We start from the raw sequence: 121,896 nt of genomic DNA, 5'->3' as shown, positions 1-121,896 counted from the left end.
AATGAAACATAAATGACTAAGCTATCAGATATTTAATTACTATCTTTAGTTTTTTCCCCAGGTTTAGTCTTGAGATTATTATCTGGTTGCTTAAAAATTATAGGAGTAAAACGATCATGCAAGAAGATTTGCGTCTGATTAAATAGTCTCTTTCACTCTGAAATGGTAGCTAAGTGAGAAAGCTTTTATTTTGAAGGTACTTTCCGGAAATGCCTGCCGTACTGGCGGTCATCTTTACAGACGTCGTTGCTCTCAAGTTGACGCTTTTTCCCTCCCCCTGTTCAGATCCAGTCCAGTCAAATCACAGCGACCCGGCAGCTGGAGGGACGTCGCTTCTGTTTACAGCGTCTGGAGCCGCGGTGGAGCTGCGACCGCGTCTCCAACGACATCACTTCACGTTACGGTTTAAAAAAGCAACTGTTGCTGTTAGAAGAATAAACCAGAAATGGACGAAAAGGCGTTTACGAAGGAGCTGGATCAGTGGATAGAGCAGCTGAACGAATGCAGGCAGCTGTCCGAGGGACAAGTGAAGACACTATGTGAAAAGGTGAGACACCACAGCACGTTAATCAGAAATTAAAATTCAGCATCTTGCCTATTCTCTCTGTTGCCTTCCAGACATTTTTAAAATGGCGTCTATAGTATAGATTTCACCGCGCGGCGCGTCTTATTTATTCCGTAATTAGTAGCTGGAGCCTGAAACCGTTAAGCCAATTGAATACATGCGGGTTGAAAACCACAACTAGGACTTAATGTGGCTAATTAACTTTAACTTGGAAGTTCAAGTAATTTCACATTTACAGCTTTCATTCAGATAAACCAGCGTTTGTACACTGCAAAAAACACCAAATCTTAACAAGTATTTTTGTCTAGTTTCATGTTCATTTCACTTATAACCTGGGAAAATGTATAAGTGGAATAATCTGCCAATGGAACCAGAGCTTTCCCACCAAAATTAAGGAAGTATTGACCTAAAACAAGCTTTTAAAAGTTTCTTGTAAGTTAGTTTTGTCTTATTTTAAGTGCACTACAATATTTACACTATAAACTAAAAAAAATTTACTTGGTAAGATTTTGTATTTTTTCAGTGTAGTTGTTTTTCCAGTTTTTTTAATCTCCCTAGGAGTCTCAGGCTTTTTTTTAGAGCCGTTTTCTTCAAGAGTACAAACAAAAAACTTTTTGTAAATGGATATTTCTTTTATTCTATTAAATCCTGAAATGACAATAGTTTTTATGATCAGGAAGTGACAGGGCAGGTGTATAAGGAGTGAGTTTCTGCGTTTGTGCTTGGTGTTGCTTCTCTGAGCTGAGTTGCTGTAAGCTGGATGCAGTATGTCCATATGTTGCTGCTTTCTGCTGCCAAACGCTGCACAGTTCAGTGGTCTGAGCTGCAGCTTAACCCCAATCCAGCGTCCACACGCTGTCTGGAAGAGACTAGAGTCTGATTTAGGTGTTTCTAGGTCCAAAGAGAATAAAATATTTAAAATGTTGGTGTTTCCTATCCGTCCAAATAAATTCAGTTAACTTTTGTGTTTATACTTTAAAAATGGGCTGATTTTTTTATTACACCATGACAAAAGTTTTGTATCATTAAATTGTACGACTTGTATTGTTCATATGCAGCGTGGATAGTAACTAGTTATATTTATTAAATTTACTTGAGTAACTTTTTGGAAAAAGTTACTTGTTGGAGTGTTCTTAACAATGCTGTACTTTTAATCTTTGAGTTGATTATAAAGTATGTTTTATTTTACTGGAGTAAAATTTCTGGATTTTCTACCAACTGAATGAAAACCAAACAAGTTTCAACCAGAAACTCGTCAGACAAACACAAACCTGCAGGTTCTGTTACAGTTTCTGAAGTTTTTATTGAAAGAAACTGATTTGGAAACATTTTATCTGACCTGATTTTGTAATTTATATGATGATAATTTTCATCCTTAAAATACCAAAATTTTCACGTAACTTTTTATATTTTGATCTAACATAATTTTTAAATATTAAATTATTGGCAATTTGATCAGTTACTCAGTACTTTAGTAGATTTTTTTTTTTTTTTTACCAAATACTTTTTTTTTTTTTTTTTACTACTTTTTCATTTTACTTGAGTAAAAATATGTTAAAGTATTTATACTCTACAAATAATATTTTTGGATACTTTGCCCTCCTCTCTTTATGCTTTATGTCCCTTTTGTGTTATTTAACTAAATGAGATTTATTTTATGATCTCACCTGCTGACTTCAACTCAACTGATGCAGATGTTTGTTTTTTCTACATAAGGATTATAATGAATCAAAGAAAAAAAATGAAATTATGAGAGTCAACGCCGAGTTAATTTCTATGACACATTTTAAAATCACAAAAGTATAAAATCACCAGTATTGGCACAACACAAGCTAAAATATGAATCTCAGTTTTAGCCAAAATCCAAATCAGAGCATAGAAATCTGTTTCTAAGGATTAGCAGCCTGTGTTGCTCTAATGTTGCTGCACAGGTTTATGCGTCAACACATTCAGCTTATGCATCAAAGTATATAACCATTTATCCAACTTTTATAACCAGACATGTATTTGTATTCAGCTCAAACATGCATTAAAGCTGCTGCTTGATGAATTTGTACAATGGAAATAATGGAAGCTTTTTGTTTTGATGCGTTCAATGAGTGAGAAGAATCAGATTTTTCAGTATTTTTCCTCCAGAGCGCTCCTTTAATTCTCTTTCAGCAGATCTGTTTTCCTTCAGGAAACAGGAAGTCAGCTCATTGCCATGTTTGGTCTGCTGAGTGCTGGAGGTTAAAAGTCAGTGATGTCAAGGGGCTCATTAATCCTGACATTTCTTTTCTGCTTTGGCTCAGACGTCATATTCTACTGTCATAAATAGACCTGTTACAATAAGCAATAAATCAATTAATCTCATGATAAATTAAAATGAGCTCAGTCTTTTCCATTTACATAGTTCATCAGTTTTCTGGAGGATAAAAGTTTGAGTTTGATCACAACTAGCAGAGACTTCATAATTAGTCTTATTTGTTGTTTTGTTTTATTTTGAATATTTAAAATGTCTTCCAGTTCCAGTGTTAAATGTTCATAAGAATTTAAAGTTTATTTTATCTTTGAGAATCGGTTCCTTTATTATGCCATGATTACCATTGTAATCCTGGAAAAAGGTCTCAAAACAACAATTATCATTTATTGCAATAACTTCTGGGATAACATCTAACAATATTTGTTACCATGACAGACCTGATCCTAAAAGTGAAGCAGTTATTTCTTAACTGCTCATTAACCTTCTTTGGCTGTCAGATGAACTATTGCCCGTATTATTGTCAGAAAAATAGAACAAAGTAGCTTTAAAAATAGATGGTTGCCTTCATCCCTCCATCCATGTTGATATTCTCAGCTCAACGCGCCCACACAGCTTCCTCCTGTTTCCAAAATAGCAGAGGACATAATTGATTGTTCGTTGCATCAGCAGCGCCGTGGCAGCTTTGTTGCTCAGAGGATCAGAGGGTGTGTGTGTGTGTGTGAGGGTGTGTGTGCGTATGAAGGAATGAGACGTGTTGTGTAATTCGTTCTCTCCCTACATTCCAGCTCTCTGGGTTTCCTTCGGTTGCCGTTGGGAAGGAATGCTAAAAATCTGAGCTGCTCCAGTTGTCCCATTGCTGTCAAAGCCTGGAGTGTCTCAGAAACAGTTTACTTACAGAACAGGGAGTTCTGCTTTATTTTTTATTTTTCCAAAATATTTTTATTAGAATTTTCTGCTACACAGACATTACAGGAAAAAACACAAAAACCATGAAAATAAAACAAGATAGATAAAAATTAGCATACAGTGTGTTCCCCCCTCCCAAAACCCCACACACAACCCCCAGGGCTCACTCTATCTGCACAAAAAGAAAATTAACTTTACATGTTACAGTGTTTGACAAGATGTAGGGAGGGAAACCAAATATGTTATTTAATTTAATTTAAAAGAAGACAATCCTCTGCTGGCTGGAAATTAGATTCTTTGTCAGTTAGATGGAGAAACGTAATAAAGTTCAGAAAAGGAGCTTCATCCTCCTGGTGACCTCTTTGTCTTTTTTCTGTTAAAATTAAACCGATTTGTGTTTCATAGTTTGTAGTTTTCAGCCTTGGTCTGAATCATCTTGTGTTTAGAAAATCTGTTTCTGTTCTTTATAAACCTGCTGTTCAATAAAGCAAACGTCAGCTACAGACACCACATTTAAATCCACATGACTGTGAATGTTTTTGAACACAGCAGGGTTGAATATGGTGATGGCAGCATCAATACAAAACAGCCTATGGTCAAACTTCAGCTTTTTACAGAAAAATGGGCAAAATATTCACTCTTCACATACTTGGAAACATGTGAAGCTGTAAACAATCAATCAATTAATCGCATTATGAATTAAAATTAGCTTGGCAATTCCTATTTGCATGATTTATTGTTTTCCTCTTTTCTCTCTTTCAACCAGAAACTGGATGATAAAAGCTTTCAGTCTGGCGCTTTGGTCTTAACTAGACTTCTTTTGAAAGAAAATGTTGTTTATAATTATTAACTTGTTTGTTTCTGTTTTGTTCATTTATTTTGGATAAAATAACAATATAAACTTATTGAAATAACTTCTTGGACAATTTAGAAACCAGCAAAATTTTGTTATGGTGACAGACCTGTAAGATCAGAATGTGAGGTCAGAATATGCCTTCCACACTTTTCAGATTTGTATTTGGAACATATTTAGAAACCAGCGTCTCATTTTCCTTCCAGTTCAGTTATGTAATACTTTCAGTTACATAAAGTACATCAGGTTTGCCGTTGTAATGGGGTGTGAGTATTTTGTTTTAGTATTGTTGACACATGAAATCACCTGTTGTGATGTCATGATGATGTAATGAGGTGATGGTCGCCTCACCTCATGACCTCTGTTCTTGTTTAAGCAGAGGCTTGTTTTCCACTTCGTTAGAAACGAATTAATTCTGATTTTGTTATGAGAAAGGAAATGATGTAAGCGTGACAAAAGCAGCGTGTCGTGTTGTTGGTAATGAAGTCATCCTTTGTGTTTGCCTCGTTATGGGCGTTAATTCGCCCTGAGAGCCTGAGCCAGGTTTAACTGGCTTTACTGGGATTATACGGCGGCAGCTGGGAAGTTGCTGACTGTTTCTGGACGCTCGGCTCGCCGGCTTGGCGACTCTGAGGCGTCTGACGGCTGCAGACCTGGACAGGTGTGGTGTGAAGGTTTCTTATGCAACATCTGTCTGTGGTTTGTTCTGCTACGTTTCCTCAGTGGATCAGACTGAGGGTCAAAGGTCACCCTGTTCAGGTTTATGTAATATTTGATCAGAATAACCTTCAGTTTTTTTTAGCAGGTTACTGAATTCACAGGTTATATCAATAAATTAAACCTGATGGAGGATGTAGTGGGCTGAGAAATGTTTCACAATATGAGAGTTTCATATCAGTCTGTATCAATAATTATTGATTTTAGTGTTTGTTTAAATTCTCTTAAATATCTTAAATGCTACCAAACCTCTGGTGACATTTCCTGTTTTCCAGTTTTCACTCCACACTGTTGTTTTGTTTTCAAACCTTAAACTGCTGCTGTTACTCAGCAGTTTGTTGCTAAGCAACCAAAGAGTGTGTTGCTAGGTAACCATCCGAGGTAACCAATAAAACTCAAGTAAGAGTAGAACGACTTCAACATATTTTTACTTAAGAGTAACAGAAGCGACTCGAGTAACTGATCAAAACATAATCTAATATTTAAACATAATCAGATGATCCAAAATGTAAAGTTATGTTGAAATGTTGGTATTTTAAAGGTCAAGGTGAAAATAGTTCATATAACCTTCATTATAAAATAACTAAATGGTTGATACTGCATTTTAGGCAATAAAATGTTTGTTTAAAATGGAATTATTTGTATATTTTTATTTATTTGTAATGTATAAAAAAGGCTCAAGTAGTTAAAACTGATTAAGATAACAGATAGTTCAGCCCCAAACACTGTTTTCTAAAATCTCTGCTTCATGACTGTTTGTTCATTTCATTGTTTAACTGAAGGCAAGTCGACTGAAAATAGATCTGATATTGAGACAGATCCACGTGACCCACTTATTTGTTTCTTTAATCTCCAAACAGCTTCGCTCATCTAGAATATTCTCCCAGCCTCACAGATGTGCGCGCACGTGGAGCGTGCACGCACAATGTAGGTCAGGTATGTGCAGCGCTGCAGGCCTGCTGACCGTCTGGATCCGTCTGCTGGCTGCAGGCCAGGGGAAGCTCTCCGTCTGCAGCCGGGTCCATGAGAACCGTCGAAATGAATGGAGACGTTTGTTTGAGCGTATCAGACGTGAGCGGTGACCCAAATGCCCGTATTGTTTCAGTACTCATGGTAATTGTGGTAAGGCCGGTCACGATAACAAATTTTATTGTACTGAATGATAATATTGCTGTTTTGAGACAATTAGTTATATAATGGAAGTAATGGCTTAATAATAATGCAAGAACATATTCTCAAAGATCAATAAACTAATGAAAGTCTAATGAACATTAAAACTGAACTTTTATCATCCAAAAAAGAGAAACAATAAATCATCCAAATGTAAATTATTGAGCTTGTTTTAATTTTTAATAGAAATAATCACTGTTATTTTTCTTGAAATTGAAAATGTTCTCATGGTAACCCAGTTAAATGTAAAGTTTTTAAATGGAGCTGAAGGAATCAGGGTTGTGTGTATTTAAAGCGTCTCTTCAGAATGATTTAATTTTTCTGTTTTGCTCTCAGTGCGGCGGCAGCAGCAACGACTGCAGGCCACACGCTGAGTCATGCACTGCAGCAGGAGGCTTCAGCTCCTGTGTGGCTGGAATAAATTACCAATAAAACAGCAACGGGCTGCAAATAACTGATTTTAGGATTGATTGTTCTATCAATTAATTGGATTTTTTTTTTTATGGCTGCATTCTGCAGAAATACTTTAGCCTTTCTTATACAGTTTTACAAATGCATTAAAAATGCAAATAAATAATTCAAATACTTTTTGGAATAAGAGTAAACATTTTATTACCTAAAATGCAGAGCTTTCCTTTAGTAATCACTTGATTATTTGATGACTAATTTCTGTATTAAGTAATTAATTGGATTCAAGCAGGTGAAGCTAAAACTCACATTAGGTAAAAACATCACATTAAATTTGTGGGCCATGAACAAAAATGAGTAAATAAATAATAATAATAAAAAAACTAAAGTTATTCATCATGGATCCGAAGCTCAAAAAGGATTTTACACGTTTACTGAATCAAAAGAAAGAAATCTAGTTTCCAGTTTCCCTTAGGCTCCATTGAACAAATTTATTCTCAGTTATTAAAACAGGATGTGGGTCACTTCCTTTCAAAAAGTTTAATTAAGTTAAATCTGATTTGGGTTCAGCAAGTCGGCTTGTCAGTAAACGTCTCTGGATAAACACAGTTCTATTAATCAGAAAAAGATGAATATTTGTGTTGTAATGAACATTTTTCATGGTAGGAAATTATGTTGGTAATAATTTTACCCTAAATAAATTAAAAAGTCTTTGTTTTATACTTGAGGGCCTCACAGAATCAGTCCAAGGGCCACAAAAGGCCCCTGGGCCACACGTTGGACTCCCTGCTGTGGATAATGTTTAATGTTTAAAGTCACTGATTTTCTGTGGTTTCCTCCTGCAGGCGAAGGAGATCCTGACCAAAGAGTCGAACGTCCAGGAGGTGCGATGCCCGGTGACGGTGTGCGGCGACGTTCACGGCCAGTTCCACGACCTGATGGAGCTGTTCAAGATCGGAGGGAAGTCCCCCGACACAAACTACCTGTTCATGGGCGACTACGTGGACAGAGGATACTACTCTGTAGAAACTGTCTCTCTGCTCGTAGCTCTTAAGGTGGTTACATACCGGAGGTTTCTCCAGTGGATTGTGGAGAAACATTGTTTTATAAAGGATATTTTTTCCTCTTGGCGTTTCAGGTACGTTTCCGGGAGCGAATAACGATCCTCAGGGGAAACCACGAGAGCAGACAGATCACGCAGGTCTACGGCTTCTACGACGAGTGCCTAAGGAAATACGGGAACGCCAACGTGTGGAAGTACTTCACCGACCTGTTCGACTACCTGCCGCTCACCGCGTTGGTAGACTCTCAGGTGAGAGCCGCTGCGTTATCTCACCTGAGTCACCAGAGTCGACCCGATATCGGCTCAGATTTAGAACAGATGTGTAGCAACTAGTTACAGTTACTTGAATCATTTTTTGAGAAACTTTTACAAGTATTTTTACTGCAGTGTACTTTTTACATTTACATGAGTATTTTTATCATGAAGTATCTCTACTCTTACATGAGTAATGGTTTTGGCTTCTCTTCCCGCCTCTGGTAACTCATCATTAAATAAAGATTCAGACATGTTGTTCTGTGTTGCTCTCAGATTTTCTGCCTTCATGGAGGCCTGTCACCATCTATAGACACCTTGGACCACATCAGGGCTCTGGACCGCCTACAGGAAGTACCACATGAGGTAAAATCAGCTAAATGTGTACAACTATTAATGCTAATATCACACTGATAGGAAAGTATTAGATTTGATCTGAAATTGCAATTTAGGGTCATGCTTTGTGGCGGCTGGCAAAACACCGAGCAGGCGCTGTATGTTGTTGCGCCCTCTGCTGGGCATGCAGGACGCCTGTAGGTTGTTTGCAGCTCAAATTGGGAGATGAAATTCAAGTCGGATATACTTGGAAATGTGAACCACCAGGCAAAAAAAATCAGATTTCACAAAAAACCTGTGAATGTAAATCTCGGGGTTTCTAAATGTGATAATCGGTGTGTTGGACGGTGTAGGTAGAAGCCCAGTGAAGGAGAATGTGGGAATTTCTGAGCTCCAAAAGTGGAAAACGTGCGAGAGCAAAATCTTTCCAGAAAAAGATTTTCTCTAAGCTTGTAAAGTCAGAAATGCTCAACTTTTGTAGCTCAGAAATTTCCACTTTTTTTGTAGAATATTTCTGATATTAATCTCAATTCTTGAAGTTTTTCTTGAAAATGTTTATTTGGAGCTCAGAAATTTTCATATTTTTTCTGAGATTAATTCTAGTTTTTCTAGGGTTTTTTAGTGGAAAAACTAGTAGATTTCTAGTTTTACTTATTTTATTTTTTTTCTAAAAAAATATTTTCAGATATTTTTTATAGAAACTTTAGGATTGGTCTCTGCATTTTACTTTAAATGTTTGACTTTTGTAGCTTAGGATGATCCAGATTTTTTTTCTAGAAAATTTCTAAGATTGTTCTCAAAATTCCTATTTTTTCTGGTGAGTGCTGACCGTTTGGCTCCGTTGTGTCCCTCAGGGCCCCATGTGCGACCTGCTGTGGTCGGATCCTGACGACCGCGGCGGCTGGGGCATCTCCCCCCGCGGAGCCGGCTACACGTTCGGCCAGGACATCTCAGAGACGTTCAACCACGCAAACCGCCTCACGCTGGTGTCCCGAGCCCACCAGCTCGTCATGGAGGTCCGGTTCTGCACCAAACAGTCAAGTTTCATGTTTAACACAAAGTACTGCTTATTTATAACAGATGATACTTTACTTCAGCAGTACTTTGACCCTGATCCCCCTCAGTAAAGTCCAGTTGACTTATTAGGAAAGTTAATCTCCATATAAATCCTGTGAACAAACTGCAACAACAACTTTAGAAATTAATTAATTAGGTAAAAAAAAACAACTGATTTTTCAATTAACCGCTTAAATTTTTAATACAATATTAGAAATGCATATAAAGATGTAAAAAAAACAATTCAGTTCCTGTTTTACAGAAAATTAACCTTTATTGTCTAAAATGCAGTGACAGCATTTCCTTAGTGAATCTGAATTAGGTGAAGCTAAAAATCAACTTCACCGCTTCAGGAGTTTTAGGTAAAACATTTTACGCTCCAAGGTGTTTTTATCTGCAGTGCAAAATGTTTATATATTTTACACAATTTTATCTTAATTACTGCTCGGAGTATGTTGTTTTTTCAGCCCTTTTGCTCCAATTAACGATTAATCAATTACTAAATTAGTTGAAAATGAATTCAGTAACCAATCAATCCAATTAAAAAGTTGTGGAAACGTTTTCACAGTGATCCACTGCTTTCTGTTGGCTGGTCACATGAAATCCCAGTAAATGCATTAAGTGTTCACAGTTGCAACCTGCCAATAAAATGGATATATTTGAAACGTTGTTCTGTGTTTTGGGTTAAAAATACATCTGCTTCACTCAGGGATACAACTGGTGCCATGAGAGGAACGTGGTGACGATTTTTAGCGCTCCCAACTACTGCTATCGCTGTGGCAACCAGGCGGCCATCATGGAGTTAGACGACACTCTCAAATACTCCTTGTAAGTACAAAATTAATCCAGCACGCGCCTTCTGGTGCATTTTAAGACAAAATGTTTAAAATGAGACGAGCTGCTTAGCTTGAGTCAGTTGAGTCCAAACTTTTGGCCATGAGAACTTTATCATTTTTATAGCATTTTTGAAGCAAACATCTTTTGCCTTTTTTAACTTTATCTGCTTGATAATAAACTAAATAATGAACATTTTTATTGAAATAAAAAAAGGAGAATTTTTGATAAAGATTTAGATAGAAAACATTAGTATAAGAGACACACAGGTTGTACTTTTTTATTTGGGGTGTAAGATTTGCTTTTGAGTAAAATTAGGCCAATAAATCTTTTTCTTTTTTAAAATTATTTTCTAAGATGTTATTTGCAATAAAAGATGAACCAACTATGATTTGTTCAATTCTTGAATTACGGTTGGTGGGCCGCCCAAAATCCTTCAGAGGGCCGTAAATGGCCTCTGAACCGCACTTTGGACACCCCTGGTTTAATTGTTATGCAAGTTATATTTCGCTCAGATTTGTAATTTCAACCTTTCTTGTCCGTCCAGCTTGCAATTCGATCCGGCGCCTCGCAGAGGAGAGCCACACGTAACCCGCCGCACCCCAGACTACTTCCTGTGAACCTTGACCTCTCCTAGCGACCCGCATACAGCCAAGTCCAGACGTTATACGAACCAATACCGACACGAATGAGGAACAGAAAACTGGGGAACGCAGCAGTGCACATTGAACATCCACACAGCGACGAGGCAGTTTCTGGGAGGAGGACGGACCAAACGGTGTGTGCCATAATCACTGCGCTGTTCGCTGCTCAGGACGAAACATGAAACTCCTCATTCTGAACATCTGCAGCTGCTCGAGTCCCATCAGCTTTAGTTCAACAGTTCTCAACATATGTTTGCACTTTTGTACATTTAAATAAATTTGACATTTGTATCGTATGTCTAAAAAATACAGATTATAAATATGATTTTTTTCCCTTCCTGTTTTTTTTTATTGTAAAAAAATCTAAAGCTTTACACAAATTACAGTTTAACTTATAAAATGTATGTAACTTATAAAAATCCTCATCAACTCACCGACTCCCTTCCAGCTCTGTACTTTAACTAAGCAGTTAGAATAATAAAGATGGCTTCTGGATGTCTGAGTTGTTTTTTTAAGATATAAGTGAATCAAACGTAACTGCTTGGTTCAAGTCAAAGTGTGTATTTCTATAAAATGCATCATTTCAGACGTTTGTTTAGAAGGGCTTGTTTAGCGCCACCCAGTGGTTCTCCGAGGTATAACACCACAAACACAGTTAGTGGATATACAGTAGAGCAGTGGTTCTCAAACTTTTTTCAGTGATGTACCCCCTTAAAAATATATTTTTAGTCAAGTACCCCCGACACTGGCAAAACATTTTTGGAACAAAAAAGAGGTACAGTGCCGTCTTTTTCACTTTATCTATACTTTCAGCAGCATTGCTGCTACGCTTTAGCCACGTCTCCATAGTTACAGTGTAATCATGATAACGACAGGTCGTTGACGAGTGCCCTGGGTCCGTGGATCAAACTAACTTGGTGGGGGGGTCTGTTTTATTTTAAAGGATATTGAAACTAAATACTGAATATAAAATTCAGTGCATGAACACACATTTATATTTTATCAAATGTTTTACAAAATCATTTTTCCCAAGACTTATTATGAGGAGCCTACTGATTTTTTAAAGATATTTTGAAAAGCTTCACGTACCCCCTGCAGTACCTCCACGTACCCCCAGGGGTACGCGTACCCCCATTTGAGAACCACTGCAGTAGAGTATACAGCGGCGTATCAGAGCCATTGAAGATGGGAAAAGTATATTGTAGCCAAAAAATGTTGAGATTAACCTCAGAAATTTTCAAGAAAAAGTTAAACATTTGCAGAAACAAAATTCAGAAATGTTAAGATCTCAAATTTTCTAGAAAAAATGTCCAACTTTATGAGCTCAGAAATTTTTTTTCTAGGAAATTCCTGAGTTTTTTTCTTGCAAATTTTCTATTCTTGGAGTTCAGAAATGACCTATTTTTTCTAGACAATTTGAGTTTCTTGATGGAAATTTACTTAATCTACATTGGCCTTAATAAGCCAAACTGTGCATCACATTTTAAAATGCAAATATTCTGTGATTTAAATCTGTGAAAGCAAATAAATAATAAATAATTTTACACTTTTATTGTGACACATACTCTGTTCAACCCCAGAGGGAAAATAAATGTTTCAGTAAGTTGCAAAAATAAATGGATTAAACTTCAATGGTGCTTTTCCAGCACCATTGAAGTGCTGGAAAAGCACTTCAATGCACTTCAGATACTTTACAATTGGCTGTAAAGTATCTTAAGACAACTTAAGATACTTTACAGCCATACTCGCACACAAACATAATATTATACAGATAAGCAAATCAGAAAACGTGCACATAAAATTCTACAAAATCTCTTAAAGGTGAGAGCACTATAGTGGCACAACCAAGAACTGGAAGTCCTCCAGAATGGTGAAAAACTGGTTTGCGTTTCAGAAAGCTGCAGGAATTTCTGGCTACAATCTCCCATCTGCTTCAGACGCAACGCAGAAACATTTTCTGAAAAGGAAAATCATGCAATACTGACTAAATAAAAAAAGAAAAATCTGGAGTCTCTAAAAATATGTGGGAAGTGTCATGATCTGATGATTTTTGATTATAATTACAAAACCAACACCACACCCACTGTGAAGCATTTTATTTATTTTCTTATCTGTTCTTTTTAAGGTGGATAAAATCTCATTTTCTAACTCATAGCATTGTTAGACATTTATTAAATCAACTTCATATTGGTTTATTCATTCAGATTGATTAATATCAGTACACATAAAAATGGTAAAAAGAAAATAATCTTTTGTTGATATACTGTAAAATAAGCAAATAAATGTAAATAGTGCCAAGTTACAAAATTTACTTTTACAATGCTGTTGTCATTTTCATAGGGGTGGACACTTAAAAAGTACATAAGTATAGATTGCTGCAAATAGTTTCAGGTCATTTTCTACAGTTTTTTAGTGTTCAAAATTTGTACTCAAGTTAGAACAGCACTGCTTCAGCCTGTTTTTACTCAAGTAAAAATAAAAAGTAGTCGTCCAAGAAATTAGCCAAAAAATATTTCTCCCAAATCAGTTTCTTCAATAAAAAGGTTCCAAAATTTTAACAAAAACTGCAGTTACACGTCTGAGTCTGTTGAATTGTTGATTAAAACGTGTTTGTTTTTCATTCAGTGGGTAGAAAATCCAGAAATTTGACTCAAGTAAGAGCAGAAATACTTCACAATAAAATTACTCAAGTAAAAAGTACAGCGATGTAAAAAATACTCCTAAAAGTACTTTTTTTTTTTTTTTCAAAAAAAGCCACTCAAGGGCGTGCAGTGGTGGCGTAGCGGTTAGCGCGACCCGTATTTGGAGGCCTTAAGTCCTCGACGCGGCCGTCGTGGGTTCGACTCCCGGACCCGACGACATTTGCCGCATGTCTTCCCCCCTCTCCCTCCCCGTTTCCTGTCAGCCTACTGTCGTATAAGGGACACTAGAGCCACAAAAGACCCCCTGGAGGGGTAAAAAAAAAAAAAAGCCACTCAAGTAGGCGTAAATGTAACTAGTTACTACCTAACTCTCGTTACACACACGGGAATGATAAAGGTAACATGTTGGTAAGTGGGGCCCCAAAATTAAAACCTGCTTTGGGCTGCAAAAAAACTTGTGCCGGCCCTGCATATAAACCTTTTAAAATCATATATAGTACTCCGCAAAATGCAAACGATAATAAAAGTAAATAGGTAAGTGGTCGGAACGTTGTTGACCTGTTACCTCCGAGCTGGAGACGTGATAAGCAGGCCGCCCCCTCCCTCCGTCCAGCCGCCAGCAGGTCGCTTCCAGCAGGTTCAGCCACAGACTCTCAGCCGCACACGGTAACCGCCACGCTGCTCAGGCCTTTCTGCACAGCGGAAGAAATTCACAGCCTGACTTCAGTTTAGTTGTTCACGGTACGTAGCTCTACGTTGTGTCATTTGTCGGTAAATAGTGAATATAGCTGCTGTGTCTTTATTATTATTATTATTATTATTATTATTATTTTAATAAACCGCCTCGGTCTAGTGGGTAATAGGCCTCGCCGAGGCTAGCACCCTGGTTAGCAGACTTTTTGGACACAATCTGAATATTTATGTATCTTATTTGTAAAGTCACAGTATAATTCTTGTCCTTTTTATGGCGTTAGATGGAAACTATATCCGATATTTGTCCACAGTGTTCATTCGTAAACAGGCTAATTGTTCAGCATTTCCGTTGTTTCGCTTATGAACGTTAGCATGACAGGTCGGCTAACAGGTTAGCGTAATTGACAACAACACCCCGCAGTCAACCTAAAATGACATTTACTGTTGTACAGTTTTATTATTACTAGCTATAAATGACATGTACTCATGTATTGTTAGTAGAAATAGAAAACAGCACGTTGTCAACGAGCCTTTTTGGTAGTTTTAGCTAACGTTAGCTTGTTTGCTAACCAACGCGAAGCATTAAACGCTAGCTCAATGTTTGGAGTTAGATTTTATTATTAATCAGGTCAGAACATCAATAAGAAAAATAAATTTAAGTATGAAAAATGACAATTGGGTTTAAAATGGAAACAAATGAGTAAACAATCAAGGCATTTTCAAATGATGCTAATATTTTGCATGTAGGTTACATGAACAGTTAGAGCAGCTTAACGTCAGTTTTTCTGGGTTAATTTACTGTAAAGCTTTTGAAGTTTTATATTCTACTTAAAGTAGAATCTAATACGTTTCAAGATTTTTCATATTTTCGTTTTTATTTGTCAAGAAACTTTCAGCAGTGGAAATAAATATCACTTTATGTACTTTTTTCAAGTTTGTTATTGTAAAAGATCATGTTTTTATAACTAAGAACAGCAGATAAAATGATGGTATTTTATAAAGATTTAATTCGAAAACACTTTATTAATCCCAAAAGGAAAGTAATTGTCATTCAAGATTCTTGAGCGTTATTGTAGATGGTGATGGGCTGAATTGTGTTAAATCACTGGAGAAACATGATTGATCCTCTCAGTGCTGCCTGCTTTGTCCAGGTGGGTTTCTGGAGGAGACGTATGATGCTGTGGGTCAGAGGAGGCTGTTTGGCTGTCAGCCTGTTTCTGGAAAAAAAAAAAAAAAAAGCATTCTCTTAGAATTATATTTGAAACCAAACATTTTCAAATACATGTTTCTCATGTGACATCACACTTCTGTGACCTTTGTAACTTGGTTGTAACTTGTTGGTAGGTAGTTGCTATGGAGTCGCTATGACAACAATAAACAAGCCACAAGGTTAGAACTAGCTCTTGCCTCGTTCTTATCTAACTTATAAACAATTCAAGTACATTACAACTACCTGAGTCCTCTACCCGCCTCTGTAATACTGAGATAGATATCTGTGACATTTACTGCTGAACTAGCAACATTAGCTTAGCTAGTGGAGCTTTTATCTGCTAGCTAAGACAGACTTCTGTCCTGCTCCATGTTGTAAACACTCTTCCTGTTCTCTAGTCAGCAGGAGATCGGCGGCAGCTTCTCCACATCATCTGACACCTTTCGATCCTGTCAGCAGCCATTTTGTGTATATTTTTCTCTTGCACATTAGTCAGAAGTGTCCATATATTTTCTTTTTGTTGGTCTGGAAGCCATGGTTCATCTATGCATTGCACTGCGTTTGCTTGCCAATATGGCGGCCATCACTTGTGGTTCAGACTTGTGGGAACTATGTGTTGCTTTAATAATAATTTTTTCATGTCGGTGCGTTCACCTTGACACTGTTTGTTTTGCTCAGGATTGAAAAGCAAGTGGACAGGTATAAAATCAGCAGATTGTTCTGGAAAACATGAAAAGGGAAATTCTGCTCTTCAGTAAATTCAAATCATACCTGAAGTATGATTTTTGTTTTTAGTCAAACCAAACGTATGATGTAGATCTTGGGCTATGTTTCTTATTAGTAATAAATAATTAAATTGAATTATTAATGTGTATACTGCCATAGAAAATTCTCTTGTTTTTATTTGCTCCATCAAAATTTATGTTTTTGCAACTCAAATGTTTTTTATCTTTTGTTTTAAAGTGACTTTCTGGGAACTCAGACACTTCTTAGATCAGGGTTTAAAAATATACCTGGATTTGATTAAGATGAAAAACATTTCTGTATGTATCTGATGAAGCATAATCCATTTAAATTTGAAAATCTAAATGTTATAGATCTTTAAATATTGTTTACATGCCTAAATGAATGCATAAACCTGCTCCTTATTATACTAAACACTTACAATAGTTCAAACTAAATATTTAGTATAAAAATGTCCAGGAATAAAATAATAAATAAGTGTATTAGCCATTTAAAAGGAAACTCTGTAAATAAGTGAATTTTCTTGTTTCAGGAAATGCCCACGATTAAACTCCAGAGCTCTGATGGGGAAATCTTTGAGGTGGACGTTGAGATCGCCAAACAGTCCGTCACCATCAAGACCATGTTAGAAGGTGAATCATCTGATTATGTGTTTCTGACATGATTTTTGCTTTTTAATGAGTATAATCATGAATGTAATGGAGATGATTGCTGGTTTCTATGTTTCCAGATTTGGGAATGGATGATGAAGGAGACGATGACCCCGTCCCCCTCCCTAATGTGAATGCTGCCATTCTCAAGAAGGTCTCTCACTCTCTGACACACACACATCCCACACACACACACACACACACACACCTGTTTGTGTTTAAATGTGATATTGCATATCACATATTAAATATCCTATTGGATATTTCAGTAACGACGTCTGTAACACGTTTTGTTGGATCTTCTCTGTATTTTTGGTCTCTGTGAATCATCCAACCGACATGAACAGTAAAAATACTCCATCCTTAAAGTGTAATCTACCAGATATTACAACCTTTAAAACAGTTAAATAGTAAACATAAATCTGTGCAACAGGTTTTGACAGTAACGTTGTTTTCTCCATGATAAAACAGAATTGAACTGTGACGATAGGAGAGGATGAGACGCCAGAAGCTCTAAGTTTAGAAAAGCTTTCTGCAGTTACAGCTGATTTCACTGACCGGGAGAATCGGTTCATAAAATGGTTGCACACATTTCTTTTTACACTTGGAGATGTTGGACCAGCTGATTTAAAGCTGACCGCACCATCAGGTTGCATGTAAATGAGCATGCTGTGTTTTCCTGCAGGTGATTCAGTGGTGCACCCATCACAAAGACGACCCTCCTCCCCCTGAGGACGACGAGAACAAGGAGAAGAGGACGGATGACATTCCTGTTTGGGACCAGGAGTTCCTCAAAGTGGACCAAGGCACCTTGTTTGAACTCATCCTGGTAAAGTAACTTTTTACAGTGTAACACTTTAAAACAAACGCCATCTAAACAGAAATCCCTGACCTCTCTGGTACGTCCAGCGTTTGTTCACTATGTACGCAGCAGCTATTAGCAAACCTGAGATTATTTCTCTCTTCTCAAAATAAACTGGTGCCAGTTTATTCAGGAATTTCCTTCCACATGTCTTGTTTTGATCCCTTTTGGTCATAAATGATCAAACATTTTTGCTGCTCTGCCTTCAGTAAGGCTGACATTATGAGCTGAAAAACTTGAAACGATACTATTGACTGAATTATCAATATCGCTGGATATTGATAATTATTGATTAGTTTTTTTCTCTTAAATATCTGAAGCAGCCAAATCGGTGGTGTGACGTTTCCTGCTTTATCCAAGCCAAATAGTTGAGTTGAAATAATCTTATTTTAAGTTTAAATGAGGACAGATGGTTGATGAGTTGATGTGGGCAGCAGGACGGGTAAACAGGCCCATCATGTGAGAGGAAACCCGAGAACGGACCTGGTACCGGTCCCTCACTGAGGCTCCCAAAGAGAAACATGAGCTGATGAACCTTCACCCTCCACCTGCGTTCATAACCACAAACCCTAAGGAGGCTTCATCACTTTAAAGGATATTTAATGAGGAATAAATACACTTAAATTATTATTTTGATGTAAAATTGGCTGTATGACAACCTGGAATAAAATCAGTTTTTACCCCAAATTTAGAACTAATACAACACAATGGTGTTTAATTAAAAAGCATCAAAAAGCATTAATTTCTACTGCTAAAAAATAAAACAAAAATGTTAAGACCCAACAATGGTAATTAAAACTGTAATTTTAATACATAAGCTTATAGATATTTTTGCAGTGTAATCTTGAATAAACAGTTAGTCATATAAAATTTAAGTCGGTGTTTGTTTAAAAATATTTTTAACGTGATAAACATTGTGGAATATAAAACCCGCTGAATATATTGACGTTATTGAGCAGAATATTATGACTACTTGAGGTTCCGGAGAAGCTAACCCCGAAGCTAATACTAGCTGGCTAGTTAGCTTAGCTCGGTTGGCAACATTAAACTGTGCTTAACAATGCTGTAGATTTTTATCATGGCAGCTTTAGCTTGAAAAGAATATTACCTTATTAACAGTAAAAGGAGGCGAGCTTTAGTTCCCATGGACGGTTAAGAGGAACAACTGAGCCGGACTGGACTCGGCAAGTGCGGGTCTGATCCGGCCTAAGCCCCGCCCACCTTCCAGAACCTTCTCCCATAAGTGACGCAACCCAAGCTGGGAAAGATGGTGGCATGAAATAAGTTTATTGATTTTATTTTACATTTTTATTTTATTTTTTAAATTACTGATTAATATTTTTTTTATGTGTTTAAAACATATTAAACATGTCAATGCAAATGATAAACTTTTAAAAAGACAACCTCTTTAAGCTTTTAATTTTTAAATTGCCTGATTTTGTGTTTAAAACTTTAATCCTAGCAGAAATGTACTGAGCCTGAAATGAATGTTGGACTCAGATTTTCCTCTGTTGCTGTTTTGGTGTAGAACCAGTTCATCCCCTCACCGCCTCGCCTCGCCTCGCCTCGCCTCATGCTGCTGCTCTTTATTTTTCTCGTCTGTTTAGGCCGCTAACTATTTGGACATCAAAGGCCTCTTAGATGTCACCTGCAAGACAGTGGCCAACATGATCAAAGGCAAAACCCCAGAAGAGATCAGGAAGACTTTCAACATCAAAAATGATTTCACAGAGGAGGAGGAGGCCCAGGTACTTACTGTTCTTTATTAAAACATAAAATCAGATCATTTTATTCGCTCGAGGCAAAATGAGAGTTCACCTGCCGGTTGTTTTGTGCGCAGGTACGCAAAGAGAACCAGTGGTGTGAAGAAAAATAAAGCGGAGAATCCTGCCAACACTACCACACTGAAAGGATTGTCCCTGCTTACTGGTTGCACTGGCGTTGTTCATACTTGTTAATATTTTACTTTTAGGATATTGACAACCACTTTGCTCTCTAGTTCCCTTCATTTCTGTTTCCCAATAATAGCATGACCATTTTAACTTGCCTGTGTGGTGTCATTAATTTAAAGAAAAAATGCTTATTACTGTTTTCACACACTCATATTTGTGGATCTACATAAAATATAGTCCTGTTCTCATGGCTTTGTCTCCTTGAAGAAGAAAACGACATCCCTCCTTCCAGATTATCCTTATTTTTAGTTGCTCTAGTTGTCTTTTTTTTTTTACTGGAGATTATTATTTTAGGTTCATTGTATTAAATAAAGTTACATTTTTGACAATGGAAAAACCAAGGGTGAAAGTGATTTTTGCTCCGCTGTTTAAACCTGGAAGGCGACTTGTTAGGAGAAATGAAGTTGGAAGTTGCTAAATGTTTTTGCGTTTTCACCTTCATCACAGCGTTGACTCATAAATTTGTGTATTAAATGGGACACTTTCAGCTTAGCTGTGATGCTGGTTTTTTTAGCTGGATAAACGCACTGAAGGAGTTAATAAAACCTTTCAAATTAATGTGACGTCGTCTTTCTGTTTGGAGTCACCAGTTTCAGTTGAGAAGTTTCTCTAAATGTCCTTCAATCATGCAGCTGCTTACTGAGTTCATAAGTGAAGCTTTTATATATTTACATTTATTTTTCAGCTGTAACACAGTGATTACTATATGGAAATTTCACTTTTTCAATTGAATTACTAAAATAAAACAATGGTAGTTTAAGATGTAAATGTACAACAGGAATATCAGATATTGTGATAATCGGCTACTTTGGGCTGATTAATAGTTTTGTTCTAAACACAAGAGTACAATTGGATAAGAATTTATCCATTATACTGTTTCAGTGGTAGTACAGTAGTTCATATTTAAAGTTAAGTTCAGACTGTTAGTTTTGTTTCTATTCAATAACTTGTAGTTTTCAGTAGTGATTTACTCTAAAGCCAGGCTGCGTACAAAGCCTTACTTACCTTTTTAGGAATCCATCCATCCAGTGTCGAAGCTCACTTCTTTTGGTGTTTAAAAATGAGAAATTTTAGTTTGTGAAAAAAATAAATGCAATATTTCTTGATTTACAACTATCCCCATAGAAAAAAAATAAGCCTGCAGCCTTAAACATAAAAAAAAAACACTTTTAATAACATCAAACAAAAACCATACATCAGAGGGGTTCAAAGCATGAAAGTACAAAAACATCTTCCAGTTGTTTCTGCCTGCAGTGTGAACGTTTACACCTTTTAACAACCACTTTTCTTTTACCACAACAGCGCCACCTGCTGGAGAAGAGTGGTGCAAAAGCTCAGCCTACACTTACTGCAGTCAGAAGCTGCGAGAAAACAGTGAAATGAAAACCTTCTGTCTCGAAATGTAACATTACAGTTGGAACATGCAGACTGACAGCAAAATATAGTTTGAAGGCTCCTGCAGTAATACTGGACCACAAAAAAGGGTAACATTTTGCACAAACAGACAAAAAACATATTGCTTTTAGAAAAAAGTGGAAACTAATATTTTTTCAAAAAGAATTTACCCTTTTGTTCCATAAAAACATACAAAAGTTATTTATTATAATATAAAACTTTACAAGACAATGCAATATAATAGTACCCATCGGTCACAGATTAGTTTGCGGAGCTGCAGAGAAAGAAAAAACAAATCTTAAAGAAACATATGACCTTAAAAATGACATGAGATTCATACACAAAAAAAAGTAAAAAACAAAATGTAAAAATGTAACGGTGAAGCTGGAGAATAGAAGCCTAAAAGTGCTAAAAGAAGTGGCTTGGGAGTTTACCTCCTCTGGAAATACAAACATAAAAGATAGGAATACTTTTCCCAGGAATCAGAGGTCCTGCTGGTCAGATGGGTCCAGAAGAGATAATGACATGAAAAACAGGAATAATTCATCTTAAGCACCAACTCTGAGGAGGAACCGTCCTGAAACAAAAACCGACCAGAACTCAAACGCTTTGAGCCAAAACAAGAAGATTATGAAAAAGTCTTTTCCACCTTTTGCCACATTATAAATCAATATATTTTAACAGGAGTGTATGTGACGGATCAATAAAAAATACAAACTAATAGTTCAGATGTGCTGTTTCCATTTTACACACATTTGCTCTGATTCTCTTGAATGTTGAAAAAATGAAGTTCAGTCCTGGAAGAAAACTTGAGTCTGAAAAATAATTTAACATATCATAATAATTTATCATATAATCAATAATCATTTGCACCTGTCAGCAGGCCGGTCACAATAATCAATAAATCACATTAAAATGAACTCAATAATCTCCATTTGCATAATTTATCATTTTCCTACCAAAACTGGATGTTAAGTTTTCAGTCTGATGTTTTTGTTTACAGTGACTTCATGATTAATTTTATTTGTTTCTCTTGTTTGGTTTATTTATTTTAGATATTTAAAATGTCTTCCAGTTCCAGTTCATTAGAATTGAAAGTTTATTGATCTTTGACAATCTGTTCTTGCATTATTATTATTATTATTACTATTATTATTATTATGTGATTACTGTTGTTTAGGTTGTTAATGGTCTCAAAACAAGAATATTATCATTTATTGCAATAACTTCTGGGACAATTTATCGTTCCACAAGTCTGACCTGGAAGTGATCTCCGCCATCTTGGTAGGCAAGCGCCTGGCTTCGAAGTCAACAAAATGAAAGTTTATAGACACTCCTGACCGACATGTAAGAAAAAAAATGTGAACAAAATGTAGCTGATGGGATGGAAACACGTCAGACGATGTGGAGAAGCTGCTTCCGATCCGCTGTGACAGAGTTCACTAATTAGTGAACAGGAAGTGTTTCAGCATGGAGGAGCTTCAGACAGTCGATGTTTAAACGGATTTATAAAGGACGTAAGAACTCTTCAGGTGAAGAACAAGGTTCTGGCAGAGTGAGTACATGTATGTAGGCTACATGTTCGACTTAGTCGATAAAAGCTACGTTAGCTAAGTTAATGTAGCTTAGCTGACGCCTTGTTGCAACAAGGCGAGAGCTAATTCTAAGCTTGTGGCTTGTTTGTTGTCATAGCAACTGCCTATCAAGATGGCTGTCAGCTATGAAGTTCCAGGAAGTGACGTCACATGAGAGCTGTGGATTTATTAGTAATTGTGACAGGCCTCTGAAGCGTTAAGCACAAGGTGAACAGCTTTAGCCGTGTTGTTCTCATGTCGCTACGGTGGAAACGGAAACTTTTGGAAAATCACGACTGGAGGATGAAAGGTGAAGGCAGGCGACCAGGAGGATCTTCCTTCCTTTGGGGGAGCCGAGGAGGAGAGTAGCGAGGCGGGAGGGCCGCGGCGATCAGTGAGTCTCTGTTAGCACTTTGAGAGAAAGTCCCGCCACCTTGGCGGCGGACAGCGCCGAGGAGCACAGCGTCTGCTTGGCCGACAGTTCCAGGGTCGCGGTCGGGACGAGGTGGCAGAGGTCGGCCCGCTTGCCGGCGGACTGCTCCGACGGGAAGCGAGGGTGCGAGCGCGTGTGTGAGGAGCGGCGCGTGGAGGGGGAGGGCGGCGGGGAGCCGCGCGGGGACGGGGGCGCCTGCCGGTAGAGGCGGAGGCGCGCGGGACACGGGGACGGGGGCGAGTCTATAGCACTTAGATCTGAAGAAGATGGGCTGGGGCAGCCTCCTCCTTGAAGGTAGCGAATGCACTTCTTTTTCCTCCTAGGAACAGTCAGAGAGAGTTATCTGTGAATAAAGTGTGGAGACGTCAGCAGCGTTCAGTGGAGGCGCAGAATCACAGTGATCAATGAACACAAGACGGCATGGAGACAAAATGAATTTCTGCTTCAAAACTGACATGAGACATTCATCAGAGAGCAAAACAGGCAATAAATCAATGAATCACACGATAAATAATTTACAATAATGTGTAATAAATGATCACAAACTGCTGGTGTTCATCCTAATAATTACATTCTAATGAAGTAAATCCTGTAAATTAAAACTTTTGGTCTTTAGTTTCCTGTTCAGACTCTTTGGTCTTAACATTTGCATTCAAGAAAAAAATGATTTTATTAAATAATACGGTTTTATTACATTATAATGCACAATTTTATTACTTTATAACATATTGTGGTGATATTACTTAATGCGGCATCAAATAAATCAATAAGTCACATGATAAACGTAAAAAAGCTCAATAATTTTCATTTTCATGATTTATCGTCTTTCAGGATGATAAAGTTTTCACTCTGGCGATTTGGTCTTTTAAGGATAATTTTGACTTCATAATTCATTTCATTTGTTGTTTCTGCTGTTTTGTTTATTTTTGGATTTTAAAATGTTTTTCAGTTTTAGTTAAATGTTCAATAGAAAAACACAAAATATTACCAAATATTTTGGTTGAATTTCTTGTGTAAATTTCTTAGAACATTTGAAATAAGATTAAAAACTAACTTTAAAACCTTTGAGTGAAATATATGAGCTTGTTTTAAATCAATAATTCCTTAAAATTATTGGATGAAAAAGTTGGCAGATTGTTTAACTGATCTGCAAATGGATCTAAATCATCAATATTAAGGAATTATTGATTTAAAACAAGCTCATATGTTTCACTGAAATGTTTGTTTTAAGTTAGTTTTTCTTATTTCAAGTTCACTAAAATATTTTAACTAGAGACTAAGACAAAATACTTGGTAAGATTTAGTGTTTTTTGCAGTGTACAATAATTTACTGAACTGTTCGACGATGATTTCAATAAAAGGTTAATGTTTTAGTTTTCAGTTGAGGAAATCGTCTGTCTGATGAGCCGGCGCAGCGTCTCTTTGAACGAAGCGATGTCGTCTGAAGGTTTGGACGCGGCTGTTGTAAGACGATCAGATCGTGTTTTCCTGCTGCGCTCTGTGACATGTTACGTTTAAAGCAGACCTCCATACCATCAAAGCAGCTAACAGGATCCCAAGATCATCACCAGAACATGAAATGAGTCACCAGGTTCAACCGCAAGCTGAGGCGCTGCGCCATATTTAGACTCAGAGGAGGAACTCTGCAGTAGAAAGTGATTCTAAATGTCAGAGTTCACCATCAAAAGACGCTCGTCACCACATCGCAGGGATGGAGAAAGTAGAAAGCAGACGGGCATGAGAAGATGCAGCGCTGCAGGGAGTGTGTGTGTGTGTGTGTGAAGCTGTGGTGATAAGGCTTAAAACCACATTCAGCCCCCTTTGTTCTCTCAATCAGAAACACACACTCAGGTTTCCATGACGCAACAGCGGGGAAGACGGCGGAGCGAGCGTTTCATGTTAGATTCCCAGCTCCTGCAGACTAGCCGTGGACCGCGGTCGACCCCCTGCAGCTCCGCCGTCGTTACAGACCCTGACGCACAGAGAAACGGGCGGGTGGGTGGGAGCTGCTGCCCTCTAGTGGCTCAACCTCCAGAAAACTAAAGGAGGTGAAATATCCACGGAAACATCCGCAACAAAAATCATAAAACTAGCATTTATTACAAGCAGAGGAGGCAGAATATCCAAAACTGAACTCAAGTAGGACATTTTTACTAAAGCAAAAGTAAAAAGTCGACTCAAGCCGCTGATCAAATGATCAATCATTTAAAATTTAAAGATGACATCATCAGACGGACCAAAATCTAAAGTTAAGTGGAAATTTTGGTAGTTTAAAGATCAAAATGACAATAGTTCATATAAGTAACAAAAAATAAAATCAGGCAAAAGAAAATGTTTCCAGGTTGAAAGACAGATGATCTAATTATCGGTGATTATCAGCTCCGGTTTCTGGCAAAATAATTTTATGAACTAATAATAAGGAAACGTTTTTTTTTACCTGCAGCACACAATCTCACTTTTATGCATTAAATGCACAAATAAATGTCCAGACAAAAACTGGCTAATGAAAACCAGCAGAAACGTTTTTATGTTTATGCAGTTTTGAAAAAACAGTTTCTGTAGTTTTGTAGACAAAGCAACAGAAATGAAAGAAGTTAAATTCAAAATGAAAATCTTTTAGATTGTGTTTTATTTCCTCAGTGATTTTAAGCTGAATTCTTCTAGTCTCAGGTCAGACTTGGTGTGTTTGGGTTTGGATCAGCAGGTTAGTGACAGACGACATGCAGAGCTCAGAAAGTGAGCGATCCCCGAGAGACAGAGCTGATCATGAAGAAAGTTTCTTTTGTTGTTTTTGGGCCTGGGAGAAATATTCACACCCAGCCGGTCCCGAGTTTGACTGACAGACCGGCCCAGCGGCTCCGGTCCAAACGTTTACAGGTAACAATATTCAGCAACTCTTGCTATATCTAAAAACATTTCAGACAAAAAAAACTGCAATCGGTGCATCGATAACCTTCCCTGAGACGGGAAAACCGTTGGGAACAGTTTTTATCCCAAACAGAGAAATGAAAGTTTAAAACTTTTTTTTTTAAATATCCTTTTTCCACTTCATAAATATTATCACAGAAAAATTCATAACAAACACATTAAATGTTGCAGCTGTAATGTGATAAAAATCAAAACCGATTACTGCTGATACAGATATTGGCCAACACTGATATTTTTTGGTCTGAAATTTTGCTAAATGTAGCAAGAAAGTCTCTGAGTTGGTAACAAGAGCCGGTCTGTCAGTCTAACCGCTCACTGCGGAGCAGAAGAGGTCCGACGATGACTTTAGACCTTTGCTGAGGTAGAAAATATCGGCTTCACATGGAAGTATCGGCCGATCACCGAACTCTCAAAATTAAGGAAATCAGTTCCTATGAAAAACAGGAGAAACGATACGGATGGGTAAATCTGGAGGTGAAACTGTAGCGGCTGATCAGAGTGAGGTGATGACCGCCTCCATGGCCGCTCTGTCTCCTCAGAAAGGCTGAATCAGACTGAAGTGATGGTGAGGAGTGGAGGTGGAGGTGGAGGAATGTCGGTTACACACCTGCAGGGACCGCACCAGTCCGTTTGTTGGTTGAGGCCGAAGCGAGCCCGGCATTTCTTAGGAGAGCCCGGGTCTGAGCGCACAATGCACAGCATGCAGGAGAACAGGAGGAAAAGCAAAAAATAGATGTAATAAACAGAAAGGAGCGAAGGAAGAGGGGGAAGTTAGAGGGTCACAGGAAAAACAAAAAACAACGAGAGGAGAGATACAGAAGAGAAAAGAGCCAAAACTGTTAGTAGCACAACGCGACAGTGACAAACAGCACAGATGCAGTTAATGTCGCTCAGATTAAACTCTGAGGAAAGCAGCCGTGCAAAAAAAAAAACAAGACAGAAAAACCTTCATGTTCAGCAGAGCAGCAAACAAAAACCTTCATGTTCTGCAGAGCAGCAAACAAAAATGCTTTTTCATCCAGAGCCTGGATTCATGGGAAACGTCCAAACTCCTGGATTTACACTTTTCTAATTCAGGTTGCATGGAAAGCAGAGTGGGTTGGTGGTTTGACGTTAGAGACACTTCCTGCCTCAAACAGTGAGCTGCAGCACCAACGCAGCACAAAGTTTCTGCTCATTCTGCCAGCAGCGTTTATGCAGAGATGTTTACCTGTGTTGGAGTCCTGCTGCTTCTCCCGTTTTCTCCTTTTCTTCTTGCCCTGTGGGAAAAACACAAACAAAAGATTTATCAAGTTAATTCAGTTTATTTTTAGACACACAGCAATAACAACATGCACTGCAAAAACACAAAGGGTTACTGAGTAACGTTGGTTTAGTTTCTAGAACAAACATCTTAGTTCACTTGAAATAAGACAAAACTAACTAACAAATAACTTTTCAGCAAAATATGAGTTTGTTTTATGTCAATAATTCCCTAATGTTGATGAAAACGTTCTGCTGGCAGATTATTTAATTTATAACAAGACACTTTCTATGTCTATAAAGTGAAGTGAAATAATCTAACAAGCTCTTATATCTTGCTGAAAAGTTATTCATAAGTTAGTTTTGTCTCATTTTCAAGTGTCCGAAGATATTTGAATTAGAAACAGAACTACTTGGTAAAATGTTGTGTTTTTGCAGTGTACAGTCTGATTCCACTGTGCATGATCAAATATTTTCAGTATATATAACCTTGCAAAGGTATTAATATCCAATGAACCATTTAAATAAATGCTCCCTTCAATGTTAATGAAACAGTTTGAAATCTTTGTTTTTGCTGTTGAGATTTTAAAGATATAATTTCTTTTTAAATGCAGGTCATGATAATCTGAAATAACTCAATTTAAACGATAAAAATGTTGATTGTTTTTATCTGGGAAGTATAAAGGTCATCAAAAGTTTACAGAATCCCACAGTGGTCACAAACAAAACGCATGAAACATTTATTACCTAAAATGAAAAAAATCAGCCGAGTCAAACATCAGACTGGATGTTTGACTCACTTTCAGCTTAAGTGCAAAAACACAAAATATTACCAAATAACTTTGGTCTAATTTCTAGTGCAGATTTCTTCCTGCACTTGGCAAAACTAGCCACCAAACAAGCATTCAGTAAGAAACATCAGTTTATTTAAATCCATAATTCCTTCATGTTGGTGAAAAACCTCCATTGGCAGATTGTTTCACAACGAGAACTGCGCTGTTACCTAGCAACCCCAGCCTAGCCCCGCCTGTTACCTAGCAACCCAGTTCTAGTTCCATTGGCAGATTATTTCACTTATAAAAAGGGAAAATGTTGTTATTAGTTCAATAATTTGCCATTGAAACTAGAACTTTTTCATCAATAATGAGGAATTATTGATTTAAACTCGTATGTCTTGCTAAAAAGTTCCTTGTAAGTTAGTTTTGTCTTTTTTCAAGTGTACAAAGATATCTGCACTAGAAATCAGACCAAAAATACTTGGTAAGATTTTGTGTTTTTGCAGAGAATTGAAATAAAGTGGGACAGGAAACTTAACAGATTTAAAACATGATGAGAACAACCACAGAAATCCCCCAAAATTTAGATTCTGTCCAACCACAAACTTCAATGTTTTTTTGTGGGATTTAATGTGAAAGACCAACACAAAGCAAAAGAAAAGTAATTTCAAAATAATCATAATTTGTTGTGAGCAAAAAACCTTAAAAAAAAGTTTTCTTTTAGCTATATATTTCATTATGGCTCTGGCTAAATGAAATAGTTGAAACTATTAGACTCCTGCACATCATGATGCTGCCGCCACCATTTTCCCTGACGGTGTGATGACTGCAGAGTTCAGACCGTCACCATGAACAGATGGACTATATCCACTGATAAGGTGTAAAATAAATTCATGGTTTTCCTTTCACTTCCATTCTGTGTTGGTCTGTTACGTAAAATCCAAATATAAAACACTAAAGTTGGTTTTCGGTAGGAGTATTAGTACGTTTGCAAGGCAGTTTATAGTGTATTAAAAAAAAGAAACTTTCTGAAGTGTTGCTCCATGTTGAAATGCAAACAAATAAACTCAAACATGAAAAGTTAAAAGCTACAACCAGCAACCAGAAACTAAAGCAAGAAAGAGAAACAAAAGCTTCTACTGCTTCAGTCACTAGAACCGAGATTCATGCACAACCTTCAGTTTCCACCAGTGTTAAAAAGAGCAGACGTCTCCTATAAAATCCTTTTTTCAGTTCAGATCACTCAGAAAACACAAACTTGACATTTCTTTCGCTGTTTCTCGAGTGTTAGTGTGTGTTGAGGTAAACATGAGAGCTCTTCTGCTGCTGATGAACCGAGGCTGAGATGAAGGATGTGGGGAGAGGAATCTACCGCCTACGCTGCGCCGCGCCGCCTCGCTCTGCGCCGTCTGTGTGGTTTACAACAAGTCATCCTGCAAATGGAGCTCCTGCTGTGTGTGTGTGTGTGTGTAGAGGTGTGTGTGTGTGTGTGTGAATATGTGTGTGTGGAGGTTTCTAACATGTTCTGCAGGAGAAACCCTCTACGCGTGTGGAGCTTCTCTTCCTGTTCTGCTCGCAGACGGGGGTTTCTCCAAACATATTGAGTTATTCTGCAGCAACAGACAGTAAACACACACACACACACACACACACACACACACAGAGGATTTTCACATTAAATGACTTGTTTGTTTTGGTGGGAAAAGGGATTTTCTTGTCAGCTGTGCCCCCTTCGTTTCATTCAGACAGACTTTCTCACAATGTTTTAACGGCGACACTTTAAGCTTGTTAGATAATGAGATGTCAGTCAAGCTGCTGCTGGCCACGCCCCCAACTCAACGTTTACACTCGCACGTAAAAATGGCTGCAAACAGATACGCTGCTATGCAACTGTACATCTTTGAAAAGAATTAGTGGAGCCTCCTGCACAACAAGTGGTTTCTAGTCAACAACAAAACTCTTGTCTTTTCCAGCAGCCATTGTACAGGGCATACAGCAGGAAAACCAGCTGACCAAACGTGCCGGAGCTCAGGTTAGGTTGCTAGGTATGGTGCGGAACTCTTCTAGGGTTGCTAGGTAACGGGCGGAACTTTTCTGGGGTTGCTAGGTAACAGCTTAGAGCCTGCTGATTTGTAACATTATTCGGGAGGCTTCTGAAACGGCTCGTTTTCTACACACCAAAAAAAACATGGACTTCTTGCTAACGGGTGTTTTTTGTATTTTTTTAAGTGCTTGGTTGTTTTGTAGAAGCGGTAGAAACCAAACTGGAAGAATATAAATGTGCAAAAAGTATTATTCTTTTTTTTTGCCATTATAGATTCCCTTTACGCTGATCGTTCTCCAAACTCCTTCAGGCTGGATTTTCTTTGGATTGACAAACATTTCCTGATTTATTTTATGCTTTTTGGTGGAACTACTTAGGGTGGATGGATTGTTTTAGATTATTACAATTTTATTTTATTATGAAATGCTTTTGATCTGCAGAAACAAAGCAATAAAAATACATGTTACACGTAACAGAAAACCAAGCAGGATCATTTCTACACTGAATCTTTGGGATCAGAAACTATTTTCCAGTTCAACTCAGTGAAGAAGAGAACATTTTCTTCCTTATTCTTAACAATATGACTTTCAGATGCTGCTCATCTCCTATAAAGACATTTATTTTCAGGTGCAGAGAAATGATGCATTCAAGACTAAAAGTTAAGATTACATTAAAATATTGCAAGAAAGTCTGACTCTTTGGAATATGACGTGAAGAAATTGGCCAAAGTGCAGCAGAAATATGTCAAAATGTGTTTTTTTCTCAAACAAAGCAAAACAGAAGGACGGATAATAAAGTAATTAATAACCAAATGAAGCTGTTGTAGTGTTTGAAATGATAAATAAACGGATGCAGCGAGGCCAGCCATGCAGCCCTGCTCTCTGTTAGTTGGAAAGAGACGGCTGATTTATACCTCTGTGTGATGGAGAGTTTTAGTAGATAAAGAGATTTGAAATGCATCCACATCTTACCGACCGGAGGGCCTGTCCTCGTTTACATGCTTCAAACGTGAGCGATCTCTCAGGAGGGTGCATGCAAACTTTGCACAGAAATACCCACAGCCCCCTCCCGCTTTCATGCAGCTTCTCAAACACTTTATTTTGATGTTTTTATTTTTTACCCCACACCACAGAGGTATAAATCCACCATTAGACGAGTCCCTACCCAATCAGCTTTACTCTTTTCCCCTGCGACCCCGCTAAGGCCCGCCTCCTGCAAGAGTTCAACAGCAAACTGAGAAGTCAGAGGCACACAGCAGCCCAGATTCAGCAAAACCCCAAAACATTGAACTTTCAAAGAAACCAGCATGCACCACACACCGGCCATCTTTACAACGTTTCACTGTGGGTTTACAGCCAGAGGCGTCAATAAAATTCAGAGAATCATATCAGACATTGAGCTGAACATGGAGCGCTTTCACCCTCTTTCTGTTTATGGAATGATTTGGGCTTCGTCAGTAAAAACTCATACTTTAATTTTACAAACATCTGGTGTGATCTACTTATTAAAGTGTAAAATAGCAAAAAGATTCAATTTAAATAAAGTTGATAGGCAACAGAAAATTAATTGAGAATCGAACTGAAAATAAAATTTGAAGAACAAACGTTTTGCTGATGGCTTTTTAAAAATTATTTCAGTTTGAAAAAAAAAAGAGTTTCTATAAAATTTGAGTGAAATTTTAAATTTTGCTCCAGTTTTTAAAAGATTCTGATTATTGAAGCATAAAAAATATGCAAACTTGAATAAGGAGACTCATTTGATGACAGTTTTATGCTTTGGTTGACATTTAAACCAAAACAAACTAAAATTAAGAACCACAGTTAAAAAAAAAAAAGTTCTTAAAATGCCTAAAAATAGCAAAATATCCATTTTCTACATCTTTTGAATGAGACTGAAATCATCTGCAGCTCAGAATAAAAACCAAAACAATCAATCAGCTGAAGAAATATTAAAAACAGATGTGATGAAAAAACCCACAGATAAAATACATAATTTAAATATAAACAAATATAAAATCAAGTTAATATGTTTCAGAAATTCACGTTTTTAGGTTTGACTCCAACATTTTCCAATAGTTAGTTTTGTTTTAATCCTGTTAATCCAGATTAGGAAAACAGTCGACTGTAAGAACCTTTTACCTGCCGAACATTCATCACATTTCAGACCAGAGTCGTCAAATAAGTGTCGTAACAGCTTGCCGTACAAGACAACTACCACTAAATTAAACTGATAAATATAAACTAATACGTATTAGTGAATTAAAAGTACAGTAAAAATAAAAGTATTCACAGTGATTTCTGATTTTAATTGTTGTTTACTCCCCTGTTGCTGTAACCACGGCAACGCGTTGACGTCTATTTCTCCGACCGCAAACCCAGACACAAAATTCATCATTTCTGCACAACAGAAAGGAGGGGCTGCAACACTTTCCTGTTTATGTTTTTCTTAATCAGCTCCTTGGTTTGAATACGTTCACTCTGAGCCAGAGAGTTAGATGGAAACAGGTTGGGGAGGGGCAGGAACAGAGCAAAATAACTTACGTAGTTGTCTCTAGCAGACCAGGTCGGGTAGAGCTGCATGTGGAGCTGTCTCTCTTTCCGGGCCAACTCGTAGTACTTGGCCTGCTCCTCCCGGGTCAGAGCGTGCCACTGGGAACAAATAGGTCAGAATTATTTATTGATCCAAAACAGAACGACAACTGATCCGTTTAAAAAATTAACAACTTTCGACCCGTTTCTCCAAAAAAGAAAAACATTTGCAATGACTGTTAGAATATTAATGAAAAAAAACAAAAACAAATGCATGTTCATAAGTAACAATATACTTGTTGTATAGCAGTGGGGCCGCCAGGGGGCGCTGTGGGGCCTCAGAAAGTTGGAGAGAAGACGAGAAAAAACATGCAAAGATAACAAAAATTTAATCCCATAATTTTTTTATCTTAACTTTTTAATAATTTCTTGTTGATTATTTTTAAAATAAAATATGAGTTAATAATTTATTTCTCATTTTCTGATTGGCTTCTTTGCTCCTCTAGCTAGCATAGCTAGCAACAAACGGAAAAGTTTCTGACAAGAAAATGACCAAAAGCACCGACTCCGAAAATAAAATAACATTTTATTCATATTAATATAAAATATCACATATTTTCTTATTATTAAAAGAGAAGATTGTGTTGAAAATTTGTATTATTTGGTAATTGCCATAATATATTATCTAATAATTACATTTTCAGGCAACAAAACTCATGGCCAACGACAATCAGATGGTCCGATGCAGCATTTATGCCAAATGAATGTAATAATAATGAAATAGTTAATAAAAACATTCTAAAAGTTGAATTTATTTTCTACATATTTTGTAGCATTTCTGTGGGTCTGTAAAGGGGGTCAGAGGTTACAAATGTTCTAGCAGACATAACTAAATGATGAGTTCATGCTTGTGTCACTCACCCTTCGTCCCAGAATCTGATTGATAGCGGCGCTCTCCTTTAACGTGCACTCGGCGATGACCTTTGCCCTCATTTCCTTCATGTACAGCATGAAGGCGTTCAGCGGCTTCTTGATGACCGGTTTCTTGGGCTCCTTCTCCCGCTTGACCTCCACCTGCGGCTTCCTAAAGGAGCGAGAACATCCGCAAAAATAAACATGAACAGCACTGAAAATTAAGATTTATATCAGAAACAGTCAAAACTTTAAAAAAGAAGAAACTTAATCACTAATGAGGGTCTGGTTTCTAGATTGCTTCTGTCTGTTAGTTATTTCTTGTATACATGTTTTTATTGTTAGCTTTTCAAGGTGTACTGAGTTTTATAAACACGTAGCAGCGTAACGTCACACAAACAAGATCCCGCCCCCGGGTTCCTGCTGGAAGGCAAAAAGCTGCTTACTAACAATGGCTAGCATTGGTTTAGCTGTTATGTTGTCAACATGGCGCGCTAAATCTTAAATGTACGCCTGATATATAAAACAAATAGAGCTTTGCTACTAATTGTCAAAACTATGACAACTAAATATGTCAGGAGAAAGTTTAAATAAAAAACATAGCAAGGGAGATAGAAGTATGTCAGTTATGCTAGCTTGACTATGACAACTTTAACGTGTAGATGTGCTGCATAATTCTGTGTGTTTCGGTTCATTAAAAAATGTAAAAAGGCGACCTAAACACAAACTCTCATCATCAGTACAGCAGGTGTTTAAATTAGCTAGTCTACGCCCACTGTGTTAGCTTAGCTAATAGCAGCAGTAGCTAATTTACCACAGCGATCACTTATTAATAATCGCAAAATAAACATCGAGCCTGAAAACATAGTGAATGTTCTGTTCTTTGCGTGGGAAATGTTTGAGTTTTTTGGTGTTGAATCCTGAAACATTAGTGGAGCTGTTGTTGTAAGAGAGGAAATACTATTTAAGGAATTGTTTTTGCAAAAGGATTCTTGGCTCCTCTTTGGGTCAAACTGACCTGACACCCTTCCTTTCCTTGCATATTGTCAGTCAGTTGCTATGGCAACGAGTCTTTGTGTAGCGTAGCCGACACATAGAGTAAGAAAAAAGAAGAATACGAGTGGTTTTGAATTATTCTTCAACGGTTTTTCAGCGATATTTTTCCCTTTGCTGTGACGCTCTGCACTAAATTAATAATAGCTTCATCTCCAAGCTTCATTTTGGTACCGGTTCTGCAGCAGCTCCGGCGAGGAAAAGATGAGTCTATTATCAACTGCATATTTATGTTACATTGATTAATGTGCTAAACAAATAAATAAAATTTAATTGAATTAAATGAAACGGTTGTGATGAAGGAAGTCGGAGTGACTTACATGTACATGCCTCTGTCGTACTGATCATGCTCCTGCTTGCCTGAAGAGGGCACAATAGCCGGATGGGGGATCCCTGTTGGATGCACGCCCGACGGTCCGAGCATCAAAGAGTGAGGGAACCTGGACGGGTTGAAACAAAATGGAGGAACACAGTGAAAAGTGACTCAAACCTGAGAGGTTTTGGAGCGATGCATCAACTTTCAGGCAGAGCGCTGAAGCAAAGAGGCACTTCTGGCCGAGCATTGAAAGCAGAAAAAGCATCATCTAACGTCCAAGTTAGGTTTTCTATCATACAAAAACATTAATTTAAATTTGTTGTGTCTAAAGTTATTAAAAAGCAACTTTTAACAGCTTTATTGATCATTAAATATTATATTTTATGTCAAAAATATAATAGTGTTAAATCATGATATATAATATTGTAGTTTCAACATTTGTCACCACTAGAGGGCGAACAAGTATTGTTTTTCAAAAGAAAGCAGCTGAAAGATGAAGACATGTTTTACAGTTTAGACTGTTAACATTAGACTGGATATATTTCTTCTCTAATATTTGGAGTAAAAGAGAAACAGCTGCTGTTGAATTAAAACAACAAAGAAAGAGAAAACAACATCTAAACGGCGTTAAGCAGCTTGAGAGCAAAGAGCAGGTTGTTGGTTTTAGTCCTTATGGAGTTTGGAAATAGAAATATTTCACCAAGGGTATTATGAACAAAGCAGTTAATAATATGAGCTTTAAAACTATTTCTTTTTTGCATTTCTAAAAACAAACCCTATTAAAAAGATAAAGCATCTTCATATGCTGGATGACTATGTTAAGATATCAGACCAGGTTTGTGTGAAATTTTAACCATAAAGCATGTTAAATGTATATGTAAAGCAACAGACACAAATAAAAACACACTGCAAAAACACAAATCTTAAGTATTTTGGGTCTAATTTCTAGTGCAAATGTTTTATCACGCTTTAAATAAGACAAAACTAACTTACAAGTAACTTTTCAGCAAGATACACTTGTTTTAAGTAAATAATTCCTTAATATTGATGAAAAAGTTCTAGTTCGATCAGATTATTTCACTTATAATAAGAAATAATCTGCCAATGGAACTAGACGTTTTGCCTCAACATTGAGGAATTAAAATAACTGTAAAGCTACTTGTAAGTTAGTTTTGTCTTATTTCAAATATACCAAGATATTTTCACCAGAACTTAGACCAGAAATAGTTGGTAATACTTTGTGTTTTTGCAGTGCACAGAGCTAAAAGCAGCAGAACAGCGGGTTTCTTTAAACTTTTCATGAAGTTTGAGCAGCGATTAGCTTGGCTTGGCTTGGCTCGGTTCGACGGGCTCGTCCCGTTTACAGCACACCGATGACAGAAGCCGTCCGGATGAAATTCTGATGTCTGGGACCGTCCTGCTCGGAGGCGCTGGGTTTAGTTTTTGGTGATGTGCTGTAAACAGGAGCCTGCTGTTGCGCGGCCGGTTTGTCCTGGGCCGGTCCGGCCGGTCCGGCCGGCAGGATGCGGTACCTGGAGTAGGACGATGCGCTGGGGAGACTGGAGGAGTAGGGCTGCCTGAATCCACAAGGGGACAGGGCCGGGTAGACCGGCTGGCTCTGCCTGCCGCGGCACAGCAAGGGAGAGACGGCAGCAGGTGCTGCGTTTAGCTTCACAGGTTAAAGTTTGAGCCCATTTAAACGGTCTGGATTCTTCACCCAGAAGAAGCTTTTAGGAAACTGTCATGGAAACCCGCCACGTCACAATTTTCCTGCACTGTGCCCTTTGCTTTTGGGTTAGGGTCAAGACCTCCGTAGCACATCAGTAACTTTTAGCTGATAAAGTTGATGCTGCTCCGCCATTAAAAACGGCGGAGCTCATTAAATAACGCAAATTAATGAGCGATATTAATTTGATAACTTAAGAAGTTTATCTAGTGTTTATATTTCCAAACAGAACCGCATAAAAAACATTTTTCATTTCAAACTGGACTCTGTTTGGACCACTTCTCTGTACCGTTCAGTGAGACCACCATCTTTGTTTCTGTATAACCGGCTTCGTTTATGACCAGCGGCGCCCTCTGCTGGATGGCGGACAAACTACACCGCTACAAGACGGTCTAAGCCAGGGGTGTCCAAACCTTTTGTCCCGCACCTTATTCTGTCAAGTCAGAATTAGGTGACCAGCGTCTATCATTCTTAATCATAGTCTATAATTAAGACTATAATTATAGTCTATACAACTATAATTATATAATTATAATTATTAAAGTACTTGAATGTATACTTGAAGTATAAATTCGAGCAATTTATACTTGAATGAAAACATATTTCTGTAAAAGCAGAGTGCATCTGCTGACAGCTGTGACGTAGAAGAAGCTGCTTCGTGATCACAGTGGGAGGTCGAGGGCCGAGACGGAGAGACGGGCTTTGATATGTAGAAAACAGCAATCTCCCGAGATCTTCCCCTCTTCAGCTGACTGATCCCTTCTTCAATCCAGATCCATTATCTAAACCTCATCATCATCATCATCATCATCATCATCATCAGACACTTCCACTTTTCATCTCCTCAGGTCAGAAAACGGCTTCAATAACCAATATTTTAACACGGATTTGCAGCTTTGTCAACTGAAAACGTTTATAAAATATTCCAGTAAATGTGGGAAATAATCGCGGTTGGTCAGCACCCTTTGAACTTTCATACATTTTGTCACACTTTAATGTATTTCAACAAGATTTCATTTGATAAACTAATAAAAAGTTTAAGTAAGAATAAACAAAAAGCATTCCCACAGCATGACTCTGCCACCACCATGATGGTTTTCTGGTCTGTTCAGTTTCATTAAGTAATATTTAGATTTAGTCGTGATGTTTTGAACTAATTGGATGTCAGCAATAATTAATCTGTCCAATGAAGACATCTTTTGTCTGCTCAAATAAAGTGACGGGGAGTTATCCGGTAATCCTGTAGCTCAAAATCTGCATTGCTGGAGGATATTTCTCATTTATTTTTGATTATTTTGATTTCATATTCTATAAATGATAAAGCAATCTGGTTCAGGTTTCGTAAATCACGTTGTATTTGCTTGTCCTCCTCTCAGCATTTTTGCAGTTTCTAATAATCGGCATTTGTGTTACATATTGATGAAGGCAGAAACGATGCATTTATTCTCCTCATTTTGCTATGAAATCCTGTTTTTGTAGATCATCTTTGTGCCTGACATGAAGGTTTTAAGCCTTTAGAAGATCAAAATAACAAGTTCATCTATTTGTCTTCTTGTTTCAAACTGAATTGTTTAAATTATGGCTTTTCTCTACCAGATTTGTTACCAGAGGCCTCTTGGCTGAGTTGTCCCACCTTGATGGTTAAAGTGGGCGGCCATTTTGGTAGGTTTTCAATTGATAATGAGTGAAACAAGCTCATATATCTTGCTGAAAAATTACTTTTAAGTTAGATTTTTCTTATTTCAAGTGGACTAAGATTTTGTTCTAGAAACTAAACAAAAACCACCTGGTAAAATTTTTTTTACAGTGTGACCCTGCTTGTACCTTCCTGATCTGTCTGCTTGTTCACTAACAAACCTCTCAGTTCTTCACAGACAGCTGAATTAAAATCAAATTTTATTTTAGGAGAATGAAAATAAAAGTCTGAATTATTTTTATTTTTATCACATAAAAACAAAATGAAGTTTGTGTTTGTTGTAGAGCTGAGCATCATGAACATTTCCTATTAAGATAAAAAAGTTTTGTTCTTTTCATAAATTTCTATTAATGATGTTAAAAAACTGTTTTTAAAATTATTTTTACTACCTTTCCTATTGTTTGTTCCACAAGATCAATAAATAAAAGTTTGAAAATATGATAAAATGTAGTTACTGTGTGCAACGTAGTGATATAAGTCACACTTTTTAAATAAGTTTTTCAAGAGGATTATTTGTGTTTGTGGTGCTATGATAGTATGTAGTAAGTCATTTTTTATCATTATTTTTATCGTTTTCATAGCCACTAAATTTGAAAGTGATACATTTGGAAGGTGACAAAATGTAAACGTATTTAACAGGCATGAAGACTTTTTGCAGCGGATGTTTGGTAGTTTATGCAAACAAGCCTGCAGTTTTTTTGAATTTCCAGAGATTTCAGATTGAATTTAGCTTTCAGTTCCAGTTATACTCCATCAAACTTTTGTGTTCAAACATAAAGCTGCATTCTGGAAAAAAGGATGAAAACAAACAGCAAATCTTCGTGGTGTGAGATGAACAGCAGCAATAAGCCAGCAGGCGATCGGGTTTTCTCTGAAGTCCCAGACTGATCGTCAACACGACAGAAAAATGACATTTCAGCTCTCCTCCTCCTTCAACAAAAGATCTACACTACAAGGACCTAAAACAAGCAGATAATCTGGAGTAAAGGAGATTATCTGCTAATAACACTCATGACAAATCCACAGTGAAGCCTCCTTTCTCTGAAGGAGATAAAATGCTTGTAGAAATGTTGGGGACAAATATTGACTTACAGAAACACAATAAACACACATGTAATCACACATTTAAAAAGAATAAACAACTTTCGTCTTAAATCTTCTTGACATTTGATGTAAGACTTAAACTATTCCAGAGAGGATTTTGGATTCTGGAGGTTTGCTCTAAACGGATTTGTGTTGATCCATAACTCTGCGGCAGTCTGACATTATAGATCCACAATCACGCTGCGTGACATTAAAATGAGAAAACATGGAGCAGATGTGTCTGTTTTCAGCTTCTTTCTGAGCAGTTTCAGGAAAATGCAACAACAGAAAGAAAAAAAGAGATTTTGGTTTAAAGTTTCCATTTTGCTGGAAATCAACCGCAGATAGAAAAGGATGGAAAATTCACATATTAGGGTGAAAATCCCAACTAGTCCATCACTTGGTTCAAACTGAGTCTATTTCTGCTCCATTACAAGATTTCATTTGGGCAAAATCAGCAAAAAAATATTTTATATATTGTCTTTGTACATTTACTTGTGCAGAAATTAACAGGTTTCATTTACTAAAATGCAAGTAAAGAAAAACAGTAGAAAGAAAATAAACAAGTTAGATGATTTATGATAAATTTACTGTCTGAATTACAAGTTTTAAATCTGGACTGTTTTGCAATTTTTTTATTCTCATTTAGAGGAAAAAATAAGTAGTAGTAGTAATGCATTTTAGTAGTAATGTATTTATTTATTTATTATATTCTTGTACCTTTTATGGATGTCTCCAGCTGTACGATTTTAATGCCGTGTGGATGTGAATTAATGTGTGAGCAACAGACAACCTCAATTTCCCCATGGGATTAATAAAGTTTAACCTAAACAAACCTAAATAATGACTGGCCTAACTTGTGTGTCTTTATCTATCATAGATGTTCTGGATAAAAGCAAACCGATTGTAGTTTTCTTGCCGATAGCGACCTTTAAAAAGCCTGACACTACTATTATCTTTATTGAAATAAACTACATAGACATGCAGAGTAACTGTCTAAAATTATTTAATTTGTTTCTTTTATGGTCTTTTTTTTTAGATCTGATACTTGAATAAAAACAGGAAGTGAAAATAAATACTGATCAAGCTGAAGAATAGTTTGTCAGGGATAAAATAGATCTTCAACTTAAAGGCTAAACTAGTTTTATATCTAAGAAAATAAACAGACAATGTGGAAATGGAGGAAACTTTTAAAATAGTACCTCTTCTAGAGGATAAAATTTACATTTTCAGATTGTTGATCTTGACCCAAAAATGTAAATTTTTCATGTTAGTCAGTTAACTTTTACAATCTTTTCACCTTAAACAAATAGAAAATAAACATTTTTACAATAAGAGTTGCTGCTTTATTTGCTTTTCAGCGATTTAATTCCTCTGGGCTGAAAGACGTCATGAAATTTCTGTTTTCATTTATGTTGAGTGTCGTCAGGATGTTGACTGTCATCCACTGCAACCACGTCTACTGTTTGTTTTTTTTAAAAAAACATTCCTAACCGCAGAAAAATTTGTAAAAGTTTCATTTCATCCCATTGTTTACTGGTTTATGTTACCAGAAACCTCAGAAAAACAGAGGAAATCTGCACATTTTTGCCAAATAAACCTGAGAAAAGTTTTTTGGCATTTTTATTTAAACATGGAACGAGTTATTAAACCAATGTGTGCAGCTCACCAGCTCATGGAGGGAGTGATCTGGCCAACGCCACCTGGAGGAAGGGAGTAGTACCCTGAGAGGTCCTGGGATTGGTGCCTGTGAACGCCTGGAGGAAAAACACAAATCCGTCACACAGAGTCCCTGAGGCCTGTCATAAAACAGCGTAAACGACTCAACCGGCTCCGTTATGAAAAATTCACATTTTGAATGTTTTATGCTTCCATTTCGACCTCAACTGCTTCTAAAAACGACCAAACCGCTTTTTGGCAAACAGCCCCAGTCCCATTACCTAGCAACTAAAGCTGAATTCTGCCTGTTACTTAGCAAACCCAGGAGAGCTCCACCCATTACCTAGCAACCCAATCTGAGCTCCAGCACGTTTGGTCACCTGGTTATACCGCTGTATGCTCTGTACAATGGCTGCTGGAAAACACAAGTGATTTGCTGATTTGCCACCCAGAAACCATTTGCTGAATTCTGGTTGGTTGTGCAGTAGGCTCTGCTAATGCTTTTCAAACATTACTAAAACAGCTCATTCTGAATCGGCAGAACTGAGCAAACCTCATCCCCTAAGAATGATTTTGTGCAATAAACTCTAATGGACATGTTTTGTGTAGACCGCAGGCTAAGCATGACAGGTCATCTTTAAGTGGCTGCCATGAATGACCTTCCAATCAAAGGTCACGATGCGTCGCTCTGTGTGTCCGGGTGCATGTGGGGGGGGACCCTCCGCTGGGAGCTGCGGTGTCTGTGCCCACGTTGTACAAACACACCCAAACATGCATACAAACACCGAGCCTTCATCTGTAGTTATGGCAGAGCTGCGCGCCAACAAAAGAAAACGCAGACTGAGCGACTCTGTGCCCTCGCTCGGTAAACAGGCCGCCTCTCTCCAAGAGTCTCCCTCCGTCTTTGTGCCCTTCAAAGGAAGTCATTTGTCAACAGGCGGCACCTAGCACTTAGCGCGGCCGTGCTGCTAACCTGTGTTTGCAGCAGAGGAATGCTGCAGATGACTGTAATTTGGCCGCGGCTCCGGGCCTGTCCCAGGACCCCGAGCTGCTATAAATCTGCATGACAGGAATGTGACTGAGTCAGCCGCCCGACCCGTCTCACCGCTCCGATCCGTCCGCCATTAATCCCCCCAATCGCCCAGCATCCACGCTCACCCCTCCTTTACCTTTGACCTCTCCTCCTTCATTACAGACCTCGGCTCGTTTGGTTCCTCTCTCATCTTCTTCATTATCTTCCCCTTACATTAAGCTAACCTCTGCTTGGCCTCACCTCCACTTTATCAAACATTTCTCGCTAATTTAGTTTGTCTGGACACAGAAACTCGGCTTTTTGGTCTCTGACCAACCCAAATATGACAATGGAGCATCACTAAGAAGAAAATACCACAGCAAAGCTGAAATATTGCAAGAAAAAAGTTAGTAATAATGTGAATAAAGTCGTAATAATGTGAATAAAGTTGTCATTATACAAGAATAAAGTTGCAATATTGAAAGAATAATTGTAATATCAAGTTTAAATAATGCAGTAATAAAGCTACAATGTCACAAAATACGACAAAACAAAATTACAAGTAACTTTTCAGAAAGATATAAGAGCTTATTTTAAGTTAATAATTTCTTAATATTAATGAAAAAGTGCTCATATTAATTCATTTATAACATGGGAAAATGTCTTATTATCATTAAAATAATTTATAAATAGAACTAGAACTTTTTCATCAATATTAAGGAATTATTTAGAAACTAAAGCTCATATTTCTTGTTGAAAAGTTATTTTTATGTTAGTTTTATCTTGTTGCCTTTAGAAACTAAAACCAAATTACTTGGTAAGATTTTGTGTTTTTGCAGTTTTGTGATGACAGTTGGATGTAATTAGTTACATTTGCTTGAGTAACTTTTTTTGAAAAAAAGTATTTTACTATTCTGAATTTTTACGTTTACTTGAGTGATTTTAATATGAAGTATTTCTGCTCTTACTTGAGTTAAATTTCTGGATTTTCTTCCCACTGAATGAAAGTCAAACATGTTTTAACCAGAAACAGACTCAAACCTGCAGCTTCAGTTAAAGTTTCTGAAGTTTTTTATGGAAAGGAAATGATTTGGAAAAAAATTATTTTGTCTGATTTTGTTATTTTTTGTTACTTATATGAATTAAAATACCAAAATTTCCATTTAAATTTATATTTTGGTCCGTCTGATGATTTTTAAATATTAAATGATTGATAATTTGACTTGAGTAGACGTTTTGCTCCTTTTTAAGTAACTTCTGGACGTTTTACTTTTACTTGAGTAAGTCGACGTTGAAGCAGTTGGACACTCGGCCTCATCACTGGAAGTTATCCAGATATGGAGGTGATGAACTTTAAACTTTAAACGAGTGTCTCGCTCGCCAGCATCAAAACTGAAATCCCAAAGTTGAATTTCGCCGGCGGAAACGTCAGGCCGGTTTCTGTAAGTCATGTTTGTCCCTCGTTGTCACCGGCTGCTGTTGGGAAACCTGCAGGGGGAAATTAGCAGCAGTAATGGGGCAGTTTTCTTTGGAATGCCCCTTTTTTTAAAATATGCGATCTAGTACCCAAACAACTGCAACTATCTCACGGCCTCGGCGTCTGCGTCTGGGGAACCAGATCAAAGGTGGCTGTTTTGAGTCAAACCGGGCCGCCATCAGAACGCGTGCGTGTTAAAAGGAGAGGAGCTGAAAATAGTATCGCAGTGCCGATAATGCGCTGCGGTGGTTCTAACCACTGAGAGTGAAAGCGCTGCAGCGTCTGCGCCTTTAAATGACTCGTCACATAAAGGAGAGACGAGGAACGCGGCGCTGCGCTCTTACTGTAAGGCGGGATTTACTCAAGTGTAGAAAAAAGTTACTTTTACTGAGAGCAAAGAACGAAACTCACAGTAATAATAAAAGTGTTTTACAGTGTAGAGCTGAAAACATACTTTTCATCTGTTTTCATTTATAATCGGCAGTTTCACTTCTCACTTATTTGTTTTTAAGTGAAAAGAATCCAAGTCCTGCTTTTAATTTGAAAAGTAAAGGTAAACACACAGGGATCCTGTTTTATGTTTAACTTACTTGTTATATATTTAACGATTAATTGAATCAGATAAAAATTGGCATATTAATACTTTTCACACAATATGAGGAATACATTAAAATATTCAAATAAACTTTATTAATTATTTTATTGCTTAAATTCAATAACATTCCTTCAGTACATCTGAAACAAGTGATGCTAAATTTGCCACTTGAAGAGTTTTAGCTCAAACATTTTTTTTAAATTTTAGATGCAAAATGTATATTTTTTGTGCAGTTTGGGATTAATTATTGACCTGAATATGTTGCCTTTTCCCAGTAAACAGCATTTTTAATCTGAATACTCCAATTAGTTGTTAATCGATTACTAAATTAGTTGACGATTATTTCAATAATCGACTGATCATGATTAATCGTTTCAACCTTATTTTCATAAGTATTGTCTATTTGATATTTTTTTGGCTAATTTATTTGGTCAGTGTTTCTTATCAGACACAAATAAGAGGAAAATAACCAACATGAACATTTTCAGAAGTTTACTAAATTTTCTATTTATTAATCAAAATAAGTTTTAAAAAAATCTTTAAAATTCTAGTTTTTTAAAATTCAAGTTAAATTTCAATAAATGTAAAACTCATACTAAATATATCTATTATATATTGTTCACGCTTTTATTTTTAATTATTTTGATAAAACAATTAAATTTGTCACATTTAAAGTCTGGATAAACTGCTGACTTCACAGCTGTCCAGCAGAAAGCTACAGAAACCCGCAATAAGAACGGTTAGGCACAGAATCATTGGAAATGAAGCCAGCTGTTCACAAAGTGCTGTGTCTGAACATATTGTTTGGAAAGTAAAGTGGAAGGAAAACTGTATGTGGGAGAAGCAGCACCAACAACAGTGACAATAGCAGCCTTGACACTTGATAAAAGTGACAAAAAACGAAACATTTTGCGTTAATGCACATTCATAAACAGATTGTTTACAGAGAAAAGTGAGGTTTCAGACTCTGTTGTATAGTTTTTAGTTGAACCGGATTGTCACCTGTGGCCCTTTCTTTGATTTTCATAACAAATTACAGAAATGAGTGAATCTGAAAATACCCCCAAATGCACCTGCAGTCTGCTAAAGTTGTTCACACTTTTGCTAACACATTCAGGTCTCCACAGCAAACGCAGACGTGTTTCACTTCTGCTTTCTCACTCTGTATTTTCTAATTTGTTGTCCGGCCGACAGTCATAGCCAAACATCGGCGCAAAGTGATGCTACATGATCGAGTGAGAAGATGTTAGCGCTTTGAATCACGCGTGGTGTTCATGCTTGGCTGCAGAAAGGACCAGCTGGGTCAAATGGTGTCAAAAGGAACCTGACAGGAGATCAGCGTGAACTCTGCAGTGAGGTGAGGAAGATTTCACAGAACCTGAAACAGCAACTTTATTAGAGTCAAAACATAAACTGAATCATAATTCCTATAAATTAACAGCATCCAACTGCATTGCAGCCATTCCTACAGCAAGACATCCCAAAGAGCTGCTAGCTAACGATGGCTAGCATTGGCTTTAGCATGTCTCGCTAATGATGGCTAGGATTGGCTTTAGCATGTCTCTCTAACGATGGCTAGCATTGGCTTTAGCATGTCTTGCTAATGATGGCTAGCATTGGCTTTAGCATGTCTCGCTAACGATGGCTAGGATTGGCTTTAGCATGTCTCTCTAACGATGGCTAGCATTGGCTTTAGCATGTCTCGCTAACAATGGCTAGGATTGGCTTTAGCATGTCTCTCTAACGATGGCTAGCATTGGCTGTAGCATGTCTCGCTAACAATGGCTAGCATTGGCTTTAGTATGTCTCGCTAATGATGGCTAGGATTGGCTTTAGCTGTCTAGATATCAACATAAAAAGCTAACTCTTGTTTTGTTGATATCCAAAACAAAAACCGACGCAGTGCTCTACTGGACATGACGGCGGCTCCGCCCCCATGCCTGAGTAGAGCAAATCTCGACAAACAAACATTATTAGGCAGACGTAACGGACATTGAAACGTTACCAGAGACATTTTTTTGACTCGTCACATATAAACCAACCATATAAACCTTATAAACCAACACTGAGGCAAAGACGGCGGGAAAGAAAAGTCTCTAACTAGTCGTACGTCAGGTCTGTGAGGTCATTAGCGGGAAATAACGGAGAAATAAACGATAAAGCTAAGGAGGAAAAATGATGAGGGAGAAAATTTGGTTGGACGCATTTTGCAGGTACAAAATGGTGAGTAATGACTTAAATAAAACTGACTTGTGGAAAATGCTTAGAAATAAACAGTAGCATGAAACTGTTTAATGTCAATACAGCAGTTACTGCAGTTTAAGTTTTAACGCTGCTGTTGGAATCTACACGCATAAAAAAGAGATGTTTACTACCGGTTACCTTCATGCTGAATAACGAGGTAGTTTCCGTCCTTCAGTTTCATTCAGCTGGACGTGAGGCGGGCTGCAGGCCACGATCCATTTCTTGCGTTATTCCAAACTCCTTTTTGGTTTTGGAAATCTAATAAATTGCTCTCCACCCTCTACACGTTCTGGGTGACGGCTGTCGGGATTGTACATTCCCCACTGACAACTCGGACCGTGATTATCTATTATTTTACTCAAAATCTCTCTGACCGAAGCGTTTTCTATGATAAACACGGTCAATACTGTCAGAGGTCAGTTCCTCTAGATAAGGGGCGCGTACATGCGACGCTGATGGGTCACTGACAAATGCCCTGGAATGACTGGGGGAGGATCGCTGTAGGTCAGCATGGGGTGGATCCGGCGTCATGTCAGTCATCAATACAACTAGATAACAAGGTCAGGAAAAAGTTTTAATTTAAAAAGAAACAGCGAAGGAGAGAAAAGTAGCTCAGTTAAGCTAGCTTGACTCTGACAACCGTAACATGTAGATGTGCTGCAGAATTCTGTGTTTCAGTTCAATTTAAAAAATAAAAAAAGTCGACCTAAACACCAACTCTGACAGAGGTTAGACACAGTGATAAATCACAGCGCTAGACTGTAAAATCATCTGATTAAATCCTTTAATTGAGTGACAGCAAGATTTTCTACACAATAGTTTGTTTACATTATAGCAGACGTCCATTTTCCAAAGTTAGCTTCTGACTTAGCGCCTTCTGGGGCTGGATGATAAATCAGTAATTTGCCACAGACACATGAATTTTTGATACACTGAAACTAATTATTTACGTAAGTCAATATAGTTTTACAAAGTATAATGAAACAATAATTGTGTTTACTAAATTTGCTTGTAATCACAGAAGCATTACTACAGATTTCTAATAGATGAATTTAAGATGATGATATTCATAAATCAATAAAATGCTGTGATGCCACGATAGGGGCAGTCGATGGGAAAAGTGTGAAGTGGGGCGAGTTTAGTAAAAATGTCACAAAGGGAGACATATCAGGCATGGTAGAAAACAGACAGTGGGTGGTAATGGAAATAGCACAGGAAGTAAGCCGCACACTGAGAATAAGACGAGATCTTAACGAACAATAAAGGAAGTTAAAAGAAAGAAAAAACTGGTGACTTTCAGAGGAATTCAGAAACAAATCTGTCACATTTACTGGCCACCGCCCACATGATGCAGAGAAGAGAGAAAAATTAATATCACAGCTTTGATTCGGTATTTACATCATCATCATCATCATGATGTGGCTCAACCACACCATAACATCTAACTGTTTTATTAAAACATGTGTGGAAGTTATGAGCAGCAGGAATAAAAAATATTTCTGTTATAAAATAAAAGTAAATGGTCCAGAATTGCAGCCCAACTAAAGGTAGCTAACATTGTGGTATGCTAACATTGCTAACATGCATGAAGTAAAATGCTAACATTTGCTAAAACAATAACACCAGCATGTTAGCTATCAATTTCAAACGCCATCTACTACAAAAAGTTAGAAAATGAATGGCCTAATTTTTGTTTTTATCTATAAACTAATCAGATTTGTGTATAAAAAAACAATAACAAACCATTTCCTAAATGTTTCAGGTTGATCATCTTTAATGTATACTTTATGACTCAATCGCTAGCTTTATTTTGCTCAGGTAGAAATCACAGGAAGTTTGTTGTTCAAGTTACTATTAAAATAAATTAAATTTACGGCAAAAACCTGCATTGAAAGATGTTAAACTCTTTTGAGAATTGCTCCTTAACTTTGATTTTAAATGTGAATCTGCACCAACTGCCTGGCAAACCAAATTTAAGCCGGTCTTAAATTGTGAATAAGGGCCACCCAAAATCGCATCAAGGGCTGCAAATGTCCCCGGGCCGCACTTTAGACACCCCTGCTCTATTGTTCATGGAAGAATAGTAGTGAACCTTTAATTATTCCAAATCAAGTCATCTCTCCCGGGTTTCAATCCTGGCTGAGTCCAGGTAGAAAGGTAAAGGTGTGTTGAAAGAAATGAGCTCACAGGTGAGGCGATCAGCTGACAGGTATGAGGTAAGGTGAGCGTAAAACGTTGAGTGGCGGCGGCGGGAGCGGCCAGGTGTTGGTGGATGTGTGAGGCAGAAGCAGGTGTCTCAGTCTGTCATTAAGAGCTGAGTCACGGATCCACCATCAGTTACAAACACACACACGCACGCACGCACGCACACACACACACACACACACACACAGAGTCTAGACCAGACATGGAACGAGTGTTTGTAGGAAAACGGGGATTTCCAGCCGGAGAAGGCGGAAGATTACCGCAGTTTAAAACCGAACAACGCAGGACAAAGCTGCCATTCTTCTGAAAACCAGGTCCATTTTAGTGAGCTGCAGATGTTATTGTTGCTTCTTCACATACCATAAAAAGTGTGAAATGGAGGTAAAATGATTCACAGATTTAAATAAGTAGAACTGAAATGTGTGCACTGCAAAAACAAAATCTTACCAGGTGTTTTTAATATCTTAGTAGAAATAAGACAAAACTTACTTACAAGAAACTTTTCAGCAGAAAATATGATTTTGTTTTCAGTCAATAATCCCTTAATTTTGATGATGGAAAAATGTATTTGGAAAACTTATGTATATTTTCAATTAAGCCTGTTGCAAAAAGCAATTAATCAATTAATTGTACAATAACTTAAAATGAGCTTAATAATTTACATTCTGATGATTAGTTCATATTTTTGAAGAGTTATTTTGTTTAGAGAGACTTCATAATGCATTTTATCTAAGGTTTAATTAATTATTTTTGTGTTTTATTTTGGATATTTAAAATATTGTCCAGTTGCAGTATGGAGTGTTCATCAATCTTTGAGAGGACAAACTTGCATTTTCATGGAAAATAACAATATATTACTAGAAAATGACTCAAAACAACAATTTAATTGTTTATTGAAGTAATTCTGTGGCAATTTATCATCCAGCAGAATTTGTTTTTCATCCACTTCACATTTATTTACTACTTTTTGATTGCAACATAAAAAATGTTTAATGATTACCTTTGCAACTCTCACTGCCCTGGATAGTAAAAATCTTATTCAGTGAAGGAAATTATGGAATATATTTAATATTGTCAAACTTTATCAATATTCTGCTAATGTCAGAAGATGTTGCAAAAGTTGTGTTTCTATTAAATAATGAAAACAGTTAAAATAAGTTTGTTCATGCAGTAAATCAGTAAAAAATAACCACTTCCTGTCATTCTCTTCTTTGTAGTTTCTAGCAGTAGTAACATCCGGTTGTTGAACATGTGACTCATGATATGAAAAAAGTGATTTTCATTGCAGTTTTGCAAAATAAATTTTTTTTATAAAGACAAAAAGAACATATTTTAGGGAGTTTTTTTTTTAATTTTGTGTTTCCATTAAGATCATTTATTTTCAAAATGTTAAATTTCTGACATTAGTATCGCACATTTCCCTAAACTTTCAGCATTATTGTTGATCCTCCAAAAGCCTTTCTTCCATTTTCATAAAAGGTTTCTGCCAACAAGTGAATGTTTAGGCCGTCCGTAAGCGCCAGTGAGGTTAATGTCATCAGAAACTCCCATCAGCATTGCGGTTCCTGCACTTCATTAACAAACCACAGCACAGAAACAAATAAATACCAATCATAAAAGTTATGTTTTAGTTTCATTTCACTGGAAATGAACCAACAGCTGCTCCGGTGCCAACATGGCTTTCTTTTTCCTGCTCAATCGCAAGAAGTAATTTTTCGATGTACGTATTGGATTTATTCTATTCTTTGTGACAGAAACTAGAACATCTGGATGAGAAACGGATTGTGGAGGTTAATCCTCACAGGATGCACTGCAAAAACACAAAACCTTAGGATACAGGTGTAGTTTTTTACCAGCAAATGTCCTAATAAATAAAATCAGCAAACATTAAATCACATAAAGCCGATTTATAACAGCAGGTTCCATCACATCACTGCAAAAACACAAAATCTTACCAGGTAATTTTTGTTTAGTTTGTAGAGCAAATATCTGAGTTCACTTGAAATAACACAAAACTAACTTACAGGTCAACAGATATGAGCAATTTTAACTATTTGTTCCTGAAACTAAACCAAAATGATTTTGTGTTTTTGCAGTGTGCATTGACTTCAGGAAAACTGTCAAATTGAACCTAAAAATCTGACAGAAATTGTTATAAATACATTAAAACCATTAAAAACAGCGTTGGTTCAGACTGAAGCTCCAGCAGTGATTAAATGTCGGGTTGTGTCTTCCAGAGTGCAGCGCTTGCTAAGGAGAACCGTGTGTGAGCTGCTGTGATGGTTTGTGCGATTGTCACCCTAATTGTTTCCATCTTAGACTGTGTGTGTGTGTGTGTGTGTACGTGTGTGTGTGTGTGTGTGTGTGTGTGTTGGTGTGTGTGTGGGGGCGTGCGTGTGTGTGTGGTTGGCAGTCCCTTCAGAGGAGCAGGCCACTTCAGAGCCGCTGTGGGATTGCCACAGGCTTAGAGACGCTGCTGCCACTTCACACACTGCATGTATGTGTGTGTGAGCGAGAGAGAGGTAGAGAGAGGTTATGGAGACAGTCAATATGTTATCTTACATCATGTGTGTGTGTGTGTGTGTTTGTGTCCACATCTGGTAAAATGACACAGCATTCGAATATGTGCAATCTTTTCAGCAGATGTGATGAATAATTTGTTAACAACACAAACAGAACGGGTGGTGAGTACACGGGTGTCCAGACTTTTTGGCATGGAGGCCAAAAAGTGTCAAGTTAAAAGACCCACAGCACTTTAAGTTTTTTTCTTTTGAAAATTTAAACATAATTGCAAAAACTTTTTCTTATTTTTACCAGTTCAAATGTAAACTAAACTCACAATATTTTAAATGAAATAAGGAAAGCAGTCAGATTTCTGTAAATCATTTTAGATTTAAAACATAAAATCTGTTTTGCCAGATTTAAAAACAAATATTTCCTACATTGTTCAGGTTGATCATTTTTTAAATCTAGATTCCCCACATTACTTCCACCCACCGATGCTGATTATTGCTTTGTTTTACAAAATATACCCAACATATTATCCTTCGCTTTCGTGTTTATGAATCTATTTATTTTTAACCTTTCAAACGAGCCATTAAGGTCAGTAAATTACGGCGCTCCGTTTTTCTCCTGGCGACGCTACGCTAGTCGGCATAAGTTTGGAGAAAACTCCAGAGGCAGCTGGTTGGTCAACAAAAACTGAATACATTTTTTGAAAATATTATCTTCTGTTGAGTATTTATTACCCAACAATGTAAAGTCACAATACAATAATTCACCTTTTTGAATTCTACACCTAAAAATGAACTAAAACTATGACTAATAAAAACTAAACTAAAAGTGACAAATATTTAACTAATGAAAACTAGCAAACCTACTCTAAAAACTAAAACTAACTGAATGAGACAAACAAAAAGTCACAAAGAAATGAAACTAAATAATATTGAAAAAACCAAAACTATTAATAACTTTCTAAACTTAAGAATAAAGAGATTTGGGTTCATTTGAAACAAGTACACAGTGTGTGTGTGTGTGTGTGTGTGTGTGTGTGTGTGTGTGTGTGTGTTCTCACCTGTCTTCTGGCTCATGTCTGTGGGCAGGTGAGGCGGACTGGGGCTGAAGTGGTCGTTGCTGTAGGGCAGCAGGGACGTCAGCGGGTGCATCCCGTGGGATTGCTGAACCACAGACACTTTGTTGGACTGTTGACAGAAACACAGCCACACAAAACACATTAAGTTTTTTTAGTAAAATCATCAAGATGGTGATAATTATTTCCAAAAGCTACATAAATTGTTTAATCTCTGAATATTTAACTAAAGTCCCGTTGCAGTGTGACGTCACACACACAAGAGCTGCTCGCTAACGATGACTAGCATTGGTTTAGCTGTCAAGTTGTCAACCTAATGCGCTAAATCTTAAATATACGTGTGATATATATAAGAAAAATTGACACAGTACTTTGCTACTAATTGTCAACACTTTGACAACTAGATAACAAGGTCAGGAAAAAGTTTAAATATAAAAAATAGCGATGAAGAGGGAAGTAGGTTAGTTATGCTAGCTTGACTATGGCAACCTTAACATGTAGATGTGCTGTGGGATTTTGTGTGTTTTGGTTCAGTTAATAAAACTTTAAAAAGTTGACCTAAACACCAACAATGACAGGCCATCAATAGAGCAGGAGTTTAGCTGATCTACCAGCGCTGTGTTAGCTTAGCTAATAGCAGCGTCAGTTAATCTACCACAGCGATCACTTACTAATAATCAGAAAATAAACATCGAGCCTGAAAACATGAAACTGTATCAGACTGAATGTTCTTTGAGAAATGTTTGAGTGTTTTTGGTGTTGAATCCTGATACAAATATCAGCATTTTCTTTGGTTGTTATGGCAACGAGTCGACACAACGAGAAAAAAGTGGTCTTGACTAATTTTCAACAGTTTTCTGCGTTATTTACCCTTTGCTGTGGCTCATGCACTGAATTAATAAACAGGTTTGATTTAGTTAACAGTTTGGATGGAAAGGAAAAGAATCGTCTTCTTGTCCTTCAGCTTTGTGCGAAATTTCCGGATGTCAACAATAATATGAAACGGGTCTATTCTTCTTACAATCATAAAAACAAAGTCACCTTTCGCTTAAGCAACAATTTAACTGCGTTTTGAAGCTGACAGTGAATAAAACCTCTAAGGCAAATCAAAGGACAAAATTGATGTAAAGTGAAATGTAATTTCATCAGTATAATGCTGCGCAGCGTGTGCTTGTAACGTTTCCTAAAAATGAATGCAAGAAGCATCAAAAGCATCAAAAGGTTTAAATCTCAGTTTCACAACCACAAAAACAACACAGGAGAACCAAAACCTGCAGTTCAGAAACTTTAAAGAACAGGACAGAAATCACACACATCTACACTTATACATGGGACACAAGGAAAAACCTGGATATTTTAAACATGTTTTGGAACAAACCCATATGGGCTGTACTTTGCTCTCGCTTGTTTCCAGGGGAGCATGGAAGAGGAGGAGAAACGGAGCAGGAGGACCGTCCGATCGATAAGCCTTTGATGATCAAGTGAGGCTGCGTGCAAGCTAGTTTGCTTTCATGTTTCTGTTTACAAATGGCTCTCAATAAGTTATGTGAAATCTGGTTGCTGCTAATGCTCTCGGCATGGTGGCCGACATCCGATATGTCGCAGCGGTTTGCAGAGTTGGAGGCGTCCAGGCCGCTCTGGCTCAGAAACACACCGACTTAGCGGTGCGAGTGTCTGTATGCTTGGGTCATTGTTATAAACATGCATGTTTCAGCGTGAATAACTAGGTGACGCTTGGAAAAGACGAGGATTTTTTGATCCACGTGAACATTTCTCTGAAAACCTCTTCTATAATCCGAGATGGACGGATGTGGGTCCATTTGCATTAAGCAGCACTACAGAGCGGCAGATCTTGGTGCAACCTGCTGGGCCTCCTGCTGAGTTACAAAGTGAATACCTTATCACTTAAAGGCAGAGCTTCCACACACTGCACCCCACATTAACACACACACACACACGCACACACACACACACTATCCATCAGCATCTTAAAGTCTTACTCTGACCAAACTCGCAAACAGAGACGGACCCTCATGTGTATGCCACACGACGAGCGGTTGGAGAGATCAAACCGCCGAGCTGCGTTTAATGTCGAGGCACGTGAAAACAAAACGTGCCGCCTCTTGTGCCGGGCAGCAGAAGTGTGAGAGACGGAGCAGCAGGTAGTTCGGGGTTTGATAAGATGGGCTGCATTCTTAATGATCTGAAGACATGAAAAAGAAATCTTTGAGTTTTGAGAAGATGTAGAGATTCTGGCAAAAAGAGCTGGTTCATCACAAACACAACGTGTGTGTTTTTCTGCGCCGTAAAAAGGTGAAAGAGACGCTCAAAACGGGAGATTATGACTTCATTAATAACACAGGAGTTACATTACTACTCTGTGCTGCAGAGCATAATCAATTAATCACATGATAAATAAAGTAAAACTCAATCATTTCCATCTGCATGATTTATTGTTTTTGACTTTCTTCCAAAAACTGGATGATAAAAGTCTCTGCTTTTGTTTACATAGACTTCATAATTAATTTTATTTATATGTTCTGTTGTTTTGTTTATTTACTTTGGATATTTAAAACATTTAAAATCTTTAACACTGGATCTTATAGAACCAGTGTTAAAGTTTATTCATCTATAAGAATGTGTATTTTACTTAAAAATAAATAAAATACTTAACAAAAGCAAAAATATTATCGTTTATCACAATTACTTTATCGCCCAGTAAAAGGCGAATAAGAAGTTGTTTCTCCAGACATTTATTGGTGTATTAAGTTTTGCTACGACGGTTGGTGGTTGCCATAGCAACCGGTAACTAGCTCCTCCCCCTTTTTTCTGTTGTCGCCTCTAACTGTGCGGTAACAGTTGTGTTTTCTTTACAAGTATTATATTTTATCATATATTTTAGAAGAATTTTTTCATATGTAGTTTTTCATGAGTATTTTTTTCTATGTTTTGTAAAATTTTATTAACATTATTAATGTTTTGCACTTTAGTTTTATTTAACTTTACAATTGCTAAAAGCTGTTAGCTGCGGCTAGCCGCTCATTGGGAACAGCTATCAGGTCTGGATTTGTCTAAATAAGTAGATTTCCTCTTGTTAGAACATCTGACATGCTTTATCTGCATTTAATTACAGTATTCTATCCAGGGAAGAAGAAATAATGTTGTTTTTTTGTTTTTTTTTGCAAAATTACTGACATTTAGCAGGGAAAATCCCAAAAACTGCACAGTTTGCATCAGCAGACGGTAAATGTGACGGTAAATGTTTCATGACATTAAAATCAAGCACAAGCAGGAGTTGACAAAAACCTTACATGAACTCACATGATTTGGAGATTAGATAGCTCTGCAGCAGCATCAGTATTCAGAGACACAACCACAGAATATGAAAGTGCGTGAATTTCTTGAATTCTCAGCATGTGCTGCAGGAAGGATGCGAACGCGTGTCGCACACACACATCTGCTGTGGCTCCGCTTCACGTGCTGAGGTCGCTCAAGACGTTTTGCTGTAACATTATAGCCACAAAATCGTCCATTTATGTTTCCTCTCTTCCTCGGGGTAATTAGTCCGCCTTGAAGTGGCTTTTGCTGTGCCTTCCTTTTTTTTTTAAACACACACACTCAGAGGCTGACTGAGCTCACTCATTTAACCCGTAATTATCAACCCCTCTGTGTTTAAGAAAAAAATTCCCCTTTTTCAACCCCCCACTACACACATAACTTACACATAATTACTTTTGGTACAATAGGCTAGTGCTGACATGCACATGGGACACACACACACACACGCTGAATAACACTTGCACTCCTTATGAATCATAAACCTGCAGTTTCTTAGATGATAAGAGTGAAAATTTACACCTATCTTCAGGCGCACACATAAAGAGATGAGGAACTGGTTCAGCAGCCCTTTAATTTACAGCAGATGAATTACCCACCCTGCAAGGCTGACATAAATCACCAAGGCAGAAATTCATGGAACAAATCAATAGGAAATCCAGTCAAATGTCTGAAACTTCACTTATTTAACAAAGAACTCACCAGATTCCTCAGTAATGAATAATTCCCAGAACATATTTAGCCTAAACTCTCTGCCAACAATCCTTGAAAAGGCAGTTTTCACTCGTTAAGGAAAACAGTTGCTTTGCTGCTACATTTCATACAGTAAGTCACATTTAAAAATAGCATTGCATCTAAAACTTTATGTTAAACAATTTAATTTTGCATGATCTTGAGTCTGAAGACATTTCAGACTTGTTGGTCGTGTTTGAAATCATAACACCTGAGACCTTTTCTCCGTGTTCACAGGGAAGAAGCTGAAAAGAGCAAAAGCAGATTTGAGTTTCTACTTTTCTCAGATCAAACCAGAAAAACTGTTGACTCCTTTGAATCAGGACAGAAAACTGTATGATTGTTTTAAATGTAAAAATGTACAATGCTTTTAACGTGATGCTTAATTTACGTTATTTTTCCAAACTTTCTTGTCCATTTTCTTCACATTTATTCTTTTATTTCTCTGTAAATTTTATGGGTATGGATGGTGCAACACAAATGCGCTAACCTTGCAGCTGTTTACACCTTAACGTCACAATGTTCTCTGTGGGAACTTCACTCTCTGTGTTCCTTCGTTCTGCTTTCATTTCTGTTTGCTCTGCAGCGGGTCGCGCCCATCTCCCCTCATTTCGTCTTCACGGCGCTGCGTAGAGCTGGTGGGACAATCTGGACGATGGTTCTGCCAACATCAAGCAACTGAACTGACAAAGAACGCCAAAGGCAGCAGCGCTGAATAATAAGGCTCCTATTTGTTGATTACATCAAAGATTTAATTACTTCAAAGAAGCGATTACTTTAAAAATTACAATTAGATATCAACACCTTTTAAAGTGCATCAGAAAATCATAAATGTGTCCCTCCGTGTCTCTGTAGTCTCATTTAGCTTGAAAGGCCTTTGATTCATCAGGATATTGTTTCTGCCTTTTATCTTCTCTCTATTTGAACAGAAATCTGCGGCTGAATGCAGGAGTTAATGGGATCTCAGACATCACTTGTTTGTAATCACAGCCCTCCACCTTGACCCTAGCGCGCGCACACGCTTTTTTAAGACATGCAAGCAAAATAACGCCGGCAGTCGCTCGTTTCCGAACGTGCGCACACTTTAATTTAGCGAACCTTATGCTGATAAAACGCCTTTAATGTATTCTTTAGTTGCCAAATGGCACTCTTAGTAGATCAGTCTCTTTCAATATTTGAAGAGGAAATTAAAGCATCCCCTCTCCTGCCTCAGAGGGCTTTTGAGTCTTTAATCTTACATTTCACGTCGATCGCGACATTAAAAACACTAATTTACAGCTTCTTTCAGTCATCCTTGTTGTGGCAAAGCAGAAATAACAAAAGAGGAAAACAATGGCTGATTCACCTTTACTCTCAGTGGAAATGTGTCTCCACAGGAGATTTTGTGACATCTTCTGCTAAAAAAAGGTAAATAAATGCCTTTTGGATGGGGATTCCAGTCGTTTAAAAGTTTTCAAAATCTACCAGATCAAACATGGTATGTTAAGGAAAAAACAGCTAAATCTCCAAATGATTTGAATTCATTTTGACTGGCTGAGCAAATGTATTAAACAGGAAAAAACATGTTAAATAAGGCAATAAATTCACTTTATGAATGTCTGTCATGTTGCCAGGTTTATAAAATGGATTTATTTCTTCAATTTTAACTATGTTTACAACTTTTTTGCAGTTTTGTAACTGATTTAAAGGGGCGGTATTATGCATTTTCCAGAAATATCATGACTTAAAATTTTAATTTGCACACCTTGAAATTGGGCTTCTGTCTCTTTAAGAAGTTTCTACTCTCTGCTTTCACCTCGTCATCACAACAATGCTCCTCCACTATCCCGTTTACAACTGTCCTATGATGACGCACAATTCCAGCAGGTGTTTGCTGCTGCCACTAGTCTAGAGGAGCTGAGTGGGGAAGAGCCATTCTTTATAATCATTTCTTACATTTTTATTTATTTATTTTTTTGTATTTTTTCAAGTATTTATTTAATTTTAGGTGTAATTTTCTTTCTTTTCCATTTTTATTGTGCCTGGACGCCTCCTGGGAATATAAAAAAATAAACACAATAAAATAAATAAAAATAATTAAGTCCAGGAATCACTGGAAAGGATCTGTTGTATTTATTTTAATATTTTCATTCTAAGGAAGAACAAATGTGGATCAAAAAGGTGTAGCTGGGTTCAGCTGCAGAGCCTTAAATACATTTTATGCTTTTGATTACAAGGCATCTTAGAAAAAAATCTAATCGTCTTATTTATAGTGATTTGATACGAAACAATAAATAATATTAATTACAACAATTTAAATAAATGAAAGTAATTTTAAGATACATTTATATTGTTGTTTTTATTTTTATATTACATATGTTTTCTAGATAATAATTCATAGTAAAGTTGAAATAAATTCATTCTTTTATGATACAAACATCTTTACAGATGGTTATAGTTTTATGAGTGAAGAAAAAAACAGGTTTGTGTCTCATGTGGTGAAATTCCCCCACACACACCTGCAATGAGAGAGTAAGCACAAAACACTGAGCCAGACACACAAAGCAAAAGAAGGAAGAAAATTATTAAGCAGGATCTGTAAATGAGGCTGAAGCTGCTTATTAGGGAAATGACAGTATGTGTTTCCATGACCTCCTGGAAAATCCTCTCCCAGACGCCACTTATGTTTGATGAACTTGTAAACAAACTTCTTCCATCAGGAACGTTGTTGCTTTTAAAGTGAAAGCATGAGGAATAATCCTGAAACGTCCTTTATGACTAATGAGCGTTTATGACTAATTTTTGGCTCTGCTGAGAAAGAAAACAGAAAAGAAAATCTCTTCAGCTTTCTTCAAGTAGAAATGTAAATATTTAACTAGCGCCTTCCTACTTTAAACTTAACATAAAACAGTTTAAAACGTCATTTATGAACATGGTCATAACTGCATATCAAAATGAGAAATCATTACTGTTATTATTTTAAATATTATTGTCAAATATTACTGCATTGATTTAAGAACTGTAACATGTAAAAAGTATGTTTGCTCATAACACATGCAGTCAAGAACGAGCCAAACTAATTATAAATAAATAGAAAATACTAAGCAAGAAAATGAGAACCAAGGTATAAAAGATGTAATTTGAACGTGTAAAAATTTTCTTTGGTTTTATTTAAAAGAATCATTTTGTTCAATAAAGTCAAAGTAAATAAAAACTAAATAATAATCAGATCAAACCAGAAAAATTTCAATTTAAAAACTCAATCATTTCTATTTGCATCATTTATTGTTTTTCTACTAAAAACTGGATGATAAAACTTTTCAGTTTGGTGTTTTGGTCTCAACTAAACCTTTTTTTGAAGGATAATTTTGTTTACAGAGACTTCATAATTGATTTTATTTGTTTATTTTGGATATTTAAAATGTCTTCCATTCTCAGTGTTTAAATGTTCAGTAGAAATTAAAGTTTATTGATATTTCAGAATGTGTTCTTGCTTTATTACCATTATATACGTTAAAATGGTCTCTAAACAACAACATTATCGTTTATTGCGATAACGTCTGAGACGATTTATCGTCCAACAACATTTGTTATCACAACAGGTCAAATCAAACTTCCAGTGGTTAGTTTGTCTCTAAAGTCTAAAAGTGATTTCTTTCTGGTAAAACTGAGCGATTTTGGCCCATTCCTCCTCGAAGCATCCACGGGACCCCCCACAGCCCGTCCCGCCTCAGCCGTCACTCGGTCCCCCAATCTGGAAGTCATTGCGTTTTCCAGAGTCAGGAGCCGAAAATGAGAGCCTCTAAGTTGGAGGTTTGGTAACATCAAAGCTGCAGCAGCCATAACAATGCAGCTATGTTTAAAAAAAGGAGCAAACACCCCCACTCTACTGCCCCCGCCTCAACAAGCCTGCTCGCTACTCCCAATTACACACACACACACACACACACACACACACACACACACGCGCACGCCCACAGTAATCCTCATATACATGCATGAGTGCATGTATGCAAAGATCCGCCCATGCAAGTACACACGGCCTGGTCCGCCACACAGCTGGAACATCTGGGCCGTGGCCATGATGAATCAGTGACCGCGGCTGCTAACCGAGATGTTTCTAGATTTCTGCATGTAACCAAGCAGTCTTCACTGAAATGACATGTTTGCAGATCATTCCTGCTTTTTATTCTCCTGAATCTGTGACTACAGCGTTCAGAAAGCATCTTAATCAGGGAATAAAGAGAGAGATAAAGCGGTTTTACTCGGGTAGAATAGCAGTTTTTACAAATCTGATGGTTGAATACAGAGATGCACCGATTGCAGTTCACCAATCTTTAAAAAGTCTGACCTGCTGATTTTGGCTGATACCAATTATCTTTGGCTGAAAAGTGGTTTGGATGTGAGCTGGTGGGTCGATCTGTCAGTCAAACCTCTCACTGCAGAGCAGAAGAGGACAGCGGCTGATTTTAGATTAGATCAGCTTCACATGCAAGTATCGGCCAATCACCGATCTCCTAAAGCTAAGGAAAACGACCGGCCGGTAAATCAGTGCACCAATCACTGAATAACCTGAAGAACAGATTAAAAACAATTAGTATCTCTGCTCGGGGTGAACATTTATTGTATCATTTATCATTTATTGTGATAAATTTCTTATCAAGATAAAAAGTTTAATTTATTGTTGTCACGATTAGTAATGTTTAAACCATCTGTATTGTTCGTTTTACTATTTTCCTCACAGTTTTTTCATTGAGAGAATCAATAAAAATCAATAAAAATGATTAAATGCAGTTACTGTGAGCAGCTTAGTGACACAAATCATGTTTCTTTATGTGCCTGTCACAATAAACCGTCTTGGAAGTTATCGCGATAAATGATAATATTGTTGTTTGGAGACATTTTAAGAAATATAAAGGTAATGGTATAATAATAATAATAATAATAATAATAATAATAATAATAATAATAATACAAGAACACATTCTCAACGTTCAATAAACATTTAATGATCATTTAACTCTGGAAGACATTTTAAATATCCGAAATAAATAAACAAAACAACAGAAACAACAAATAAAATGAATTATGAGTCTTAGTAAGTTAAAGCATTAGACTTGTCATCCAGTTTTTGGTAGAAAGAAAGAAACAATAAATCATGCAAATAGATGCATGCTTAGTAAATGGTGTCTAAATAAGCACATTACATTTTTTCAAGAGCAGCGTTTGTGTTTTTGATTCAGTCATGGAGCCAATGGACCTTACCAAGCTCCGCCCACAACGACCCACGTGACCCCAAGTCTCACAAACAAAGCCTGGTTGTTTCTATGTAAACATGACTGATTAGTGAATCATTTCTACCGGATTTTCACAATAAATCAGCTGCTAAATGGACAGAGGATCTAACAAGTTCATGTCATCAACTGGGAGGAGGTTACTGGTTTCTCAGTCACAAACTGGTTGCAAACCTGAGGCCAGCAGGTGTCAGTCAGTTATGGTAGATCTGAACTTTGACCTCAATATGAGAAGCTACAGACTGATAGGAGGAACCAATAAGCTCTGTAAAGGTAAAGGCAAATCTTCTGAAGTTGGGATATAATTAATTTAATTTCACATAATTACCACGGTAGAAGCCATTTGTTTGTTAAAATTTTATGAAATATATTTGTTCTATTTGATGTTTGTTGTGAATGACGTAAACTCACAAACGAACGAGGTAATTAGTCCAACATTTAGAAACTACAGCGGCTGTAAATCGCCACAGCAAAGGGAAATAAAGGTAAAATAACCTGAACAGGTGATCAACTCAAAACCACTCCTACCTTTTTACTCTCTCTCTCTCTCTGTAGTTTAAGCACACCTGTTACCGTGGCAACCGCCTGCGCCCCGCAAGACGAGCAAAGATTACGTTAAAAAAACAACATTCAGTCCGTTACGATATCAAGTTTCCAGGCTTGATATTTATTTATCGATTATTAATCAGCGCTTCCCTGAACACAGCGATGGTTGATCGACTAGCTGTACTTGGTGCTAACGTGGCTAACAGGAGTAACAGTTTAGTCCAAAGCCTTTTCTGCTAAAATAAAATCTTTAGTGTATGTCAGATACAGACATGTTGCATATTGATCTGTTTAGCTAACGTCAGACTGTGTAGCAGACAGGCTTCAAGGTGTAGAAGTTGTATCAGTTCTGCCATTATGCTGTACTTAGCTAACGGGAAGCTAAGTGTGTTTGTGAGACGGCCACGTAGAATGGGCATCAGCCAATGAAACGCGGCCCCTCTGGTAAGGTCCATTCAGTCCTTATCGTGACTTTTATTATTATTACAATAATACCACAATGATCGCTACGTTGAGATTTTTTGTCCATTTATTCAATAATTTAGCAGCACAAAGTGATTTTTTTAGTTGAAAATGTTTTTTTATTTTGTCTATACAGTTTGATAGCAGATTAAACATTTTTACCTAGTTTTTACTAAACGTTAGCATCCCATCCCACCAGATTTTGGACTTTACTCCCTTTAAATTCCCTCAGATTCATTATTCACCTAATTTCCTTCAGGCGTCAGCGTTAGAAAATGACATCTGCATCTGCTCCATTTACAGAAACGATTTCATCAGGCCTGATGCCGTGAGAAAAGCTCTGAGCCAAGGAGAAAACTCTGCAGCTGGCTCCGGCTCACGGATACAACTGGCTGCAGAAAAAATGAAAAAATCAAATCCAAGCAGTGCCATGGCATTCAGAGATGAGTTATCTCTCTCTTAATGAGTCGACGGAGACAGACTTTCTCTGCTAGACTGCGGCGGCAGCGAAAGGGACCTCTAATGATTGGTCCTGAAGACGGCTAATTAATGGTGTACTTGTTTATTTCCACCAGAACGTTCCACAATTAACAACTTGTTTGTGACACTCGGGTAATCGCCGGCAACAAAAATATTGACACATAGAGTCGGCAGGAAACGAGGCGACCGCACAGGATATAAATCCTCCAGGGTTTGGTCTGCTCAGACAATAGACAGAGGCCGCAGCCATATTTGTCTGTCTTTGTGGGAGAAAGTTAGCAGTGGAGGAAAAAAGCCAAGTGGTTTGATAAGAGCATTGTTAGGCGGACACCAAGAAGAGAGAGGAGTCAGAGTTTGCATTTATTTTCACACCAGGAGTTTTTTCCTCCCGAGTGCAAAATGTCAAACTTCAATAACTGTGTTTATCTGACCTGATTTATCTGCGGGCTGCGGTTGGGCACCAAATTTTTATCCAATTATCAAGATGAAAAAAAAAAACAACCCAAGGTGACCTTTTTCTTTTTCAGAGACTGCTGCCTGCGACTGAACGGCGGAGGGAGAACAGGAAGGTCGCTGGCGGACTGCGATCCCGCCTGGTCCCGTCTTCCCCCCGTTGACGAGATGACGGAGCAAATGTCTGTCGCTCACTCATTGTGAAACCTTTCCTGCATGGCTGCTGAGCACCGTTTCACTAGCCAGCTCAGCTTTAAATACCAGAGCAGAAGCTCGAAATGGGAAATGCCGCCGCAGGTCGAGAAAATAAAAACCCCTGCAGTGACGCGCTTCCTGTGTGCCAGTATGTATTTATTACACAAATATCGCCACCAAATACCACATTAAAGGCAGCCAGGCGGGTCATAGTGAAAGTACTTTTTCCCTCTCTTCTTAGATGAATGTAGATTTACAGAAGAAACTAAACCAGTTTGGGTTTTCCTTCCTGTTATCTGCCCTTTTCTCTCGCTCTCGTTTTCAAATTAACAAAATTAAAAACTCTGATTAGCCTACCGGGGAAGTTTGAGCAAATATTTTAAATAAATGGAACTAATTTCTCAATAACAAATATAAGATAAGGGTAGAATAAAATCTATTTGACATCATTTGTTTTCTGTTTTTTAAAAATACAGCTTCAATTATTGTGAGTTTATTCTGCAACTTTATTTTCAACTAACGCAGCAGGTTTTCCAAATTAACGTCCTTATAGACTTAGAAACAGAAGCATAACAGATCATAATTAGACATTTAATATTTTTAGCCACTGCTTAAAGGTTTTGTGTTTCTGAACCAGTTTTAGATATTTCACATTGAGCCATAAAATAAAAGTGCAAGTTTTGGGGGTAATGTCCAGCTTTGTGCAGTAAGAGTAATAGATTTTCTCCTAAAATCTATATTTTTTAATGACTTCACCGTGGAAAGGAAGCGCATGCTTTTCCAGCTCTAATGGTCTGTGTGTGCTGTTGTGTTTTCTGACGTGGTGCTTGTTGCAGACCAACAGGTTATGGGAAGCTCAGCCATTTTGCATGCTCTCTGCCCCGCGGGTCGGCCATTGACTTTATGAGCAAGGCGCTTTCTGAAGTCGGATCTGCTGCTTTGATGTTTGTATCAAATGCTGGGATCCCGGGGCGTCGGCGCTGTGGAAGTATTGAAGGCCGTGTAAAGAAGTGGCTGGCAGGTGCTGCTGCTGAATGGCTTTAAAACCCCAAACAGAAATATTCTGTTTTCATCTGCATGCAAACATACTCTTTATGGCACTAAGATAAATATGAAAGGATTTGCAGTTTAAAATAAGCAAAATATTTTTGCACAAATTTACATTTTAATTTGTGCAATGCCTTACTTCCTTTTCAAAGAAAACAAACACAAAAAATCAGTAAAAAACATTTTTAGCCTAAAACTTTAAACTCTTTAAACAACCCTAAAAAAATCTACAATAGAGAATGAATTAATATTGAATTTATGGAATGGCTACATTTATATTTGAATGTTTGTCTTTAATTTAGTTTTTCTATTTCTGAAACTGTTTGTGTGGTGATATATTTTGCCGTAATGTTTGTATGTCGTTATAACTGCTGAAGCAGTTAATTTGAAAATTGTTTGTCTTCAGGAATAACACTGAGTCTGTTTTATAATGTGTGTAAAGGGCGATTTAATTGCAATGTTTGGTGTAAACCACAGGAAGAATATAGTGGAAATTAATGAATAAACAAACACACAAATAACCATCAATCTTACAAAGAGAGAATTAGCTAGAAAATAAATTTTCCTACATCATTCCCAGGAACATTTGCTGTTCTGTAAACTACCTTTCGTTTTGGATTGATATTTTTAAAGCTTAAGCATTTAAAAAGTTGTCAAACCATGAAACTGTGAAGTCCAATTTAATTATTAAGCTTCAGTTGTAGCAGCTGAGACTCCAAACAAAAAGTTTCTGCAAAATCTTTCAGGTTTTAAAAGCTTCACTTAGATAAAGTTCAAATTCAGGATTGGTGTGAGGACAAAGTTAATATTTATTCTGTAGCATGGACGCCGCTCTGCTTGTAAAGGTACATTCAAGGTTCACCACAGGACGGACGGACGGACGGACAACTACATTTATCTCCTTCTACAGCTGCAATGAATGGAGTCTGTGACTGGAGTTTTATTTTGGAGGCCTTTTCATAAACGTTCAGTTTTTGGCACTTCCATTCTGGTTGTGGGAATGTGGTTTGGGTCCAACAACACGGCAGTTACAACTTTTACAATGAAGAACCCAAAAATGCAAACCCAAACAAACAGACGAAACTCAGAGCGAAGACATGCTCACAGGCCTCGAGGTGTTTTTCTACACCAATAAATCTAAGGAGCAGAATCATTCGTACCATGATTACAGGTTGCTTTTTTCAAGACAACCAGAAGAGGATTCGGCAACCATCTCCTGCTTGTAGAGCGGCGACATAAAACGGAGGATTTATATGCAAAAACAACATTGTGATTTTTGTTTTCCAGTCCTAAATAAGCATCTTTACTGCACATTTTGAAGTCAGAGGAAGAACAGGGAAACCTGCAGGAGATAACGGGAAGGTTGAACATTTTGGAGATAAGAAACCTCTTTTTCACAGCATGTCTGAAGTTCATTCAGGCTGCAAGAAAGTGAGAGAGAGCAAGATTTTCATGTAATAAAAGTAAAGCTGAAGAGGTAATACTTTTGTGCTTGTGTGTGTTCAAGCTCATGAAACGTGCTGGATATGGAAATATTAATGCTGTCACAGAGACAGACGTTTTAGCGATGCTAACAGTTTAAATGTTGTCTTTAACAACTTTTAAACTTTGTTTTATAGTAGCAGCTTCCTTGTAAAGCTGATTAGAAAATATTTTCGGATGTTATACTTCTTTAAGGGAGATCTAAATTGATTAAAACTTGTATCTGAAATCATTACAAAATCCAGAGATCAGAAATTTGCCACAATATTCTGATCATTTCTTCTCCTTCCTACATTATTATTAGGTGACTTTAACAATCCCCTGTTGGTTAACTAAGTTTCAAAGACTAAACAAAAGTGAGACAAGGACGAATGAAGTGAAGGCTGGCTGGATGAGAGTCTTCCCTCCTTTCATGTTGTAATATATTCTCTCTGATTAATTCCTTTGGCCCCAGCGGCGTTGGTGATTTCTGGGGATGAGCGGAGAGCCCCACCTCTTCTCTACCTCCGTTTCCCATGTCAGGCCCCCTGCTGGGGGCCGGTCCCCTCAACACGCGCCGCGCCGCAGCAAGGAACCAAGCCAGCTCCGAAAAGCCACGTCATTTTTATCTCAACGCATCCCGGCACAACATGCAGACAAAATTAGGAACATGGAGTGGATCCATGATGCTTTCACTAGAACATGTATGACTTTATCCTAAGAATATCACACATCACTGCAAAAACACAAAATCTTACCGAGTATGTTTCTGTCTAGTTTCTATATCTCAGTTCACCTGAAATAAGACAAAACTAACTTATACATAACTTTTCAGCAAGATACAGGAGATTGTTTAAGAAAATAATTCCTTAATATTGATGAAAAATTTCTAAATCCACTGGCAGATTATTTCACTTAAAACAAAATATTTGTTTAATAAGTTCAGTGGAAATTTATTGGTATAAAACAAGCTCTTATATCTTGCTGAAAAGTTACTTATGTGTTATTTTTGTCTTATTTCAGATGTACTTAGATATTTTCACTAGAAACTAAAGAAAAGAAACCTGGTAAGAGTTTGAGTTTTTGCAGTGAAGTGGCAGAATCCCGTTTTATAAACCAGCTTTATGTGATTAATGTGTGCTAATTCTGTTTCTGTCATTTATTAGAACATTTTCAGGTAAAATATCGAATTGTTTTTAAAAATCTTCCCGTTTTGTCTTTTTTTTTCTTTTTAACTTGATAGCAATACATTTTTTTCATATGCAGTCCCTTCTGATATGAACTTAGATAAACAGCGACCAGGAGCTGTAGCTGACCTGAGGAAAGTGAAGTAAAGTTAACATCAGTTTCAGGGAGAAAATATCGAATGGATTTCAAAACTGTAAACCTGAGTTTGATCCAAACACCTGGAAATACAGCTTGGGTTTTCCTCGCCACTCATTTATCACCATAAGTTGTTGTTACCACAAGTGGTTTGGCTTTTTCTCAGGGGATTAGGCTGCTTTCCTCTGTGATGGATAACGGCTGCAGTCGGTTACTGTTACACAGCTGCATCAGTGCCCTCAAGCCAGTCACAAGAGGCCTGAAGAGCAAAACAACAAAAATGTAAAAAGAGCAAAATATTCTTAGGTTGGTCTTTAGCTAATTTAAGATCTAAGGTTTGCAACGTTTAGTGTGATTTCCTTAAGTTTACCTCTTATTAGCTAAAAACCCACCAGCACAAACCAGTACAAGATGAAGGAAGATTGGTTTTAATCTCCCAGTTTCAGTTGGAAAACTGCTGGTCTGAGAAAAATCTCCCAGTAGGAATCAGAGATTCACTTCATGTTCGACAAACATCCTCACTGTACTTTTGACTGCACTGAATTATATATAGGAGGCAAACCACCCGCTGCTTGTTGGTTCAAGGCTTGGAGTAAGCAGAAAGAAGACAAAAAGGAGCGAGGGATGAGAGGAGGGAGAGAGAGAGAAAATACATAAAACTGGAGGGAAAGAAAAACAATGAGAAGAAACAGAAAAGAGAGGAGGAGAAGGAAAACTGAAACATGTTTGATGTTTGGATGGATGGATGGATGGATGGATGTTGGGGTGAATGGATGGATGGATGGATGGATGAATGGATGGATGAAGTGTAGCTAGTTAAAACGAAGAGCTAATGTCACGTTAGCATTTTTTCAGTTAGCCTCCTGCAGCCATGATTGTTCCATCGCTGACCAGCCGCTCTGGCGCTGCACCTCAGCGGCGGTTCGCTTTGAGTCCAGCTGTGTGTGTGTGTGTGTGTGTGTAGGGGTGTGTGTGTGTGTGTAGGGGTGTGTGTGTGTGTGTAGGGGTGTGTGTGTGTGTGTAGGGGTGTGTGTAGGACCCTCCTCTGCCCATCCAGATCACATTACACAAGGCCTGGGCCTCTGATGTGGCTTCAGATAGAGAGCGTACAAACTCGGGCCCACAACCACACGGCCCAGATCAGCGCCGGCTCCATCCTGCGGTCTCCTCCTCACTATGAAAGAATATTTCAGACAGAGTTTTACATTCCCTCACTTTATTCCTGCACACATGCTGCTCTAATTTAGGGGCTTTTTCTTCATATACTGGATGATTTGTATTAGTGGCTGCAACATGAGTTCCCCCAACTTTCTATTTTGGACAGAGGTTCTGATCAGTTCTGTTAGGTTTTGGGTTTAACTTATCAGTTCCAATCGTTTCGACACAAAGCTGCAGATTCTTTCTTGGGATTCTAACGTCCCTTTATAAAGTGCCTTGCTAAAGTACTGCTAACCCTTTGTTCTTTACATTTTGTCATGCCAGAACTGAACTCTAATCCGGAACCGCACAGCATTCTGGGGGATGTAGGCAGAGGAAAGGCTCTAGCCGCTTAACCCCCATGACCAGCTAAGATGGCTGGGTGGCACCAACTAACTCACTCACTCTTTGGTTACCTAGCAACAACATGCAGAGTAACTTACTAACTTATTCTTTGGTTACCTAGCAACAACGTGTTGAGTTACTTGCGCAGCAGCAGTTTAAGGTTTCTCCACCGTGTCTCATAGCTGCTTTAAAATAAAACACTGGATAAAACAGAAAAGGTCACATCACCAGTTTCAGATATAAAAAATATATATATCAATACTTATTGATTTTGACTGATATGAATCCCTTGTATCGTGATCGTCCAGTAAAAACCCAAAACATGTTGATCTATTATAAAAATCCCAACAGAATCTCAATTAATATTTTGGTAAACTATTATCGTAGAAACTATTCGTGATACATGTTCTCCATGTTTTTCCATGGATCAAATAAAGTGTAGTAGAAGAAATGGAGTGCATATTTAAAAAAACTACAAAGAAGTAATTATTAATCTACAGATGTGGAGAAACTGAATGTCAAGAAACCATTAAAAATAACTGATGCATGTAAATGAAACAGAGACAAACAAGACTCCTCCTAATGGAAGAATAAAACGAAATAAGAAGTTACCCAACAGAACCTTGACCCACCCCATTACAACAGCACCATCTCTGTTCTGCACATCAATTAAATCCCGTCCCATTGGCCGGGTCTTGTAGCGTATTAGCACCCCGTCTCCAGCGCTGGAGTTTCTCTTTAATCTTCCGGAGATGTTGCCATTGATGGGCTTATTGATTTGATGTAGAGCCAGCTGCTTTTATCTCCAGGAGCTCAAAGAGGCGCTGCAGAGCAGAGAGCACTCCCCACAAGTCCGACTGAGCAGACTCTGCTTGGTTCTGCAGCTCCTGAATTAACTCTGGGAGGCGGGATCCTCCACCGGCACAAATCCACAAATCCGCAACTGACTCTGGAAGTTTTTATAGCAATCATATTTAATTCATTAACTTTTTTTTTGCCTGAGTTTGTTGTTTTGTTACTTATATGAATTTTGGTCCTTAAAATATCAAAAATTCCACTTAATTTTATATTCTAGCTTGTCTGATTATGTAATTTTTAAATATTAAATGATTTATGATTTGATCAGTTGCTCGGTTCTTGAGTAAACTCTTTACCAAACACTTTTTTACTTTTACTTGTGTAGACGTTTTGGGTAATCTGCCCTCTCTGGTCGATCACTGATCTCCCAAAATGAAGGAAATTGACGCCAATAAATCAACTGGCTGATTAATCGGTGCACCATAGCATCTGGTGTTGACTTGTTGCTCTGAAGGGCCCCCTAACTAAACTCTGCTGAGGGCCTCAAAAAGGCTCTGGCTGGCCCTGGCCCATTAGGAGGAGCAGCAGAGTTTTCTCTTCATGTGATCTGGAGATGGCACCAGTCCATGCTGGAGTCATGTTGGGAGCGTGAAGCGAGGGCGCTGCCATGCAGCTGACCACATGTGGAGCTTCTCCAAAAGTGGAGCAGAGCCAGAGCTTCACCGCATGCAGAGGCGCAGGAGGCCGCGATCTGCTGCAGCATCACACAGACCGCCTGCTGCCACCCTTCATCTGTGTGTGTGTGTATAAACATATGTTTGCACCACATCTGCTTGCTCGTGTGTGTGTGAGTGTGTGCAGCCTCAGCTTTATAGAAAACTCAGCATGTGTGTTGCTTTGCATGAATGGCGTGTATTTTTATGAAAAGCTCCTTCATAACTACCCGTTTGACTTGATTTTCTGCTATCGATCATCTCTGTACAAATAACATGGTGGCTCACCCACAGCGTGTAATTATCACCCCAAAATAAAGTGACTTGCTCCACTAAAAGACCTCTGCGCTGGAATTAGCTTTGGTCAGAGACTCGTGTCTATTTTCCTTCACTTGTTCGCCTCGTGTAAACTTAATTCTTTAAATCTTGTAAAGTGAAAATTGTGGACTATTTTTTTTTGTTTTGCACACTGAAGATGTCTGATGATTTATCTGCAGCTGTGGAGGGAAAATCTTTGGAAAAGCGAGAAAAATTAATCAGTCACTAACCATAAAAGATATGAAGCAAAGCCAGGTGATAAATCAATTTGATCAATTAATCACATTTTCTGTTTAGTTTTTTGGAAAATCTGGATTTTCTCCTTGGGTTTCCATAATTCACCCAAGAACTACCATTTGCATTACAAGCAGGTTTTAAATCTCTATTTATTATTTTACCTTTAAATTCAAGTCAACTCATAAAAGTTCAGCTGTTATAACAATGCTATACATATTAAATATAACGCAGCAATTTAAGGCTTTGAAATTGGGCCTCTGTCTCTTTAAAACCTCGTGCTCGTTCTGAAGCTCCGCCTCCAGGAAGTCATCCCAACATGGCTCCTCTATTAACCCTTTAACAGCGTTTTTTTACCGGCGTCGCTCTGAGCAGCAGCTCCTTTAATCAGCTCAGCAGCTGTTTGCTAATTGCTGCTGGCTAGTCTGGAGGAGCTGAGTGAGGGTGGAGCTGTTCTTCGGAGGCGGAGCTAGGTCCACACAGGCAAACGCCTGTGTGGACAGGCTGAATGGTTGCCATGGAGATTAAAGGATTTCTCAAACATGCATAAAACAATCAAGGCAACACTCCAGGCTTGTTTTTGATCCGATAATTTACTTTAATATAAGGTGATGCATTTTAGTTCTGATACTTTGAATTAAAATAACAAAAGTTTTGATAAACTCAGTTAAGTCCTAATTACTGCACCCTTAGTAATGCCTAAATAAGTGACCGAATTGTTTTAGTACTCAGCTAAAGCTACGTTTCGAATCTAATTCCCAATAGTTGGACTTTTCCTTTTCCAGATTTGTGAATTAAAACTGTTTAGTCTGACATTGGAGGTTTTATGGTTTTTAAGTGTTTTGGTTTACTGTGCAGTAGGAATATTTCCCTCTCTGACGTTCCATGTTTCACTTTTTGTCCTTTTCTCTGTGTCATTCTTTATCTTGCACCAATGCAGTTTTCAATTATTTTTACTGAAGCTAACAATAAAAAACAATGTTTTTGTGTTAAGAAACTGTATCACTCTGACTTAAAGAGCAAACAGAAACTAACAGATTGCAGAGATCTTTCAGGAGTAGGAAAATACTTTTCAATATTTCATTCTGAATGTTTTAAGAGTCAGGTCATGTTTGCAAATGAGAACTGATCTGATTCTCAGACATTATGCCTGGCAAAAACAAAAAAATAAAGCATAACTACTTTCTCCCTGTTTCCATCCATCAGTTTAACTTCTCTTGTTTTTGTATTTTTGTATTCTTGTCTCTGAATTCTTCTCCGTCGTTTCTGTCCATCCAGGATGACTATAAAAACGCCCGATGTTTGCGTTTGTGGCCAGCTAAATTGTTTAGGCATGATTTGTAACGTAAATATGTGGTTGGGTGTGTGAGCATCGCTCCCTCTCAACGCCCCCCTGAGCTGCACACACACAGGACACAAAGCAGAAACAAAACATATTCGGGCCGCCCGCCCGGCCGCCACCAGGCTCGGCCCTGTTGCTCCTGCTAAGCCATAATTGTTCCCGGGCCGCTCCCCTTCTGAGCGCTGCCCAAGCCAAGAGCCTTAAAACTTCTGCTTCCACTTTTAATCGCTCTACAAAGGAGGTCAGATGTAGGACGCAGCGCGGTTAAAAGCACAAAAAAATGATATATTGATTAAAAAAGTAAGTTAGCTTGAAAGAGTCACCAAATATGTAAAAGTTTCAGAGAAATTTGTCGCCTAGAACTTCATTCAGATGATTCTCAAACTTACTGAATCGTTGAATCAGCCTGTGCCTTAAATAATTACCAATATTGATTGATACGAAATGATTATTTCACGTCAGGTTTTTCAGCCATATTGTCCGGCCCTAAAATCAAGTCGACTATTGCATTTTAACATGATCAACAGCAGTAAAAAGGGTCAAGGAATACAGACTGGGAGGATAATAAAATGTTTTTCATTATCGAATATGTTTAGTCTGGTGAACAAAGAGTAAGCTGTTATTAAGAAACAGAGATATGGAGGTGAAATCTTTAAGGTGGAGATTTGGATCTCCATCATAAAGTTTAAAAGACGTTTAAAAGGAAATAGCATCGGAGTTACTCGGTTGTTTAACCCGGTTAGCTAACAACACTCGGCTGGAGAATCATTCAAAAAGCTCTCAAGTCTTTTTAAAAGTTTTTCCAGAAACATTTTTGTTACCAAGTTGAAAAAGAAGCATTCACAGAGCAGCTAACCGTTAGCCGCTAACAATGCTAACATTAGCATCTGTCGTTTTCAATTTGAACCAAAAAAGGTTTTAACTGTGTTTATATTTTACTCATTTCTAAATGAAATTAATTTATTGCCTTCTGCATCTCTTTTAGAAAAGTAGGTGGTTTACTGCTGAAGTTTTGGTACAACAAAGTCAGGTTTGACTTTCCAGAAGTTTTTATGTTGAGCTAAAACGTATCAACCAACTAACGCTGCAGAAAGCCTGGCCCTGTGAACGTCCACGTCGTCTCGGCTCATCCTGTGCATCGTCACACTTCTAATTCATTCTGCCTGGCTCTCCTCTCTCGTCTGTTCATATGTGACTTTATGAATTCCCAAACTCTTTTGATCCAACTCTAGAAAAAATACGGTGAGGAACCAAACAAACCAAACGTTCTGACTCAAGCCAAACCCAATGCTCCCAATCCGCACTCCTATCTGTCTCTCCTTAAAGTAATGGCAGAGCAAGAAACAACCAGTTTATTCATTTTAATAATCAGACTTCATGTTCTCAACGACTTTGCTTTATCAGTGATCTGCTTTTTGTGGAACATTTGTGCACCTGGATGCAAGCTTGAATGTCACATATTTCCATGATGGTAAGAGTTTCTTCCATTGTTGTGGCCTCAATGGTTAAATTAAAACACAAAAATAGAAAGAGAGAGAAAAAGAGTCGCTGCATGTAAACAGATACAGTTTATTCCCTTAACTCTGAGCTAGCACAGCACAGTTTCTCTGTCAGAATGTTTTGTTGCAGTTAAAATGATTTTCCATTGCAGGTTGGTGACTTTTCCTCCCCTGGTACTTGGAAAAAAGGAGATGCAGTTGAGCAAGCGAACCTTGAAAATTTTCCACCAGCACACAAGAGGCGCACCCAGTTATAAAGAAGCAGTGTGTGCGTTTGTGCCGTTCAGGTGACAATGTGACTCGAGGCCTTTATTTTCCATGGTAAACCACAACAGGCTTAACCTTGCCTAACACTACACAACAAACACAAGAGCTGTCACACAAACGCAGGCAGAAAGGCTAAATTAAATTCACTGTGAGGTCGCAGCAGACCTGCACATCACAGAAGGCTTGTTTTCTCAAAACGTCGTAAAATCTGCTTCTAAGCACGAGTTTTACAATTTTAAGCTTCACAGGAAATGGCTTGTTTTAACATTTTAAAGTAAGTCATCGTAAGCATTTTAGCAGCAAACATTAACATTTCTGGGTTTTTATTATCTGAGTTTTCCAGTAGTCATAAAAAGACACAATGATCAACGCTTTTCTGCGTCTGGACCAGTTTAGATCTGCTCTGCTGCACAAAGTTCAACACCGAGGCTCCAGCAGTCTGGACTAGAGAATTTACTAAATAAGTTTACAGTCTTTAAATCAACGTTTGTGACCTGTGACACAGATCTGTTAATGTAAATATGGTTTGGTTGAATTAATAAAGAAAATGTTGTTTTTTTCCAAAAACATCCAAACATAAATATTTACAAAAATAAACTTATGTTCCAGAATTTTTTTATTCAAAAAATCTTTTAAATGTTTCAATAAGGAGCAAAGACTGGAAACTCGGATATTTTTTCTAAACTTTGTTTTCCAGACTGTGTAGAAACCCTGGTGTTAATTTTGGAAATATCAATATAGTTGAATAATATACATCATCATAATTTACATGTGTGAAACTGTAAAGGGAAGCAAAGGGACGCAATATTACAGATTAAACCTCTATAATATTGCAGAGGCTGAAGCAGAGTTGTGGGAACGAAGCGATGATGACATGAAGGGAAAAAGTCAGAAAAACGAGGAACAGGCGAATCCAAACTGTCCCTGCTGTATTCACCATCAATGAATCTCAAACTAAAATAAACAGATATCTAATTTTATGATGAAAACACAAACCGTCTTGTAAATGTCACTACATCGTTTGACATTGAATAAATGTGAAAAACAATATTCCTGCAAACAGAAGGAAAAATGAGTCATTATGTTATGACAAAGTTTGCTGGACGATAAAGTTGCGATAAACGATAATATTCTCATTCCCCAAGATGAATAAACTTTAAACTCTAATGAACATTTAATGCAGGAAGTGGAAGACATTTTAAATATCCAAAATAAATAAACAAAACAACAAATAAAATGATTTATGAAGTCTAAAAATGTCTATTTGAGACCAAAACACCAAACTGAAAAGTTTTATCATCCAGTTTTTTAGAAAGAGAAAAACATTAAATCATGCAAATGGAGATTACTGAACACGTTTCGATTTATTATACAATTAACTGATTTGTTGTTTAATTTGCAATAGAGATATTTCTGTTAATGCAGCATCTTTGGCATAATCAGCCCAACACGTCTGGATTATCAGCGAATCTAATCTGATCAAATCTCTGCAGACAAATATAAACAAATCCGTAAAATAAACAACTTTTTATTCCAGATTACATCTTTTCTTAATGAGTTTTATGTTTGTTATCTGTAATATTCTGCCTCCGCTAATTCAGAGTAAACAGTCGACTTGACGCTTTGCCGATCAATAACTGATTGAAAGCAGAGTTCTCCTTATTGTGATCGGATGGAGCCAACATGGTGTCGGAGTCGTTGCTGTCTTTACCGCGCCAAGTTTAGTCTGGTGGAGCAATCGAAGAGAGAAAAGGCAATAAAATAAATGATATGATTAACACTGGAGCTAGACAGGCTGGCGGAACGAGGGTCGCGGCGCTCTGCAGATCAGCAGACGAGCCAACCGGTCCTCTGGGGTCCTCGCAGTGGGCTGCCTGCTGAATGTGCCTGCTGTAAATCTGCGCCTGTCTGCAGGATGATTGGGCCGGGGAGGCTGTAAAAACATCAGCGATGGAGACCGTCTGTCTGTCTAACAGGATAGAATGTGTCCTTGTTTTATTCCCTCTGCATAATTAAAAACAAAAGGAAATCGGCTCCACAATGAGCGGCTTTAATACGACTCCAAATAAACAAAACTACAAATTAAGTTGTCATATATGATGGAAATCCTGTTTTAATCAAGCATTTTCTTTGCTTAGAGTCCAAAAATATCCTAAAATGACCTGAAGATTTGTGCAGTGCAGTCATTATGAGGCAAAAATAATAATAATTACCCAATAAATAACCCTAATCCAGATTTCTGTTTGCATTTTTCAAATATTTCAGAGTAAAAATGATCTTGCTTTATATGCTGAGTTGTTTTGCAGTCCTCAAAAGTGTTGCAATGATTTTAGATTGTGGAATAAATTAAGATACTTTTTAATAATAACATCCAGGATTTCTGTTCTCATCTTACAGATTTTTTCTGGTTTTCTACAACTTGAGTTACAGAGTTACATTTACTTCAGTAACGTTTTTTTTGTTGAAAAAATGTACTTTTAGGAGTATATTTAAGACACTGTACTTTTTACTTTTACTTGAGTAATTTTATTATAAAGTATTTCTACTCTTAGTTGAGTAAAATGTCTGGATTTTCAGAAAACTCACCAGACACACACCTGCAGTTTCTGTTAAAGATTCATAAGTTTTTTATTAAAAGAAACTGGAAAAATTGGAAAAATGTTATTCTGTTGTTTTTACTGTCATTTTGGTTTCAGATTATCAGGTCCAGCTGATAATGTGATTTTTAAATATTAGATCATTTATAATTTGATCAGTTACTCAGTACTTGTGTAGAGATTTTATCAAATACATTTTTACTTTTACTCAAGTAAAACCATGTTGAAGTAGTTCTGCTCTTCCTCTTCCTTGTCTGTCATAAATTGGCACATTTGGCGTCAAATATATAAAAGTTTTGTTCCATTATTTTGAAATCCAGAAATGACCTTTATGTGGAGTAAAGCAGGTGACTTCAGGTTGTTATTTGTCACGTTTAAAAGCCGCTGCGTGTCACTGCAGAGCAGCAGCCGGTCTAAACAAAACTGAAAGTCAAACCAAACGTCTCTTATTGATCTCCATCTCAGGAAACCCAGAATTAACTTAACTCGGGTCCAAACCCCAAATTCATGGCTTAGCTTAGCTAAAGAATGAGAAGGTAGCCGTAGAGCTACGCGGCGATAACACGTCCACATATTCATGCAAATTCATTAAGAGCAGGGGAATTAAATGTGTTATAAATCCTAATGAATCAGAAACAAACTGACTGACGGAGGTGAAGCCAACATTGGGTCTCTGAGTCCTGGTTGAGTCTTCAGAGAAATTTGGTCCACTGGGATTCACTGGGATTCACAAATCCTTAGAAATAACTTTTCATTAATTTCCAGTGACTTTCTGTTCTTACATTTTTTGGGTGTGGCAAAAAAATCCAGATTCATCAGGAGAAAAAAACACTTTTGGTCCACTTCAAAAAACCCAGAGTTTGTTTCCTGTTGGTCTGGCCGCTTGTGCAGCTGTGAACACGAACAACCGGACCGAGACCGACTTGATGAGGTGGTTTTGCTTCCAGACAAACTCTGGTTCTGTTTGGTTCTGGTGTGAAAACAGACCCGACTCGAGTCGGAAACATGCGCCGTTTCCATGAACACAAAATGAAATTACAAAACTAAATTTGCTTAATGGCAATTTTTAAAAAAAAGTAACTTTCACTAAATGTTCAGTGATTGATGATGATGAGCGCTAGCGCCACCTAGGCTACATTATGAATATATTATGGTTTTTAACGACTTATTCACATGTGAATTTCCTCAACTGTGAAATTGTTGTTTTTTTAACTTAGCAGAAAATGGAGAAAGTTTTCTGAAAAGTTTACCAGCTGTCGTTCGATTGCAAAGTGAAAGCAAACCGCACCAAACACAAAAACATAAAATCCACTTCTCTGGTCTTCCTGCTCTCCATTTTTCCGCGTGTTTTCATGATTTCGACAGCAGTGAGACTTGAAAATCATTTCTCCTTACAGCCTCAGAGCTCCTCTTCCTTTCGGTGGCAGTCAGATTAGCCGTGGCTTGGCGCTCCTTTCCTTGAGTGCGGCGGTGAAACGGTTAAAGGTGTTCTTAAGGTATCAGCGTTTGTTTCAACTGGGGCTGTGGTTTTGTTGTACCAGGTGCACAGCGCGGTTACCGCCTTCTCATTGTTTACTGCTAACTCCCTTCCGCTAGTGCACTTATCTCTTTCCGTCATTGTTCTCTTCCTCTCCCTCCATCACTCTCTCTGCCTCTGTCATTTCTTCTCCTCCTTCTCCATCCTCCCTTCTTCTCCTCCATCTGATCGGCCCAATCTGATAAATCAGATGGTGCATTTCTTTTGTTGTTCACTTCCTGCCCACCCACCTTTCCCCTTTCATCTGTCCTTGGTGTGCATACAGTGTTTCCCACATAGACGTCCTGTACTATGAGCAACACCTACGCCGTCACACACACCCACACACACACTCTCACACACACTCACGCCGACCACAGTGCACTGCATATCAGAGTTGCTCTAGTTTTTGTTTGGCCTTGTTTGAAAACGTTCACACAAGCTGATTTACCACAAGAGCTTTTCACACACCGAAAACCCTGAATAAAAAATGCTTTATGAGCTGCACGGCTTCCTGTTACACACCAAGCTGTCAATGACATCAACTTTGTGATCATTAAAGCCAAAATTGTTTGGCTTTGTTTTCATTTTGCACATCCTCGTCTTGTTTCCAAACATCTCTGAAATCAGACAACAATTTGAAACCAGTCTTCTCACTCCATCATAAAGTGCTGATTGTAAAAACATGCCCCCATCGCGTGCTCGCTGTGTTTGTACGTCAGTGCTGCCTGTCTTTATGGCCTCAGGGCTCTTTCTCCTGAAAACCAGAGGAAAAGCTTCCAGTGATCACAAAACACAGGGATGAGAACCTCAGCATGCATGACTAAACCGTCTGAACAAAGGTAGGAAATCAATTTGACGCATGAATGAGCTCCTTACGAGGAAACCTGTTGAAGAGGGAATTCCTCTCTTTACTCTTAAATATTACAGAAACAGATGCAGCACTTACACAAACAATTGTCCCCTTTTGTTTTTCACCATTTACCTGTTCTCCTACCTGCAAATTTCTCACCACAAAAGTGAAACAGACGTTCCCAAAGAGGCAGAAAAAGCATCAAAGCTTGCTATTGATGGCGACAGGAACTGATGTCAAACTTCACAGATTATTAACAGATGAAGTCAATAGCATTGATTGAATTTAAGCAGAACCGGCTCTTGTCAAACCTTTCAAAACATGCGAAGTAAACGGCATGGACTTTTTCAGTTTGTTCTGTTATTTCATGAAAAAGAGACAATAAAATAACCCAAAATCATTCATATTCTTCCTTTTTATCAGCTGCGCTACATGCAGACTCGTTGCCATAGCAACTGACAACAACACCACTTTATGCATCAGGATCCAACACCAAAAAACACTCAAACATTTCCCTTACAAAGAGCAGAACACTGTCCATTACAGTTTTATGTTTTCAGGCTCGATGTTTATTTTTGAAATTAATAGATTAGCTAATAATAGCAGCGGTAGACCAGCTGCTATTAGCTAAGCTAACACAGCGGTGGTTGGTAAGCTAATATAAACACCTGCTCTACTGATGATCTGTCAGAGTTGGTGTTAAGGTCGCCTTTTTTGTGTAACTGAACTGAAACACACTGAATTCCACAGCACATCCACATGTTACGGTTTTCATAGTCAAGCTAGCATAACTGACCTTTTCGATTAAAACTTTTCCTGACATTCTTATCTATTTGTCATAGTGTTAACAATTAGTAGCAAAGCACTGAGTCTGTTCTTATTTTATATATCAGACGTACATTTAAGATTTGGTGTGTTATGTTGACAACTGGACAGCTAAAACCAATGCTAGTCGTCATTAGCGAGCAGCTTATTGCCCTCCAGCAGCTATGATCTTGACCGCGCTCCAGAATGTCTATAGGTTTGGATGAAAATTATTGGAAAAGCCTCAATAAAAACCTGCAGAATGTCTGATTAGGTTCACTTGACTTGCGATAGGACAGTGTTTTCATTGTAAACACGTCACCACTTTGTCAGTATGTTAGAACATCAGAGTAAATAAAGAGCAAGGAGGAAGTGAAAGCATGAGCCACATCGTTTAAGTATCAGTATGGTGTATTTAAGTAAGTTTACATAAATAGAACGTGAAGGTGTTGGTCTTTCCATCGCATCATGTGTGAGGCAGTGCTGAAAATGTGTGTGTGCTTCAGATCGCAGCCATGTGTGCTGCTCCATGCGGCTGTGGAGGCTCCAGCTGGTCTGGGCAGAACCACGGGCACGGGCTGGGCGGAGGACCATGGGGTTTGACTCTCTGCTTCTGGTTGACTATTTTTATGATGACTATTTTAATAAAGTGCATATTAAAATGATAATAAAGGTCAGCTGCAGAGGCTGAGGTCTGGGGGAGGAAGAGTCATTATGGGACATTATCAGCTGCTGACATCAACGCACTGGCTGTGGGGGTTTGTTCAGAAGTGGTTTGAGACGAATATCTGGGGTAACTTTTTATGAGTCAGTGTTCAAATCAATAAGAAGAGTCCACACAACCCAACAACTCCCATATTTACTATTAGGCTGCTCAATTCAAACATATACTTTAATAATGAGGAGCACAGCGAAACACAAAAACGACCAGAACTTCATGTGTGCAACTTCAATTCTGGACAATTTCAATGTGACTCTAGCTTAGAAATCAAGAATGAATATCAAATGGCAATGATAGAGCATAATACCTTTTCTTAATATGTAAAAAGCCTGGACAGTGGCATAATCTGGCATTTATTTTTTAAGAACAACCTTTAATTTGATCAAATTTAATCAGAGGCACACGTGAGGAATAATCATTTAAGTGAGCCGGCCATTATTGTGCTGGACGATAAACCGTCCTTTAATTTATCACAATAAACAATAATATTGTTGTCTTGTCTGTTTTGTTTATTTTGGATATTTAAATTATCTTCCAGTTCCAGAGTTAGAATTTAAAGTTCATTAATATTTAAGAATGTGTCCTTGCATTACTAAACCATTACCAAAATGACAATATTATCGTTTATCGCAGTAATTCCCATTAACATTTCTTATTGTGCTAGGCCTAATTACAAAAGGGAATAAGAAACAGTTATATTTAACTCTTTATATCTCTTTTACAGCATTAATAAGGTCAATAAAGATAAAACCGGATTTCTGACATGCTGAGATCGTGGACGGAGAACGTCGCTCCTCCATCTCTGGGAGGGAGAGCCAAGCGGGTCGTAAATTTTCCTCACAGGAGATCAAAGAGGAAAAACATAAGGAAAATCGTCCTTTATGTTCACATATGGCGATCACACTGACTGAACAGAGAACGGCCCAAACAAAGGCCGAGGAACTGCAGCGTCCCGCCACGAGCGAAGGAAACCTGAGCGAACGCCGCCGCCGTGTCGTCCAGAAAACAACAATCTGTTTTATCTGACAGATTCTGAACCGGTTTGGAAACTACAGCAGCTCCTTCACACACAGGACTGATGAGCAGCAAATCAATTATCAATTAATAATGATAAATTAAAACAAGCTCAATAATTTCCATTTGGATGATTTATCTTTTTATCTGTCTACCAAGAATTGGATGATAAAAGTTTTCAGTTTGGTGTTTTAGTCTTAACTAGTTTTGTTTACAGAAACTTGATAATTAACTTCATTTGTTGTTTAGTTTATTTATTTTGGATATTTAAAACATTTCCGGTGTTAAATGTTAATTAGGATTTAAAGTTTATTGATCTTTGATCATTTGTTCTTGCTTTATATTACTGGAAAATTCTCTCAAAACAACAATATTGTGATTTATAATAATAACTTTGGAGAATTTACCGTCCAGCAAAATTTAAATGATAATATTGTTGTTTCGAGACCATTTTCCAGGAACATAGTGGTAATGATAGAATAATAATAATGCAAGAACACAGTCTCACATTTCATTAAACTTTAAATTCTAACAAACCTTTAACACTGGAACTGGAAGACATTTCAAATATTAAAAATAAAGAAAGAAAAGAACAGAAAGAACAAATAAACAAACACAAAATGTCCTTAAAATCAACTAAAACACAAGACTGAAGATTTTTATCATCCATGTTTTGGTAGAAAAAGAAAAATGATAAATCATGGAAATGATTGAGTTGGTTTAATTTATCTTGCGATTAATTGATTTACTGCTTATTATGACAAACTAAAGAAAACTTTAATTTTTAGAAAAGAACAAAGATGAAGCACGTGTGACTGCTTAGAGAAACTGTGATTATTGAGAGAAATGAAGGAGGAAATGAAAAAAGACTCTAATTCCCACAGCTCAACTGGTTTCTTTAAAAAAATCCTCCCACACAGAAAGTTAGTGAAGAGTAAGATCACCTGAAAATCACTTGATTAACCACAAAAACAACCATCACCTGCTGTTTTTCTGCAAACTCCATCAAATCACCTCAGACAAAACTATATTTAGATGCAAAAACGTAACTTTAAAATAAAATCTGAACTCCTAAAACCACACGGTTGATTCTAGTGACATCACATACGGTATGTGTATGTTTTTTCTTTCCTTTTCTGTCTTTATTTGGATGTTTTTATTTAAAATCCTTCAAGGAAGAGGACTTACTTCAGTATCTTTGTCAAAATGTTTCCTTAATACCGAACAGATTGATTCTTCAGCTTTTTGAACCAACTGTAAGTCCTTCTGAAAGCACAGTGAGGCTGCAGGTGTTTATTCAACCTTCTACTTTAAAACCCGTCACTGATGACGGGTTCACAAGAGTTTTCCACTAACATTGGTAAAAACATTTATGCTGCTGCTGAGATGCTAAAAACAATGACTGGGAGACAAACAGCTATGCTAGCTTTCTGAGTCTGATTTCTTTTGACTGATGCGGCGCACCAATGAAAAACCATGTTAATGTGATTAAAATAAAGTCAGTTATAGGGAATGGGCTGAAATGATATGATTATATGAGATACTAAAAAAGCCAAAACCCCAAGAAGAAGCTTGTTAAAGTGTGAAAAGTGGCCAAAATTTGCCCGTGGACTAAAATGGCCGCCTCCCTGTGCTTATTTTAGGACATAAAACCAAGTGCTGTTTTTTTTTTCCTTTACTTAATAGGTCGGCTTATGTATCGAAAATGTTTGCCTTCACACGTGAAAGGCAAACATTTATTTTATTTTATAGTTACGCAAACAGATCCATCTTTGAAGAGCAGAAGTGGAGCCTCCTGCACAACCAACAAGAATGCAGCAAGTGGCTTCTAGATGACAAGTCATCAACTAAACACAGCAGCCATTATACAGCAGGAAAACAAGCTAACCACACATGTTGGAACTCAGTTTGGGTTGCTAGGTAACGGGGCTGGAGTTCCGTTTTGGTTGCTAGGTGACGGGGCTGGCACTCCATTATCTACCAATATTTTTTTTAAGTGTTTGGGTTTTTAGAAGCAGTAGAAACTCACATGGAAGAATAATCTGTTCAAAAACTCACATTTTTTAAATATCTTTTCTGCTTTAAAGTAATCACCACGTCGTAGCTGCAGTATAACAGAAAATTTTATTTATAAAAAACATTTTAAAAATAAAACCTGCAGTCAACAGAGTCGCTGCTGTGACTGATTAACTACAAGCTGAGAACATACACATCTGGACAGCTCACTCTGTAAACAAAAAACTACAGAGAAACTTTGCAAAGTTTCACTCCATGGACTAGTGACTCACCTGGGTGCAACATCCTGAACACACACACACACACACACACACACACACACACACACACACACACACACACACACACACACACACACACTGAGCGCTCATAAAGACAGTTCAGAGCGGGAGGCCCAGGCACAGAGTTGCCGTTTGAAACTACTGACCTCTTGTTGAGTTTCCTTTGTTTCGGTTTCTCACCGTTTCCGCGCTGCTCAGAACGTGAACGCTCAAATAGGAAACCCATGATTAATGGGTCACTTTCTCTCTCATTTATTGTCAATTTCACACTCTCTCAAAACCATAAGGAGACTCATGAAACGAAGAAGAGTCTCCAACTCAGCTTTCAACACGTCACTTGTTTCCTACTCCATTAAAGGATGTTCACACCTTAGAGACGCGATCTTAGCCCTAAAAAATACTAATTATAATAAAATCTATATTCGAGTTTCAGCTGAGGATACTCTACGATGTTCTGTCCTGGTTAAAGAAACATGAAATGGAATTACATTAATTATTCTTAATGTAAAATACTGTATAAAAACAGCTATAAATTCATGACTTCCTCTGTTTTCATTGCAGCTTTGCCTAATATTTAATCAGAATTATTTTTTGACCTGGTTTTTACTTTGGTTATTTGTTTAAAGAAGCATTCAGTTTAATCTGTTTGACAAAATGATGAGAAATGAACTCCTCCTTATGTTTAATGAAGCTTGTAAGGAGTTTTATTTTGCTTTATTTTTCCATTAGGAAAATATCCCAAATCATTTTATTCAATGTGAACATCATGTGTAATGTTTATTTTAAAGCAGAACTGAAGCCATATATAGAAATATATATATATATTAATATAAATCTGTAGTTGGCGTAAAGTTTTTGTAGTTTAATATTCTCGTCAGAAGCTCAGAAAGGTGAAAACACCTGAGCTAAACGGCTGTTTTATTAAGACGTCTGAGACAGACTTAATAATAATCAAACCAGCCACGCTTCCTCTGCACACACCTGTCTTTTACTGCTGCACCATTTCCACCGGAAAGAAATAAGTGGATGAATAATTACAGGTATAAACACCTCGGGGCCATCCAAGGGGTTTATTTTTTCTTCTTTTAAACATTTCCGCCTCTTGAAAGCGTCTTCTGAACCGTTTCTCTTCAGGTGCCTTCACAGCTTCAAAGCAGCAGCCGGGGCAGTGAAGAGGCTCTTATGGTCATTTGTATTTTAATCTTCCTCACCCTCCTCTTCGCCTCCCTCAACAACTCTTCCCCTTAAAAATCTATTTATTGGTCTTCATTCAAAAATATTTTAATTTTCTGCAGGATTCCCGAGGAAGTCTGACTGAACATTTGGTTGATGATAACTGGCTCCAGTTTCTTTAGGCCAGTTCAGACCCGGCCTAAAAATTCAGGTTTTTTATTTCTAAAGACTTGAATCCAACAGAAAACAAAGAAAGTAAATTTAAAGATGCGGATTGTTTACCTAAGATTTACCAGATTTCTAATAAACAAAGGGCATCTAACACATGCTGCTGGGTGACGTGTTTCTAGAGCAAAAATATCTACGTTTTTACTCTAGATGTATTTAAGGAATAGGGAATTAGTCAGATTGTTCAGTTTCTTATCTGCCGATCAAAGATCAGAGACGTTGAAGGGAAAATTGGCCCGATCTCTAACCGGCTGATTGATGCATATCGAGAATTTCATGACAGATTTTTGAGATTAAATGTGTGACTTAAATATTGCTCTTCCTTTAAAGCTCAATGTGGAATCATTTAAATTAAACAACGTCCAAAAATAAAAACATGATTTGAGACAATATCAATATGAGCAAAGATTACTGCTGTTGCTATTTATTGTTACGATTTAATGAGGCTGTCAAATATTAATGCATTAAGGTACATTTAGAGTTTTCTACCCACTCCTTTGAACGTGTAAATATACTCTACTGTTTTTATTTGTATACAAATAAACAACTAGAAAAACAAAAAAATTACATGTAAGATCTTTTTCTGCTTTAACGTATCTCAAAAGATTTAAAACATTTATAATTTGCTGATAAAATCAAACAGGACATTAGATTTACACATTTACGTAACTTAATGTCTTACATGTTTCATTAAAATAGATAATTGAAATCCGACACCATGTTGGAAACCAGCTGTGTCCAAACGTTTAAAGCGCTTCTGAGCCACAAAAATCATCTTAAAGGTGCAGCATTATGCGTTTTCCAGGTATATAGTGTCATTTTAAAGAACAATCCAGCAATTATTTGACCTTCAGATGTTATAAAAATGCTACATTTATCCAAAAGGGTCTCTGTCTCTTTAAGAAGCTCCTGCTCTGAGACTCCGCCTTCAGGAAGTCGTCACAACATTAAAACAAACCTTTTCAACTTCATCTGCACAATAACAAACTAAAAATGTTAAATTGGATTTAAATCAACACTATAGTCAGACTTTTGTGAATCATGGAAAACATAAAAAAGGTTTTGAACAGTTTTGTTATCAGACAGTTTCAAACTTTTTGTAATTGACAGTTTTCTTATTGAGCTGTAGATGATGTGCGTTTGAGTGAAAGTCGATGTTTGTGGTTTTAGTTTCTCCAAAAGCTAAGATGAAAGCAGAAACAATGATTCATCTATAAAAAATAGATAAAAATAAAAAATCTTCCCCTAAAAGGTGAAAAATGGTCCATTAGCAGGAACTTGTGTACCAGATTTACTCCATTCTGGAACTGAGGGGGCCGCACAAAATCCTTCAGAGGGCCGTAAATGGCCCCCGGGCCACACTTTGGACATCCCTATTGTAAACTGTCCATGTTTCTGGAAGTTTAACATGAAAAATGTTTGGAGATATTTGTAGAAAAAAGAATTGCTGCCTTCCAGTGAAAGCCTCTTTTCTTTTCTGCCTCTTAAATCCGAGTATTCGGGTTCTTATCAGAGCCGGTCAGAGGCCGGGGGGGGGGGGGGTCCGCGCCGCTCATCCCGGCCCCGCGCCGCTCATCCCGGCCCCCGGCTCTGCGCTGCCTGAAGGGGGCGGATTAGCGAGGCCTCAGCCTGCGTTGCTGCCATTGTTTACCGAAGGACTAGAGGAGCAGCCCCCCTGTCAACACCGTAGTACAATGAAACAAGGAAGTGGAGAGATCCTCCACTTTTACACACACACACACACACACACACACACACATACGGTGCTCCCTTGATCTTGGCAGGATTGCATTTATTTATTCATTTTGTTATTTTGGAAAACGCAGCGAGGAGGAAAACAGACGAGGAGCCCGTCGTCGTCAGCAGCTGATTTCTGAATGAAAGCAGGAAAAAAATTTCATGAAGGAAATTTCTGTTCAGATTCAGAGAAAGCCATGAAGGGGCAACATGAGGGCAACAGGGGTGTACAAACTTTTTGGGCCAAAATCGTTGAGTGAAAAGTTCCAAGAAAATAAAAAAATAAAAACAAAAATAGAGCAAATTAATAAGTCGTTGTAGATCCATAACTTTAAAAGATTTTACACTTTAGCCGTAAAAACACACAAAAAATAATTTTCTGATTCATTTGGATTTAATTGAACAACTTTCTTTCAAAACTCTCACTATATTCAATTGTTAAGTAAATAAAAAACCTGAGTTGGGTTCAGCAAAGTTGGCTTTTCAATAGAACTGCATAGACACAGTCCTATTATTACAGAGGCTCGGTTATAAAAAGATAAATACTTAGTGCTGTACTTGAAAGTTATGTTGGTTACTGATCAAATTATCATTTAATATTTAAAAATTACATTATCACTCAGATCAAAATATAAAGTTAAGTGGAAATTCTGGTATTTTAAGGATGAAAGTGACAATAATTCACATAAGTAACAAAAATAACAAAATAAAATGTTTCCAAATCAGTTTGTTTTTCATTCAGTGGGTAGAAAATCCAGAAACTTTACTCAAGTCAGAGTAGAAACACTTCATATAAAATTACTCAGGTACAGCTTAGTAAAAATACTCCTGAAAGCAAATTTTTCAAAAAAAGTTACTCAAGTAAATAATAACGTTTCCCTGATTTAAAAATAAAAAGTCTCCATCTACATCAACCTCTTCCACTGGATGAGTTGTATCATTCTTAAACTGCAGTTTATGGACCGCACAAGCTCAGCCCACGCACCACAAATGGCCCGAGGGCCACACTTTGAACACCCCTGCTTTAATATTTCATCCAAAACAAACAGCAGAGCCTCCAGACTTGTTAGAAATGATGTTTCAAAGTTCCCGTTCCCAAACACGCCACGTCTTCCTGTCAATTTTTCAATTTTGGTCTGTGAAATGAAGTGTCAAACGAGCAGGAAATTCCCCCAAACGAGACGAGAGCGGCGCGCGCCGAGCTGCTGAACGCGAGCTCGTAAATTCCACTGACGGCCCAATGCGCCGTCAAACAGTAACTTAATCAAAACATTTACTGTTATCCCGAGGAAACCTGTAAATTTTAACGGGAGGGCGTTTACAGTCAGCGTCCGGGCCGGGCCGGCGGTAAAAGCCTCCAGCTCACCGTGCCGAAGCCGGAGCGTGCTGACGTCTTCGTGTGACCACAGCTTCCACATCACAGGGAGTTTCACAGCCTGTCTGACAGCGAATAAAACAACTGCACACACTCAAATATCAGATATTAGGTTCAGGGTTCAGACGCTAACCCTTTGACCAGATTAATCTCCCAGGACAGAATTCAAAGGTTCGTAGAAAAGCTTTAAATCCCACAGAGAAGATTCAAAAGAGCTTTGCTGAAACGCATCAACACCTGCAACCTAAAGAGACAAAACACCAGCAGAAACCAGCAAAGGTTGCGTCTTTATTCTAGTTTATAGAGAAAGTTTCTTAGTACAGTTTAAATTAGAAAACTAGCTTACAGGTAACTTTTCAGCAAGTTGTCAGGGGGTCCGATGTGTGGTCCGGGGGCCACTGGCAGTTAGTGTGGCCCCCAACAATGACCTGAAAGTGATTCACTTTTCATTTTTAAATCAGGCTAAAATTATAACAACATAATTCATCTTTTAATTAAAAAGCTTTTATAATAAGAATTGCATCAAGCCTGAGATTTTTTTACTGAAAAGCCGACTTTGCTCAATCTGAATCAGCTTTTATCAAGTTTATTGAATTAAAAAAGTGACTCAAATTCAGTTCTTCTGAGAATAAATTTGTTCTTTTAATACAGCAAGCGTGCAAAATCCTTTTTATGTTTCCATTTCCTACAAACAAGAAATAAACAAAAACTAAATGATTGGCTAGTTTATTTGATTGATTTTAGTTTTATGTTTTCCTTTTTTACCCCTATATAAGTCAATAATTCCTTTAACTTATTGGCAAATTATTTCACTTAAAACAAGACACTTTTCCAGTGTTATAAGTGAAATAATCTACCAACAGAACTAGAACTTTTTCACAAAAATTAAGGAATTATAGACTTAAAACAAGCATCTATGTCTTGCTGAAAAGTTGGTTTAGTCTTATTTCAAGTGAACTAAGATATTTGCTCTAGAAACTAAACAAAAATACTGGGCAAGATTTTGTGTTTTGCAGTAATTTTCAATCAAATATCGATAATCATCAAACGCAGTGCTGCAGTTTTTAAAATAATTCATTGATGGGATTTTTCTGACTTCATGTTGTACAGGGTTCAGTTTTATTTAATCAGTTCAGTTGATACTTTTATAGAGCAATCTGTCTGAAATGTTGAGGTTGTTTGGTGGCAACCAGCCCACAAACGTGAACCATTTCTATTATGGTCATAATATGAATCTGAAAAACAAAAAGAAATTTCTGAATCTCTAAAGAAAACTTTTGCATTTGTCTTTTTAAACATCCATCTGCTTTATTTCTCATTTTCTCTCTTAATATTTACTCTCATTTGTTGTTTTTTGTGCTGAGTTTTATAGAATGTTTTGCTTTTAAAGACTTTTCATGAGTTACAGTTGCAGGAAATGCAGCTTCACTCATTAAATTGGTCTAAAAGAAGAAATATCTGCCTTTGTGTGAACCAAAAACAAGCAGAAACTCACAACGCCTTTAAAACTTTACATGATACCAATCAGTAACAGAATAATTTTGGAAAAGTGCAACACTTAATCATCTGCATAAACACAAATATCTTCCTCTTTGTTCCTCATGAAGTTCCAATTTCTGTCCAATCATCTATAATGTCTGATCACTAAAGATCAGGAAAGTAAAAACGTCCCTAACCTGAAAAACAAACATTTCTGAGCTTTTGTCATTTTTCCTTTTAGTTCCCAGATGCCTGAAGGTTATCTCAAAGGACGAGAGGATGACGAAAGAACGGCGAACTGATGACGAAGTCGTCAGAGACGAGAACAGAGGTAGAAAAGGTGAAAACGACACAAAGCAAACATGAATCTGAAGGAAGAAAAAACAACTTTTATGTCTACAGGAAATCTTTCCTCTGCTTTGCTTTGACTCCCTTTAAAAAAAACGGTCTGCTTTTAATCCACAACGTTATGTACAAATGCTGCAAAACACACACACACACGCACACACACACACACACACACACACACACACAGAGAGAGCAAAGATTAGCTCAGAAAACATACCATGAACTCTGGATACAAACAGCAGCCTGAGGCTTGCAGATGAACACAACAAACATGCCAAACGCTGAGATGCAACTCAGTGAAATGAAGTTCAGCAGCAGCCATGAAAACACAAAACGCAATCCAGATAAAAGCTCCACACAAAGGCAACAAGCTAATCTGCTAATCCCACAAATCTTCTCTGGGCATTTCCTCCCATATCTCCATAAATGTGACAACAGCAAAACGTCCAGAGGAGGCAGAGTACCCAGAGTATTCCTAAAGTAAGAGCAGAAATACTTCAACATGTTTTTACTCAAAAACAAACAAAGCCAGTAAAAAGTCTGAGTGACTAATCAGATTATCAATCATTTCAAACAGCAAAATATAAAGTTAAGTGGAAATTTTGGTATCTTAAGAACCAAAACGACAAAATAAATTTTCTAAAATTAGTTTATTTCAATAAACTTCTGAAACTTCTGCAAGAAGTGCAGGTGTGTCTGAGTCTGGTGGATTTCTGGTTAAAACATGTTTGTTTTTATTCAATGGGTAGAAAATCCAGAAATTTGACACAGGTGAGAGCAGAAATACTTCATAATAAAATTACTCAAAAATAAAATACTCCTAAAAAAGTTACTCCAAAAAAAAAAGTTTTCTCCAAAAAGCCCCCCATAAAAAAACAGAGTTAAACAACTGGACTGGAGTTTTTACAGTGAAAACAAACCCACATGCTGCGCTGAGGGGAATCACAGAGACAACTAATAAACTTAATGCTGAACTTTCTGCCGTTCAGCTGATGCTCTCGCAATGAGCTCAGCAGTTTTACAGCTTTACAGGAACACACTCAGGTTTTCAGAAACAGGTTTTCAGAAACAGGTTTCCCTCCGTCGATATGCTGCTGGTAACGGATGGCTGGACGAACGGAGAGATTAAACTCAATAAAAAGAAAGCTGCAGGAAATAATCGTCAACCAAAGAGATTTATTTTAACCAAACTCTTCCATGCTGAATAGAAACAAACAAAAATACATTAGATAATCACATCACACTGATAGAAATTTATATTTTTTATGATTTTTTGATTTTGCAAACATTTCTGCTTCCCCTGTTTAAACTCAGTGACTTTCCTGATCAATTTGGCAAAATTTTAGACAAAAAAGTAAAACAATCAGAATCAGAAAATTTTTAAAGATTGATAATCGGACAGAAAACTGCAATCGGTGCATCGCTAATAATCATATCATGACTTTGATAAAAACGAGTCGATTTTTGTGTTTTTGAAAACGATTCTTCTGCGACATCGAGTGAATATAAAGAAACTTTTAAAATAATTTCCTGCTTCCTGAACAAATGCAGCCGATTTTCCACAACTTGACCAAATAAAAGGCAAACTAGAAAAAGAACAAGAAGACTGGTTCTGGTTCTGATCTGGTTCTGTCACCCAGCAAACTCCAACAGAAACTCGTCAAAAACGTGTCACCTTCTCTCAGGTTAACGCCGAAACAGAAACAACCTGTGATTTCCCCGTCGGTGCCCCAAACCTGCAGATCATCATCCGTCCCACCAAACCAACAACCATCAGCCGCCATGACACTTTCCTCAGCCGCCATGACACTTTCCTCAGCCGCCATGACACTTTCCTCAGCCACCATGACACTTTCTTCAGCCGCCATGACACTTTCCTCAGCCGCCATGACACTTTCTTCAGCCGCCATGACACTTTTCTCAGCCGCCATGACACTTTTCTCAGCCGCCATGACACTTTTCTCAGCCACCATGACGCTTTTAACCACTTTCAAATGTCAGATAGCGGCAACTTGAAACCTTAAATATACGGAGGCAACAACAAGGGGAGAGAAAGAGAGGAAGAGGGGAAGAGAGAAGAGAGAAGGGAAGTGCTCTTTATTCCTCCATCGTTCTGAAGCGATTTCTACTCAGACGCCACCAGGCTGTTGATCATGTTGCCGGATGTGCAGCTTAAAGCAACGGCAACAAAAATTTAAAAAGTTTTTCACTGTAATGCATCACTGCATAAAAAATTAATCTTACCAAGTAATTCTGTTTAGTTTCCAGAGCAAATATCTTATTGCACTTAAAATAAGATAAAACTAACTTACTAACTTTTCAACAAGATATATTGGCTTGTTTCAGGTAAATATTGATGGAAAATCAGATTATTTCACTTATAACATGGGAAAATTAAATAATCTCCTTTTTCCTCGATGTTAAGGAATAATTTACTTAAAACAAGCTCTTATATTTTAATGAAAAGTTAGTTATAAGTTAGTCTTATCTTATTTCAAGTGTAATAAGATAATTTTTCTAGAAACTAAAAAATTAGTTGGTAACATTTTGTGTTTTTGCAGTGATTGAGTTCACAGTGATCATGGATAAAACCTACAATCACTTAGATTCATTTCTAGGAAGTTTTATTTCCACTAAAAAGAAAAATAAATAAATAAATCACCTTGTTTTATCAGAAAGCTTCTAAATAATAATAAATAAAACGGAGATCAAAAATGCAATTTAAACACAAAACAGGTGAGTTACAGACAGTAAAAAACTGGAAAAACTCTCTTCTTCACAAGTTTTGTGACAAAGTGCTATTGTGACAACAATAAAAGTAACAATAAGAAATATTTATCAGGTCCTGCTCTTAAAAAAGACACTATTTCTCATAAAGAAATGTGATTTTTATCACTAAACTGTACACAGTCACTGCATTTAATCATACTTTCAGATTTACTGACAGTAAGACTAATAATCCCAACAACAGTTTAAACGTCATTAACTGGAATTTATTGTGACAACAATAAATCTAAATTCTTATCATAAATGAGAAATGATGCGAAAAACGTCTCAGATCTGCGTCTAAAGCGAACGCTCAGCTTTTATTAGGGCTGCGACAAAACCCTCTTATCACTCACACTCCTGAGTGTGTGTGTGTGTGTGTGTGTGTGTAGATGGAAAAACCTCACAGCAACAATCACACTCCAAGGACTGCCAGCAGAGTTCACCAAAATAACAATAAAAACCTTTTATTTTGGCGGCGTTATGTCACTGTGAGGCGGCAGCCGCCTCCTCTGAACCCAAATTAGCCTCAATATATTTTATTTTGTCCATTACACTGCAAAAACACAAAGTCTTACCATGTAGTTTTTGTTTAGTTTAGTGCAAATATCTTAGTACACTTGAAATACGACAAAATTAACTTATAAGTAACTTTTCAGCAAGACACAGAAGTAAATAATTAATTAATGTTGATAGAAAAGTTATTATTTCACTTATAACAAAACATTTTTCCAATGTTATAAATGAAATAATCTGCCAATATTAAGGAATTACTTACTTATTTCTTGCTGAAAAGTTAATTATAAGTTAGTTTTCTCTTATTTCAAGTGTAATAAGATTTTTGCTCCAGAAACTCAACCAAAATTACTTGGTAAGATTTTGTGTTTTTGCAGTGTATGTGGTCAAAACACATAAAGAATTTTTCAAAATTCAGATTAAAGTTCAAAATGTTCCAGAAATATTGATTGGCAACAGTCACAGGAGAGTTTTCTGTAATAATTACAGTCTCTTTTTCATAACATGCATTAGAAATTATAAAGACAAACTGATTTTGACTTTTTTGAGCAAAAAGAAACAGAAAATATCAAAGACAAGAAGACGGCCATGTCGTTTCTTTAGCATTCAAAGTGAATCCTGAGGATCTGATTTAAAAACTTGCCCTGGATTGAAAGACCGGGTATAAATCCAGGTAGTCACAGAGGTAAGGCTGGCCTCAGGTTGACAAAACACACAATGAGGAGAAAAATCAGAGCCCAGCAGGCGGCAGGAAGGGTTAAGAACAGGAAGAGCCGACTTACAGATGGAGAAACCGAGCTGTTGGGGAGGTAAGGGTCCGGCAGCATCAGGAACGGATACCCGGGATACGCCGGCGACTTGTACATGCCTCCATCTTGTTGCTTCGACACTGAGGTTAAATTAAAGAAGAAACAACACAAAAATTATGTTTACAGTTTCAAAAGCAACTTTTAGCTTTTTCAAAAGCTAAATCTGACGGCTGGAAACAAACACATCCAGAATAAACGTGCATGCAGAGCAGGTAAACTATTACCAAGCGGTTGCATCATGTCGCATCCTTGCACGAACGCAGACTAGATATATATGTAACAACAGCAGCAAGCCGTCACCTGCAGCCCAGAGGCGTGAACTACGTTCACTTCCAGCAGCAGCCGCCTTATTAAGCGAGGGGCCTCTCTCTCTCTCTGGGTCACACATAACTGGGTTATTTACCTGCTCAGACCGAAACTGCAACACAAAGCAACTAGCCACTATTGTCACTGCTAAGCTTTTCTGGCCAGATTGCAGTTCTGCTAATACAGATTTCTACCGGTTTCAATTTGTCTCAAGGATCCATTTGAAACCGCAGAATCCGGTTTTGATGAAGACTTTTCCTGAGACGACCCCGACGTGACGACATTTCTTCTTTTGGTAAGGACTGAAATGAGAGAAACGGCTGAGGGAAACCTATAATTAAAGCTGCCAAGTAAAACTACACACTTTCAAAATGTGCTGCACACAGGGAGGGAAGTTACTCTGTTCTTTTTGGGTGGCAAAAGCAAAAAGAACTTAATCGCTCTTTTCCCAAAGTTGAGAAAAAGCTGCAATTTTCCTTCAAAATTGCCTCTAAATGCCAAAACATGAGCAGGTCTCACTGTGACAGGGATAATTTCACAAATACTAGAAAGGAAGACGCACACTATGATTAGCATTGGTGACTTAATTAATAACAGCTTTCTTAAGATGAAATAGAGCAACTCTGCCGAAGAAGTGACAGATCTGAGCGAAAGAGCTGAAGACACTTTAAAACACAAAACATTAAATTTACTCATGTAGGAAGTCAGTTAAAGTCAGAAACCAGGAGAAACACAACAATTATCTCTGCACAGAAACACAAGTGGAGCTTGAACTGCACGATAAATGCCAATTATTTATTAAAACAGACGTTTATTTTTCCAAATCAGAGTCAATCTTTCCAAACTATTCGAGTGTAGCGCAGCCTGAACCACGTTGATAAAATGTCCAACTTTTCCTCACAATCTCTCTATAAAGTTCTTCAAGTGTGGAAACACTGAACTCGTCTTGAGCCGTTTTATCCTGAGCTGTTTGTGGGAAACACGTCTGCTGGCGATGGAAGGGTTAACGTGACCAAAGTTACACTTTTAGAGCAGCTAAGAAATAAAAATAAAAGCTCGGATAAAACCTGTAATGCACTTACGCTTACAAATTTAAGGATGGACTAAAGAAAGCTTAGAGAGATAAATTATTACAAGTTTCTTATCTAAAACCCAGACGTTCACCGATCTGGTTTGTTACCAGCTCTAATTTTTCTGATCCAGATTCAAATTTTGATTAACACCAATTATTTTCAACAATGGAAAACAGACGAATGAGAAAAGAGTTTTGTAAGAAATGACCAGATAATCCCCATCTGAATATTAGCTAAATCTGGTATTTCTTGGAGAAACTCTTTGTTTTGATGCATTTAAATCTGTTTTTATTGTAGTTGGAGTAAAAATCATCCATTTTTCTGCCCGATGGATTGGAGCTCAAAACTGTTCTTCATTAATAAAACTGAGTGAATTACCCATTTTTACATATTTTCTCTTCATCTTCTTTAGTTACGCAAAGACACCCAGACACACTGAGATAACTTTTCATTAATTGCCCGGTAACCGAGAGATTCTGATGTTTTATGGATTAATCGGTTAATTTTGTGGTTAAAAACTGCTGGTCTTGACATGTGAGGCGCATTTTTTGAGCTTTGAGTGAAAACAACAGCGCAGTCCTGCTAACAGGTGACGGATCAGAGGAAAACCCGATAACTGGACATCTTTAGAGTCTGCTTTGAAGTTGGTTTTAAAGCTACAGCGCGCATCCCGTGACCAAAAACACACAAGACTTTTATTTTTTTAGCCATTCTTAGACAGAGCGACTCACTAATGAGTATTTTGAAGTTTCCTTCTTACCTCCGTCGAGATGCTCTCGGTGTTTGTCCTGGAAGACCCTCTGCTCGCCGTGGTGTCCCCGTCTGACCGCCTGGAACAACAACAACAGCCGGACTCAGGTGAGGCGGAAAAAACGCCACTTTTTATCCACTTTATCTCACTTTTACGGCGTGTTTTCACTCCGGGCAGCATGGGAATCCCACCGCTTTTTACCCCCGGAGGCAGAAATTCTGGTCTCATTCAGCGCGTAAAATGAAACAAGTTTACTTACACACACACCCACACACACACCCACACACACACACACACACTGAGCCACCTACCGCCGAGGTCGGACTTTGATTTATTTCCGACTCGTTCACCAGAGAGGACTTGAGGTCGGCCAGGTCTCGCTCCGTGAACGCGTTCTCCTGGGTTTTCTCCTCCTGCTCTCCTTCGTCTTTGAACGCTATCATCTCATCATTCGCTCCCAGGTCGTCTCCTCCGCCGCTACTGAGCTGAGGCATGACTACTTCCCTCACCTTGGACTTTCTGCCCCCACCTCCTCTAGTAAAGAATGTTTTTAAAAATGTAAAAAGTATGAATAAAGAAGTGACTTTCTCAGTTAAATAGTATCCTCAAGTGTGGAGCGCCTCCAGAAGACAGTAGGGAAATGTTCGCCCCACCACATGCAGAGAAAAAGTTGAGATGTGGCGTCGTTCCCCGGCTGCTTGCTTGGTGGAAGACCAATGTTTCGCTACAACAGCAAACAGCTCATTTGAGCCCAAGACAAGGCGAGGAGTCCCGGCTTCAAAGGCGCCGACCGCTTGATTGACAGGTCCGATGACTTGTTGGGGGTTGTACGATTGTTTCTGCAGAGGGCTGAGCCTCTTAAAGAGACAGCGCCTCCCTCTGCACCGCTCAACGCGCATTATTCATGACGCACAGGGCCGGATGCGCGATATTCACGGCCCACTCAGAAAAAGGGGTTTCTGTAATACATTGTAATAAATATGTAATATTCAGTAGATTTTCTCCAAAATAAGGAAGTAGATGAACATTTGGATGTAAGATAAGAAAATCCTTTATTAGACCAACAAGTAAGAAATGAAAAAACACAATGATAACTAAACTAGAGATTCAAATATGAAAATATCAATATATATACAAAAGATAATACACACACACACTATACACACATATACACTATTTATTTAAATATAATATTGATATTATATTTATATAATGTTGAAATTATTTAATTAACTTCAATGTTATAAATAATTATAAAAAATAAATATATTTAAATGAATAATACATATAAATGTATGTAATTTATAAATGATGTATATGTATGATTTCTTAGATTTTTTTTTCTAAAACTGGTAAACTAGTTTTAATTAAAAGATTTTTCTTTAAATTGTCTTTATGGGTAAGTAATATTCAAATTTAACAAATTTCATCTGTTAAATTTTTGTTCTAAAATTCTAAAATATCTAATTTAATATTAATTTTTTTGTTAAGGGTTGATGATGTAAAAGAAAGAGATTTCTTTGCACTTAAAGAGGAAAATGTAGGGTTTTTTTACTCATGAATAAAACAAAACTTTGAATGTTTTAGTGTTAAAATCCACATTATTGATTTGTTTTGAACATGAGTTAAAGGACAGCAGACTATACCTATGAAAAAATAGAAACAAATTGTGTAAAGACTAATTATTTGTACCTATTTTTTATTATATCATCTTCCTAAATAACATACATATTAAATATAACATAAACAAGTTATATATATTTACATATCTGCATTTGTTTTTGATTCTTTGCAAGGACTGCTCTTAAGTTGCTTTTTATATCAACAGCATTTCATATTTTTACAATTTATAGACAACTACTACTCAGTGGTAGTTGTTATTGTGTCTTGTCTCTATGCTGTAACTGCAAAGTAATTTCCCTGCTGGGATGAATAAAGTACTTCTATTCTATTCTATTCTATTCTATTCTAAACATAGAATGTCCCACATAAATAAGTAAAAATATGTTTAAATCCCTCAACACAAAGTTTCCATGGACTTTTCACATGACTGCTAGCAAACTGTGCAAATAAACTTTATTTATGTAGAAAACCTAAACAAAAAAATAAAATGATGTAATGAGTCACGTAAATGTTCTAAATACAGAAAAATAAACTTTACTAAATGCATCGTGCTCCATAAAATGTTTCACTTTTTATCACTTTATAACCACAAACCACAATGTTTTATTGTAATTTTAAGCTAAAGATCAACACAAAGTAGTTTAGTTATGAAATTGATGGAAATGACAAATAATATTTATTAAGAATAACAAACATTCTAGTTCACCCTTTATAAGTCAATATTAATGTTTTATTTGCATGTAGGTTAAAATAGGCAGGTTTGTAGTTGTGTTTTTCAATTTTGGATAATTGAGCAGATGATCAAAACTTGGGATATTTTTTATACTCTAATCTAACAAACCTCTGCTGACTCTGAGAATCGACTGAAAACATTTAAACTCCACGTAGATTTGTTTATAAACTTTCAATTTAAAGGGGCAGTACCATGTAAAACATGTGTGTATATATTATCTTCAGCTAATTTATATAAAATCATACTCCCTCATCAAAAACAAACCTAGAGTGTTTCTTTGATTCCTTCATGTTTGAGAAATCCTTTAATCTCCATGGCAACCATTAGCTGAATGGCTCCGCCTCTGAGGTGTAGCTCCTCCCCCACTCAGCTCCTTCAGACTAGCCAGCAGCATTTAGCAAACACCTGGTGAAACTGCTGAGCTCATTATAGGAGCTACTTCTCAAAAATGTTGTTTTAGGGTAAATAGAGGAGCCATGTTGTGATGACTTCCTGAAGGCGGAGCTTCAGAAAGAGCAGGAGGGTTCAAAGAGACAGAGGCGTTAAATCAGGAAGTACAATTTCTGTTAGGTCATAGTTGATATATTTAGCATTTTTATAACAACTGAAGATAACACAGTTATTATATAATGTGTATTTTATGTTCCTGGAAAATACATGCTGCTGCCCCTTTAAATGTTCTGAGTTTTGGGTCAGAGATGCAACAAGAACTAAAAACCTGAAGTCAAACTTAGCAGAGCTGAAGGCTGTAGAGCCGCCCAAGTACAGCGGCATTTGGTTAAAGGCGTCTCGGTGTTCTGAATGAATGAAAGTATATTGTTTCTCATTTTTATTGTTTATTATAGTTTGCAGCAAAACAAATAGCAAATCTGCACACCAAACTTATTTCATATGAAAAATTTAAAATTCTGATGTCCTTTTCCTTCTACTTTAAAACTATGCATTGGTTTGTGGTCAGTTAAAGTGGACTGGAAACTTTTGTCCTGTTTTAATGTTTTTACCATTAATCTATGTTACGTGTCGCAATTATGAGACGACAGTTTTTACTTAATAGAAACTTTCATGTTACGCTGAAAAAACAAAATCCTACCAAGTAATTCTAGAGGAAATATCTTAGTAAGACAAAACTACAGTAACTTACAAGTAACATTTCAGCAAGATATAGGGGCTTGTTTTAAGTCAATATTGATTAAAAAGTAAATAATCTGACAGTTAAAATGTTATTTCACTTACTGCTAGTACTTTTTCATCAATATTAAGGAGTTATTTGCTTAAAAAAGCTCCTAGTTTTTAATGAAAAGTTACTTGTCAGTTAGTTTTGTCTCATTTCAAGTGTCCTAAGATATTTGCACTAGAAATTAAACCAAGATTTTGTGATTTTGCAGCGTAAAATGAAATTTTAAAACCAAGAAAATGTTTTTGGACCTTTCATTCAATGCAGAAGTGGTGACACTGCTCCCATTTCTTCAGCTATGTTGTAAAAATTAAAACCTTATCTCTTGTTCAGAATGACATCAAATGTTTCAGTGTATTTCCATCAAGTCACAGCGACTGTTTTTACAGTTCAGCCCCTTTTCAGTTATTTTCCAGCAGTCGCCTGTCACACCACTCACATTTTGGAACAAAACTCCTCATTTGCATCAACAGAGAAGTGGCAGCTCACGCAAGAAGCAGCAAAATGTAGGACATTCTGTGAAAAAACATCAGAAGGCATGAATAACAGAGGCACAGCATGTTTTGGCTGGTCCTTACATCCCCCAGATTTTGTAACAGCCTCCAAAACAGCTAAAAAGTGCTAGCCATTGCAACTGCTTGATTGGAGGAGGGAAAGATGGAAAAGAAAACACAGTTCAAAGATGTAGACTTGAAGTTCTGATGTCTTATCAAACTCGTAACTTGCCTTCCCCTGTTTTCCTCCCAACGCCGATGCATTTTTAATGCCCATACAGTAGCTGGTCTTCAGAGTTTTTAATTGAGAAATATTTATACACTCCCATGCTGTGACTTAATATTCGACTTAATCTGAGTCTGTTGCCTTGAATTCGAATGATGATCCACAGCTGGGAAACAGAATTAAATACAAACAGAAAACGGGCACGGTATTTGCATAAAACTGCATATTTATACAATATCGTTGATGCATATTAATAAAAAGATTAAAATCAGCGTTTTTAATGTATGCTAATCTAAATTATAAATGAGTTGTTTAAACTCCTTGTTTATTCGCCTTGATTAAATATAGACAGCTGTTTTTTTTTCCAGAGCTGCGTCTCTGATCTTAAGTGAATATCTGCACTGATAGTTGCAGACGTTCATCACGTGGCTGCAGGTTCACCTGAGGCATCTGATGTGAAACAGAAATTCTGGTATGAACACACTCTCTGTTCACGGTGTCTTATAAAGACTGAACCGCAAACATTTCTGCTTTTTAATGTGTCTTTCACTCTCTCTCTTTTTCCTCTTCTTCTTTAGGCTTTTGTGGTTTGATCAGTTATAGTTTACCTTTAAATCATCCAGCTTTCTCTGTCCTGAGCTATTTTTGTTAAACACTACATGCATCCTTTCTTATCATCTTTTATCTCTGACTCTAATGAGTGTCGTCTGTGACATCAGACAGCTCTGCCAGTGTTGACAGGAAAGGCCAAAAAAGGAAACAAGAGGAGATTGAAACGATAAGCATCCTACACAGAACACAAGAAGAAAAAAAAGAAAAGAGAAGACGCTTCTTTGCTGCTGTGACCCCACAAGACAGGTTTTCACATACAGTCAGAGATACAGAGTCTGAAAAAAACAATGGCTGTGGTTCCTCTGCTAAAAAAACCCTGGCAATTAGCTTCATGTTTATATTTAGCTGTTCAAGTCAAACTGAATAAAGTAACACTAAACATAAGAGACATAAAATATGAGAATTATTTTTAAGCAGTAGCTATAAAGTGTTTCACATGATAAATAAGGAAGAAAAAAAGTATTAAATATAGTTGTAGCCCATGAGATTAAAAGCAAAAACTCAAATACAATTAAATGTTTACAAAATTTTTACAAAAAGAAAGATACAGATATAATTAAATTTGGAGTTACTACTTGTAAACATATCCCTTTAAAATGCCAGTTAAGTTTGGACAATTAGATCTCATGATAAGTAAAAAAAAATGATACAGCTTTAACTAGCTTAGCAAAGCAGCTAATGCTAACATCAAGCTTCTTATGAGCCTGCCTGTCGTTGCTAATGAAGGACACAGCTTAGCAGCAGTTGTCAGAGAAAATGTTAACATGACCCCTCTCAGAATATAAAGTTTGTATCCAGATTTAGCTAGCTTAGCCACGGCGCTAAAGCTAGAGTCAAACTTGCTAGCAATGGGAGGTTCTTAACCCTGAGGCAGCTGTTGCTAACTAAGGTCATAGCTGTGATTGTTAGAGAAAATGTTTACATGGAGCCATATCAGAATGTTTAAAAAGTTTTTATTCTGCTTCGACTAGCTTAGCAATGGTGCTAAAACTACAGTCAAACTGGCTAGCAAGGTAAGGTGCTTAACCTTGAGCGCGTCGTTGCTAATGAAGAACTCATGACGTTACCATGACGGAGATCAGAATATTCAAAACGTTTGTATCCAGATTTAGCTAACTTAGCCACAGCTAGCAAACGTCAAACTTGCTAGCGAGCAAAATTATCCTAATTATCAGTTAAATGTAGTTATGATAATAAAAAAGCTATTCTTAATTTAGTAAATTGAAGTGTTTCACTATGGCTTAAATAGATTTATGGTAGATGCCATTTCTAAATTTATTTTATAGACTTTTATCTCCATGACTTAACAAAATGACAAGAGAAAGATACGCTAGATTACCTGCAACTGTTATAAATAGTTTGGGACTCAATCGTAGTTTGATAGCTTGTTTATGCCCAAACCAGTTTAAGGTGGGGGAAAAGTTTTAAATGACATATGCAATAAATTTGAAGAGGCTTGTAAATCTTTTCGGTTTATTTAGTTTATGTTTTTGTTTGTGACTATTGAAGAAAGTCCACCCTATTTTTGTGTGGCATGTTGTATTTCCTGCTTTAAAGACCTTGTAATCTGCAAAAACATAATGCACTACAGGTAACAACAAAACAAAAGTTGTGTAAGAAACTGATAATCATGCTGCAGGAAAACTGGAGACAAGTTTCTTTAAAGTGGCCATGCTGGTGTAAATTCATTTGCACCATTCAATATGAAAAGACCATTCCACTCCTTAAGCAGTAGACTTGGAAACATGTTTTCCTTTAAAGATGAATCACAGTTGGTTAAAAAAAAGATTACACACTGTGCATTCTAAAGCAACATCAGGCGCATTAAAGCTGCAGAGTAATTAAATCATGTCCTTTCATTGGGGTTAAGCCACATCCAAGCAAACAGCTCTTAACTAGAACCACTTGTGTGCTTTTTATTGGTAGTTTTCCTACAATCAAAACCATGTCCTCCCAGGCAGCATCCACAAGCCTCCTCGCCAGTTTGATTTACCATCCAAGTTTCTATCAATGAAATCAAAAACGTGTCTGCCAATGCGTTCACTTTGGAGGATTTATGTTTAGCTGTTTTTAAAAGTTTGGAGGCAAATGCAACTTCTGCATCCAACATTTCTGAATAGTGTGGTTTGCTTGTTGTCTTATTAAAAACAGTCCGAATCTTCAGACAGAGCCCATGTTTGAAACTTAAAATTTGTGTTTCTTTTTGGGATTGAAGAGGTTTACATAAGTAGGTTACAGACAGGATGCCACTGAATTTGTGACCTGAAACCTTTGAATCATTTCTGATACTAATTTAGAAAGTTTACACTCAGTAGTGGAAAAATCACCTTCAAGAAAGGTTGCAGAGTATCTAGAAATGAATCAGTGAAGGAAAAAGTTTTTAATCAACTATTGGCTTCTGCTACACAGCTCAGCAAAAAGGCAGACTTTTTTAAAAAATCAGGCAGAGATAAGTGTCGCGTGGAAAATAACGAGGCTTGTTCAAGATTTGGTTTGCTGAGTGTTTGCTGATTTGAATCTGTCTCTTTTGATTTAGCAGAATGCCGTTGCTTTACCTCTTCGTTAACTCCTAATCAAACATTTATGAGTGATACCACAGATCTGCAGTGGGCTTTGGGGATGAAATCAACAAACATAAACATCGGAGGAGAAGAGCTTTGAAAACATATTGCTGCTCTTCTGTGGAGGATCAGTGGACAGAGATGCAAACACTTCACACGTGACTTCGACTCAAACTCAACATCTAAAATTAGGAAGATTTTAACTTTTTTCTGGTGGCAAACAAAACAAATCAGCAACAAGATAAAATAAAGGATATCCAGAACATGCTGCATTAAAATGAGTTCAGCTGCACAGTGGAGCAGTATTTTGTTTTTTACATTTATTTATTAAAGTATTTTGTTTTTCATATAAACACAGAACAACACAACCACCAGGCGCATACAAACGCAAACTCAACTAAAAGCAAAAAATAAACGTAAAAATAAACTCCATGTTATATTTGTTTATAACATGGGGAAAATGTCTTGTTATAAGTGAAATAATCTATATAATCAATATTAAAGTGTTTACGTAAAACAAGCTCATACATCTTGGTGAAAAGTTAGTTTGGTCTTACTTCAAATGTACCTGTGTACATCTGCAAACTGAAATCTGGCTTTTTATGTTATTTCTATCTATAAAAAGAAAACAAACAGAAAAATATATTACATGTATTTCTGCATTTGTCCTGCTTTTATCTCCACAGCAGTTTAATAAAAAGGAAAAGAAATCTGTTTTTGAAAAAGAGCTTTATGATAAAATGCATTGAGTTCATGAAATCAAAAAAGATTTGGTATAAAAATAACATGTACCTCAGGTGATCTTATTAAATACAGAAGCGCATTTTTAAAAACTTTTAAAGCTTTTCATTTGAAACGTTTACAATTACTTTGTCTAAAGAAGAATGCATTAAATGGAGGAAAAATCTGGGGTTGTCCAGTTGTGATAAAGATGTTAAAAGAATGAATGAAAGTAGAAAAGACCTGAACCAGCCATAAACTCCAGCATCAGGCAGAAAACAGATCATTTCCAACAGTTCTCACAACATAAAGTAGTTTGAAATGGAGATTTAAAATTAACAACTGTATCGATCCCGATCTGAAAAAAACTCTACATGGTCTGATCCATGGAGACAGATCTATTCAGTGTTTTTCTATGCTTTGTGCATACAAGACAACTGTTTTTGGAAAAGAGCCATTTCATGCTCTGTTATTTACATTATATTTATAATTCCTATTTGCACTTTCTGAACCATTTGAAAGAAGGTGTGGCCATTTCTTTTCTTACATATCTAACCTATAGTTTTTTGTCAGTTTTAGGTTCTTTCTTTAATTGGCCGACTCAACAAATGAAAGTTGTTTTCACATGTTAGATCAAACTTGTTAAGATATTTGCGTATTTAAATCATACAACTGAATTGACTTAAAACGTTTTTTTTTTTTAAAACACAGACATAAATATACTTAATTACAAACTTATTTTTTTTCCTGTATGCTTTCGGTATCAGATACTAAACCTCAGATATCTGCATTGGTACCGGAAGTGAAAAAAAGTGGCGCATCCCGAGTTTAAGCATCATGATAAACAGCAGTAACCAGGTAAAATCCCAGCAGATCACGACCACCACAAATGTTTTGGACTTAGAGAAAAATAATGTAGCAACTTACCCTGTAACCATCTCATCTGGGCAGCAGTATGGCGGAAGCAGTTCCTCCGGGTTGCTGGTTCAATCTTCTGCTCCGTCTGTCGCTGTCCTGCTCTGTTTGCTAGCTGCGTTTCCATTAACCATAAAATGGTGCAAGTTAAAATTACAAAAAAATAAATTCACTGAATGAAAACACACCAATTTTGACAAAAACTCATGCTTTTCGCTAAAACGTTTTTTGAGCTAGAATGAAGAGTTTTTCCGACACACTTTTTTCACATCTCACAAGTCACATGATCAACCGCCAGATATTACAACTGGCGGAAACCACGAAGAAGACGACAGGAAGTAGTAGGAGGATGATGGTTTGTTTGGGATGATGATGCAAGCAATCCATCACTCTTCGGTAAAATGGCCGACTATAATTTCCCCTAAATACCGCATACGTAGCTGCCAAGTGGGCGGGGCTTGTCTCTCCAACGTCTCAATAAGACGCCGACGTCTCCTCTGATTGGCTGATGGACGGTATTTACGTCGTCACCATAGATTGTCATGATTTTTAGTGATTTATCTTATTCACGCACGATTTTTTTAAAATCTCTTATTTAATGGAAACAACGGAATTGCGAAATGGTGTTTTTTCGACTTTAGCAGAATATAGACAAAGAATTGGGCACATATAAAGAAGATGGACTCACTGTGGCAGGATGAACAGGGTGATCTGTTTTCTGAGAGAAGGGAGATATTACTTTCAATTCTTGCTGTGATGGAGAGTTATACAGTCTGTTAATGTTTCCATTCTCTCATTAGGATCTGAGCAGCAGCGTTCTGGACATTTTCCAGTTTCTGGAGGTTTTTGCAATGAAAAGTCCTTTGCAGGAAGAAAAAAAGAAAAAGCTTGAATCAGCATTGCTGCATCACAGAGGGTAAATATGTTTGTTAAAATTTCTTATTTTGAAAAAAAGAAAAGACAACGTTTATCTGGTTTTGTTATGTTGTAATTATGTTATTTAAATTAATTATTTCTATTCTGGTCTTTAAGATACCAGAACTTACACATAACCTTAAATATTAAATGACTGATGTTTTGATCAGTTACTCGGTACTGCAGTAGTCTGTTTTACCAAGTTCTTTTTTACTCTTACTTGAGGTATTTCTTGGACGAATACTTTTTAAAATATGTAAAAAATTATGTTGAAGAAGTGCCACTCAGTATAATTTTGGGCTCCTCTGAAGAAGCTCATTTTTTTCTCTTGCATGCACCAGGAGCACTTTTACATTTCTATATGTATTTATATATACAAATGTACTTTTTTAGTATTTTTTTCTGTGTTCTCCAGTCATGACAATAAAGTTAAAATAAATCTAAACATGGACTAGTCATTTGATTTCTCTGCTCTTTGTCCAGGATGAGATGTGGAGCTGCAAGCAGGTGAGTGCTTTCCAGGAAAAAGGTGAGCTTCCCAGCTGTTTCCTGGGAGATCCAGAGTTTCTGAACGACGAAGGACAACAGGACCAACATGAGGCAAACACCAGGAAGGAACGCAGGGAACAAATTGGCGACTCTTTCTGATCTGTCTCAAGCTGCAGCTGTATGTAATCACTCCTGTTCTTCGTTGCTTCAGAAGAGTGAAAGCCAGCAACACACACACACACACCCACACACACACACGCACACACACACACACACACACACACACACACACACACACACAGAGCCCAGCTGATGTGATTGTAAATCCAGCTGTTCTGCGAAAGCCTCAGAAGAATCCTAGAACATCTTCTCAGGGATCGAGTTGTTGTGAAGTTAATGCAGCTTTACAGACACGTTGCATATTATTGTATTTATTTGTTGATTTTACACATGCGCACCAAGCTGGAGGGCAACAACCCGATTCTTTTCCTTTCTGTCCAAAGCCGCGTTGCCAGGGTAGAACTGTTTACTAAATGAAACCTGGAGATGTAGCTGTTATTAATTTAGTGCAGAGGAAAAATAACGCAGAAAAACTGTTGAAGAAAAACTCAAAATCACCCGTATTCTTCTTTTTTCACGCTCTGCGTCCGCTACGCTACACACAGACTCACTGCCATGGCAACTGACAACAACTCCACTTTATGTATCAGGATTCAACACCACAAAACATTTATTTTGCGATTATTAAGCAGTGATTGTATGAACACAGAGGTGGTTGATTAACTAATTTGCACCTGCGATACGGATGATTTGTCAGAGCTGGTTTGAAGAGCGCCTTATTTTAATTTTTAACTGAATCAAAACAGAATTTTGCAGCACATCTAGATGTTGAGCTTGTCAGAGTCAAGCTAGCATAACTGAGCTAGTTCCCTCTCCTTCGCTGTGTTTTTTAAATTAAAATCTTTTCCTGACTTTGTTATCTAGTTGTCATAATGTTGACAATTACTAGCAAAGCACTGCGTTTATTTTTTTACATACTAAACTTTTAGCCCGTTATGTTGACAGCTTGACAGTTAAATGCTAGTCATTACAGACACTCTCCATCCAAGCTTGAGTTTGTTTGCAAAGCAAAATTTTAGCCTCAAAAAAGGCTAAAATTTAAAACAAAAAAATAAAACACAGAATGTGTCTGACACACAGAATGTCAGACATAGACTCATGGAAACATACCACGAAAAAAGATTTTTAGTTGTAATCGAACATGAGTATCGACTTGTGGAGGCTGAATACTTTAATTTTTAGGTTTTGAAATTAATATAAACAGTAAAAATAAAACAAAAACAGAAAACAATGCTTCCCTCTCCTTCAACTTCACATAAAATCCCAATAAAATGTTGAACATTCTGGTTGTATCATAACACAAACTTAAAAATTACTACTAATGATAATTTCCAAAGGTCGTATATGTCCCATGGATAGCTAGAAACTCAAAATGCTTGCGGAGGTGGTATAAGAAGTTAATGCAGAATAGTTAATGTAATATATAATGCATCAGCAGAAAGTCTAATAGTTTAAAGCTGGAGAGAATAAAAGGCTTCCTCAAGCTGAGAATGTGCTGTTTGCTTCAATTGACACGGTTTTGGTTACATTGGATGAAGAAAATGAGGAGGAGGATCAGACCTTGGCCTTCAGTGTCCAGGTTACTGTGCCCTCCACTAAGTTAGTCACACACACACACACACACACACGCACACGCACACGCACACGCACACACACACGCACACGGACGCAGGGAGAACCGTGCTGTAATCTGGGAGGCAGGAAACAAAGGGCCTCGTTAATGCAGAGACTCGCATGGGCCTTTGATGTGGAGCCAAGCCATTCACTCCTCGTTCCTTGCACACATGCACACACACACACCCACACACGCCCACACACACACACACACACACACACACACCCACACACACACACACATATGCATACACACACACACCCACACACACACACACACACATATGCATACACACACAGAATGTCAGACACATGCACAAGTGCCTTTTACCACAGAACGAAGCAAAATGCTAAAAACAGAATAATCTGCCTGTGTCGAGGCAACGTGGCTGCTATTTAAAGCTTCTTGTATAAGATCTAAACCAACACGCTTACAAGCCACAAAGCGACCTGACTCTTTCCTATTACACATTCTTATTGTGATACCAGTTCCCATCATTGCCCCCTTACTTTATTAATCACATTACTAATATGTCATCAGCGTCTGAAAGTTAGAACTGTAAATTATTAGTGGATAGTTAAATTAGTCATTACCTCTCACTGAGACTATTTTCCAACTAACAAAAGTGTGAATGAATGATGCACAAACACTCTGGTTTCATAAAAAGCTGCATTTTTGTTTGTTATGCAGATGGAGTTCAAGTCCGGACAGCAGATGTTGCAGAGCTGCAGACGTCGTCGCAGACATGGTGGCGTTGGGTTGAAGGGTCGTCCTGACGCAGGATGAGCTGCAACCAGTTGGATAGTAACTGGTTACATTTACTTGAGTAACTTTTCTCTTTTAAAAATTTTACTTTTAGAAATGTTTTTATTAAGCTCTACTCTTTCCTTTAACTTCAGCAATTTTATTATAAAGTATTTCCACTCTTACTTGAGCAACATTTCTGGATTTTCTTCCCACTGAATGAAAAACAAACATTTTGACCAAAAATCCACCAGACTCAGAAACAAACCTGCAGTTTCTGTTTAAGTTTCTGAAGTTTTTTATTGAAAGAAACTGATTTGGAAACATTTTATTTTGCCCGATTTTGTTCATTTTTGTTTCTTATATGATTTTTTGTCATTTTCGTTCTTAAAATACCAAAATTTCAAGTTAACTTTACTGTTCAAAACTTCATTTTGGTTCGTCTGATGATGTAATTTTTAAATCTTAAATGATTGATAATTTGATCAGTTTCTCAGTACTTGAATAGACTTTTTACCACATACATTTTTACTCTTCAGTAATTTATTGAACGATGTTATGACTGGCTCAAGGTCATAACAAAAACGGGAGACCATGCAGAGGTTAAAGTGCAGAAAAAGGAACATTTATTAACAAAAACTACAATGGATTGAAAAAGTCAGTATTAGTGGCTTAATGTAAATGCTTGGATTTGCATTATTACATTTTACTTTTACTTGAGTAAAGATATGTTTAAGTAGTGCTACTCTTACTTGAGTACAAATTCTGATTTCTCTGCCACCTCTGGCTGCAGCAATGCAAAAACACCAAAATCTTACCAAGTTTTGGTTTAGTTTCTAGAGAAAATATCATAGCACTCATCTCTTGGAAAAAGACTAAATCATCTTACAAATAACATTTTTGTAACATTAATGGTATTTTACAAAATTTTAATGAAAACTATTAGCTTCACTGGCAGATTATTTCATTTATAGCAACATGTTTTTCCCAAGTTATAAGTGAAATTATTTGCCAGTGGGTTGCTAGGTAACGGGCTGGGATTGGCTGGGGTTGCTAGGTAACGGTGTGAAATAATCTGCCAGTTTAACTACAACTTTTTCATCAATATCAAGGAATTATTCATTTTAAACAAGCTCCTATGTCCTGCTGAAAAGTTACTTGCAGGTTAGTTTTACCCTATTTCATGTGTGCGAAGATGTTTGCACTAGAAGTTAAACCCAAAATACTTGGCAAGATTTGATGTGTTTCTAGTGTCCAATCAAATGATTTTCCATTTATTTTAATATATTTGTCCTTATAAAATATATTCCAAGATCTTCCTATGATTACCATAAGAGACTCTTCTGTCATTTATGCTTTTTAAGAGGTCAGTCCCATTTCTTATATATTTTGAAGCAGAAAGCTTCAGCTGTCTGGTTAATGTGGCCTTGCTGTTGTTCTCTGCAGAACCAACCTGATATTAGTGGTCTGCGTGTTCGCCGCAGCCAGAGAGGCCTGCCTCTGTCCGATCATGGTTCTGCCCAAAGCCTCTCATCAAAGGAAACAGGACATTCACAGTAGCCTCAATGAGTCCCTTGCCGGTCCTGTTCAGCTCCTCTGTTTGGGTTTCACTGATTCCCACTTTACCAGTTTTGTGTTCCTAACTGGTATCAAACCTTTGGGGTCTGTCTCTGTGTTAATAAAGCAAGAACATTCCTTTTGCTTCCTTTTCAGTTGCATGGTTATAAGAAGTAAATCCCAACACAAGTTTAAGTAAATATTTAGAGAAAGTATAGCAACATCAGGCGTGAATCATTCTATAATACCAGGAATCGTTATATAATACAAGGACTTGAAGCAATGAATAATAATAACAGTAATAATAATATTATTAGGTGTGGGACTTTAATGTGTTAATTTCAATTGAGTAATTTTATATATTTTCAACGCTTTGAATCTATTAAAATGCAGTTAATAAAATTATTTTTCCACACAGATGTTCTGTCTGGAACCTTTGTGTTTGCTCGTTTCTGGTACACCGGTAAATCTGACGCACATAAAACACCAAACAACAGCGATGGACGACAAAGCGGCTCCTCTCGGCCCGCTGTGAGTTAATTTCTGCTTCTACACCGATCTGGTGGGACGCTGGAGAAAACTGTTGTGTTCAAATTGTGCTAAGAGGAGTTAGCCTATCAGTGAAGCTATTCTAGTCTAAAATAGCATCTCAGTGCTATTTTAGCACAGACGCTAATGTTAGCATGAACGAGGTGTTCCGGAAATACAATAGGATTTTTTGGGCGCCGCCAGTAAAAACTAATACAAAGTTTTTACTTTGTGCAATACTAAGATAAACAAAAGTTTCAATGTACTTGTTCTACTCATAAGTTTATAAGTGGTTTGTTTATTGTTGTCATAGCAACTACCTGCCAAGATGGCGGTCAGAAAATTCACGAAAGTGTGACGTAACATGTGAACTACGTATTAGCATTTATTATATAATTTATTATTTTTGTATCGAATTATATTTCATTTATAAATTATTAGAACACGTAAGATACTTAATGGATTAAGCCGGTAGAAGATGGACGGATGCTTAATAATTATAGTCAGCTGATATAAAATGTGTTTTAGTGCTTTAAGCTTCAACTTCTAGTTTTTTTTTTCAATTTGTTTTTTTCTTTTTCAGTGTATTTTAAACGCCTTAGATAAGCAAGGCTAGCAGCAAATCCACATTTGCTTTCTGATGATCTGACTTCACTCCTGTTGTCTTTTCCAACCTTTCATGAAACCAGAAAGTTTAAAGCTGCAACTGAGGCAAATCTCAACATTTATCTCAGGCGGGTCCATCTTTACTCGTTTGCTAAGAGGCTGGAAAATGTGGAAACATCTCTTTAACTGGGTTTTCTTACTGGAGTTCGCCGCCGTGCAGATGGTCCAGTATGAGGTCTGTGATGGGAGCAGGCCAGAGACTGTGGGTGGTCACATCCGCAGCAGAGCTGTGGGCAAAAACTGAAGGACAGTCAGCAGAGATTTCATATACACTCAGATCCACAGCTGGATAGTAACTAGCTACATTTAAGTGACTTTTTGGGGAAAGAAATTACTTTAAGGAGTATTTTTACTATGATGAATGTTTTACTTTTACTTGAGTAATGAAGAACAAACTTGTTTTAAGCAAAACTTCATCTGACATACAGCTTATGTTAAAATTTCATAAGTTTTATATTGAAAAAGCTGATTTGGAAAAGCTAGTTTTGTTGTTTTATAATGATTTTTATATTAATTATTTTGATCTTTAAGATGCCAAAATTTCTACATAGCTTTACATTTTTATGTAATTTTTACATATTAAATGATGTTTTTATCAATTACTCAACATTCGAATTGTTGCTTTTTCCTTTTACCTGAGTAATTTTATTATGCAGTATTTCTACTTTTACTTGAGTTAAATTTCTGGATTTTCTTCCCACTGAATGAAAATCAAACCTGTTTTAACCAGAAACCAGAAACAGACTCAGACACAAACCTGCAGTTTCTGTTAACGTTTCTGAAGGTTTTTTATTGAAAGAAACTGATTTAAAACCATAGTTATTTTTTGTTACTTATATGAGTTATTGTCATTTTGGTCTTAAAACACTAAAATTTCCACTTAACTTTATATTTTAGTCCGTTTGATGATGTAATTTTAAATGTTGCATGATTGATAATTTCATGAACGGCTACTTTTTACTTGAGTAAAAATATGTTGCAGTAGTTTCATTCTAACTTGAGTATAATTTTAATTACTCTGTTCATATTCCTGCAGTGATAAAGCTACATTACGTTTTATTTGAATAATTCATCCAGGCGTTTTGTTGTATTTGAGCTTGTAAAGCAGTAACTGTGTAAACGTGTGCCAGCAGCCAGTTAAAGTAGCTGCATGTGTTCTGTGGGAGGGACCTACATGAAAGCACACACACTCTGTAAAACTCAGCTGCCACACACACTAAAAACCTCAGTGACAGCTGTGCCATTCACCTACAATAAGGATCAAAACTAAAGCACAATCCAAGTTACAGCCTCCACAGGTCCTCCATTGTGTTCCCTCTTCTCCAGTTTTGTTTTTGTATTTCATAGGAAAAGAAAAGAAAAGATGTCACCAACCCAGGGAGATCAGAGCAGTCGCAAACTGAGCCTCCATTTGGGCTGATGGCAGGCCTATTAAATGCACGCATCCACAGCGGTTTCTTTCTAGTGGTGAGTAGGCGGCTCGCAGTCCTGCAGTTGACGGTTAGCAGCCGATTCTGGGATCGGTTTTTCCGCAGCAGCGGGACTGATGTGGCCGGGAGGAGGATGTGGATTCCTGTGATGGATCATTGTTTAGGTTTGGGTAGTGTGTGTGTGTGTGTGTGTGTGTGTTTCCACACAGCCCCATTCAGTCGTAGAAAGAGGGATTCAAGATCAGACCCACAGATTTACAAACAAACATCTGCAATGAAACAATTTGGTTTGCAATTTGAAGTTTTATTTTAACGATGGAAATGAGAGTCGGTGGACAAAAATGTGAAATAATTTCCAAATCAACTTATTATCCTGTCAAACGAATTTGTAATCCTTGAACTATTTCATATTTTCTTGCATTTCAACCACAGGATTTAATTGTAATTTATTGGGATTTTTTGGATGCTCAGGATTCTGGGCTATAAGGAAAATAATGAATGGTTTAATACATTTTTATTAGAAATAATAAAAAATGTTACATGTAATTCAAGGTGCAAGATTTTTGGGGTAAATGTCACATTTTCTTTTTTTTTTTTTTTTTACATTTCAGCAGGGGTGTCCAAGGTGTGGCGCGGGGGCCACTTTTGTCCCTTTGACTGAGTTTGTGTGGCCCCAACTGCACTTCCAGTCTTTGTTAAATCAAATCCAAAAGAATTTGAAAACCAGTTGTTTTTCTTTTAATACACCAAACGTGCAAAATCCTTACTTTTTTCTCGATAAATGTTAAAAAAACATTTGAACAACAATAAGCCAAAGAAGCTGACAAGTAACCAATGTTTACAGTTTTAAAAAGTTTTACTGTTATTCTAAAAAAATCACAACCCAGTGAATCATTTCTGCTTTTTTGTTTCAAGCTGAGCAGTTTTGATTAAATAGTACTGAGTTAATAACCTGAATTTGGAGATTTTTTGAAACTCAGAACAATAAAATGAGCTGCAGCTGATAATCAGGACATTATGCTCCTAGAGTTGAGTAGTAACTAGTTACATTTACTCAGCTTACTTGAGTAATGAAGAACAAACTTGTTTTAAGCAAAACATCACCAGACACACACCAGCAGTTTATGTTAAAATTTCATACGTTTTATATTGAAAAAAAGTTTTTGTCTCATTTTGTGATTTTATTATGATATTTATATGAATTATTTTCATTTTGATCTTTAAAATACCAACATTTCTGCATAACTTTACATTTTATGTCATCTAATGAAGCTTCTTTACTCTTACTTGAGTCATTTCTTGGACGAATACCTTTTACTCTTACAACTTTTGGTTATTCTTTTACTCAAACACCTCTGAATGCAGCCAATAAGAAACTGACAAAAAACCCCAACAATATAAAGGTATTAAACTTATAAAACTCCATACATAGTGTACAGTATGTATATAGGTATAATTTATTTAATCTTTTTTGAAGTCAAACCCAAAGAAGTATTTTCTTCTCCTCATTTGTACTGAAGTTTTCTCCAAAGATTGGGCGTTTTGTTGGGCAGAAGGTGATTTTTGTGTTCATGCTTCCCTGCTGCTGGTCAGGTGGCCGCTCTGCTGCAGAGGGAGCTAGACTGACCTCTTGAGGAACATGAAGGGAACTAATAACACGACGCAGCTGCTTCAGTTTGCTGCAGTTTAAAGCCTAAACCAGAGGAATCAGATGAGAATCAAACTCTGAGTTGGTTTTGTCATTTCATACAAGATAAAAATAAAGATTGTTTTGTGTTTTTGTATCAGAAATCAGAATTCACGCTCACCCAGAATGAGAAAGCACATTATTCAGCCGATCCAGACTTCACATCTGGGTTTGATCACTAAATCTTTTCAATACTTTTCAGTTTTTTATTTATTTTTCTCTGCAAATGAATGGAGATGTGGCGTATGAAACAGCAAAGCCCTGGATTTATGGGCCATTTTACTACGGCTGGAAGGCTAATGTAGGACATACTTACACATCATTTTTTCTGCTGCGACTTGTGTCGCATGAGATGTTATTGACGCCAGAAGAGTTACGACTCTGGGCCGCTCGGGAGGCCGATTAACCGGGGTTGAGAAAACCTGGCTTATCCACTGAACTGACTTTTAAGCAGCCTGTTTTTGACTGGGTGAGTTTTATGATCCAAACTAAAGACTCTTTAAAACCCACTTAAAACAGGCTGCATGGCTGTAGAATCTGCATTAACATCGGCTTTAAAAGACAGCAGGGGTCTGACTTCCTTTAAACATTTGGAGTTGGATTGAGGTTAAATACTCATGATGGGGACAATCTTTGGAAAAAGGTTTTAAAAATGGCAACAAATCTGGAAGAATCATTGCAGAGGAGGAAGAGCATCCAAAAATACTCAACTTAGAGTAAAACTACTTCAACATATTTTTACTCAAGTAAAAGTGAAAAGTATCGTCAGACCAACCAAAATCTAAAGTTATGCAGAAATGTTGGTATTTTAAAAATCAAAATGAAAATAATTCACAAAAATATCATTATAAAGTAATTTAATAATAGTTTTATTATTATTTTTATTATATTTTTTCAATATAAAACTTTAACACAACCTGCTGGTGTGTGTCTGGTGAAGTTTTGCTTAAAACAAGTTTGTTCTTCATTACTCAAGTAAAAGTAGAAAGTACAGCGAAGTAAAAATACTTCTAAAAGTACTTTTTTTCCCTTAAAAAAAGTTACTCAAGTAAATGTAACTAGCAGAGGAAGCAGAGTACTTAACAATGATACTCAGGTAAGAGTTTCACTACTAAAACATATTTGTACTCAAGTAAAAGTAAAAAGTTTTTTTTTTTTAAAATTTACTCAAGTACTGAGTAACTAATCAAATTATTAATCATTTAATATTTTAAAATTACAACATCAGACAGAACAAAATATAAAATTAAGTGGAAATGTTTGTATTTTAAAGATCAAAATGACAGTAATTCATATAAATAACAAAATAGTTTTGTTTTCAAATCAGTTTCTTTCAATGAAAAACTCAAGTAAAAGTAGCTATACTTCATAATAAAATTACTCAAGTAAAAGTAAAATGTTCATCATAGTAAAAATACTCGTAAAAGTAAATTTTTAGTTAATGTAATTAACTGTAACTCTGTGAATGAAGGAGCTCCCTAGTAGCAGATGTGTTTTATTTTTGCTGCTCATCTGCAGTTTATCTGTTTTACTGCCTGCTGATGTGTATTTGAAAGCTGTCACAGGACGATTTACATGTCAAGTCGGAGCAAAATAAAATAAATCCCAGTGATATGGAATCGGCGAGCCGCTCTGCCAGCCCAGCTCTTGTAATCCTTTTGCTGCGACTTGCTTCTTCTGTGTGACACCCGGGGAAAAGAGGGGGGTTAATTACATTAATTCAAAACAAATAAATGTTTGGCAGCCTCTTAAAGGCTGTGGGATTTTTTGGGAGACTGATCCGACTTTTGGGTCTCCAAACCTCCGGCTTTGATGGTTTCACTCGGGGAACACAGATTGGATATCCAACTGCTGAGCTCAACTCTGCTTTTCCTCCTCTGTGCTCGCTCTGTTTGCTTCCTCTTTCTGTTTTCACTTTTTGTTTCGGTCTCACACATTTTCACATTTTAGAAGTTTGATTTAATTAACTCTTTGCAATATTGTCATTAGAGGCGTTTTAACTCCTAATTACTCAAAATATCTATTAATGATTTGTCCATTTTCTCAAAGGAAACCAGTTTAACTTTAGCACCATTGACATGCAAGGTAATTCAAAGTTCTTTACAAGACCAAAGAAACAGAACATTTTTATTTTAAAAATGAACTGATTAATTAAAAGGCTTCCCCCGCCCTCCATGTTTAGTTCAGACGAACTTAGTTGTATGTATCACATGTGTCAAACTCAAGGCCCGGGGGCCAAATCTGGCCCGCCGTAGCTTTTCAGGTGGCCCTCTAGCCTCCAAAATACATCAATAAGTCACACCAGTTTTTCACAAATCCACAAAATTCACACAAAATCAATAGATCCCACTTTTTAAAATTTATTTTACTGCTAATTTGTCTCAAAATTGGTCATAAACATTGGGTGACTTCATGTCAAGTTATAGTCCGTGATCCATACGGTGATAAAAAGTCACATTTAACATCAAACATTATTGGAAATATTATGAATATTTCTTGCAAATATTTCTAACTGTGGCTTTGATAACAAAAATCCACAAAAACAATCACAAAATCCTGGAGGAACTGCTATTTATTAATATTTTAACTGTTTAAGGGATTTTATCGAAACATTCTGGAACAACCGGCCCTTTAAGAACATTCAGATTTTGGATAAAATGTTTGACGGGATTGGTCTAGATCACCGGTGTCAAACCCGCTGCCCTGCAACTTTTAGATGAGCCTCTGCTGCACCACCTGAATAGAATAATTAGGTCATTAAGGCTCTGGAGAACTGATCTACACAAGGAGGAGGTAATTAAGCCATTTCAGTCCAGTGTTTTGTATCTGTGGCACATCTAAAAACTGCAGGACAGCGACTGGAGGACCGGAGTTTGACACCTCTGGTCTAGACGATAGATGGGTCATAATTGGGAAGCCACTCTGAAGTGTATGAAGGGTCCTATTGTGCAAAATTCACATTTGACATGTTTGTGATCTTCTGTTTGGGTCTCAAATGCTTCTAAAAACAGATCAAACACAAAAAACCAATAAAACACCCAGTTGTTTATTAGTGATACGTTTATGTTTTTTGGTGTCTGGAAAATGAGCCGTTTCAAAAACCTTCCAAATGTGACATTATCAGCAGGCACTCCCTGACCGTTACCTAGCAACCCCAGCAGAGCTGAAGCCCCTTTGGGGAAGAGGTTCTCTTTCTCTCTGCTCTGACCCAAACCAACCTGTTCCCCTCCTGGCCTGTGGGGGCGCTGCACCAAGAACCACTGAAGGAAATCACACAAAAACCTCTGAAGACACTGAGAGCAACTTCCTTCTTCACCAGATAGAAACAAGATGGAGGCGTCAGATTTTAGCGGTTGGAGAATTTCTCTTTAGTCATTGGCTGAAGACCAGGAGCCATTTTTGCTGCTAGCGCTAGGCTAGCACATTAGCCTTGGTTGTATTTACCCAGAATGCCCTGTGCTATTGTTTGCTTCCTGCTTTGGAGTGATTTCCAGTCCGCTTGGCGTTCACATATGCGTTCAAACTGCACCAGAGTTCACTTCAACCAAACCCAGACTGAGGTTTGTAGGCCGATCAAAGTTTGATTAGCATTCACACCTCAAACGAACTGGACTTTCTAGACAAACAAAGTAGAGTTACATTAACTATTTAAAAAAAATTCAAATTTAAAAATACTTTATTAAACTCAAAGAGAAATTAAATGTTGTAGCCCATCAAGATTCCTCAAAGAGGCATTAAAGATGGCGATGGCTGTTGGCAGGAAAAATCTCCTGAAGCGGTCTGTACCACCCTGAACCTAACGAAGCCTCTGACTGAAGATACCCAAGACAGTCTCTTGAATAGGATGGTCAGGATTGTCCATTATTTTCTTGATTTACATAGTTGTTGAAACTGCCAGTTTGATGTGAGACAGATAATCTGTGAAAAAATAGAGTTCATCTGTTTTCTCCCAGTGCTAATTGGAAACAACCAATCAGGCCCAGGAGGCGGGCTCTAGCGCTGTCAGTCACAATCTTATGTGACACTGCTTCTCCTCCCTTCCAGCACCAGCTAGCATAGCCTAAATGGTTTTCTGTAACGGTAAATTGTTTCTCTGCAATTATCATGTTTAGGATTGAGTACATGATGTTGATTGGCAGCGTTAAGACCCGGCTCCTGGCTCTGATTGGTTGTTTTTGCTGTATTTCTTTGGGCTGCAGTATTAGCTCAGAGAGGAGGCGGAGGTGATCGATCTTTTCACAGACTATCTGCCTCATAACCTATCATTGTGATAGTTTTAACAGATATGTAAAAAAAACAAACAGATTTTAATAAAATTGACATATTGCAGTTTTGAAGTGAGCTAAACAGAACTGGTGTGAATGCAACTGAACTCTGATTTTGTCAAAGATTCGTATTTATGTCTCTTCCTCTTGTTTAGCGTGTGAGAAACTTTCAGGACAGTAAAAGTGTTTTGATTGTTTATTGTGTGGGTAACTTTCTTTGTCAGGCCTCGGTTGGGTGGCGTTTCAGCGCAGCATCTCTGTGCGTTCACACAGTCCCCATAAACAAACGCACCGTGTTGCCCCATGCTTGTTCACACCCTGTAATGATAACGGATGAGGGCCAAACCAAAACCTATAGTTGGGAAACAGATTTCCTCCAACATACAATAAGTGTGTGAGAATTAGATGTGAGTGGGACTCTTCTCACAGTATATCACCCACTGCTTGTGGCCCAGGCTTGGGAACAAACATTATTCTCCCAGGCCCTGTTGTTTCACTGCATGCTTGTCGAACATGTTCGGTTCCATGACGATGATTTACGGCGATGGCACACTGGAAGCGCTGCACAACCTAATTTGTTCTGGTTTTCCTGACTGGGAATATTACAGGGCTTTATTGGGATGGCGACAAATGCGTCACCGCACATCGGCTCTGTCTCCTGGTTGTTATGAGCACAAAGGAAACAATCACAGGCCGCTCCTAATGCACAACTTCTGCTGGGCCCGGGATGATGTGGCACTAATGGGAACATTGCGGCGATGTGGCTGTTGAAATTTTTAGATTTTGTGTGAACAAAACTATTCGTTTTTTGGGGGTTTTGAGTTTTGCTACCATGTTTTAAGATTGACAAAATTAATTTATGTGAAGAGTAACTAAGGTTATTTTTGTTAAAGTTAAGCCTGCTTCTGTTTCGCTGAAATGTGCCTGACTGAACACCAACATGTGAATTACATTTATTTTTGAACATGAGACGCATATAAAAGAAGAAACTCAGTAAATTTGACATATTTTCTGTTTTATTTTTGCTTTTTAATCTCATTAGACTCAGTAAGACATTGATTTATTTCAGTTACACTTATCTTTCATTCATAATGATGCATTTCAAGCAGTAATTTCTTAATTTTCTTGATGATTAAGGAGTTTGATGTAAGTTCAGTTAAATATTATGTAGTAAATTATTTTTTATGCAGAAATGCAAAGTTGCAGCCGTGCAAAGACTGTTAACCGACACGCAGAAGGAGGATAAGCCAAATAATGTCATGCCTACACATGCTGGTTGTTCTCAGCATGCTGGACTCAGCAATGTCAGTGGAAAATGCAGTGGAAGGAAAACGTGTGGCAAAGTCCACAGTCAACTCAGCCATCTAAAACAAACTTTTAGAGCACTTTATTCTTATGTTTGAAAGTATTAGTAGTAATAATTGAGATATTACAAATCTATTTGCACGTGAATGTCACCATAATTCTGGATTTTTTTTCTCATTGGAAACTGTAATCTGGCTTTAGAGTGATTGCTTCTTCATCGCTGAGCGGCCGTTCAGCGCAGATAGTGACACATCAAACCAGCTTCAGCCAACGTCTCACAAAGAATTTGTCCTGATTTAAACATTTCACACCAAAACATGTTTGACTCCAAGACACAGAATCCGTCTGGACATTAATAGTCAAGTTTATTTGTACGACACATTTCAGCAACAAGGCAGTTCAAAGTGCTTTACATCACAAAATTGTGTACAACTGCTTGAGCAGATGAGCTAAATCAATTAAATTAAGATCAAAATACTTTATTTATCCTTTATTTAAATGTTGTAGCTACTGTAATACAAATATCTTCAAAGGATTTCCAATTGCAGTCGTTCTTGCATCGAATGTGAAGATGAACTGAAAACAGTTAATGTGTGATGCTAACAGATAAATAACAGCTGGAAGTTGTATCGAAGAATTAACAACAATTTACTCCATATTTTGCTTGAATACATTAGATTTTTCCATGATGTCACATAAAGAAGAAGTCTATTTATTGCCTTAACTTACATCTGAAACTGCCATGATGCTGTGTTGTGATGGTTGACACAAATGCAGAGGCAGAAACAGAAAGTGGAGTTAAAAGTTTAATAATAAAACCTTGGGAGCACAGGGAGCCAGAGGGGAA

At 37.3% G+C, this 121,896-nt stretch overlaps 3 protein-coding genes and 1 long non-coding RNA gene across 10 annotated transcripts in view; 3 read left to right on the top strand and 1 right to left on the bottom strand.

The window, feature by feature from the left end:
* The first annotated feature begins 250 nt into the window (after positions 1-250).
* Positions 251-11,541, top strand: ppp2cab (protein phosphatase 2 catalytic subunit alpha b). The gene is made up of 7 exons (XM_028030373.1): positions 251-547; positions 7,707-7,916; positions 8,000-8,173; positions 8,453-8,542; positions 9,367-9,528; positions 10,278-10,396; positions 10,950-11,541. The coding sequence occupies exons 1-7, from the start codon at positions 446-448 to the stop codon at positions 11,020-11,022; spliced, it is 930 nt and encodes a 309-aa protein (XP_027886174.1). The 5' UTR covers positions 251-445; the 3' UTR covers positions 11,023-11,541.
* A 2,720-nt stretch (positions 11,542-14,261) lies between these two features.
* Positions 14,262-20,357, top strand: skp1 (S-phase kinase-associated protein 1). Its single transcript, XM_028030374.1, has 6 exons — positions 14,262-14,429; positions 16,868-16,967; positions 17,066-17,139; positions 17,671-17,814; positions 19,455-19,595; positions 19,688-20,357. Exons 2-6 carry the CDS (start codon positions 16,871-16,873, stop codon positions 19,721-19,723), a joined length of 492 nt encoding a protein of 163 aa, XP_027886175.1. The 5' UTR covers positions 14,262-14,429; positions 16,868-16,870; the 3' UTR covers positions 19,724-20,357.
* A 588-nt stretch (positions 20,358-20,945) lies between these two features.
* On the bottom strand, positions 20,946-97,507 carry tcf7 (transcription factor 7). Of its 7 annotated transcripts, none has more exons than XM_028030366.1 (13): positions 96,982-97,507; positions 96,680-96,749; positions 94,514-94,620; positions 52,272-52,398; positions 41,175-41,262; positions 36,533-36,622; positions 35,005-35,124; positions 33,641-33,803; positions 32,732-32,839; positions 31,356-31,403; positions 27,340-27,388; positions 26,737-26,809; positions 20,946-23,520 (listed from the first exon to the last, which is right to left on the bottom strand). In XM_028030366.1, the coding sequence occupies exons 1-13, from the start codon at positions 97,162-97,164 to the stop codon at positions 23,160-23,162; spliced, it is 1,587 nt and encodes a 528-aa protein (XP_027886167.1). In that variant the 5' UTR covers positions 97,165-97,507; the 3' UTR covers positions 20,946-23,159. The 7 variants fall into 7 exon arrangements, with proteins under 7 accessions (XP_027886167.1, XP_027886168.1, XP_027886169.1 ...); XM_028030371.1 differs by having other exon boundaries at positions 23,420-23,544; positions 96,982-97,505; XM_028030367.1 differs by lacking the exon at positions 31,356-31,403 and having other exon boundaries at positions 96,982-97,506.
* Positions 97,508-111,512: 14,005 nt separating this feature from the next.
* Positions 111,513-121,896, top strand: part of LOC114152623 (uncharacterized) — a 17,764-nt gene continuing 7,380 nt past the window's right edge. The window contains exons 1-2 of the long non-coding RNA XR_003597187.1: positions 111,513-111,699; positions 113,710-113,829. This is a non-coding gene — a long non-coding RNA (uncharacterized LOC114152623). The remainder of the gene's footprint in view (positions 111,700-113,709; positions 113,830-121,896) is intronic.

This window comes from Xiphophorus couchianus, chromosome 11 (genome assembly GCF_001444195.1).
Source record: "Xiphophorus couchianus chromosome 11, X_couchianus-1.0, whole genome shotgun sequence".
Lineage (NCBI taxonomy): Eukaryota > Metazoa > Chordata > Actinopteri > Cyprinodontiformes > Poeciliidae > Xiphophorus > Xiphophorus couchianus.
This window is presented reverse-complemented; position numbering and strand designations above follow the sequence as displayed.

Bases quoted from the DNA above. Each gene is read 5' to 3' on its own strand.
- ppp2cab (XM_028030373.1), top strand. From the start codon at position 446: ATGGACGAAAAGGCGTTTACGAAGGAGCTGGATCAGTGGATAGAGCAG. The intron at 548-7,706 runs GTGAGACACCAC...TTCCTCCTGCAG, and splicing joins TGAAGACACTATGTGAAAAG to GCGAAGGAGATCCTGACCAA. The intron at 7,917-7,999 runs GTGGTTACATAC...TTGGCGTTTCAG, and splicing joins CTCTGCTCGTAGCTCTTAAG to GTACGTTTCCGGGAGCGAAT.
- skp1 (XM_028030374.1), top strand. From the start codon at position 16,871: ATGCCCACGATTAAACTCCAGAGCTCTGATGGGGAAATCTTTGAGGTG. The intron at 16,968-17,065 runs GTGAATCATCTG...CTATGTTTCCAG, and splicing joins CATCAAGACCATGTTAGAAG to ATTTGGGAATGGATGATGAA. The intron at 17,815-19,454 runs GTAAAGTAACTT...TCGTCTGTTTAG, and splicing joins CCTTGTTTGAACTCATCCTG to GCCGCTAACTATTTGGACAT.
- tcf7 (XM_028030366.1), bottom strand. From the start codon at position 97,164: ATGCCTCAGCTCAGTAGCGGCGGAGGAGACGACCTGGGAGCGAATGAT. The intron at 96,750-96,981 runs GTAGGTGGCTCA...TTGTTGTTCCAG, and splicing joins ATCAAAGTCCGACCTCGGCG to GCGGTCAGACGGGGACACCA. The intron at 41,263-52,271 runs GTGAGAACACAC...TTTTTCCTCCAG, and splicing joins AGACATGAGCCAGAAGACAG to GCGTTCACAGGCACCAATCC.